Source organism: Diabrotica virgifera, chromosome 1, assembly GCF_917563875.1.
Source record: "Diabrotica virgifera virgifera chromosome 1, PGI_DIABVI_V3a".
Taxonomy (NCBI): Eukaryota; Metazoa; Arthropoda; class Insecta; order Coleoptera; family Chrysomelidae; genus Diabrotica; species Diabrotica virgifera.
In genome coordinates, this window is record NC_065443.1 from 121,743,856 (window position 1) to 121,865,751 (window position 121,896).

Genomic DNA, 121,896 nt, shown 5'->3' on the forward strand with positions numbered 1-121,896 from the left:
CACATTTTGAACGCATAAAACTTCAATCATATAAACAATACATAATATAATAATAATAATAATAATAATAATAATAACCTGTGGGAGTTTTTTGTCAGTTCTTCTATCAGGCGCGGCCCCCTGCGAATGGGGGATGCTTTCTGGGTATTCGTAGCGCCAATACCCAGAGAGTAGCAGGAATACTTGCCGTGGAACAAAAACTGACACCTGGCAGTAGGTATAAAATGCACACCCATGAGAATGGAGATTAATAATTTATGTTTAGGATCGCTGCCTGGGGATCGTCAGGGCACGTCTGGAGCCGGCGCTGGACGTGACAGCATGCGGGACGTCGGTGGCAGGGTGTTGAGGAGGCGGGCCCCTGTCATACAATCAGCTACAGCCCAACCACAACCACAACCACAAGCGAGCCAAACAACAACAAGAGCTCCACCCGCCGAAGGTGCTGCGCTGGATCATCAGCCGGCGCTCACTCAAGCGGGACGACCGAGGCAGCGCATGAAATGGACTGTGTCCATTAATGAAAACATTTTGCGCTTCTACTACAAGGTGACAAACCTCGGTCAAGATACAATCGGCTACCGTCAACAGCTGTATGCCGAATTTTGCAGGACATACCCAGATATTCAAGTATCGGAGCAACGAGTATCGGACCAATACCGGGTAATTATAAGAAACAACCTTATCCCAGAGACTAGACGCAATACCATCAGAAGCGAAGTCGAACGGGAGATTCAGAACGATGTTGTAATTGAAGATCAAATCCCTGTTGAAATTCATGAGCAGATTTGTGAGCTTGCCATACAAGAAACTCAACCTGACAATACTGAGCAGGAAAACAACGAGTTACGTGATAACCTAGTAAGCGAAATGGCACGTGCGGTACAGGAGTTTAATGGAACAAACCCACTTAGCAGACCACCGCTACCACGAATAAACTCTTGTAAGAAACTAGGTGCGCTGTTACAAATTGTGAACACTGAAGTCCTACCCAATTATGTCGCAGAAGCCCACACATTAGAATATTTGCACATGCTAATCTACTGTGCAGCAACAGCAATTGCTAATGTAATGGGCGTTAAGATCAGAACACGACGGGGTACTAATAACGAAAGAACTGGTAACAGAATTGCACCATGGGAAAAAAGACTGCTCGGAAAGATTGAATTGCTGCGTAGGGATATTGGTCAAGTCACAGAATACATACGAGGTGTAAGAAGTACAAGAGTCATCAGGAGAGCTGAAGAAATAATGCTGAGTACCGCAAGACACTCAAGATATGATCCAGAAAACAACACAGCCCATCAGTGTCTGGATACATTAAAACAAAAACTCTCCGTTTATTCAGGGCGACTAAGGAGGTACAAAGTTAGTAACAACCGCAAAAGCGACAATGCTCTTTTTGAGAGTTCTGAGAAGGCGTTCTATCGAAAACTCAATTCCACTGTAGAACGTGTCGATAAGACTTACCCAAGCCAAGAAGAAATTCATGAGTTTTGGGGAAATCAACTTTCCACACCAGCTGCTCTTAACAACAATGCTGGATGGATAGAAGATACGACACAGAACTGCCAACACTACATTACTACCCTTTACGAACCCTTCACTACTGAAGAAGTCTCAAATATCATCAAAGAGCTTCATAACTGGAAATCTCCTGGACCAGATGGAGTTCAAAACTTTTGGCTCAAGAAGTTTTGGAGTGTTCATGAATGCTTATCAACATTAATTAATCATGTTATTTCTAATCCGCAGGATATACCAGCATTCCTAACTCAGGGTACCACTTATTTAATACCGAAGGATCAAAATAACACCCAAGATCCAGCCAAATACCGCCCAATTACTTGTCTTCCAACTTTGTATAAATTGGTCACATCCTGTGTAGCCCGGCGTATCTATCAACACTGTGCTCTGAACAATATCATAGAGCCTCAACAGAAAGGATGCGCTAAGGGTTCCATGGGATGCAAAGAACAACTCATCATCGACTCAGTCATTTCTAACCAGGCATATTCCAAAAAGAGGAATCTTTTTACTGCCTTCATTGATTACAAGAAGGCCTTTGATTCAGTGCCGCATGAATGGCTTATAGATATATTGAGAATATATAGAGTCGATGATAATATAGTGACCTTTTTAGAGCATATAATGACAGAGTGGAAAACTAGAATTCACCTTCAAATACCTGGTGAAGTTAACATCGAAACTGAAAATATCGTAATCAGCCGGGGCCTGTTTCAAGGAGATTCGTTGAGTCCTCTGTGGTTCTGTCTAGCTATGAACCCACTATCTCAGCTATTGAACTCCTCAGATGCAGGTTTTAGCATCAAAAATAACAACAATGTGGCGGCGAAGCTTAATCATTTATTGTACATGGATGATTTGAAATTAATGGCTTCCACTCGAAACCACCTCGACGAGATGCTAAAAACTGTAGAAACTTTCTCTAATGATATTAGTATGCACTTCGGACTAGATAAGTGCCGTATTTTAAATATAGTCCGAGGAAAAGTACAGCCCGGAGGATTCGATATGCAAAATGGCCAGAACATCGAGGCCATGGGTGAAAACGATATGTATAAATATCTTGGAGTAAAGCAAGCGCGGAAAATTGACCATAAACAAATGAAAACAGAGATAACTACTGAGTTTACACGAAGGGTAAAACAGCTGCTTCGCTCACACCTTAACAGTAGAAATTTGTTTAAGGCACTAAACACCTACGCATGTTCCGCGCTTAGCTACTCATTTGGTATTATTAAGTGGACAAAAACAGATATAGAAGCTCTTCAGCGAAAAGTACGAACACACCTCACAAAGGCACAAAAACACCATCCTAAAAGTGCAGTAGAAAGAACAACATTACCACGGAATCTAGGAGGAAGAGGACTTATGGATATAGGTGAGCAATTAGATAAACAAATTGCTAATTTAAGAACTTATTTTCAGATGCAGGCTGAAACATCTACTCTACATCGCGCTATCTGCGCAGTAGATGACACAACACCGATAAAACTGGGGGAAGCAGAACTGCGCATAAACCACCTTACTAAGGACGAAAAAGTGCGCGCCTGGATGGGTAAACCTCTGCACGGGCGACATCCCAATGAGGTCAGCCAAGATTATGTCGACAATATAGCGTCGAACTACTGGTTGACATCAGGAAAGATGTTCCCTGAAACGGAGGGTTCATTACTGGCCATTCAGGATCAGGTTATACCAACCAGAAATTACCTGAAATATATCATCAAAGACCCCCATGTTCAAAACGACAGATGCCGATATGGATGTCAAGCCCAAGAAACCATCCAACATCTTACAGGGGGCTGCCAGGCATTTGCTGCAACTGAGTACAAGGAACGGCATGACGCAGTGGGAAAAATCCTTCATCAGGAGATAGCTATAAAGCTGGGACTTCTCCAAACCGACCATCTCCCATATTATCAATACGTCCCTGAGAGTATGCTTGAGGATGGCAACTACAAGCTATACTGGGACCGCACTGTGCTCACAGACCAAACAGTGGCGCATAATAGACCAGATCTCGTATTAGTCAATAAATTAACGAGACAAACAACCCTCATTGATGTGGCGATTCCTAACAACAATAATCTACGTACTAAATTTACTGAAAAGATCGCCAAGTACAGAGATCTGGAAATTCAAATACGGAGACAATGGAGAATGCAAAGTACCCAGACGATACCGATTATTATGTCTACTACTGGAGTCATTCCGAAGACCCTCCTCGAAAGCATGAAAAAGCTGGGTCTTAATGAACATCTTTATAAGACCATGCAGAAAGCAGTACTACTCGCGACGGCCAGATGTGTACGAAAATTTCTGGGAGATACACCTGCATACCAAGTCACCTAGGACTCGAAAACACGGAAAGAGTCCCACCAGAGCTCAATCCTTTTGATACCGTAGGTATCTGGGATGAGTCAATTTTCCCCTTAGAGGGAGTGTGAGCCGTATGGCTAAATCTGATAATAATAATAATAACGTTTATTCACTTGAAAAATATACACATATAAAAAAATATATAATTATTATGATGCAATATAATATCTATGTGTTTTAGATATGTTGTTATGTATTCAACGCAAACAAACCAAAGAACCCATTAAAACAATTAAGTTGTGCATGGGCCATTTTAGTATAGTTGTGTTAGATATACAACATAACAATTATTTTATTGTGTTGGATATAATAATAATTATTTTAAAGAAGTAAAATTTTTACATGCAAGAACAATACAAATTAATATAAACAAAAAGAACATGGTATGAAGTGAAGTTCATCAATTTTTGAGCGTTTATTTTTTATTTATTTTTTTTGTGTTTAATTATAGGTTTACAGGTTTATATTATTTATTTATTCAAAAAGATGGTCAAACATTTTTCTATTATTTATTTTTAAATACGTCTGAAATATGCACTTTATTAATTTAAAGGAATTTATAGTAATTAAGTAGGTTTTGTATGTTTGAGGAAGCAAATTATATATTTTTATTTGAAGGTATTCAAAGTTTCTTTGTCCAACTACTTTCTTTGTTAAGTTTGTTCTAATAAAGGACTGAGATCTACTTCTGGTATCGTATGTGTGTTCTAGTGGTACAAGTAACTGTTTATTTTTATATAGATTAGTGAACATTGCAAGTACATACAATTGCCTTATATCTAACACTTGAGCTTCAAGGAACAGATCGTCAGTACTGTGCCCTAGTTTTTTATTGTAAATAATTTTTAATATTTTTCTTTGTATAATGTTCATTTGCTTTAGGTGCGTATTTGCAATGCCACCCCAACTAAGAATTCCATACCTTAGACGTGACTCTACTAAGGAGAAATCAATAATTTTTAAATGATGAATATCTAATATACTTTGTAGATATCTAAATTTATATAAAATACATCTTAAAAATTTGCAAGTTTGATTTATGTGCTTATCCCAGCGAAGATATGAATCAATCTGAATTCCTAAATACTTTGTGCTACTTGCACTGTTAATCATCAGATTTCCTATAATTAACGAGTTATAATCGGGTAAGCCACTTTTATAACTGGTAAATGGGACATACAGTGTTTTTTCAATATTTACCGTGAGTAGTTTATGACTGAATATATCTATAATATTTCCTAGGTCCCTTTCCATTTTAAGCTTTAAATTGGTCCAAGTGTCAGCAGAGTATAGGATCGCAGTGTCATCTGCAAAGCTTAAAATGTCGCCTTTAGTTTGGAAAGTCAGTATGTTATTTATATATATATATATATATATATATATATATATATATATATATATATATATAAAATGAATAATTTTGGGGAATATATATATATAAATATATATATATATATATATATATATATATATATATATATATATATATATATATATATATATATCAAACAGATGAAATAGAGAATGTGGAAAAATCCCCTTACGAACAATTCACACATCCACCATTTCAAGGATCTACATCTCATGTTTTTAAATATATATATATATATATATATATATATATATATATGTGTGTTTCAAAGATCTACATCTTATGTTTTTAAACATATATTTTACTTACTTTAAGTAATTAGGGAATTAAAACTTGAGACTGTCATTGTCGGATTTGCCGTAGACTTACGCACCTTCTATGTCTAGGTCTCGAATGTTGTTTTTTGATTAGAATGTGTCTAAAGATATTCAACCTCTTGTCTTTACCGACGAGCCCAGAGAGGTTGAAGAGGGCGAAACACATTTCTAAGAACTGGTGTTTGGATCTTTGATTCTATTCGAAAAATTTTTCCCAGCCCGAAATGGTGGATGTGTGAATTGTTCGTAAGGGGATTTTTCCACATTCTCTATTTCATCTATTTGATTTCGTACGAGTGGTCGTTAAACCAATAACCTTGGATCTTTGGTTCACTGAGTGTGTTTCAAAGATCTACATCTTATGTTTTTAAACATATATTTTACTTACTTTAAGTAATTAGGGAATTAAAACTTGAGACTGTCATTGTCGGATTTGCCGTAGACTTACGCACCTTCTATGTCTAGGTCTCGAATGTTGTTTTTTGATTAGAATGTGTCTAAAGATATTCAACCTCTTGTCTTTACCGACGAGCCCAGAGAGGTTGAAGAGGGCGAAACACATTTCTAAGAACTGGTGTTTGGATCTTTGATTCTATTCGAAAAATTTTTCCCAGCCCGAAATGGTGGATGTGTGAATTGTTCGTAAGGGGATTTTTCCACATTCTCTATTTCATCTATTTGATTTCGTACGAGTGGTCGTTAAACCAATAACCTTGGATCTTTGGTTCACTGAGTGTGTTTCAAAGATCTACATCTTATGTTTTTAAACATATATTTTACTTACTTTAAGTAATTAGGGAATTAAAACTTGAGACTGTCATTGTCGGATTTGCCGTAGACTTACGCACCTTCTATGTCTAGGTCTCGAATGTTGTTTTTTGATTAGAATGTGTCTAAAGATATTCAACCTCTTGTCTTTACCGACGAGCCCAGAGAGGTTGAAGAGGGCGAAACACATTTCTAAGAACTGGTGTTTGGATCTTTGATTCTATTCGAAAAATTTTTCCCAGCCCGAAATGGTGGATGTGTGAATTGTTCGTAAGGGGATTTTTCCACATTCTCTATTTCATCTATTTGATTTCGTACGAGTGGTCGTTAAACCAATAACCTTGGATCTTTGGTTCACTGAGTGTGTTTCAAAGATCTACATCTTATGTTTTTAAACATATATTTTACTTACTTTAAGTAATTAGGGAATTAAAACTTGAGACTGTCATTGTCGGATTTGCCGTAGACTTACGCACCTTCTATGTCTAGGTCTCGAATGTTGTTTTTTGATTAGAATGTGTCTAAAGATATTCAACCTCTTGTCTTTACCGACGAGCCCAGAGAGGTTGAAGAGGGCGAAACACATTTCTAAGAACTGGTGTTTGGATCTTTGATTCTATTCGAAAAATTTTTCCCAGCCCGAAATGGTGGATGTGTGAATTGTTCGTAAGGGGATTTTTCCACATTCTCTATTTCATCTATTTGATTTCGTACGAGTGGTCGTTAAACCAATAACCTTGGATCTTTGGTTCACTGAGTGTGTTTCAAAGATCTACATCTTATGTTTTTAAACATATATTTTACTTACTTTAAGTAATTAGGGAATTAAAACTTGAGACTGTCATTGTCGGATTTGCCGTAGACTTACGCACCTTCTATGTCTAGGTCTCGAATGTTGTTTTTTGATTAGAATGTGTCTAAAGATATTCAACCTCTTGTCTTTACCGACGAGCCCAGAGAGGTTGAAGAGGGCGAAACACATTTCTAAGAACTGGTGTTTGGATCTTTGATTCTATTCGAAAAATTTTTCCCAGCCCGAAATGGTGGATGTGTGAATTGTTCGTAAGGGGATTTTTCCACATTCTCTATTTCATCTATTTGATTTCGTACGAGTGGTCGTTAAACCAATAACCTTGGATCTTTGGTTCACTGAGTGTGTTTCAAAGATCTACATCTTATGTTTTTAAACATATATTTTACTTACTTTAAGTAATTAGGGAATTAAAACTTGAGACTGTCATTGTCGGATTTGCCGTAGACTTACGCACCTTCTATGTCTAGGTCTCGAATGTTGTTTTTTGATTAGAATGTGTCTAAAGATATTCAACCTCTTGTCTTTACCGACGAGCCCAGAGAGGTTGAAGAGGGCGAAACACATTTCTAAGAACTGGTGTTTGGATCTTTGATTCTATTCGAAAAATTTTTCCCAGCCCGAAATGGTAGATGTGTGAATTGTTCGTAAGGGGATTTTTCCACATTCTCTATTTCATCTATTTGATTTCGTACGAGTGGTCGTTAAACCAATAACCTTGGATCTTTGGTTCACTGAGTGTGTTTCAAAGATCTACATCTTATGTTTTTAAACATATATTTTACTTACTTTAAGTAATTAGGGAATTAAAACTTGAGACTGTCATTGTCGGATTTGCCGTAGACTTACGCACCTTCTATGTCTAGGTCTCGAATGTTGTTTTTTGATTAGAATGTGTCTAAAGATATTCAACCTCTTGTCTTTACCGACGAGCCCAGAGAGGTTGAAGAGGGCGAAACACATTTCTAAGAACTGGTGTTTGGATCTTTGATTCTATTCGAAAAATTTTTCCCAGCCCGAAATGGTGGATGTGTGAATTGTTCGTAAGGGGATTTTTCCACATTCTCTATTTCATCTATTTGATTTCGTACGAGTGGTCGTTAAACCAATAACCTTGGATCTTTGGTTCACTGAGTGTGTTTCAAAGATCTACATCTTATGTTTTTAAACATATATTTTACTTACTTTAAGTAATTAGGGAATTAAAACTTGAGACTGTCATTGTCGGATTTGCCGTAGACTTACGCACCTTCTATGTCTAGGTCTCGAATGTTGTTTTTTGATTAGAATGTGTCTAAAGATATTCAACCTCTTGTCTTTACCGACGAGCCCAGAGAGGTTGAAGAGGGCGAAACACATTTCTAAGAACTGGTGTTTGGATCTTTGATTCTATTCGAAAAATTTTTCCCAGCCCGAAATGGTGGATGTGTGAATTGTTCGTAAGGGGATTTTTCCACATTCTCTATTTCATCTATTTGATATATATATATATATATATATATATATATATATATATATATATATATATATATAATAAATAAAATTGGTCCTAATACCGTTCCCTGTGATATACCAAAGTTAATGTTCCTTGTACTACTTTGTGTCCCTTCTATTCTCACTACTTGTTGCCTGTCCTTTAAATAACTGACCATCAAATTATATGCTTTCCCTCTTATACCTGTGTCTATCAGAGTATCTAGTAATTGTGTGTGACTTACTGTATCAAAAGCCTTTGCCAAGTCTAGGAATACACAAGCCGTTGGTATGTTGTTATCAACTAATGGCATTTTCCGTGGAGAACCCTTCTCTGAAACCATACTCATCATCCAGCCTCAAAAGTCCACTGCTAAATATAGGCCTCCTCCCCTCGTTTCCAACCCCATCTATCCTGCGCCGCCCTCATCCAGTTTTTATTTACCTTTCTTAAGTCGTCAGTCCATCTTGTAGGCGGTCGACCGACGCTTCTCTTGTCTTCTCTTGGCCTCCATTCCAATAACCTCTTCGTCCATCGCCCATCTGTCATTCTGGCTACGTGTCCTGCCCATCTCCACTTCAACCTGGCTATCCTCTCGATGACGTCAGTCACCTTTGTTCTTCTCCTGATTTCTTCGTTTCTGATTTTGTCTCGCAGAGTTATTCCTAACATTGACCGCTCCATTCTTCTCTGCGTGACTCTTAGTTTGGTATCCGAGGCTTTAGTTAAGGTAAGTGTTTCTGATCCGTACGTCAAGACTGGGAGGACGCACTGATCGAATACCTTTCTCTTTAGACATGTGGGTAACTCACTTTTAAAAGTTTCTCTCAGTTTTCCAAATGCTGCCCACCCAAGACCGATTCTTCTCTTCAGCTCATGAGTCTGGTTATCCCTGCCAATCGTAATTTCATGTCCCAGGTATTTATATCTATCTACGAGTTCTATTTCCTTCCCACCAATACTGATGTTCTGGTTGGGTACCAAATTTGTCATTATTTTTGTTTTTGAGATGTTTATATTTAAACCTACATTTTCTGTAGCTACAACGAGTTCTTGTACCATCTCTCTTGCCATACCTAGATCCTAAGCTACTATGACTATATCATCAGCGAAACGTAAGTTGTTTAGGTATTCTCCATCTATTTTTATTCCCTTTGTCATCCAATCCAAACTCTTGAAAGCATGTTCTAAGACCGTATTAAAAAGTTAAGGTGACATTGGGTCTCCTTGTCTAACCCCCCGTTCTATTTTTATGCGATTACTGTTAGTATGTAATTTGACAGTGGTTGTTGCCTGTAAGTATATTTTGTGTAATAATTTTGTATACCTATAATCTAGCCTGCATTCTTTAAGCGCCTGTAATATTTTGCTAAGTTCAACTGTGTCAAAGGCTTTATGAAAATCGATAAAAACTAGAACTAGGAGTTTATTGTATTCCACTACTTTCTCTATCAGGGTTTTTATACTTTGTAGATGGTCATTTGTTCCGTAATTTTTTCGGAATCCTGCCTGTTCTCTTGGTTGATAAGTCTCTAACTTTCTTTCCATTCTCTTAACTATTATTCGCGTAAATAACTTTACCATACTGTTTGTTTGATATCATTTTGAATTTTTCTAGGTATTTTACTAGCTGGTTCTTTAAAGCTTTTTCTAAAATCTTACAAAGTGAACTAATTATGGAAATTGGTCTATAGTTTTTTGTTAATTTAGGATCACCTTTCTTGTGTATGGGGACAACTACGGTTTGCTTTAACTGTTCGGGCCATTTTCCTACAGCAAAAATGCTATTTACTAAATGTGTAATGGGGCGAGTTAAAATATGCCCCAGTTCTTTTAGTACTTCTGATTTTATCTTATCCATTCCTGGCGCTTTGTTGGATTTCAGTGAGTTTATTATAATTTTAATGTCATTTTCATTAACATCTGCTAAAAAGAAGGAATTCAATGTAGTACATCTTTTTGGAGGTTGAGATAAAGGTTTTATTATTTTTTGCGCGTATTTTTCTCCGACTGTGGAAAAATAATCATTAAATTCTTCAGCTATCTCATCAATGTTCGTAAGAGATTGGTTATTTTCAGTAACTATTTCTTTGAACTTTTTGGTATTATTTTGTTCGTTATTACAGTTATTAACTATTTTCCACAGATTTTTGGAACATTTATTATTTTTAATAATTTCTTGTCTGAAATAATCTTTCTTTGCAGCTTTAATAACTATATTCAAGTGTTTACGGTATCTGATATAAGTTTCCTTTATCTCTTTGTTACCTGGCATATTTATATGTTGTTTATATAATTTATTTTTTTTTATTGATGGAGTTTACTAATCCTGCTGTAATCCATTTTTTTCTTTTAAAATTATAACGTTTTATTTTAATGGTGTCAGTATGTTTATTTATGTAAGACGTTAATATCTTTATTAATTATTCCGTTAAATCATTAATATCTTTTAAGTTATAATATTCAGTTCAATCAAAATCTTTAATGTCCAATTTTAAGTTGTTGTAATTTAATATTTCTTTCTTTCTGTTGGGTAGATTATTTATAATATTTAGTGGCACAGTGACTACAGTTGCCTTATGATCTGTAATATTTGTATCTAGAACAGCTGCCTTGCAATCGTTTATTGGATCTTTGGATTTAAATTTTACAAATACGTGATCCAGACAGTTATTTAGTCTTGTTGGTTTATTTATTTAAAGTTGTATTCAGAGAGAGTATTTAAGTAGTCATTAGCATTATCATTATTTTCTAATATGTTTATATTAATATCTCCAACCAGAATATGACAGTCCGCATGACATGATTTTGTTTGTTCTAGATATTCCTTTAGGTGTGACACGAAATGTTCTACATTCGTTGAAGGTGGTCGGTAAAGAGCACTGATTAGTATTTTTTTGTTATTATTACATGTTACCAGCATTTGTATTACTTTATGTTCCCCTACTTCTATAATTTTTGTACAGTGGTCAAGATAGTTTTTGAAGTATAGTACTGTTCCATCATTTTTATTAATATTTCCTTGGTTGTAAATTATTTCGTACCCTTCAAGCTTATGACAACCAACGTCGCCAATACGAAATGCTTCCGTTAACACGATACAGTCAAAGTTGCAATCTAATTGTTTTATCAAAATTTCAAATTCATTAAAATTCCTGTAAATGCTCCTTATATTTTGGTGTAAAATTTTAAAATGTTGATCATCATTTTGTAAGTAAATTTTTAAATTTGATAAGTTATTAATTTCTTTTGTTTCAAAAGGTATGTGATTAATGTCCCTAATGTATGTATCCATAATATATACAACAAAATATTCCTTATATGAAATATGTTATAATACGATACAAATATAAAATAATTCAAAAGAGTGAGAAAAAAATATTAGAAAGAAATAATTAATTAATAAACTTCACTTTTTCTCCTGTTTCTCAATGACAGAAATTGCAATTTATAAGTAAATCTAAATTACAGTAATCTAAAATAATAATCTGTAAATCTAAAATAAAATATGGTATATAAATAAATCTACAATATATTAAAATATAGTCTCACTGGATATGTGAATTAAGCAAAATAGTTTACTTTTTAATTATGCTATGAGAAGTGGAAGTGGAGTTATTTCTCTTTTTATTGTCTTGAAAGCGAGTATTGGGCTTGCTGGTATTTTTTTAAGATGATGGTGTTGTATTTAGGTCACTCTTCTCTTCTGGTTTAAATTTCGGCTTTTCGGTATTTCCTGGTAGTGGGTTGTTTTCTACACGGGTGTCTGTCTCTAGTTTTGGTTGATGGAGCACTATTTGAAATAATAGTGCTTACGTCTTCAGCTTCAATTAAGTCTTCAATGGTATAGGGCTGATTATTTACCTAGAGTTTGCCGTTTTTTATGTAGCTGTTTTCTTTATTCTGCTGTTTTGCTAGGAATAAATTTTGTCGCAGTATTTTGGATTCTTGTTGTTGTTTCTTTGTTAACACCGGTGCAATGGAAATACCCTTTTTTTCTTTTAATTTAAAACAGTTCTTTAGGATATCTCTTCTCATCCAATGGTTTACTAGATCTATTTTTAATGGGCTGTTGTATTTATTTCCCAAAGTATAATAATTATTGATATCAGATGGTTTAATTTCAACTTCTATTAGGGAAAATATGCGCAAAAAAATATCTTGAATGGTTAGTTTGTTTACAGATGTGTGTAGTCCAAAGACTACAATACTATTTTCGTTGCTGTTTATTTTTATTTGTTCAATTTCTTTCTTTAATATTTGATTTTCTTGTTCTAACGTATTATTTTTCTTTTTCAAGTCCGCAATCTGTATTAATAATCTACTTTCCAGAGCCTCTATTGCATTTTTTATCTCTGTTCTATTTTTTTCTAATTTCTGATATTACTTCATGAATTGTTATGTTGTTTTCGTTTTCTCCCATTATATTTAATATTTACAGTTTACAGTGTGTGGTCACCTTTATTACAATGAACTTTAATAATTACCTTCGGTATTATAAAAACGTTTGGTAAATAAAAACTTAATTCAGTAAACAAATTCTGTATAATTTTATAGATATTTATATGAGATTTTCTTTATTTCTTCGTTGTTAACTTGTTATTCAATTTTAATTTTATTTCAGGCTCTTGCTTGTAATTGGTATTGGTATATTGTTTATTGCTTTAATTTTAATTTAATGTGTACATACCAGAATTTTATGTTTTGGGAGAGAGAACACTTCTAAACGTCTTGTTAACAACACGTGTGGCCACACACGTAATACTAATTTACTATAAGTAAAGTAACTTGTAGTTTGGGATGCTAATTAGATGGTGATTTTCACGATTTTTTTATCAAAAAAAGGGACCAACATTATTTTGAGATTAACGTACTTATTTTTAATGTTTTAAACATAAAAAAAACAAAAATAAAGCTTCTTTATGGATACTTTTAATTAGATTTAACTCTGCTTTTTACTGCTGGACATGCAGACTTCATATTGTACATTTCTTTCACTTTTTTGTAGAACGATTGTCGCTTAAAATTAAGTGGAGCCGCCTAAAAGATGGAATCGAAGGTTGCATGTTCAGTCGATGCAAACATCGACAGGCCCTCCGTAACTAGAAAGAAACTGTTTACATGGTCATTATTTTTATTTGTGTTTTGCACTTCCGCTGGCTGGTGAATTATTTTGTTGGCAGTCGGGCATTGCTCAAAATTGTGTGTAGAATTTACGCGTACGTAAATTAATTTGTATTCAATTTTTGTGGATTGCGTTTTACGTTTATTAACGAGTATTATTAATTGTGTGTTACGTTTATTAAATATGGATGGAAACACTCTTTCACCTCCACGAAAAAGATAAAAAAAAAAGACATTTAACTGTTGAGGAAAAAGGTGTAATAATGGACACTTATAAAAAACTTTTTACTTTTACAATTATTAATTTTAAATTTTACTAAAGTTTACTAAATTTAAATTTTACAAAGTTCATCGAAATAAAAACATGTTTTTCAATCATTTAAATCATATATTTGTTTTTCAACCGATTCTTACGCATAAAGATATTCTATTCTATTCAAACGAATCGCCTTCCATCAAATTTATAAACCGAATTTATCTCTTATTTTTTTTAAGTTTACTACTGTTAACATATATAAACTTTTCTATTTGTCCACCCTATATATAAAAATTGAAATTGAGATTTTAAATCTATACGCAAAAGCCAATATATGTTTAAATTTAATGTTAATCAATAACCCGTAACAAACCCTATAAAATATATTATTATAGCGAGAGTTTTCGCTTTTGTTGAGCGGTGTGTAAACGTAGGAAAAGTGATAACATCGGGAGAGGAACGTTTTAGAGTGCGTGTCGTTCACGTGATCAGTCCATCTTTTCAGCGGCTAGAGAATAGTTATTTTATCCAATTCCGGACTTTTTTGGACGTATGTTTTTTCACCCCCGCGGGAGAAGGGGTGAAACTCATATTCAAGGCAAAAGCACAATCGGGACAATATCACTTTTTTTTGACATGTTCTTTGACATGACAAGCGGTTCTTTAAAATTCATAGATTTTGTAAACCGTGAGTGAATAGACTATAAAATAAATATTACTTCTAAAGTTTATAATAAACTTCAAAAGTTTATCCAAAATGCCTTAAGGGGCGCCAAAATCCTTTTTTGCACACAGGCGCCAGTAACCCTTAGGGGGGCCCTGCATGCAAGGAAGAGTACATGGAAGAAAAGGCTTAGGAAGAAAGAAGAAATTTTGGCTGAGGAATATCAGAGATTGAACTAACTTCAGTGTTGAACAGATATTTCACGTTGCAAAGGATAGAGAAGCATTTAAAGAAGTGATCCCCAACCTTCCTTAGAAGACGGCACAAGAAGAAGAAGACACACTCGGCCATTTATTAATTAGCTTAGTGAAGAAATGTATCAATACGAAAAAGGGCATAAATATTGAATAAATACTACAATTAGAACGATCGATCGATGGGCAATATAATATGCTATTGTTTGGATTGTAATCTGTGAGTTATAAAAACAAGATGGGGACTATAACACAACATAATAAATGGTTGTTGTTATATTATAACAACGAACGCAAAAAAAAGATTGCGGCTTAAATGGTCATGAAATATAGCATACCTAGTGTGACCAACTCCAATTCAGCCGAATTCGGGACAAGGCTGAAAAAAATACCTGAAATCCGGAACTTTTCAATGTAAATCGGGCAATTTCTATAAAATATACAACTTTAGTATCATCAGTTTATTGCTTATTTAACATTTTTGTTGACAATGATATTTTTAATGGGATTAAGCCACAATTGTTTTTAATAATAATTACATTTTTGTTAGTTGTTCACGTTTCGACTTTCAATCCGGAAATCGTTCTCAAAAAAGGAAACAAATAGAAAATCAACTAAGGTTTGGATTTCCAAGTAAATATAACCTTAGGCTAATATAGAAATGTCATTATGATTACAACCAATTGTGATTGATTACAACCCATCAAAAATATAATTTTTTTGGTCCCACCAATTCAATTTGATGTGAATTTTTAGAATAATAACGTATTCAAAATTTCAAAATAGAATTTTAGCAAAACGTTGAAAATCTGGATGGCCCGGAAGCCTTGTTCGGAACGCCGGGACGCGATTTTACAAAATATACCCGCTCTCAGCACAAGCTCCGCCTTCTACACATACGTCATCCAGAACTGTAAGTGTCCGTACCCGCTAACCCGCTATCCACACATCTTACAAAATATGCCCGATTCCAGCACATATCGTGCTATTTGAATCCACTGTATTTTTATATTTTCACTAAAGTTTTCTATCCATTTATTGCATTGCACACTATAATCTACCTCGGTGTTATTTCGGTTTAGATTTGTTCATACGCACTCTACGCACACGTTAAAATTAGCATTATCAGAACTTGATTCAATATTTAATACATCGTGCAGTTTAAAATATTTTCTTAAATATAATTCAGACATTTTTTATACGTATTTAGATGAAACGATGACCACAAAAAAACTGACGACCACACTCAAGATTACTGCATAATATGATATTATGTAGTTTGTTAAAAGATTCAAATAGCACCATATGTGCTGGAATCGGGTATATTTTGCAAGATGTGTTGATAGTGGGTAAGAATACTTACAGTTCTGGATGGCGTATGTGTAGAAGGCAGAGCTTGTGCTGAGAGCGGGTATATTTTGTAAAATCGCTGCCGGGACACGAGTTCGTAATTCGGACCATGTCCCGAATTATTCGGAATAGTTGGTCACACTCAGCATACCGAATTAAAATAAATTCAAATTGATTATAAAAGGAATGAAAGAAAAATGTATGAAAGATAAGATATGATAATAGATCACTTACCTGATTGATAGGTACATAACATTCCAGTATCCATCACGATTGAATCACTTAAAACATATTTTTTCACTTGGCGTAGATATGTTGATGCAGATGTTATTAAAGTTTGTTTCCGTGCTGTTTTATTAACCGAAAAGAAATTAAAAAAATTAGTATTTATTGGAAGATAATAGTATGGACTCGAGATAATTGTGTATCTCTTTTTTACTTTAACTCTGATATACTCTTCACTTTTCACCAGAATAAAAAGACAAAAAGCCGTAGGAAACACTATAAAAATATTCATTTTTTTATAATAACATCCTTTCTAAAATAAGGTTTGTAATTACACTAAATTTGGTATCTATGGTTAATTTCTTGGCAAATGTTTATGATTCGTCATGGTTTTTTTTATTGGACCACAAAGGTGTACCACAATGAGATATGTGTTTATTTTTAATACTTTTATCAAAATACATCCTCCAATGTTTTTTGTTGTCATGTTTGATACCAAGATAGGTTTTTAATATAACGTACACTTTATTCGCATACCATATGCACTGGATGTAATCATTAGTTGACAGCGATGTCGTCACCAGCAACGAACGAGGTGGCTGTTTTGTTAAGATTTTCAATATTTTTGGATAACAGTTACTTATATAGTCGCGTAAATTATTCATTAATTTAAATAAGATAATTTTTTTACTATCTATGTATTCAGTGATTACAATAATTTACGTACTAAACGATAAAATCTAATAATCGAGAAAAGCGAAAAAGTGATAAACTGAAATTAATAATACACTGTTACTATGGAACATGAATAGATATTTTTGAACACCTTTACAAGTAAAATCTTTGTTTACATGCAGTGCATGTCTTATTTAAACTTATAGTAGGGAAGGAAAGTATACTACATTTGCAGTTACTCGAGAGTTATGGGGACCTATTGTTTTATGAAAATTGGGTCCTAAAACCAAAAAAAAGTTAAGTAAAGTTTTCTATTTAAGTGGGGACTTTGCATTTTTTAATTTAATTTTCCAATTCCAACAATCGTTTTTTCCGATTATAGCACCATCTATCCATAATGCGAAAAAATGTCTCGAATAAAAGTTACTTATTTTTACGTAGGGAATCCAAATCTGCAATAAAAAATGGGGGCTGTTATTTAAGATTTTAAAGTAACCCCCCATCCCACCTCCGTGTGTTTGGTGTCATTCGATAGATTTTTCAAAAATATTAAATACGTGTATTTTGCAGTTTTTCAATCCTATGATTATTTCACGAAATTTCGCGGGATTCCTATTTAAAATTTTAAATTTACCCCCGCGCGTTGAGTGCAGTCCGTCAAATTAGTAAAAAAAGCTATTCTCAGAAAAACTGGAGCGCATTAGATTAATAAGTTAAATACATGAAGAACAGTGTATATTTCAATAATCTGATGATTTGAGAGGGGCGTTAGCAGGAAATGGTCGAGTCACAAAGTTGTAAAAATCATAATTTTGAAATACACCAGCGCGATTGCATTTTTTTTATTTTGAAGAAATTCCTTTAAAGCTTAAGAAAAAAAAGAATGTGCGTGTGTATTTTGTACGCACGTAAGAAGTTATACTTCTATTATATTTTATAATTTCAACGAAATAAATATACTTAACAGTTACAATACCAAAAATTAACAATATTTACCAAAAATTAACCAAAACTAACAATACCAAAAAAAATGAATATGAATATGAATCATCCGGGATTCGAACCCGCGATCTCTCGATCTCTGGTCCAATGCTATACCAACCGAGCTATGAAACCCCGTAGGATTGACGTGTCGGATATAATTACACATCATGGTGACAAATAGATCAAAGTGAAATATAAAAATAGATATTTTATTATCTTACGCCCGAGGAAGACAAATTTAAAGACACAAAAATTATAGTAAATAATACATTTACTAAGAACACTATACTAAGAATATTTACTAAGAATCTATAAAGCAGCAATTAGACCTATATTGACATACACGACGGAGACAAGACCTGACACATCTCAAACGAGACGACTACTAGAAACAACAGATAGGAAAATACTCCGACGAATATCAGGGAAAAGTATGTTGGATAGGGAGAGAAACGAAAACATAAGATCATGCAATGTAGAAGACATAAATGGATGGGTGACAAAACGGAAACAGGAGTGGAACGAACACAGTAGAATGGCAGAGGATAGGATATTACGAATAGCACGAGATAAGTCACCAAATGGACGAAGAAGTATTGGCAGACCAAGAAAAAGATGGTGCGATAACTTAAACAATTTAGGAGGCTAATACATAGGAGGCTAATACATAAAAGAAGGAAGAAGAAGACGAAGATTAATAACAATAATATATTCTTTTAATGACTTATTTGCGCTGATACATACATAATTTGAAAGATTAGCAACGCGTCTGTACCTGTCCCTGTCCCCGACCCTGTGTGTCTGCGCATGCGCCAGGGAATTATAAAATTTCACCCCCGATCGTAAAGAAGTATAACTTTAAAAAATGAAAAAAAAAATAAAAGTTTCCATTGGGGTCCGAACCCGCTTATCAGCGCAAGGAGACCATGTGTCATCATGTGCGAAGATCAACTAACTAAACGGATTAAACTTTTGACGGTTTTGAATTTAACCAAATTATTTTGATTTCGAATTGAAATTATTTAGAATTGAAAGAAATATTAGAATACAACAAAACATATAGTAAGAAAACAATATATTAGGTGAATATTGATAGAAATTTTGATGGTAATCAAATTATGTAAATCAAAGCATTACATACTATTTTAGTAGGTTCTTTTTAAATTTTCCAAATAGGTTTTTATTAGGATACTGAAACATTTACAATTATTACGTACCTGTCGCTTTTAAAAACTATTTGAAAAGTCACTACAATATTATAAACTTGCATTTTTCTCTGCCATCACAACAATAAAAACTAATATACACAACATTACTTTGTTTGTCCAAAATCTCCATATTTAACAATTATTGACAGATGATTTTAACACCCATTCAGATCCCGTATAACGTTTAAACCATACTGTCTGTGTGCGCATGCGCGCAGAATCATGAAATTTTACTCTCAATCGCGCCTAAAGAAGTATAACTTCAAAAAATATAATCTGACAATTTTCATGGGGCAATGTAACTAAAACCATAAAGAAAGTGTGGAATGTGTACAGCTGCTGAGAACTGTATTTCTCATTTCGCGTCTCTATTTTCTTCTCACGTACTTGATTACGAATATCGAGAAGCCTTCGCAATAGTGATCGCGATCGCCAACTTCGGATAATTCTGATATGGCATGTGAAGAAGAACAAACCACAACATATTATATTAACTTATATTACTTTTAAAGCCAAATAGGTACAACTTTATTTTCTATAATATTGATTTTCCGCTGACTCATAGACAGCTTCACAGGATTTGGCAATAGCATAGAGGTTTTTGACACTTTCTGGTTCTTTGAAAAATATCTTTTGGTTAGTTAAGTTCTGTGAACAAGATAAGACTAGTAACTCCATCAAATTCGTTCGGTTAATCCTGGCAAGCAGTATAAAATTTGTTATTATACCAACAACAAAACGGAAAGTTAAAAAAATAATTAAATATAATATAAGATACAATATAATATGAATACAAGATGATATTGTATTTAAAGTATTATTAATTAGTAAATTACTCTCAAAACCATCGCCACATTTAGTAGAGAGTTTCTCTTGACTAAATTGTGAAGTGTTCTCTAAAATTTTGAAATCCTTTGCAAAAGAAAAATTGCTGGTAATGTTTGGTAAACTATCCTCAGATTCAAACACAAACACATTATCCTGGTCAGTTGTCCATAACCAACTATCGCAGATGTTTTTCATGTTAACCAGATTTAAAACTCTTTTAGTATTGTTAACATCTAATATCAAAAATTTCACCAACGGGTTATAACTAACGGTCCATTCTTCAACCATTCCTCTGAATAAAGGAAAGTCCATCATATTTTGAAGGCAAGCCGTGTTTTCTGGAGCGCTCATCATTGTTTTATTGGTCCATTCAAATCTGGAGTAATTATTCAGATCGTCGCATGCACCTAAAAGAAATGAAAGAGAATAAATCACCAAAAAAATGAGAATGATTCGAAAGTCATCCTTCTTATTAGTTATATAAAAAAATCAGCAAGAAAACATAAGTCAACATCAACACTTCTATATAATTTCTATATTGGATGATACCAAAATTGATTCCATTTACCAACATGTTTTCCTTTCTTTCATTTTCCTTCCTTTTATTGTGTTTTCAATTTCTCTTTCTCTGACTATGCTCTCTGCTCCATAGTAAAGCATATATATATATATATATATATATATATATATATATATATATATATATATATATATATATATATATATAAGAACATATATATATATATATATATATATATATATACAGTGCTGTATTTGTGACGGTACGCGCCAGTACGCCGTACCGGTACCTCTTGGGAAAAAAAAACAAAATATTTCGTAACTTTTGGGTGAGCCATTATGCGATTGAAGCGATGTAGAACCAGCAACTGTGTCTACTTGGCAACTATAAAAGTTTTAAAAAATAGACGTTTTGCTTGCGCATGTGATGGAGCAGCGATGATGCTTGGAGGAAAGTCTGGAGTTGGTGCATTGTTGAAAAAAAAGTTTCCATCAGATGTTATTTGGCATTGCTGTAATCATAGGCTTGAGTTGTGTGTGAGTGACGTGGTAAAGAAAATGGCAAATATAAGCCGGTTCAAGGGATTCATAGACAAACTTTATGTACTGTATCACACCTCGCCCAAGAACAGCCGGAAGCTGCACGTGTGTGAACAACTGTTAAAAATCGGTAGAGTGTTGGACACGCGGTGGGTCGCATTAAGTTTTCGCGCAGTTTCGACCGTTTGGGAAAATTATGAGATTTTAGCCAACTATTTTGTAGCAGCCAAAGTAGACCAGACGCGTGATCCTTTGGAAAGATGCAAATACGAAGGCCTGCACAGGAAGCTAACATCAGCGTGTTTTGTTTTGGATTTGGGATTGATGTGCGAGGCACTGCAAAAACTGTCTGACATTAATGAGGAACTTTTAACATCGAGACGTTGACCTATTTCAATCTAACAAGAAACTTCAGATTTTGATGAACACGTTTGTTTCTCGAAAAGACTGTCCTGGAATGCTTTATGCGCAAGCTGAGACAGCTGTCAACAATAAAAGTTTTAGGGGAATCGAACTGTATTTGAAACCTAAAGAAAACTCAATCAATATTGTTGTGTTTTATGACCACCTTGCTCAATTTATCGAAAAGAGGATGCTCAATGGGAAAGATGTAATGTTTGCCAATTCTGCCCGCATAGTTGACAAAAGCACTTGACCCAAAAACATTGAAGACAATACTTTTGGGGAAAAGACATTGAAACGCTCGCAGTTTGTCAACAAGTGAACAAACGACAGGCAATTAAATCCTTCAGAGAATATGTTTTTGACAATATTGTACAAATTTGGGGGGAAATGGTGAGAACCATCCCTACGCAGAAAATTTGCTACCTTTGAAAATAGTCTTAAAGACAATTCCGATATCTTCCAGTGAGTGTGAAAGGGGATTTTCCCAAATAAACCTGATCATCACTGATGGCAGAGGTTCCCAACTCACAAAAACTGTTCTTCATTAATGTTTGTGAAATTAAATGGCCCACCTCTTACTCGCTTTGAACCCTTGAAATACGTGAATTCGTGGCTACTTCGGGGACGGTATTCAGCATTGGACACAAACAGTAAGGAAAGAGGCAGAGAAGATACTTACGACAAAAACTTCTCCAAGCTTTAGACAGTTTTATGAACTGTATGTTTTCAAATTTATTGATTTTTCTTGTAAAATCTGGAAAATTTGCAAAATTATGCATTTATTTGGAAAATTACGCAATAAAACATGTAAACTAGGATTTTGTGTAAAGGATTTTGTCCCCCGGAACATTGCGTACCGGAACCTATATTGTTACAAAAACAGCACTATATATATATATATATATATATATATATATATATATATATATATATATATATATACAATATATCAAGTGAGTGAGAAGAAGTCTCACTGTAATTGAGGTTATCAGTCAAGGAGAAATAAAAAATGAAAAAACTATTTCAATCTTTTAATAGAAGACGTTTCGTGCAGTCTTCCTGCACTTCATCAGTTCTACTGATTGTGAAGTTACATATAAGATGTACACAACAATGTCATCACAATGGGTTGTGTTGTTAAAAACTTAATAGCTAAAAAATACATAAAATTTCTTAAGCTAAAAATACATAAACGCAAAAAATGTCACAAAGGTCCTTAGTGGTTAAAATCCTAAGGTTATTGAACAGTTACATAAAATTTTGTTTTGAAACATGAGGCCAGGAGAAGAAATATTCTGTTAGAGTCAAAAGAATTATTTTAAATCCATTTCTTATTCTAACCAAAAAAAGCGCACAAAAAACCTAAGCAAAAAACCAACTGTTCGGTGTCTGTCATTAAATGAATTTAAAAAACGGGGGATGTGAAAATCTTAACAAAATTAATGTAAATTATTGTAAACCTAGATTTTCATCCAAAAACCTCCCTGTGACACACAAAAGATAAACAGAAATAAAGATATACGATCGCCGTGACAACGGCAGCAATGTATAGTGTCACAAAAAAGCTTTCAAACGAAAACCCGGTTTACAGGTTGACGATGCACCCTGAATTATATCAATTTCTCTTTAATCGAAAAAAAGCCATAGATTTATTGGTTGTTAATGATAAATTTGAAATCCAGGAACCTAGAAATAGGTGTGGATTAGTTAAAGATCAATTATAAAGAGAATTGATCTTTAACTAATCCACACCTATTTCTAGGTTCCTGGATTTCAAATTTATCATTAACAACCAATAAATCTATGGCTTTTTTTCGATTAAAGAGAAATTGATATAATTCAGGGTGCATCGTCAACCTGTAAACCGGGTTTTCGTTTGAAAGCTTTTTTGTGACACTATACATTGCTGCCGTTGTCACGGCGATCGTATATCTTTATTTCTGTTTATCTTTTGTGTGTCACAGGGAGGTTTTTGGATGAAAATCTAGGTTTACAATAATTTACATTAATTTTGTTAAGATTTTCACATCCCCCGTTTTTTAAATTCATTTAATGACAGACACCGAACAGTTGGTTTTTTGCTTAGGTTTTTTGTGCGCTTTTTTTGGTTAGAATAAGAAATGGATTTAAAATAATTCTTTTGACTCTAACAGAATATTTCTTCTCCTGGCCTCATGTTTCAAAACAAAATTTTATGTAACTGTTCAATAACCTTAGGATTTTAACCACTAAGGACCTTTGTGACATTTTTTGCGTTTATGTATTTTTAGCTTAAGAAATTTTATGTATTTTTTAGCTATTAAGTTTTTAACAACACAACCCATTGTGATGACATTGTTGTGTACATCTTATATGTAACTTCACAATCAGTAGAACTGATGAAGTGCAGGAAGACTGCACGAAACGTCTTCTATTAAAAGATTGAAATAGTTTTTTCATTTTTTATTTCTCCTTGACTGATAACCTCAATTACAGTGAGACTTCTTCTCACTCACTTGATATATTGTTAATATTAAACAGTCGTACTCCTTGCTATATATATATATATATATATATATATATATATATATATATATATATATATATATATATATAATTTACCATACGAGATTACATGTTTAACCTTTGTCGAGTCTCTGCCAAAACAGCCGATAAGGCTGCACTCATACGAGATATCTGGACAATGCTGAATAAAACTGTGTAACAAGTCTACAGACCATCCCAATGCATAACCATAGATGAACAATAATTGTTTCTATTTAGAGGCCGCACAAAAGTTACACAATAATAACCTCCAAACCCAATAAACACGGTATTTTGGGTTTGTAATGCATTAAATACCTTATCCCATACAAATTTACCTTTATATTTGAAAAACAGCATATTTATGGTTCCCGGCAAGTTAACGTTGGCGAACGAACAGTTTTGAATCTGGCCACGTCTTATAAAGATTCTGGGTGAAATGTTACCACAGTCCACAGATACAAAATAAGAGATTTCTACTCACCAATATGAAAGTAAGTTAGAAAAGAGCTACATATTTTTTCCACAAATCTTGCATACAATCATGATGCTTTTGTATGATCTAATTTGCTAAAGAAAAACAACAAAGCAGTAGTGTTACTCTCGTCCATGAATATAACAGGACTTCTTCTTCTTCTTCTTTTGCCCTTTAATTCGTCCAATTCTGAACATAAGCTTCCCCCAGTTTTCTCCATTCGCTTCTGTTTAGTGCTTTCTGTTTCCAGTGCGTTCCTCCTATCTTTTTAATGTCGTCTCCCCATCTCATCTGGGGTCGTCCTCTTGCTCTCTTTCCTGTCCATGGTCTCCATTGTTGTATCGTGCTATTCCACCTATTGTCCGTTTGTCTAGCGTTATGACCTGCGAAGCTCCATTTTAGCCTGGTTATATGTTGGCCTGCGTCTTTGACTTTTGTTCTATTTCTGACCCAGTTGTTTTGCTTTTTGTCTGTCAATTTTACTCCTAACATTGCTCTCTCCATGGCTCTTTGTGTCTTTATTATTTTATCCATGTTTGCCTTGGTCAAGGTCCATGTTTGTCATGCGTATGTGAGAATTGGGAGTATGCACTGGTCAAACACTCTTGTTTTTAAGTATTTTTGTATTTTTTTATTCTTTAGGACCCATTTTAATTTTCCGAATCCTGCCCAGGCTAATCTGACCCTTCTTTTTACCTCCGCTGTTTGGTTTTCCTTATTTATTTTTATAATCTGTCCCAAATATATATAATCTTTAACCGCTTCTATTGTGGTGTCGTTTAGTATTACGTTTCTATTGTCTTGTGTGTTTGTCATTGTTTTTGTTTTGGCAAAATTCATTTTTAGACCTATTTGTTCGGATTCATTTGCTAGTTCGGTTAGCATGGTTTGTAGTTCTTCAAAACTTGATGTTATGACTACTACATCGTCTGCATATCTTAGGTGGTTTAGTTTCTTTCCATTTATGTTTATTCCCATGTTTGTCCATTCCATTGTTTTGAAAACATCTTCCAGTGCTAATGTAAATAGTTTAGGAGAAATAACATCTCCCTGTCGCACTCCTCTGTTAATTGGTATGGGTTTTGTGGTTTCTTCCAATTGTACTGTCATTGTTGCTTTCTTATATATATTATGTATTACCATTCTGTATCTGGAATCTATTCGACAGTTGTTTATAGCTTTTTCTATTGCCCACATTTCCACGCTGTCAAATGTTTTTCGTAGTCAACGAACGCTAAGTGCAGATCTATATGGTATTCGTTAGCTTTTTCTATTAGTGTCCTAATTGTTAGAAGATGGTCAGTGGTGCTATATCCCTTTCGGAATCCTGCCTGCTCTACTGGTTGATACGAGTCCAATTTGTGTGTTAGTCTGTTGTTGATAATCCTCATGAATAGTTTATACGTTTGCGACAGCAGTGAGATGGGTCTGTAATTTTTTATGTCATTTCTGTCGCCTTTCTTAAATAGCAGGATTGTAAGACTTTCGTTCCATTCGTCGGGTATTTCTCCTTTATGTAGACACTGATTAAACAGATTTCTTAATGTTTGTAAGATTTCTTCTTTCCCTTCTTTCAACATTTCAGCAAGGATTCCATCTGGTCCTGGTGCTTTGTTGTTCTTTAATTGTGATAGTGCTGCTTCTATTTCATAATTTTCTATTTTTGGTAGTGTTTCTGAGTTTACATTCGTGATTGTTTTCCTGATATATTCCTGAGTGTTGAAGTTTGCGTCTTTCTTTGAGGTGTATAGTTCTTTATAAAACCTTTCTACTTCTTCTGATATCTTATCTTTTCTCCTCTCTTCCCGTCCTGTTTCATCCTTTATTGAAATGAGTAGTGGTTTCCCTAAATTTGGTCGTAAGCATTTTAGGCCCTTATTTCTCTCAATTACTTTCTCGATTTCATTTTCAGTGTGTTTTCTTAGATCCTCTCTGGTTTTTCTTCTAATAAGTTTGTTTAGTTCTACGTATTCTACTGTGTTTCTTTTGTTTTCGCTTATTAGTTTTCGTATACTTTCCATTAATTTAACAGGACAAGTAGCCGGAAATGATTGAGTATTAGAGTAAAATTAAAGGGGGCTTGATACCATGGATAAAATGCTGGGTGAGTATAAAATCACACGTCTAACATTGCTTTGGCTCTTGGCCTTTTTTATAATATGATTGGCGTCACTGGTTTAACATCCTACATTATATCGAGAGCACAATCCATTACAAAAAAAAGGAGCAACGCAAGAAGTTTTTGAAGGATGTTTCTAAAAATCTTTGTCTTGCTGTAGATACTCCTCCTCAAGTATCTCACAGCATTCGAGGATCTACTCCAGTAACCGAAGTTGCCATGTTTGTCAAAACGAAAGGAAAAAACAACCTAATAGTGCAGGCTCGAGACGGATAATCGTTTGCAAAAATTGCCGACCTTGATTTGAGTTTTGATACGTGTTATTGGTACCTTTAGCCGTATGAAAATACTTGTTGACACGAGCGAGCGCGGTGCGTTGCCGTTCCGACCTTGCGCGCTGCGCCCACTTCCCTAGTTTGCCTTTGTGCTCGGGCGCGACCTTGCCAGCTTGTACAGTGCACGCCAGTCGACGCGTAAACATCGCGTAAATTTCGATTTTGAATGACTTTTTAATCCATTTAAATCTAATGGGAAGAACAATGTACTCTACAACATACATACTGGTGCTTTGGCTGATAAAGATACCTCAGAATGCCTTCTTAATATCAAAGAATCGGGAGAACGTCTGATTAAAGATTTTGATAAAGCACGTTTTAAATTAAAACAAAAAAGTGTATTTGATACCATAACAAGAAATAAATTTTTAAACTTTAATTTCCAACCTACCAAAAGCAAGATGACAAGTTCTAATAAACAATATCAAGATACAAAAGATGTTACAGAAGTTCAACAATCACTCATGTTAGCTTCTCAACGTGATTTTGACCTCAAAGAACTTGCATCACACGAAATACTGGATTATCCAAAATATATTTTTCATAAGCATGGTTTTTATACAAAAACGCAGAAGTCAAGTTTAGCTCTGGAGATTAAAAAAATAGCAATTGCACTTCACAAGATATTGTACTAAACCCAAAAAGTTATCTTGTAGATGGCATGGCACTTGTGTATCAAATACAACTAAATAAATTTAGTACATTCGGAGATTTCGCAGCAGCGTTTTTCAAAAAAGTAACGGCATTTTTGTCTCAAACTTCCGTTACGCGAATTGATGTGGTATTTGATCGGTATGATGATATATCGATTAAGTTTATGGAGTCAAAGTTACGAAGCAAAGGACGAAACACAAAACAAGTAATGATTACCAGTCCATTGACAAAAATCCCCGCTGATTGCAAAGATTTTTTTACTAGGAGATTCTTTCGCTGAAGTTACTAATTTAAAATCTAATTACTTAGAGGCTGATTGCAGAATATTCTGTCATATATTTCAAGGCGTGAAACAAAATACTGAAACAGAAATTATCATCCTTAGTCCTGACACAGACATATTTTGTTAGGTATTTATTTCTGGCATAAACTTGAAAAACTAGGGTGCCGGGGTTTGTGGTTTGAGGGATCACGAAAGAAGAACCGTTTCCTTGTGTGTCATTTGGCTGCACAATCTCTTGGTGAAAATGTATGTAATGTTCTTCCTGCATTGCACTCTTTTACCGGCTGCGATACCACAAGTCGCGTAGGTACGAAAAAACAAATGCTAAGTGCCGCGAAGCTTAATTTTGTTCAGAACGCACTCCTTACGTTGGGCGATGGGCTTTTGTCAAGGCAGCAGTTCCAAGATGTGGAGAAAGTTTGCACCTAATTTCCATACATCAAACAACAGCCGATGAACTTCGACATAAATTGATATGTCAAAACATAGGCTTTGTCTTAAATTTGTCAAGGTTTTGTCATTTGTATTTACATTGTTTAAGAGCATCAGCACAAATATATCTTTGGAAATACTCTTCTGAACCAATGTGTGAGCCCATTGATTTCCTTAAATTTGGCTATGAGCTACGAGAAGGAAACTTATATCCAAAGCAAATGACAAAAAATGCTCTGCCTATCTATTTAATTAACCCATGCAAATGTAAATCTAACTGTCGCACAATGTCATGTTCTTGTAGAAAAGAAAATTTAAAATGTATATCTTTGTGTAAATGTGTCAATAATGATTGCAAGAATTTAAAACAAAGTTAAATTAAACATGTGAATATTAAATTATTTTGTGCATTTTTTATTTATATTAAAAGTTTTTAAATCCTTATTGTAGTTTTACTTTCGCCACATATGAATAGGAAAAACATAGCCTCAAGTAGGTACCTATAAAATTTCATGCCTAAAAGCAATAGTCTTTTTAATCGACTTCAATAAAAGAAGCTTTTATCTCATCGCATCTTTATTTTTTTCATCGCAAATACAAGCCTTTATCTGAATGATTTTTTTATGTTTGTTACGCGATTACTCCATCAATTATGAACTGATTTTTATGATTCATTTTTTGTTATGTAGGTCATATTTAAGAGATCGATCCAAATTTAAAATTAACTTTACTGGTGCTACTGTACAGTCTGTAGAATTATTTGAAAAAAAAATATTTTGAAGTATTGGAGAGGGTGGGTGGGGGGAGGGGGAACCACAGTACAGACTGGCAACATCTGTGAAATCAAAGTCCAGGGTTACAACAACACATTTCAGAGGTCAGAATCCGGTCTGCAATTTTTTCAAACGAAACTCCTTTGAGAGTCCGGCCTATAAAACGAGAAAGAGTTGTGTAGTATGTTTTCTTCCTTTGTGTGACGAAAATTCTTTTTCCGACATTATTGTATTGCGAAAATCCACACTACCATTCATTTTTGTGTTTTGATTCAAATAAACTATCACTTAAATACAACATGTATTGATTTTTTAAAACATTCATTTTTAAAAAATACAAGGTACAAATGTACCTATGCCGTCGTTTATAGGGGTAGGAAAAATTTAAGTCCCCTGCTGCCAACTGAATAAAGATTTTTTTGTTATATTTGGCTCACATAATCCACTGGATAAATGTAGAGATGTCACAAAAGTTCAAGTCTCTATCTCGTTAACCAAAAAAAGTTATCACAATTTGAAAACTCAAAAGTTACAATTGTACCTATGCCGCCCGACGAAGGTTAAATTAAAACTTCTTTGATTTTTTGATTTTTTTTATTTATGCTTTTACTATAATGCTACACGTCATATAATGCATAATGCTACGTCCCTAATCTGTTTTTGTTTTTAATTATGCATAATGATTAAATTTTCTAAAGTAAAATTATTTCAAATATTTTACTAAAAATTATTATTTTTTTATTACGCCCCTGTGATGAAAAACACACTTATTACGCCCATTAAAATATTTTTTTAGTTATTTTACATGCATAATCGAATTAATGAAATAAAAAATAGATTATTTTTTACTGTATCCTTAAAATTAATGTGCATTAAGTAGTTATTCACATTTGTTCTATCGCATTTGTTATCTTTCTCTGCCTGAGGTAATAGCTTTTAGAATATGTATTTTCTTTTTATTTGTAGTTCATTTTGACCGGATAAAGAACCGTACCATTGAGAAATGTACCAAATGACATACGCTGCAGTGCAGAAACACAACCTAATACAGAGAGGACAAAAATAATGCTAGAAACAACAGATATGAAAAATCGATGATAATACTCTATGGGATAGAGCTAGAAGTGCAGATAGACGACGGAGATGCAAGATGAACAACGTTAACAGCTGGGTAAAAAACAAAAGAGTCGAAGGGAACGACCACATAAGCCGAATGAAAACAAATAGAGTAGTATGGACGGCGAAATACGGTTCCCCAATAGGACGACTGTCAGTGGGAAAACCACGAAAACGATGGAATGGCAACGTACTGGAGGCCATTGAAACAGACAGAGCCATGTCTCCTCAAAAGAAGAAGAAGAAGAAGAAGAAGAAGAAGAAGAAGAAGAAGAAGAAGAAGAAGGAGGAGGAGGAGGAGGAGGAGGACGAGGAGGAGGAGAAATGTACAAATACGAAAAAGGGCATAAATAGTGAATAAATAGTGAATTAAAATCGATGGGCAATATATTATGCTATTGTTTGGATCGTACTGTGTGAGTTATAGGAACAAGCTGGACAACAACAAACGCGAATTATAAGATTTCGACTGAAACAGCCATGAGACTCGCCGAATTAAAATAAATTCATATTGATTATGAAAGGAACGAAATAACAATAGATTATAAAATAAGATATAAGAAACAACAGAGATGACAATACTTCGACGAATATCAGGGAAAAGTCTGTTGGATAGGGAGAGAAGCGAAAACATAAGAAGATCATGCAATGTAGAAGACATAAATGGATGGGTGACAAAACGGAAACAGGAGTGGAACGAACACATTAGTAGAATGGCAGAGGATAGGATAATACGAATAGCACGAGATAAGTCACCAAATGGACGGAGAAGTATTGGCAGACCAAGAAAAAGATGGTGCGATAATTTAAACAATTTAGGAGGCTAATATTGAAGAAGAAACAGGCTTTAGAGCCTACATACAAGAAGGAAGAAGAAGAAGATATAAGATCTGATAGATCACTTACCTGATTGATATGCACAAATCATTCCAGTTTCCATCACTATTGTATCATTTAAAACATATTTTTGCACAAAAACTGTATTTGAATTCGCTATTACTATTTCTATTGTCGTTCCTCTAATACCGAAGACATTTTTTTTTAATCTAGTATTAATAGAATAAATAGTCTTGCGAGTTATAGGAAGATAATAGTATGGACTCGATACAATTGTGTATCTCTTCTTCACTTTAGCTGTGATATACTCTTCACTTTTCACCAGAAGAAACAGACAAAAAGCCGTAGGAAAGACTGTAAAAATATTCATTTTATTGTAATAGCATCTTTTGCAAAACAAAGTTTGTACCTAATTGGAGTAAGTTTGGTATGGTTAGTATTGTGGCAAATAGGTAGGATGACTCGTCACGGTATTTTTTTATTCGATAAGGTTACCACAGTGAGATATACTCATAAAATTGCGTAAAAAACACTAGATACCTTTGTCGTTTATAATGGGTTGTGTTTATCAAAATACATCTAGTCCAGGGCGCATCTGTTTTGAGATGGACGTTGAGAGGTGACTCAAATTTTTTTGCAGAAATTGTTTGAAAATAACTCAAATAATAATATTTGAGTTATCCTCCCATTCAAAATGGTCCGGAACATTGTTTAAATAATCAACATGTCAAAATATGAAGGAAAAATTCGATTTTTTTATTGGTTTTGTGATTATAACTTTAAAACTATTCATTTCTGAGAAAAGTTGTAATAACATAAAAGTTGTGTAATTAAATTTCCTACAACATAGAATTGGTTAAAAATTTAAAAAATAGTCACCCTTGTTGCAAAATGGCAATAATTGCGAATAAAACCATACAAAAATAAGTATTGGAATTTTACGTTTTTCACCATTTATGCTACACTTAGGACCTTCATATTTTACCCAGAAAAACTTTATGATATAGTTAAGCAACACTGTAAATTTCATTAAGATCGGTTTGGTAGATTTTGTCAAATAAATTTTGCAATCCAGCTTTCGCAGCAAAAAATTCATTTTTTTTAATAGTTGCAGGACTGAAAATAAAGCAGATAGCAAGTTGAAATTTTTTTTGCTTATAGAAGTGTACTGTATCTTTCATTTGCAATTTGCAAAATTAAAATCGATTAATTACCACGGCGTAAGGAAATTTTTTAAATAAACATTAATTTTTGGTGCTACGCGCAGGACAGCGGTGTTCGATTCACACAAGTTGATTTCCACCAAAATTTCTTCCAATCTTTATCTAATATATTATTTTCTTACTCTATATTTTGTTGCATTTTAATATTTTAATTCCACAAAAATCAAACTAATTTTATTATTGTTTGTGAAATATTGTTTAAATAATTGCATATGTTTAAAAATAACAAAATTTTATTCTCTAAGTTAAAATATATGAACAAAGAAAGTTTTTGCTAAAAAAATTGTTATTTCAAAGAATAGAGTATGTGTTTTTATTTTGCAATAAACAAATTTATTTATTTATATGGAAATGTAATAAAAATTAAAATGTATCAATCATTATCAAAGGTCATTGGAATGCCCAATCAGAGCAAACTATCCGCTGTCCTGCGCGTAGCACCAATAATTAATGTTTATTTAAAAAAATTCCTGACGCCGTGGTAGTTAATCGATTTTAGTTTTGCAAATTGAAAATAAAAGGTACAGTACACTTCTATAAGAAAAAAAAATTTCAACTTCCTATCTGCTTGACTTTCAGTCCTGTAACATTATGAAAAAATGATTTTTTTTTTGCGAAAGCTAGATTGCAAAATTTTTTTTGCAAAATCTATTAAACCGATCTTAATAAACTTTACAGTATTGTTTTACTGTATCATAAAGTTTTTCTGGGTAAAATATGAAGGTCCTACGGTTTAGAATAAATGGTTGAAAAACGAAAAATGCGAATACTTGTTCTTGTATGTTTTTTTCGCAATTATTGCTATTTTGCAACAAGGGTGACTATTTTTTAAATTTTTAACCAATTCTATATTGTAGGAAATTTAATTACGCAACTTTTATCTCGGTACAAATTTTTTTGGAAATGAATACTTTTAAAGTTATAATCAAAAAACGAAGAAAAAAATCGAATTTTTCCTTAATTTTTTGACATTTTGATTATTTAAACAATGTTCCGGACCTTTTTGAGAAGGAGGATAACTCAAATATTATTATTTGAGTTATTTTCAAGCAATTTGTGCAAAGAAATTTGAGTCACCTCTCAACGTCCAAATGTACTAATATTTTTTCAGATCCGCCCTGGTCTAATCCTGCTTTGATGAATTTTCGTATCCAATGTTCAATGTTGTCATGTCTAATACCAAGATAGGTTTTTAAGACAATGTAGATATAAATTTAAGTTTTTAAAATGTTTCTAATTAGACTAAGCTCTATTATAAAACATTTTCTTCTAACTGATAAACAACAAAGAACTACTTTATCAGAGGCGTTACAAGGCTTCATGGGTTTTAGCCGACTCGGCAACATGTCTCCATTCTTCTCTGTCTTGAGCAATCTCCATCTAGTTCTCCACGCCCATAGCTTTCAGGTCTGCTGCTCAGGTCACCGCCACCGAAGTAAAGGGCGTACACGTGGTCTTCTTCCAGTTGGGACTTCTTCCCATACCAACCTCACTGTTCTTTGGTCAGAATGTCTTCTGGGGTCTCCTGCCCACTGGAGTCTTTTGGACTTTACTTCTTTTACTATGTTGACGTCAAGGTATAGTTTTTCGAGCTCTTTGTTAATTCTAATCCTTTATTTCCTTGCTGTTTCATCAAGAACGGGCCCAAAGGCCTTCCTTAGGATTTTTCTTTCCCAAGAATGTAGTCTTTCTTCGTGTGCCTTTAACTAGTTTTGATGGGAAATAAGCCACAATTTTACTAAAAAATGATTTTGTTAACGTTTCGACACTCAAATCGGGTGTCGTTGTCAAAATACAAACAATATTAATGAATTAAACAAAAATGTTGTTGCTTAGTAAAAAAATTCTTCTAATAATTTATTTAATCTGACTCATTTATATCGGCAATTCAGACACATATTATACATTTTAAAGTCTTTTACTTTACATTTATCTACATTTTAAAGTAGAAGTCTATAAAATGATATTGCCTATATTTATGAGTTGCGTTCCTGGGACGACTTTACTGAAAGATAGTTCATTCGATTACATGAAATCAACCCCAACTCCAGAATATCCGTCACAAAAAAATCATAACATGTGATCTGTCTTTAAAAATACAACCACATGTACTGGTGACAGTAAAATTCTCGCGCTAGAGATTCCATGGTAAATCACGAGGGAAAACCAGGAAAAAAACCTCGTGATACTATACCGACATCGTTATTAGGTCTTACTTTAGTTTACTCTCAAAACTAATACCAAATTTTGACCTTAATATGTACCTACATAGGTTATCTTAAATTATAAATAATATTAATAATACATAGGTATATAAAAAATAGTAAAATATAAAATATGTACTAACTAAATATATTTTTGACTTACTAATCCTGGTATTTTCTTTCTATTGACTTGCTCTTTTAGTATGAATAACCACATCCTACTGCATTCTACCGAGGAATTTGCGACACAATTGGTTTCATTTAGCATAATTAAAGCCGCTTCTTTGATTTTTCTCTTTTTGCTATCTGTTTTTTTCAGGACTATACTTGAATCTCTCCACTGAACTCTATGTTCATTATCCCATGCTTTTGTTACTCATTATTCCATGCCTTTGTTATCGTCCACGTTTTGCTGTTTCGCTGCTCTGATCAATTGTCTAATTAGACACAACAAAGTTAATCCCAGCTCCGGGGGATTTACTACTTCCCGGAGTAGGGTATTCTCATGTCCGAAGATCAAAGAGGCCATGCCTCGTGGAGATGGTGATTCCCTGGCTCACAAGTTACCTCCGTGCACTCCCCAATCACAGACATAATGTTGGGAAGACTTTACTTGTTTTTAATCTTGGACACCCTGGGAAATTGAGCATCCAAGAGCCTTTATGCGGTGATGCTGTCTTCGTAAAGGGTGCTGCTTTGCGCATTTCTCCCTTATATACCTCTATTTTTGCAATGGTTTGGTAAAGAAAAGGGTCAATGCTCACAATCTTTTATCCTTGTTTATTGATTTAAATATTTGCTACCGGTTTCGGGACCTATGTTTTATGTCCCATCCTCAGTCCAGAATAAGAGAGCTGAGGATGGAGCACAAACTTATTCTGGCCTGAGAATGGAATATAAACTGTAAGTCCCGAAACCGGTAACCAATATTTAACATCAATAAAGGATAGAAGATTGTAAGTATTGACTCTTTTCTTTACCTAACCATTGCATTTATGGACTCACACTTGCAACCGTTTCATCATTTGAACCTTTCTTTTTGTGAAGTCTCTAGAATTACCTCTTCTCCAAATAGGTATGTACCCGTCTAGCGAGCCAGTGACGTTGATTTTTGACCTCTGGGTCTTCTGTGCCTTGCTGGTTTGTTTTCGGTGTAGTTCGTCAAGTTTCCTAAGCCCTGGCAATTGAAGCACTGTATGGGGCCCAGTTCTCTTCTTTTAACATCTTCTATATTTATTGGCTTCTATTAGTATAGTTAGGTAGTTTTTCTCAGATCAGTTTCATCGTTTTCGTACACTGCAATGATGAACAGCAGTAGCTCCTTTTTATCCTCCCTCTTTGAGATCATTTTCTTAACTTTTATTGCGCCTATATCTCTTTCCGCAAAAGCGGTTTGAATTTTCTTTGGGTCTGTGCCTGCTAGCAATTCTTTTAATACTAATTTTTTAGTCTTTTCGTCATCCTATTTTGAGCTTCTCCTCGTTGTAATTTTCTAGTAGTGCGCACATGTCGTTTCTGTTATTTTCTATGCTTTTGGCTTGTATAAAAATAGAATTTCTATTTAGTTTAGTCGTTTTGTTTTCATCAGTTATTATTTTTTGTTTTATGGCTAATTACTTAGAAAATTTCTTGACTTCAACTAACTGTTTTGAGTTCGATTCTTGGTGGTCGTTTTACTGGCTTTTTGACCTCACCCAGAAATTCCCGATAGAACGTGGAGTACGTCAGGGGAACACCATATCGCCGAAACTGTTCACTGCGCTTTTGGAATATATGTAAAACGGCAAAACTGACCGACAAGGGCATAAACATAAACAAAGAAAAGCTTAGCCATCTGAGATTTGCAGATGATATTGTACTAATAGCTGATAGGATAGATGAGGCCAAAGAACATTTAAATCAGCTCTACTTTTCCTCGCTAGAAGGGGGATTGAAAATAAATATATCTAAAAACCAGATAATGACATATCTGTAGTCAGCGACAGGGCCGGATTTAAGGGTGGGAAGAGGGTGCAGCTGCCCTGGGCCCCCACAAATCCCCAAACATAAGAGGTTCATTTAAACAGATATTGGCAGGAGATAAAGGAACTCGACATCTACAATGTATCTCAAGTATAAAATGAAGGAGCGTAGGAGTGATAATATAATAAATTGTTCATGGTTATGTTTTTCACCTTCCACCGGGTGAGTTTATTGCTTCGTTTGTAAATTCTTATGTAGTATTCGTACATATTTTAGCCACAGAGGAATGAGTGGAAACATGCAAATAGTAGGCTTATGGATCACGAAATGTCTAATGGATCACGAAATGTCTAAAGCACACGAAAGAATTGGGCGTATTGTATTGATACTGAAATAGCAAAACAGGCCGAAGCAATAAAGAATTATTGGAAAATACTCAAAGACTAATTTTAGTGTTATAAAGTTTATTTGTGAACGAGATTTAGCATTTCGCAGCGAAAATGAGTTGTCGAGTTCATCACTACAAAATGAAAATTATTTGGGAATACTCCGGTTATTAGCTGAATATGATCAATTTTTGAAGCATCATATTAATAAATATTCAAGTCCTGGAAGCAGGCATGTCAACTATCGTTCATCAACCATATGTGAGGAAATTGCACATCCGATGGGTCAAAACGTATTAAATGAAATATAGTTTCAAGAATTAAGAAGTCAAAATAATATTCAGTTCATACCAATCGATTAACTGTGATATTTCGTTACATAGAAGGTGTCACTCCTGTTGAAAGATTTACCATATTTTTGCCAAATCGCAGTCATAAAGCAGAAGATATATTTAATTCTCTAATGACATTTTTGCAAGAACATGATATCGATTTGAAAAACTGCATGAGACCGTCCTATGTTAATGAGTCAGTTATAAGTGGAAAATACAATGGTGTTAAGGCTGAAATTATAGATCAAAAAGGTATTTATCCATACGTGGGTGCCAGGGCCGGACTGGCTCATAAAAAAGGCGCCTACCCAAATTATAAAAAAGGCGCCAGCCCAAATTCTAAAAAAGGCGCCAACCTAATATCTAAACAATGGCGCCAGACCTCCCTCTTAAGCTTTGACATCAAGCTTTTTTGAAATCCTAACGCGTGTAAAGTAAATCAATATTTCTAATTTTAATTTAAATCCATAAAATAATTTACTATTTTTATTGGGAATAGTAAATTATATTAAGATTCCACAACAATATAGCTTCAGTTTCCCAGTATCCGTCTTTGATACTCTCTGAAGACTTCAAAACAATTTTCGAAAAGTGTGAGTAATTTTCACTTGCTACTACAAAAGAATCTATTGATTCAAAAACATTTAACAAAAATCATGATGATTTGTGTTCAATAGAAGTCACCTTTTGAATTTTTTCAAATTCCATATAGCATAAGAGTAAACCTCGATAAAAAATCCGCAACCACACACGGTGTCAGGCGATCCGTGCCTAAGTGGTGAATGGCCTAACGTCAGACGGTCGCAAACGAAGCCCTCGGAGAACTGGTGAAACTCCTTTGTAATTCAAGCCTAAGCGTTGGCAAGGGCGCACTGCCTCGCCAGACAGTATAATTCGCCCCTACTCGTGGAAACTATATGGATAAGTATTTAATTTAATTAATTTAAGTAATTAATTTAAGAAGGGGATTAGCGTTAAAAGCACTAAAGAAGGGGACCTCATCCTCGAAGTGACAGAGAAAGAACAGACCGAGCGCCTGAAGAAGACTTTCGTGGCCCGCACGGGACGGAGAGAAACGCAGTAGAGGTTGTCCGGGGCTATCAGGTCCAGGTGTACCTATTTGATATAGACGGAGGAGTCCCAAGGTAGAAATCCTGAGACAAGTTCGGAGGTATACCGGTAGCAGGAAGCCTGGCGACGTCAAACTCATTTGTATAAGGGAAAATAGAGAACACAAACGTCACGGTTGGACTGACACGTATCGCAGCCAAGAAGGCACTGGAAAGAGAACATATACCTACTGGCTGGAACTCATGCAAGATACGGGAGAGACTGCGTGTCCAGGTGTGCTTTAGATGCCTGCATTTCAGGCATAGTAAAACGGACTACAAGAGAGAAAACAGGGAGGACTCCTACTACATATGTGATAAGGAGGGGGCACCAGTCACGAGAGTGCAGTAGTGAGACGACTTTTTCCCTCACTTTTAGAGAATCCGGTCACAGTGCCCGGAGTGTAAAAAACTGATCCTGGAAAAGCGGGGCCTCAACAACATCCTGCCACAAGCGATGAGAAAAGGATGGGTGAAAACATCTAGGGCCAGGAATCAGACAGCGTATGGGTAAGTAAGTTAGGAAGATAAGAACCATCTAATACGCAGTTCCTTTAAATAAATGTGGGAAGGGCGAGGGCCGCTCACGACGTTGCAGAGGCATTCGCACGAAGGAAAGGTATGACATTTGGTCTTTCGACAGAGAATCGTTAAAGATAGGGGATGTGACGTGACGGTATACGTAGTGAACGGAGGTATTGGAATCACCAGACACTCTGTTAAGAATGTTAATAGGTATGTTAAGGCATAAGTTGTAGACCGCCTGGCGTACAATTGTTATGTTTCACCAAACGTCCCGCTTCGAGAGGGGAATACCTATCAGAATGGATCCACGCCATGGGGCTTACCGTGCTAAATGACCTACGTTCGTAAGAAGTAATAGTGAATCCTTTCTGGACCTCTCGCAGGATTCGACATTACTTCTAAACAGTGCCATAAGCTGGACTGGTTTGGAAGAACAATCGCTCAGCTTACATAAGTATGTGAGTTTTGAACTAAGGAGCAAAAGGAAGAAACGGAAAGATGAATCGATCTAAAAAAATTTTCAAATCAGGAAGCTTTTGTGGGTACTCTTGGCTTGATTGGTCCGATATGCGAGAATTTGAAGGAGTTGATCGAGAGATCAGGTATCAGATAACCAAATAGCTTAGATGCGACGCGTAGTGCTTTCGCGTATAAATATCCATTATTTGATAAACAGCGGAAATTGATACCCATGAAAGGTGCTCCAGTCGTAAAAATGGTCTTCGAGGGCGCCGCTCGTTGCATCTAAGCTATTGTTTATAATAGAAACAGCGGAAATTGATACCCACGAAAGGCGCCCGAATCATAAAAATAGTCTTTGAAGGCGCTGCGCGTCGCATCTAAGCTATTTGATTATCTGATACCTGATACAAGTTGTATTTTATTGTACCCACTGGCTTTATTATTTAGGAGTTTGGGACACAACAATCCTGCACGTATAATGTGGTTTTGGAGCACTGAAAACCAAACCTGTATATTTTAGTCCAATTGTGGAATGTAACACTCTTTGTATCAGGTATCAGATAATCAAATAGCTTAGATGCGACGCGCAGCGCCCTCGGAGATCATTTTTCGATTTGGGCGCCTTCCATAGGTATAAATATCCGTTATTTGATAAACAGTGGAAACTGATACCCACGAAAGGTGCACCAATCGTAAAAATGGTCTTCGAGGGCTCCACTCGTTGCATCTAAGCTATTTTTATAATAGAAACAGCGGAAATTGATACCCACGAAAGGCGCCCGAATCACAAACATAGTTTTCGAGGGCGCCGCGCGTCGCATCTAAACTATTTATTACAATAGAAACAGAGGATATTGAACCTACGAAAGGCGCCCGAATAGTAAAAATGGTCTTCGAGGGCGCTGCGTATCGTATCTAAGCTATTTGATTATCTGATATCTGGTATTTTGTTGTACCCACTGGCTTTATTATGTAGGTTTCTGGTGCGCCTTCGGTGCCAAACGGCGAAATCAGAAGCAAGTAAAAACATTTTTTAGGCGAATGATAGCTGCATCATTTTTGTGTAAAGGTTCAAAAAAATTTTTTTTCAGCGTTTAATTTTTTTAATGAATAGATACTAACCAAGGCAAAAGGCGCACCGGCCCGTGGGCCGGTGGGCCGGCGGCCCAGTCCGGGCCTGGTGGGTGCTCCGTGCTTGGTGTAGCTGCTCAAAAGGATACGGCATGCGCGCCCCTACATATAACCCGCAAACCGGTTGAATCAAAGAGGGTGAGCGCCGTGGGGCGAGCATCAATGTATCCACTATGTGGAGCTGCTACATCGAGCACGGAGCACCCACGTATGGATACGTACCTTAATATCTTGGAGTTGTGGATTCCTTGTGTCGCCCACTCTCTAAATTTAGTTTCAAAAGCTGCAACTGCAACTTAGAAGAACTAACTATATGTATTTTTCACTTCTTCTACATATATATACAGCTTGTTAACATATTGTTTAAAAGCTGCTTCTTTAACCGACAGGGAAAGATAGATGGCAGAAGAAGCATCGGAAGAAGACGAATTTCATGGTTGAAGAACCTGAGAGAGTGGTTTGGATGCAGCTCGAAACAACTATTTAGAGCTACTGCCTCAAAAATTAAAATAGCTATGATGATTGCCAACCTCCGTAGCGGAGATGGCACCTGAAGAAGAAGAATGCAGACCGTGGTAAAAATATTATTGTTCATAAAAGAGCAAATACTACTAGATGATCATGGAGGTGATGCCGAAAAAGAACTAGTTAAAAGTTATAATTAAATTAAAGGAGCATTATCCAAAATTTCGGAAGACTATGAGCAACAATTTAAAACTCGTAGCATTACAAATGGTTTGTACCTATAATCGAATGTGTTTACTGGAAACAGAGAGGATATTAGGGAGGACAAACAGGATAAGTCGTATTCTTCAAGATCCAAATATTGATCTTAATTTCAGGAGTGGCAGCACTTAGATCACTTAAATAAAATATACAGTCAAGACGTGACAATTTCGAAAGATATGAGAACATCGGAGAAGTTTAAAACTCAAAATTTTATCGCTATAATAGATCACTTCATTACCTCTTTAAGTCAGAGGCTGTCTACTCATTTCAATTTTGGATTTTTACATCATTTTGGAAAATTGGAAAATTTAACTCTCAATGAAATTGAAGCTCACTCACTAAAGCTTGTCAACATTTATAGCAATCATTTAGATGAAAACTTGTGTGTCCATCTGGTACAGTTTGTAAGATTCTTCAATCCATTTAAAGAGGAAATCAGCTCATAGCTCATCAAATATAAGCAAAGAACTTCAAATTAACCAACTGCTAAAAGAAAACAATATGAATGATGCTTTTCCAAATGTTGAGGTGACACTTTGTTTATAATATTTAGTTCTGATGCTAACTAACTGCAGTGGATAGAGATCATTCTCAAAATTTAAGTTAATTAAAAATCGACTTCGGTCTACGATGGGCCAAGAGTGTTTGAATCATCTCTCTATAATAATTAGCGTTGGCCACGATGTCTTAATGCAACTAGATATGTACCACATAATCAAGAAATTTTCAATTAAAATATCTCGAAAAGTTCCCGGACTTTAACCATACATCTTACTATTATTTTTAAAATATTTTACTGTAGCAAGTTACAGCTCTTGTACTTTTTATTATCTAAAAATATATTTATAAAAGTATATCAACATTTTTTTAATGGTAGGAGGTAGGGCCCCCACACCAATTCTGCCCAGGGGTCCCCCACTGCCTTAAATCCGGGTCTGGTCAGCGAAGATATATAAGCAGGAACAAGATCCATAGACCAGATAGGTAATGACTAGAGCTCGGGGAATATGCCCTCAAAAAACCCTAAAATATGCATGCAAATATGCACAAAAATCAGTTAAAAAATGCACTAAAATATGCTTTTTCTTTATACTTATTCTTTGCCACTTTATATTTTTATCATCATCATTCTTTATTATATTATTATTACAATTAAAACTATAAATTATTAAATGTTTTTAATTTTCTATAGAAAAACTGAGCCGTCTATCTGATAATAATTAATTATACACGGAAAAACTTCTTTCTACTTTACATGAAATTAAAGGAGCAAACTTATAAAATAAATATTGTGAAATTGTGGGTTCTATCTATAACATAAAATTATCTTCCCATTTCCCCATCTAAATAGCATTATTTACGATTTGAATTATTTTTTAATATCCCTCATTTTACTTTAACACCGTGCAGAATTTTTGATAGACACTTTGTTGGTTTCCTCAAGGTGTTTAATTTTTTAATTTAATGAATTGACAATTTCAATACTTTGGTCTGATGAAATGTTTCGCTGTTCTAATTTAGTAATTGGTTCAGCAATATTTACAAAATTGTTTTGGATATGTGTCAAATTACTTTTTATTAACGCCTTTTTTTTTAAATATCCACACATTTTCATAGCACCTGAGTTATCTACATCCAAACTACAAATCACGTCTCCAATTCCCTTAAAATTATCGGTTATGAAATTTGCAGGATTTAATCCCCATCTAGTTATCACACGTTCAGGTGGTAAAGGCACATTAGGTAAACGATCTTTATAAACTTGTAGGTACTAGCAGGAAGAATTTAAAAATATTTTTTTATATTTGATACAAGGTATTGTATATTTGATACAGGGTATTGACCATTGAAAATTATATTCTTACAATTTTTGCTACTCTATTTAAAGCATGTGCTAAACAAGTAACAAATTTGAAAAAAAAATTTTCAAAATTTTTAAATGTTGTACACCTTTGATTTTATGGTGCAGCATCACGTAACAATAACAAACATTTTTTACTAACAAAATGTGATTGCATATTGTCGAGTACCCTTTGTCTTCTTTATTCCTCATCTCCTTGCCTTATAAATTGTAAAAGGCAGAGATTAAGGATGTTACCAGAAAGTGGTTCCACGAGAATTTTTTCTGTTGGTATCGTTTGAAATAAAAAAAAGTCTAAAAATATGCAATTTTAATAAATGCATATGCATTTATAAAATTTATCATGCGTTTTGCATATTTCCCCAGCTCTAGTAATGACTAATGAGATATAAATAACTAGGTCATAAGATTCGCATAGGAAGAGATAACCAAACCGTTAAGCTTCTCCGTCGTATAAGACTGACTTGGGCATGCTTCGGCAAACTGAACCATATTTTCAAATCGTCTGATATACCAATGCCTTAAAAGAAAAACCTTTTACGTAGTGTGTTTTGCCAATGTTGACTTACGGTGCGGAAACGTTGACCATGACAAAGAGAACAGTACAAAAGATTCGTGTGTCTCAAAGGGCGATGGAGCATATGTTGGGCGTTTCACTACGAGACAAGATCCCATAACGCCAGCTACGACAAAAAACAGGAGTTGCTGATGCAGTAGAGAGAGCAGCAACACTGAAATGTAACTGGGCAGGTCACGTGACTCGAATGGCAGATAATAGATGGACAAAGCGGATATTGGAATGGAGACCAAGAGATGATTCCTACCGAAGCAGAGGTCGTCCACCAACACGTTCGTGGACACTGATGATCTAAAACGTTGTCATCGAAATTGGATGCAAGAGGCACAAGATCGAAATAGATGGAAAATATGAGGGAGATCTACGTCCAGCAGTGGATAAGCGAAAATTGAATGTTGAAAGACCAATAGACTAAGGTAGGCAGGGTATGTGATACGCAGTAACGAAAATCGTCTTATTTTTAATGGGTTTTTGGAAAGACCAGATGGAAGAAGGTCTGTAGGACGACCTAGATAAATGTGGAAAGATGCACTGATATAAGATCTGTAGAAAAAGGGACAAAGGGAGTGAGACAATGGAAAAAAGTGGGACAGGAAACATGGACAGCAACAGCTAGTAAACAGGACCAAAACTCACGGAGAGTCGAGTCATTGATAATGACATAGGCGCCCATACCCATGGGCAGGGGGGGCGTGGCCCCCCTAGCTTTTCGGGTGCTTTAAACTATACAGGGTGTTTCATTAATAATTGTCCATATAGTAACTGGAGAAACCTTAGCACAAAATACGAAGATTTAACCTAAAACACTTAAATAAAATGTGGTTCCTTACTGAGTTACAGGACGTTTTATCTAAAAATTTAAAAAATATTTTTGCTCAGCATTTTAAATCTATTCGACGTATCCTTTTCATACTTGGCAAAAAGTATAGGTACTACACAAACTACTAAATTATGTTAAACAAACGTTTCTGGCTATTACCAGAGGCGTACGACGGGGGATAGTGAATGGTTGACCCTTTCCAAATTCTACGCCACTGGCGGAATTGCCATTTTAGTTCAATTTTTGGATTCTCCAATACTTTCTTTAAAAATAATATACTCTTCATTCGCAACGATAAAGTCATTAGTTTTCGAGATTTTTGAAGTTAAATATGAAACGACACGGTTATTTTGATTAATGTATTGTGTCGCTTCATTTTTAATTTCAAATTTCTCGAAAACTAATCATTTTATCGTTACGAATGAAGATTATATTATTTACATAAAAAGTATTTAAAAATCAAAAAATTACACTAAAATAGCAATTTCGTCAGTGGCGTAGAATTTGGGAAGGGTCAACCAGCCACTATCCCCCGTCGTACGCCTCTGGTAGTAGCTAGAAACGTTAATTTATCTTAACTTAGTAGGGTGTACAGTACTTACACTTTCTGCCAAGTATAATAAGGATACGCCAAATAGTTTTAAAGTACTGGGTACAAATAATTTTTAAATTTTAATCATAATATGAATCATATCATAAATTAATCAAAATAACTGTGCCGTTTAATATTTAACTTCAAATATCTCGAAAACTAATGACTTTATCGTTACCAATGAAGGGTATATTATTTACGTAGAAGGTATTGGAGAATCTAAAAATGGCACTAAAATAGTAATTTCTCCAGTGGCATAGAATTTGAGAAGGGTCAACCATTCACTATCCCCTGTGGTACGCCTCTGGTAGTAGCTAGAAACGTTTGTTTAGCATAATTTAGTAGGGTGTATAGCAGTCGCACTTTCTGCCACGTATGAAAAGGATACGTCGAACAGTTTTAAAATGCTGAGCAAAAATAGTTTTTAAATTTTTAGATAAAACACCCTGTAACCAGTAAGGAACCACATTTTACTTAAGTGTTTTAGGTTAAATCTTCGTATTTTGTGCTAAGGTTTCTCCAGTTACTATATGGACAATTATTAATGAAACACCCTGTATATTGTTATCCATAGTGTACATACAAAATTATATGTGCAAAATCTTCACGTCTGCCCCTCCCCTGAAAATTTTTTATATGGGCGCCCATGGATGATGATGATATGTGAAGAAACCGAAATGTCCAAAAATCAGTTTAGGTTTATGTAAGGCCGATCAACAATAGATACCATTTTCATTATGAGGCAGTTGATGGAAAAATACAGGAATAAATAATTAAACAATCAAATTATTTTTCCACAAATAATAATAATTATTATTTTAATTATTAAACGAGATTATTTTTGGTTTGCCACCTATCGGGAAATTCATGTAGGTACGCGTCTCAAAGAAATAGTATTCTAATTTCTGTAGGGCACCATCTGTAAGCTCTAAATTAAAAATAGCCACTTTGCAGTAGAGATATCTCTGTAATTGGTTTATAACTTCTATCGAGGAATATAGATGCTTATAATTCGAACTTAATTCCGATTTCATGGGTGATTGCTTGTCAAGTCCTGGAAAAATTAGTTTTGTTGACTTGATTTGATTCGTAAGTTGTGTGAGTGCGTTATTACCAATTAAAGTCGAGTAAATAAACGTTAAATCAGGGAAATCGGCTGTCTGTCAATTGTTCCAGGACATATCTCTACAAATAAGGTAATTGTTGGATATACTTTTTTATTGCTAAAGTAAAATCAATACTTAGAATAGTTGAATTGAATAGGTTAGAACTGTTACCGAATATAATGTTACAATTAATAGTTTCAATGTTAAATTAATTTATTCTTTTGAGAAAAACATTACAATTTTGCACGTAATAAAATAATAAAGCATTTCGACCTTCAGTGTCCAATGCGGATAGTTATTTTTGTAAATAAATTTCTAACAGTTGCCAAAAAATTGAAAATTTGATTTGATGGGTGATTATAATTATAGCTGCAAAATTCAATATTGATTGGTACTACATGGTACTACCTTTCACAGGTAATAAATGAAAAATTTGTAATAATTCTAAAGGAAAAGGAATATGTCAGTGTTTTAAACTGTATCCTTTTAAAAGGCAGTTTTTCCCTAATTTTACATCAAGTTATTGCAGAAAACCTTAATCTTAAGCTTATTTGTATTTGAGTGATGTGGTTAAGATTCCGGCACAGCTAAAAAGTAATAAAATGTTAACCTGTTGTACATTTTATTATTCTACATGCTATTCAGTATGTTTACCTCTTGAAACTTAAGAACACCACTCAAATACTAATACAAATGAATTTGTAATAGGATTAAGATTAAGGTTTACTGCAATAACTTGATGGCAATTGTACATAAGTAGGTCAGCAACTACATTAGCCTATTATTCCTTTTCTATCATCTTCTTCATGTGCCTTGTCTGTCTGTTCTGAACAGTGGCAGTTAACATGGCTATTCTGACTTTCTGGACAGCAGAAGAGCCTCTATATTCTATCATGTCTATCGCTAATCTAAACAGCTCTCAATGTTTTGCTGATCCACTCTCAAATATCCTTATGCCAATAATTTCCTGGTCTTGCCAGTCCTATATCTATATTTACTGTAACACCTTGGTTTTCAACCCGTGAGTCACTTTTTTTATCTAGGAGGCACTTAAAAGTAAAAACCAAACACAACATCAATGTTAGCAACTCAGTAAAATATTTTACCAATACCTACAATCAAACCTACTCATTAAAATACCAGTTATAGGAATATCCTGGTTTATGGAATAGAAAATTGAGTACCCTAAACGTGTTTACTAGCCACCAATGATCGGTTATTAGAATATCCTGGTTAGAGGAATACTTTTGCTTGGCACGAAGGCTATTCCAATAAGCCGTTTCGACTGTATTACTAAAATATCACCTAATAAGGAAACAAAATAAAGAACCCACATTGGACATTGTTTATGGAAAACAACTTCCTTAAAAACTACAAAGAAAGAATGGACATTAAAGTAGATCTAAATAGAAAGAAGGATTAATAAAAACAGAGACAGGTGTAAGTACAGTAAAACCTCGATATAACGAACCTCTATTTAACAGACTTCGGATATAACGGACAAAAAATCATATCAAATGTAAAAAAGTTAAAAACGTCCTGTTAATATTATACATACTTAACCCTGCCCTTACCAAGTACACTGCATAACAACGGGGTCTCCGTGGACCCCAAACGCTGTAATTTACAAAGAATTTCAATAAACTTTTTATTATAGCATATTGAGGACACATTTCTAAATAGTCTGATTTATAAAAGTATTTTTATATCTTAAAAGGGGTAAACCCTGTAGTTGGCTGTATACCTTCGTTAAAACAACGTAGAATGAAGTAAACACTTCTGTTGTATGTAGGTATATTAATTTATTATTAAAATTCTTAAAATTTATCCACAAGGGAGTGGAAGTACAAAACGTTTTCTGTCAAAATGACCATCATCAGTGTAAACATCCAGTGTACAAGTAGTTGAAACTAGCCACTTCAAAAGGTGTAAAAACCTCTAAATAACATTATTGCTACATTATAAGCTATATAATAATAGACCTTAAGTCGATGTCTTAAGATTATATATTATCACATGTGGATGTATGCCATCATTGCTCGGAAATTGCACAAGGTTAATGTGCTCAGGTGAGAGGTTAACAACCAACTATATTTTTATATATCGGACTTTCGGTTTTAACGGACTTCCCGTCCCCCCAATTAGTCCGTTATATCGAGGTTTTACTGTATACCGAAATTAATAAACGGATTCAATAGAAAATAAAAGAAGCATTAAGAAAATGCAGATGGCACTGGTATAACTGAAACAAAACTTAATAAGATGTAAAGAATATAATTAGAAAGTACAATGATAAAGTAGCACATTTAGAAAATGGTGGGGAAATCACAGGAGCAAAAATAATAAAAGATTGAGTAATTATTGCCGTAAAATATACAAAAGCCAGAAATGCTACAAGATCAAATAAAAGATCAATGGAAGTGTTAAAAGAGTGTAGGACTTCCACATTCATTTATATTAGTTGCATAAACGCTATTGCCTATTTGAAATTTCTGGATTTTTGAAGAAAATTCTTTAATAAAGAGATTTTTTCATTTTTGCAAGCAGTGAAATCTATAGCTGGCAGTAATATCAGTAAAGATTCAAATACCTTGAGACTCAGATTTCTGACCCAGTGTCTTAAGTGATCCACATCTGTTGATCTAGATTTTTAATTCCCTTGATCTACCCTATAACAGACTGCAACTCGAGAATCAAGTGTTTAGTTTAGTCTGTTGTAGCCTATGTCACCAGTGTTGGCGGTAGATATTTTACACTCCATAGTGAAAGTACCACATCACTTATCGTAACAGCCACTAGCTACATCAGAATGGTTGGAGGGATAAGTACCTGGTGTGTATCAGCCTCTGACTTTCTTTGAACCGTGTTGATTTACCGACAAATGATGGAACAGCCCGTGCTGACCATAAATCTAAGGTTCTGCCCTAGCCCAAGAATCATAAACCATAAAAGGAAAGATCGCTTTCACGTTGCGTTAATTCCTATCTTTAGTTTTTATCATTTTCTGTTATAATATTTTCTTGATCGTGAGATATTGGCTTTATATATTCGACTGTATCCCCTGTATTTGTAAAAATGTAAGTGTAAAAATGTAGTAAGATGAACAATAAATTAAGATGGCGATATTATTATCATTTAGAGCAGTGATTTCCAAAGTGGTCCAGGTGGACCCCCAGGGGTCCACGAGGGACTCAACGGGGGTCTACGTTGCCGTGAAATAAAAATGGGGGTTCACAAGTTGTAAAAGGGGTCCACGAAAATTTTATAGTGATTTGGTATTTATTTAAACAAATTTCCATTTTTTTCGTAATATATCAATGGAAATCAATGGAAAAAATAATGTTTTAAAAGTAGGGACACAAAAATGTCACTATAACGCATTATAATAAGTCATTTTGATTAAAAATTTTATTTTTGTGGAGAAAACGTTAAAATACCGTTTTTTTTTTATATTTTGCTCCATTCCCAAAAAACGTGTCCTTCGATTTGATTGAAAATTTGCCCACAGGTAGCCAAAACACAGGACTTAAGTGGTTAAATTTTTTTTTATAGTTTTACAATATAAAAAAAACGCATGTAATAATATCAGTCAAAAATATAGGCGTCTACTTTAAGTACAATTAACTCGGAAAATATCGACCGTACGAAAAAAATGGTTAAAAAAAATTGTAATAATTATTGTAAACACGATTTATTTGGAACAATGTCTGTTCCTAAAATTTTTGTCGAAAAGTTGAAAATGGCGGAGATATTGAATAAAAACCACTGCTATCAAACCAATCAGTCTTATGCTCGCGCCTTTACCGCATACGTACTACCTGAAATATTGATTTTAGCAAAAAAATGAAAGAGATTAAAATTGTATAAAATTTAATTCTGTTCATTTTTGTATAGGTACATTTTGTTATAAAACTAATAATAAACGAGATAATTCAATAATTATGCTCTAATTGTCACTATTTCCACCCATAACTCGGAAAATATCGACGGCACAAAAAATTTATAATAAAATAATTTATTTATAGGAAATCATATTTTCAACCATTTCAGTCCTTACACTTTTTGTCGGAAAGTTAAAAATGGCGGAGATATTGAGCAAAAACGGTTCTTCTTTAAAATCAAGATGGCGGCTAACGCAACGGCAGAATTCATTCGCGATTTTAAATTTATATTACTATTGACCCCCTAAAGCTTAGAAAAATAGAATATTGCTTGGGTAGCTCGGCATGAAAGATCAAATGCTAACCCGTGTGGACTATATAATTTTGACTCTGATATTAGTGCATGTAACTTTTCAGTATTGTAAAGCTATACAAATTCTTTTAACAACTTAAAGTCCAGTGTTTTGACTATCTCTGGGCAAATTTCAGCTAAATAGAAGATCATGTATTTTGGGAATGGAGATAAATGTAAAAACAGTATTCTACAGGTTTTCTACCCTAAAATTTGATCAAAAACATGTTTTAAATAAAGAAACTTGTTATAATGCCTAATAATCACATTTTTGAGTCCCTTCTATTAAAACTATTTTTTCCATCGATACTTTACAATAAAAAAAGTTTAAATAAATTCCAAATCACTGTAAAATCGCTTGGAATGATATTTTGAGAAAAAAAAGAAGAAAAGGACGGTTCGACCTTCATTAATGTCTTATTTTTTCCACCCAATTGCCCTTCACCCCCAAGCAATTTTCTAGACCCGCCACTGACGTGTACAGTAAATTTTTTAAAGTGGTCTACGAGAAAAAGTAGTTTGGGAACCTCTGATTTAGAGCATAATAAGCAATCTAATAAATTCCAATTCGAAAGACCACTCACTCACATGGGAATAAAAGAATACTAAAATTAACAAATATGTAATTTAGTGACTAATTTTGATACTATTACTAAATTATGATATGGTAAAAGTGCTTTCGTAGATGTCATATATTTAAACCGCCTAATCACTGGCAAATGCACACTCAGTACCGGCGCTAGGGTATAAGGCGCCCGCCTGCCAAACTAGCATAGGCGCCCTTTGGTTTCTTTTAAATTAGTATTTTGTATAGCACCAGCAGAAAAAAGCTCATTTTGGCGCCCCCCAAACAGGGGCGCCCGCCTGCAGTGCATCCCTTGCAGGCCCGTTATCGCCGGCCCTGTGCACACTAATCCGTGAAACGCAATAGCACTGTTATAGTTTTAAGGTCACTAACTAGGAAATGAACTAAGGATGGTTTCTTTAGTTTTAATAAACTTAATTAATAATAAACGTTTGCGAAAAGTGTAGCTTTTAACTATAAGCGAGAGCGAGACACACAATAACTATATAAGATAAGCGAGAGTAGTATCTCTAATCGAATAAATGCGACGTTCTATCTGGACGAATTCTAACTTGATATTGATAAGACAAATACGCGAGAGTTAATACTCTGAACTAAAAAAAGACGCGTCCAAAGTTGTTGGATTCTAAGTTGATACTTACTAACTAATAAACGCAGTGTCCACCCTGGGTGAATCCTTACTAGTTACATTCAAATTATAATTGCTTTGCCAGGGGTTCGCGGGGGACAGCTTCGAAATTTCTATTAGTTAGGTAAACCCACCTTTTGAATGTTTTTTACTCGGGATTTCCTGGGTAAAGTTTTCGGTGGGTAAAAACATCTTTTGAAGGTAAAAATGATTTTAACCACACTTTGTTACGAAATAAATTTTTTACAGAAATATTCACTCTACAAAACCACCTTTAATTGCTTATGTAATACGTTTTTTCATGCACGATATAAGTATATTATCTAATTACTATGTTAATTAGCAATAATATGAGTTTACCATTTACCGCATTGTGTCATAAAACTGTTAAAATGTTAAATTAAGACCTATGTATAAAAGTTTATTTATAAAAAAAATAACCTCTTGTAAAGTTTATTGTCTAACAGATATTAGCCCTGTCTCTGTGTGTATACCTGCCTATAAGTGTGTTTGTTTAACAGGTGTGTGCGTTTATAAATAGCTGCAATATACATAAATTCTAGAGCAGGCTTTTCAACACGGCGAAGCTATAAAAGCAATAAAGATCTCGTTAAAACGTACTGGAGATCTAATTAATGTGCGTTTTATCTATTAAAATTGATTAACGGTAATTTCATAGCTCTTTAAGTATACTATTAGTCGCCAGAAAAGTGGATAACTTGTAATGAATTATTAATACTAATATGAATTATTACTATGATTTGTTTTTAAACCAGGAGGAGTAAACTAAAAAGACAAATTCACACCCAAGAAAGTCACTAGAAATATCACCAAATACATTTATTTTGGTTGATTATGTCGGCTTTCGACGGTAATCCATAAATATTATACTATACTATCTCTGCATCTGTAGAGTCAGGAGGGCGAGTCAAGTCCCACAGCACTTAGGCCACAGCTGAGCCACTGTGCATCCTTCCAGGGGGTTGTCGACGAAATTCACCCTGTAAGAATAATGGAAAATAGAATTTGACAAGATGTTGATATGTCATATAAGGGGATGTAAACGTGTTACACAATTTGAAGAACAAGTCCACGGTTGATTAGAATCTGAAGAGATATGGGATGGTTCTTAACGGGATCAAAAAAAGATAAAAAAAAGCAACTCCATGCTTTAACTATGATGTTGAAACTAGTAATACAAAAGAAAACTTCTAACTCCTGCTTGCATGTAAGAAAAGATTATTATACCGGCATTGGTATAAAATAGTCGCGTTCTCCTAAAACAGCGAAACGCGGTGTCCTACGGCTTGTTTAGACCTTAATAGAACTCCAACACAAAGACTTCTGCAATAAAATTGCACAATAACTTCACTATATTCAAACTAAACTGGAACTTCCACCTTTCAGATATTGCAACCCTGCAGACCTTCCGAGGCTAGGTCAACTTGACTTCTTGACGGCTCAAACGTAACTCTTCACAGCCCAAACAACTCCTTTCTCCTACAACTCAATCTTCCGAAACCAAACGCCCCTTCCAGAAATCAATCGATCTTCTCATCAATAATTCTCATAACCAATTACAGACTTAAGACACTTAATTAATCAAAATCTTGACGAATAGAAAATTGCAAATTACGCTATGGGTTATACCCTCTGACGCACACCAAAACAGCTCGTCCAATCCTGAAGAGAATAAACAAACAGATCTCGATAGTTCGTACCACCTACTTTTCCCATGAAAAGCCTGATTTAGCTGTCTTCACAACCAATGCCCGTTCTCAGACGAGTCATAAAAAATAACACTTGGACTCTTATCTCTGAACCACTTATCCTGTAACATAAACATTTTCCAGTTTCGCTGTCAGTAAAAACAATCTACTGAAATATTTATGACTTCGATTCTTTTGGAGGTGAGCTTCCAAGCAAACATCACTGATACACTCAAAAACAACTACGTCACATTCTGCGTAAAACAGATTATACATTCGTCGTTCGTGAGAATCACTATCATGCATGAAAAGATTCGACTGTCCCTGAAACACAAACTTGGTTTTAACGAATTCAAAATACAGGGTGTAGCGAAAGTGTCAGTAATTAGAAAATACTAGTGACCTTCGCACCGTTACAGTCGTCCTTGGTTCATTATCCATCCTGCTATTTTTAGGAAGGCGGACGAATCACCAGAGGGCATCTCTCCTATGTCGGCAGGTGTAGGCCAAGGCTCGACGAACACATACTCTCGTATTGACGATAGCGCCGGGCATTCACATAGGACATGCTCGACAGTTTCGTCATCTCGTTCACACTTCCTGCACAGAGGTGTGTCGACTAGCCCCAGTGTGTGGAGGTGTTTTCTTAGTTGACAATGGCCAGTTAAAATACCAACTGTCAAGCGTAGGTTTTTCCAGGTGATTCTCAAGTACTTTTCTGATGCTGACATCCCGAGGTTCCTTAGTGTTACCTTGGCAAGTCTATATCCTGGCCCTTCTTCCCATATTTTCGCGGTTTGCGTGTGAGAGTGTCATTTGGCAATTTCCGCGATTGTTGCAGTTGACCATCCAAAAATATCACCTGGTCCCAAGAGTCTTAGACTTGCTGCCTATCTAGCTAGCTGGTCAGCAATCCGGTTGCTTTTATGTCTGTTGTGTCCTTTAACCCACCTCAGGATGATGTTACCATCCGAAGCTTGGGCTAGTAGCTCATGACATTCCATTACTAGCCCTGATATGACACGTGGTCTGTTCAGGGTTAGTAGCGTTGTCTGTACAGATTACATATTATGGTTTTACCGGCTATACATTTTCGGGTTATCTCTTTTGCGGCTGTGGAGATACCAGCCAGTTTAGTCTGAACTAAGCTGGCATTTTTGCCCATACCCCATTTTATACTAAGGTTTAGTGATCTGGAGTATATCTCGCATCATGAGCCTTCTTCAATTTTGGAGCCTTCGGACTTTTGGTTGATCATGTCCGTAAATATTATATTATACTAATACGTCGCTAAAGAGTTCTAAAAACAACTGTTTTTTTTTATATAAAGCAAACTAAAAATTAAACGAGTAACGCAGAAAACACAAAAAATCGCCGATATAACGTAATTAACCTATGAAATACCAATAGTGTCAAAATTTCATAAATGTCAATAATGTCAAAATTTCATAACAGTGGAGTAAACTTGCCTACGGTTGGACCAATTACAAATTATAAGCATTACGACGCGGTAAATTTGAATTACTCCTGATTTAAAAATGGAGCATAATACCCAAGGAAACGAAGCCGAGAAAGCATTAGAAAATTTAAAAAAATTGAAAATAATGATAAAATAATAGGAGCTATTTTTCAACTGGAATAACTAGGGGAAGTCAATGGTGTATCATCTCGTGAGCATCAAAATTTTTACTGCGTCATGATTTTTTATTAACATTTAAGCAAATCAATCGACTTTTCATTAATTTCAATATTTTGAAAAAACTGCGAATTGTAGATAAAAAAACGTTCAACAACAGACGACTTTCTGAAAAATACTTCTAAAGTATGCTCTAAAAATGAGATTTTCTAAATTAAAAAATGTTTTGTTCTGAAGCGGTTTCTCTGTGACATCTTATATAATTTACTATTTTATTGAAAAATAAGCCACAATTTAATTTAAAAATGAAATTGATTGACATTTCGACTTCCACTTACGACCTCCGAAGTGTGTGTGTGTGTGTGTGGAAAGATAATGGCATGGAATCAAGTCCATTTGCCACAGAAAGTTGTAAAAGGAATTTTCTTATAGTATAACTACAGAGATGTGGGTTATGCCGTTTTAAATTTGTATTTTATTTTCTTTAATAAAATTTACTAAAAGTTCCAAGGTGTTTTTATTGGCAGCTAACAAAATGTGTGTGAGATTTAATGGAAGAAAATATTTCATTTCAATAAGTGTACGAATTAAATCATTGGATTTTTTTAAATGTTTTTTGCAACCGAAAAATATATGATTTAGATCTCCGTAAGAGTTCTGATCACAACTACAGGCCGAGGACTGTATAATGCCCAGCTTAGCAAGGTGCGATGGAAATCGCCCATGATTTGTTTTAAGTCGAAAAACACTTGCCGAAAAGAATTTTGAAGTAGGGTAGTTGAAAATATATAGAGGTGGGGATGGTAGGGTAGGATGTATTTTAAAGTAGGTATTTTGTGAGTTTTCTACAGTATTTTCCCACTGTCGTTCCCATTTTAATCTTATTTTATTTTTTATCAAATGAAAGACGTCTGGTAATGTATAAATATTACAAAGAACTCCGTTAAGTACTGCTTCCTTAGCCAAACTATCAGCTTTTTCATTACCTAGTATACCTGTATGACCTTTGACCCATACAAATGTTATATTTAAATCTGCTATCAAATTTTTTAAATTGCATAATATAGGACATTTCATTCTTTCAAATTTTATGCTTTTTATTGACTCCAATGCAGACTTAGAATCAGTTAGTATTACTCCATCTCGTAAATTATTTGATGTTAACCAAGTAATGCCCTTCCAAATTGCTATAAGTTCAGCAGTATATATGCTACATATTGATGGTAATTTAAACATAAATGATTGTTTTGTATTTTGGATAAAAACTCCACAACCAACTCCGTGTTTTGTTTTTGATCCATCTGTATATATAAATGGCTTATTGACTAATCCACCTAATATGGATTTTAGAAGGGTGTGATTTATATGATGGTATTCTGTATAATTGGGTATTATGACTCTGTGTGGTTTTATTAGTGATCTATAGGGTATGGTATACATAAACAATGTTTTATTTTTACCAAAGGAAATGTGATCAGCATTGGTCTCAACGAAAGCTTCTGCCAGTGGAGGAGAATTCTTTATTTTCCAAAAGCGGTTTGTTAAATCTTCTTTTGCAATATCACTTAATTTGTTGATCATGTTTGACTCTAAGGATTTTAGTTTTAAAAGATATTTTTGTGATAATAGCTGCCGACGCAAATCCAAAGGCAATTCATTACATTCTGCCAGTATTGCTTTCACCGGTGATGATATCATTCCACCTATGCAAGTTCTAAGACATTTATATTGAACTCTGTTTATTTTGTTTAGATTGGTGTTACAAGCAGATCCGTATAAACAACATCCATAGTCAATGATAGACCGCACATAGGCTCTATAAAACAATAAAGCTATACCAGTAGCTGCGCCCCAACTTCGATTTGTTACACACCTAAGCAAATTATAGCCTTTCTCACATTTGTTTATTAAGTGACGTATGTGACTCGACCATAGTAACTTGGTGTCAACAATGATACCTAAATACTTAAACTCTTTAACTACCGACAAGGTACGCCCACACAGAGTTAATCTCTCTGGTGCACGTAGTCTATGCCTGGTAAAAAACATAATAGAGCATTTTTCTGTTGAAAGGGTCATACCAGTTTCTTCTGTCCATGTACTTACCTTATGCATAATATTATCAAGAGCCTCAGTGCATGCTTCATAACTATTTTGGATGGTGTATATACAGATATCATCTGCATATTGTATGCAATTTACGGAATTATGAAATAGTAAATGAATATTGGCAGAATATATATTAAAGAGTATAGGACTAAGTACGGATCCCTGTGGCAACCCATGATAAACAACCCTTGGACCATGTAACACATTTTTATGGTCTCTAATATAGACATGTCTAGAAAAATATAGTTGCAATATATTTAGAGCAGTCGTTTCGCTAAGACCAATCTTAACCATTTTCTGTTTAAGTATATTTATATTTACAGAGTCGTAAGCCCCTTTTATATCTAGGAATAAAACAGCTAGATACTTGTTGCCAGAAAAGGCAATCTGGATGTCATTTACTAAATGAGTTACTGCATCCAAAGTACCATATCCCCTTCTAAAACCGTATTGAGTATTAGGTAAGATATTGTTATACTCCATGTACCACTCCAGTCTTGTTTTTATCATTCTTTCGAACGTTTTAGTTATACATGACATTAAAGATATAGGGCGATAAGAGGAAGGCATATTTCTATCTTTAGTAGGTTTTAAAATTAAACAAATGGTAATTTGTTTGAGATGCTCAACATAGTTTGAATTCACCCACCAATCATTGTATATATTTAGTATAAAATTTTTAGCAACTTGGGGAAGATTTTTAATAATGTCATATGTAACATAATCATTACCCGGAGCAGTACATCTAGAGGTCTTAATTGAAGCTTCAAGTTCTGTTATATCAAAAGGTGCATCCATGTAGTGGCTGCCAATTTTCTCGTTCGGACCTTCAAGCATATTTGGCACAAAACTAGGTGCTACAATATCAAAAATTTGGTTTATTAGTTCTTCAGATAGAGGATGTTTTTTAAAAGTTGAGTTTTTGTTCGATATTTTTTTTATAAAACTCCAAATTTTTGATATTGGGGTATTTTTATTTAATTTGTTAATAACATTTTTCCAGCATAGTTGTTGCTTTTGTTTAAAAAGTAATTTAGCTTTGGCCTGAATATGCTTAAACTTGAGGTAATTTTCATAATTCGTGGTCATTTTATATTCATGGTATGCGTCTTTTCTATCATTAACAATTAAAGTGCATTCATTATCCCACCAAATAGGATTTGGAGGTTTTTTACTGTTACCTGAACGAGATTTCATTGACTTAGAAGCTGCATCATTTATTACTTTCATAAAAAAATCAAAGGAGTTATTATTACTATTATTGTTATAGATTTGTGTTTCAATTAGGTTTTGAAAAAGCGTCCAGTCAGCTGAAGACTCAATCCATTTTCTAGAGGGTGTTTTGTTAGTGGGGATATATTCCCGAGATATAGTAATATGGATAGGGAGATGATCTGAGCCAAGTGTATCATTCAGAGGATTCCATTCAGATAAACTTAAAAGGCTAGGTGAGACAAAGGTAAGATCTATGGCAGAAGGTCTTTCGTTAGGTCTGACTATCTTAGTAGGTCGTCCGTCGTTTAAAATAATTAGGTTAGTTTCTTCTATAGCTTCTACAAGTCGATTTCCTTGTGAGTTATCTATTGTAGAGCCCCAGAGACTGTGATGACAGTTAAAATCACCGCATATAATGACATCACCCTGTAGTTGTGAAAAAAGATTATTCCAGTCAGTCTTAGTTGCTTTTATGTTGGGAGCTTTATAAATGGAGGCTAAGGATATCTTAAGGTCATCGATATATGCTGCACATACTTCTATTTTGGAATTAAAGTTTTTACGAATTGAAATTTCATGATAGCATAGGGAATCTTTAATAAGTATGGCAGTGCCTCCGAATCCATCAGTTCGATCTACATGTAATATATTGTAAGTTGGTAAATGAAATATTTTCTTTTTAGATAACCAAGTTTCGTTAAGCATAATTAAATCAAATTTAACAGCGTGATCGTTTAGAAAATTAATAAGATTAGCTTTGTTTTTAGTAATGGAGTTACAGTTCCATTGCAATATATTTATCATCTACTTAATAACAACTTTCGTCACTATCACTATCATTGTATTGTATCGTATCTAAGATTGTTCTGAGTTCTGTTTGTGTTTCCTGGATAACTAGTGGATCTGGGTTTACCAAATTAAATTTTTTAAGCATATTTTCAAAAATAGAAGTTTCTGCAGTATCTGTGATTCTAATTTTTCTTTGTATGAATGGAAAGCTTCTCTATGTGGATTAGGAATGATAGGATTTGAAGCGGTATTTTTAAGTTTAAATGAAGGGGGTTTATTAACTGAAAGGGGCGAACTTACTTTGCGCTTTTTCGGCTGTTGGTAATGTGGACGTGGTACCCAATTTTTATTACTCGTGGAGGGGGAATTGTTCGTGTCAATATTACCATTCAGCTCAGGGAAATTGTTTAAATTATTTAAAATATCGAAATTATTATGTGTTACTATTTTAGCGTAAGACGGATTTCTTACAATAACTTCAGCTTCTTTAAATGATACATTTTTTTCAGACATGATCTTTTTAATTTTTAATTGTTCCTGGTATTTCGGGCAAATTTTTGATACGGACTGATGGTCATGCTTTTCACAGTATATGCAGTAAGTGTCAGAAGTGCAATCGGTATCATCATTTTCATCGTGGGTTTGACCACATTTTTTACATTTAGTTGTAGTGCTTTTACAGTATTTGGCTGTGTGGCCATATCGAAGGCACCTGAAACACTGATCTACAGGATATATGTAGGGCTCTACAGCAAATCTCACCAAATCAATTTTAACAAATTTTGGCAAACTATTTCCTAAAAACGTCAAGACGATCATTTGTCTAGGGACAAACTGTGTCTCATTATCAGAATCAACTATCCTACGTTTCATTCTTTTTACATCTACAACTTTATGTTCACTTTCGATATTCTCCATTATATACTTTTCGGACAAAAATGTGTCAATTTGTCTGATAATTGCCTTTTTATGGTTGAAAAAAATAGGTATATACGAGATCAAATTGTTATCTTTTATTAATTTATGTCCTATAATGGCATTAGCAATATTATAAGATTTAAAAATAATTTTTACTTTATTTCTCCCGACTAATTTTATGTCAATAACATGTGTGTTAAAAGTAGTATTTTTAAATAAATAGTGCCCAACTTTAACAGCCGATAAATGACTTTTTTGATCAACCGGTTCAACGATAACATAGTACGGTCCGATGTCTGTCGAAATATATTTGTTGTCTAAATTATATATTTTATTATCAATTTCCATTTCGCCTTGTATATCTTTCTCATCTGGTGGGTCTTTTCCAGACGGGGGAGTACCCCCGTCGGAAGAGTTACTCATTATAATATTAAAAAACTTGTACTTACCTTAACTATGGGTTTATGAAATAACAAACCAAAATAAAATATCTACCTGCCTAAATTCGAGCAAAAAGTAATTAAGCGCGTGTAACAAAACCAACCTTACTGTTCGGAAGACACACTAATACTGACCTCCGAAGTGGGCGTTGAAGAAAAAGAAATTTTACACATTTTTTCCGATTTTGCCGAAACTACTAGCAACATTGTAATCAAATTCGATGGGTTTTAGGAGGTTGTTATGGTGCAGTTTTTGGCATACAATTAAGGAGATGGGTACGTAGGTTCTGCTCCAATGCTATTCAAATGGGATTCATTTTTTTTAATCCTGAGAAAACTAATAAGTATTTTTGAAAAATTTAAACGCAGAATGAAAGATTACGTTATTAGCGAGGGCCGAAAGTCCCTGAGAACTTCTATAATGTTTATTTTAATAAGTTACAGGGGTGAAAAACTAAGAGAAAATTTAGTGTGATTTTTAATTTCAAATATCTCATTCAAAATAAACTTTTTATTTATTCTAAGGGACTTTCGGCCCTCGGTAATAATTTAGTCTTTCATTCTGCGTTTAAATTTTTCCAAAAATATTTATTGGTTTTTTCAGGATTCGAAAAAAATGAACACAATGTCGGTGGTAATATTTTCCAAATCTATCTTTGTCATACAACACACTCAGTCAAATAGAATATTGTCAGCATATTGTCAGTCAGACAGTGACAATTTTAAATATTTGACATGGCAACGGGAATATTTTGAGTTGTTGATTAAATAATATTGATAGTGTATTTGATAAATAATTGATTTAAGACATGAACTTAATAAAAAGTTATTGATTGTTTATTATTTATGGAAGATCCAAGCAGAGAATATACCAGGATATTCAGTGATCCAATTATTTTGTTGATAAAGATGTTCAAAATTGTAAGCGTTTCATAGTAACAATATATTATTAAAAAATCACTTTATCACTTTTCCTCTTTTCTCGATTGATAATTAGTTTTTGTTGTACAGTACATAAATTATTTTAATCACTGAATACATAAGTAGTTAGTGAAAAAATTATCATATTAATTAACTGAATTAATAATTAAGGCAATTAATTATACAAGTAACAGTTATCCAAGAACATTCAAAAGCCATCTTTAAAGTTAATGATGACATTGGTAAGTAAAGTTTGCATATCTATACCAGTGAGAATTTTACTACACGTAATTTGCCGTGCAAAGACAGAAAAAGTAGGGATAGCCGTAAAATATTTGCGAATTATGTACCGATGGCCTTAAGAATTGTATATTCATCATTGGCGCGCATACCGGTAATGTTCTGAATTTTTTAAAGAAAAAGAGAATAGTACGCCACTGAGATATTTCCAATTAAAAATCATTTTTGAATTCCTCGTTCCATTTGTGACAAAAAATCTATCTTCTCTTTTTTTAACACTATGCCGATTCACCGTTTTCATGTAAAATTAATAGTTATTTATGATAATAAGTGTTAAAAGTACAATTGTATGGCACGCATGTCAAGGATTGCAGAATGAGTGAAGCGAATTCGGCAATTCACATGAGTGCCTTAAAAATGTACTTTTAACACGTACGTATAATATCATACAATATTTTTTCTACAAACGGTAAAACTGCAGTGCAAGAAATCATTTTTCAAATTGCGCAAATTGTACTATTAATATTAAGAGCACACAGTAGCGATCAACAGGTAGCAACAAACGCGGTACAAGATTGCGAAAGTTCTGCGAACTTTCAAAAGTGAGGCAACAGTGCGTCGGTAATTCGACACTGACAGTGACGTTTATAATACTATCAAAAACAATAATGTTTATACACATAAGCGCCAAATGTTGCCAAGCCTGTGACGTTAGATTTCTTGTTATAAAAAAATCGATTTTTAGTAGTTCCAATGTGACACAAAATCTAGGCACGGGATAAAAAAGTGTATTTGAAGAAAGTGTATTTTTTTGTCTTTCTTAATGGCGGTACAGGCTCCTTTTTTCAATATTTTATTTAGTTATAGAGTAATTTCCACATACTAACATATTTCTGAAATTGGGCTCTGTACCGCCATTCTTTATTATATTACGAATATGTGTGCCAAATATATCGACAAAATATTCAAAATTAGAGCCGCAATCTTGGAACGCGTTTGTTGCTACCTGTTGATCGCTACTGTTTGCTCTTAATGTTAATAAATGAAATATAAATATTTTGACGTTTGTTTTCAAAATTTAATATTTCACTTTTAACGTCAGTGCCTTAAAAATTTTAAAGCACCCAGTGCTGTAAAGTGACATTTTTAAGGCTCCCAGGGAGTGCTAAAACATTGCATTTTTAACACGTTTGTAGAAAAAATATCTTAAGGCTTCCAAAGTAATCGAAATAAATTTTTATACAAATCTATAGAAACTTACTCCCAATACTTTGAAAGGGTTAAGATCTTTTTTATTTGTTACATAAAGACGGCGCATGGTATAATAAACAGGGAAGATATATTTTTTGTCACAAATTGAAAGACGAATTCAACAATAATTTCTAATTTTAAATATCTAATTGGCGTACTATTATTTTCTTCAAAATATTCAGATCATTACCCGTATGCGCGCCAATGATAAATATAAAATTTTTAATTGTATGTCAAAAAATGTACAATAACTACCTCTTAAAACTCACCAAATTTCATTACAATGTTGCCAGTAGTTTCGGCAAAATCGTAAAAAATGTGTAAATTTTTTTTTCGAAGCCCTGTATCTTGAAAACGAATGGCGTTACAAACATCTTTTACTAAGCCTCCTCCTCCTAAGTGCCTTCTCTATTGATGTTGTCGATCAATATGGCAAATTTCTCTCTGTTCTGGGCTTGACGAATTAAGTCATCTCCTGTTGTGTGGGTCCAATCTCTAATGGTTCGTAGCTAAGATTTTTTCTTTCTTCCTATACCTATGTTTACCATACGTCCCGGTTTGAGATGCCTGTTCCAGCATCTCGGCCGGTTTGAATTACCGTCCCGGTTAAACTTGAACAACACCGACACCCAGGCCATTGATCAAGGACCATCTAAAGTGCTCGAAACATAAGGCTAGCACAAGGACCATTGCAAGCTCATCTACCATAACATCGTTTTTCAAAAATGGCTAAGCCGCAGAAAATGAACTTTCCATTGCCTGCTAAAGAAGCTACTTTTGCATTCCATACAGCAATGTGCGATATAAGTTTTAAAACATTTGACTGCTCAAAATTAATATCGAAGCTGTTTAAGCCCAAATTCTTAACGGCTTCTTCCAAAATTTTAACGAAGCCAGTTACTCCGAGAAACGGGTCCAGCTATTCACCCATTACAAGCAGCATTGAGGTGTGGAGCTGTGGATTTGTGGATTTAAAAAAAATGTGGAGTTTGCTATGTGTACTCGGTACTTCAGCGTCAGTAGAAAGAATTTGGTCTGATGATCGGGGAGGATGGAAGAATGCGGTGTGGAAGCATTGCTTAAGTGGAAATTCAACTTGAACATGTCAAGCAGTGAATTTTATGACAAGCACGACATAAATATAAATATTCTGAAGAATGTGCATTCTAGTGAAAAATATTAAACAAGTGTAAGCGAATAATAAAACTGGATAAATTTTTAATGTTGTTTGTATTATTTGTACTTTATCTCTTTTTGGTTCCCGGTTTGACTCTTCGTAATTATGGTAAGCCTACCTCTATACCCCTTTTACCTTCGATCATGTCTTCTAATATTATTAGATATATGACGTCTTTCTAATTTTGATAGTATATATTGGCCAATGGCCAATTTTACTAAGCACCCCAATTATTTTTCAGTTTTTTACCTATCCTAGAAACGGTGTTACCTTTTTCTGAAACACCCTGTATATATTTTTATAGTTTATTTTAACAAAGCTGCCCAATTTGAAACTCAAGATGTTTTGTTTTCTCTATTTATCTGGTACCATTGCCATAGCAAATTGTAATATAAAACAACTTTTGAACAGAACCGCAAATTTTTGTTACTAGGGGGTCTCAACTATCTCCCTTATCGTGGTTTAATAACAACAATTATAACAATGTTGTAAGAATGGAATGTTTTACATACTATTATAGGTTAAGCGATATGACCTCAGCGAAATCGAAAGCAAATTTGCAATTGATATTGATTCGTTATCACTATGTCAATTTTATTCATTTCGTTTATTTTAATGGATTTGTTGACATCCGACTGGTACATTTTTTGTCATCAGCGATATCAATACGACATATTCATTTTATTTGAGTTGATTTATTGTTTTTTAATATAGTACTTGAAAATGCATATATACCCGGTGGTTCTATTGTTGTAGTATTTGTGTGTAATGATTTTATCTTTTATTCTATTCATTGTATCTATTTTATCTGAAGTACCAACAATACTTTACTTTGTTGTTTTTTTTTTTTTCAATTAGAGTAGGTTCTTCGGAATGACTCCAGTAGTAGACATAATAATAGGTATTGTCTGGGTACTTTGCATTCTCCATTGTCCGGAATGGGACGTTTCATCGCCTGTTCATCGTCGCCGTTTCGATGCCGCCGGTTCATGGCCAGTCCATTTCATCGCCGTCCGTTTCATCGCCAGTTAGTCAGTACAGTTGATTTTGTATTATGGGAGATGACACGACACGACGTTAAATTCCGGTATATTGTGATTGCGCGCAGCGGTCAAATACCTCCTGGGGTACTCTACACTTTAATACCCGAAAGTTAGGTTTGGACCGAAGGGTTAGGTCTTCCTCCTTTGAAAATTGCACTGTATAATATATAATATATATAATATATTAATTTTTTAATTAATTAATTTTTTAAAATTAGCAAAATTTCCGTTCAAAACGAATAAATAGTAAATAAAACTTAGACACCCTGTTGAGAACCCTGACCGCTGCGCGCAATTGCAATCTGCCCTTAAATTCAGTTCAAAACTTTTGACAATTAAAAAGATAAAAAATATCATTATATTTACTGCTCTACTTCCCCTAAATTTTTGTACAGAAATTTTGGGTTCTTTTCGAATTTAAGAAACAGTTTCTCTTGGTTGGAAATGTTGAACGTGAAATTTAAAAGATCATCATTATAATATATTTTATATTATAAAAGTTTAAAAGTCTATTAAAAGATTAAGTATGGCAACGGGAATGGTCATTTCCTAGAATCCCTAATTAATACTAAAAATAAATAATAAATGTAACTGTCGAAAATTCGGAAATATATCAGATAGCGATTAACTGACTGGCGATGAATCGGCCGGCGATGAATGGGCCGGCGATGAATCGGCCGGCGATGAATCGACCGGCGATGAACTGGCGGCATCGAAACGGCTTCGATGAAACGTCCTAGACCCTCCATTGTCTTCGTATTTGAATTTCTACATCTCTATACTTGGCGATCTTTTCAGTAAATTTAGTACGTAGATTATTGTTGTTAAGTATAACCACATCAGTTAGTGTTATTTGTCTTTTTAATTTATTAACTATAGTACGAGATCGGGTCTATTATGTGCCACTGTTTGATCTGTGAGTACAGTGCGGTCCCAGTATAGCTTGTAGTTGTCATTCTCAAGCATACTCTTAAGAACGTATTGATAATATGGGAGATGGTCCGTTTGGAGAAGTCCCAGCTTGATAGCTATCTCTTGATGAAGGATCTTTCCTACTGAGTCATGCCGTTTCTTGTATTCAGTTGCAGCAAATGTCTGGCATCCAGATCAACTCCCTGTTGATGTTGGATGGTTTCTTGGGCTTGACATCCATATCGACATTTGTCGTTTTGGACCTGAGGGTCTTCGACCATATATTTCAAGTAGTTTTTGGTTGGTATAACCTGATCCTGAATGGTTAGTAATGAACATTATGTTCCAGGGAACATCTTTCCTGATGCCAACCAATAGTTCGACGCTGTGTTGTCGACATAGTCACAGTATAAAGAGGGACAGTAGAACCACTCTCCGAAAAATTGGAAGTAAAATCTGTATTCGCGCATGGCGACCGCGCAATGTTCTTAGTCGCTTTTGCCCCACTCTCGCATTGCTAGCCGCATAGAAAAGTACGGATTTTAACAGGGAAAACCCGCATCCACCACTGGTGAATTACCAATTGCGTACTGCCGGTATTACTTCTTAAGATCCAAGCGCCGACAGAGGAGTGATTTTACTGTGGAACCTCTATATACTGTGACATAGTCTTGTCTGACCTCATTGGGATGGCACCCGTGCAGGGGTTTGCCCATCCAAGTGCGCATTTTTTTTCGTCCATGTGCATTTCTGGTTCCCTTAGTTTGATCGCTGTTGTGTCATCTACTGCTCGAATAGCGCACTATAATTGAACATAAAAAGTAGCAGAGGAAGCAAAATTTTAACTTTATGCGAATTAAAAGGTCGTGAGATTGGGTATCTTTTCAACGTGTTTTCAATCTTTATTTTTTGTTTGTAAAAGTGATCATAACAACACTGAATATAGCCGCAGTTGACAGTGACGTCACACTCCGGCGATCTTTCAGATTAAAACAAGACATACGTAATTTTTTGCACGGATAGCTTTGATCCCAATAATTGTGGATCGCTCGTTATATACTACGTACATCGGGGTACGTTTCATTTTATGTTTTGACTTAATTTGTTTGAAAATGAATCGTGACGTATGGGAAAAGTTATTGCGGACGAACAATATCATCAGCGAGATCAATATTTATTTTATTTGATGATGTATTGTTTTTAAATGTAGTACTTGAAAACGTATTTATACCCAGTAGTTCTATTGTAGTATTTGTGTGTAATGATTTTATCTTAGTATAAATAGTATACTTAGTATAAAGTACCAACAATAATTTACTTTTTTTTTCAATTGCATTTTTGAATAAAAAATAAAGACACGTTGATTTTGTTTGATTAAGTGGCATTGTTAAGAATATCACGGCCAACTACTGTATAAACTATTCGAAAATTAAACAGATTCATGCAACAACTTTAGATGGACAGAATTATTCTTTCTTTCATTCTCTCAGGCCAAAAATATTCAGCTACCAGGTTGCCATGTTTTGACGTTTATTTGTGTCAGCCGAAATGAATATGTACTCAATAATAACTGATCAATAAACGTCAAAACATGAAAATGTAGCTGAATATTTTTTGCCTGATAGTACATTCTTGCACGGTTTTTGCTGTAAATTTTAAAGTACCGCTTGGATTGACATGAAATTTGGCATACACGTAGCTAACAAGTCAAAGAAAAAAAGTGATATTGTGCTTTTGCCCTGGGGGTGAGAAAAGTCAATACTTTTCGAGTTATTTGCGAGTAAATATGTTCATTTTTCAACAAAATAACCACGTTTTTAGACGGTTTTTCACAAATAGTTCAAAAAGTAAGTACTTTATCGAAAAAAACGTTCTTAGCTAAAATATAACATGTAAAAAAGTAAAACAAATGGTGTATGAGTGAGGTCTCTAGACCTAATAGAACCAGAGTTATAGCTAATGAAAAATAGCTTCGTATTCGTCAAATTTTAAATAGAATATTTCAACATGAAATATCCAAAAAATGGAGCACTTTTTGGTGAAAACTCATTACAACTTTTTTAAAGTGTTTGAAAAAAGCTTTATTTTTGTTATTATAAAAAAAGTTTCTAGAATCAAATGAAAGCAAGTTACACTCAAAATAAAATTGGTCCCTTTTGTTTGGCAAAAAAAAATCGGCAAGATCACTCCCTAATTAGCAACTCAAATGAAATTAATCGTTACCTAGCAGGGGCTATTACAATATTATTAACAGACCGAAATTTAAATACTAATCGTTACCGCTTCACAGGTTACTTTACTTATGTTGTGTTTATATGATCTGTAAGTTTCATCGATTCAAAGTACTTATTTTTTTAAAAAAAATTGGTGTTAAGCAAAATTTTTAAAATTTTTAATTTTGAAAAACATGCTTTTTTCATAATAACTTAAAAATTGTTACAGATAGCAAAAATCTCAAACAATAAAAAAAGTCGGCTTTGTTTTTCTGAATATTTTGTATTTTTTTGTTTTTCTGTAAGATAAAAATTGGTTAAGATTTGGTGTTTCTAAATTTGCATACACTCGCGATTAGTGACTCGTTCAAGCCCTTTTAACTACAGCCTTTTCAAGAATAAGGACTTTGAACCGATGAAACTTACAGATCATATAAACAATACATACCTACAGTCCGTCTAATTTACTTACCGTTGCACGTCATTATCTACGTTAGAGATCTAAGTTGACATTGTTGCCCAATTACAAAAAATTCTTGAATTCATTTTAAATCAAATATATCACACAATTTTTGCGGAAGTGTATTATACAGCAAAACAAATGGTAGGGGAGCCCAAGCGGGGATTTTTGCAGTTACTCGAGTGCGTCAGATTAGCATATAGGAGAGACCTGGTACCCTGCAGATGTACCTTTACCATATATTGGCTCTTAACACAGGGGAGTTCGTTAAGGGGGGCCCGAAAAAAAAAATCTATCCTTAAAAAAACTCGAAATTGTCAGATTAAGATAAGGTAAGTTAAGTACATGCAAAAGAGTGTGTATTTCAAAAATCTGACCATTTGAGCCAGGCGTAAGGAAATTGGTGAGTCTTGAAAGTTTCACAAGAAAAAAGCGAATATTTTGCGAAATGAATGACAGATCGAAGAACTAAAAAATATGTGCTCAATATTTTTTAAAAATCTATCGAATGATACCAAACACGACTTCCCACGGAGAGGGGTGGGGGGTAAATTTAATATTTTAAATACGAATTCCGCAATATTTCGCGAAATGAACATCAGATCGAAAAACTGTAAAATACACTTATTCAATATTTTTGAAAAATCTATAGAATGGCACCAAACACGACCCCCCCACGGAGGTGTGGGGGGGGGGGGTTACTCTAAAATATTAAATATGAGCCCCCATTTTGTATTATAGATTTGGATTCCTTACGTAAAAATAAGTAACTTTTATTCGAAACATTTTTTCGAATTATGGATAGATGGCGTTATAATCGGAAAAAACGATTGTTGGAAATGGAAAATTAAATTAAAAAATGGCAAGCGCCCACTAAAATGGAAAACTTTACTTAACTTTTTTTGGTTTTAGGACCTACTCTTCACAACCCAATCGGTCTCCATAACGCTCGAGTGACTGCACATTTAGCATACTTTGCTCCCCTACTAAAATTAATATTCAATGTAAATAAATAAAAACTTTAGAAATAGAAAACAAAAATTAAATATATAATTAAACTTTAGAAATAGAAAACAAAAATTACGTTAAAGTAGATAATAAAAACAGTAAATATAATGAAACAAATACTTATAGTAAAGAATATAAACAAATATGAAGTGTCATCACCGCAACTGTCAAATGCATGTTACCAATTTATGCCAAAATATCACTTTCGTTCGATTATAATTAAAGTGTATTCCGAACAAATGTGCTTCATAAAAACGCTTTATAACCCATTTATACAAATTAAATGAAACATATTATTGTTTATTTCTTTAAGTTAACATTAATAGAAATCTTTAAATATTATTTCTACCCTTATATAATAAAATATGTCTAGTGGCTGTAATGCCAGTGTACTCGGCAAAGTGATTCTAAAAAAGAACACACCTACCGCCTAAATATTTCGTGTTGGTATCATGTGACGTCACGGGCTATGACGCTGATTACGTGCAAGGGTAAGTAAATTAGATGTAGTATACACAGTAAAGAAACTTGTCAAGTGGTAACGGTTAATTTGAGATGCTACTAAGGGGGCGATTTTCCCGATTTTTTTACCAAAAGAAAAAGGGACCAACTTTATTTTGAGCGTAACTTTTTTTTACTTTTGATGCTAGAATTTTTTTTTTATTAAACAAAAGTAAAGCTTTTTTTAATAACTTTAAAAAAGTTGTAATGAGTTCTCCCCTAAAAGTGCTTAATTTTTTGGTTATTTCATGTTAAAATAATCGATTTGGAATTTGACGAATATGAACCTATTTTTCATTAGTTTTAACTCTGCTTCTACTAGGTATAGAGACCTCACGCATACACCATTTGTTTTACTTTTTTACATGCTATATTTTTGCTAAGAACGGTTTTTCGATAAAATACTTACTTTTTGAACTATTTGTGAAAAACCGTCTAAAAACGTGGTTATTTTGTTGAAAAATTAACATATTTACTCGCACAAATAACTCGAAAAGTATTGGTTTTGGCAAAAAAACTTTATAGAACAAATGTTGCTTAACATTAGTCAGTTTATCCATTTCCGGACTTAATTTGGACATATATTTTTTCAATACCGAGAGGGGGTGAAAATCACCCCCAGGGCAAAAGCACACATCGGCACAATATCACTTTTTTCTTTGACTTGTTAGATATGTCATTGATTATAAATATTCCAGTTATGTAGCTATGTAGTTATTAATCAATGGCTATGTGTATGCCAAATTTCATGTCAATCCAAGCGGTTCTTTAAAATTTAGAGGTTTCGCAATATTTTACCGTTAAAGAACGTACTATGAGAGAATGGAAAAACTTTGAAAAATATTAAATTAGTTGTCGAAGAAAAAATATTTTATAAATTGAAGTAAAATAGATACTATATTCCGTCTCACCTTGACTTTACAGTATGAGGAACATAGGCAGTGATGCCGATTTTATCAAAAATTATTATAAGGCGCTAAAAACTCTCATAAGGACTGCATTGCGTATGTTCCTTATTAGCCCAGTAAATGAACGGGAAATTCGGCGATACCGTGTAATTTTCAGGGGCAACTCCGAATTGCATGAAAATTTTAATTTAGGTTCTACTTACCCTCCACTTCAAAGTTGAAATTGTGCCGTTGGTTGCTTTTACTTGGGGGGTGACAGTCACCCCTTCCCGGGGGTGAAAAAACATACGTTCAAGATAAGACCGGAAATGGATAAATTGACTGATTTTAAGCAACTTTTGTTCTATAGAGTTTTTTACGTAGGTCAATACTTTTTGAGTTATTTGCCACTGAAACTGTTGATTTTTCGACAAAAAAACTACGTTTTCAGACGGTTTTTCGCAAATAACTCAAAAAGTAAATATGTTATGTTATGTAACTCCCGCTTCGTCGTTCGGCAAACTGCAATCGCGTGCGGAAAAGAATGACTTTCTGCACTTGTTAGAAAAATAACTATTTCTTATCACTAATACTTTTTAAGTTATTTTGAAAAAATGAAATTTTTCAAAAATTTTTAGAAAATTATTTTTTACTATAAAACCAAATGTTTTCAAAAATAAGCACTTCAAACCAATTAAACTTACAGATCATATAAACAATACACATACAGTTAAAATAGATGGTAACGCCAAACGATTAATTTCATTTAGGGTGTTAAATAGAGGGAGGTTTTCACGATTTTTTTACCAAAAAAAAGGGCCAACTTTTTTTTCAGTGTAACTCGTTTATTTTTGATGCTGTAAACTTTTGTAAAAAAACAAATAATAAGCTTTTTTTCGATACTTTAAAAATGTTAATAAGGTTTTCCCGAAAAACGCTTCTTTCTTCGGTGATTTCGCATTGAATTATTCGATTTGGAATTAGACGAATAAGAACGTATTTTTCATGAATACTGAACTTTGCTTCTACTCAATTTGTAGACTTTACTGGTACACCATTTTTTTCGTTTTTCGTTTTTTTATAGGCTACACTTTTGCTAAAAATATTTTTTTCGATAAAATATTTACTTTTTGAGTTATTTGGGAAAAACGGTCTGAAAACGTAGTTTTTTTTATCGAAAAATCAACATTTTAAATCGAGAATTAACTCGAAAAGTATTGACTTAAGTAAAAAACTTTATAGAACAAAAGGTGCTTAAAATAAGTCAATTTATCCATTTCCGGCCTTATTTTAAACACGCGTTTTTCACCCCCCGAGAAGGGGTAAATGTCACCCCCCAAGTAAAAGCAACCAACGGCACAAATTCAACTTTGAAGTGGAGGGTAAGTAGAACCTAAATCCAAATTTTCATGCAATTCGGAGTTGCCCCTGGAAATTACACTCCAAAACGGTCATTTATTGGGCTATATACTGTATAGTCAAGGTGAGACGGACTATAGAAGTTAAAACGTCTGGGTCCTTGATGAAAGCAGTGTTGTCAAGAGAGCTCGGTTGCCATACTTACCTTAATGTATATTACCTATGTATGTCCAGCTGGAAGATTTACGTACTGTATCAAAGTTAGTGTATATAACAAATGTTTACATCTACATTTATAGATGTGTCGACACAAGATGCCGATAGTTGACATATTTATTGCTGATATAAATTTTTCACTATTTACATTAGTAAAGATGTCCGATAAAAATTTCATGCGATAAGTGTTAGATCTAAACGTATCTTTAGAAGAAAATCTTTGCTCACCTTGGAAATCATGCATCGGATGAGGTAAGTGACACGTCACAACCAAGTCTACTCCTGCATTAAAATTTACATACATGTCTACTTCAATGTGATAATGATGGCGGTTTGCATCGTCTTGTGATACTGCAACGTCTAAAAAAACCTTTTCCCAAACATAACTACTTCAATACGTAACTTCCAAATTATTACAAAAGTGAACACATGTCATATTGTAATTCTTTTGTAAATAAGAAATTAATTTATTTTTTCATTACTTATCACTTACATTATATTATGTCATAATTTACCACCTCTTGTCAGTTGCTGAAACCTCACATTTTCTTCTTCTTCTTTTTTTGGGGTTTTTGGTGTCGGTGCAAGGCGATTACCAGAAAAATACGTCACATTTTATCCCATGGAATAAAATATATATTTCTATCCCCTAACGGACGTCAAAAATTTTAATTATTATCATGTTTGATCACTCCTATTTTTTATTAATATGGCTTTTCATCGATTGTAATTTGTTTCGAGCTTCTGTCATGTTATATACTAATATGTGTATAATATGTATATTAATATATTATACACAGATTATACAACATATCACAGAAGCTCGAAACAAATGACTGTGAATGAAAAGCCCTATTGAAGAAAAATGACAATTATTGAATGTAGGTACAGTTAAGTAATCTTTTTCTCATAGGGGCATCTTTCAGTACGTCACAGTTTTTCGATTTCTTTCTAACGCATTACATTGTATGTGACAGAAAAAGGCACGTCCGTGATTACAGACATTTATAACATTTATTCTAGTTGTCGATAGATGGCGCTATAATCGAAGAAAAATTATTTACGAATTATAAATATAACATATCTACGAATATAATGTGTACAATTTATAAGACTATACAAATCAAAGAAAATACCATTTTATAAATGCAATAAACACAATTGATTTGTTTTTATGCCAAATTGCAAATAAAATGTGACAACTGTCAGATTTAACTAAAATGTCATGTTAGAATAAATGTTATAAATGTGTATTATCACGGACTTACCTTTTTTCTATCATTTGTGACGCACTGAAAAATGCCTATGAAAAGGACCATAACAAATGTATAACAATCAATTTGTTTCGTGTTTTCCGGGCATGAAAAATATATACTTTTCGAATAATAATATTATACACAAATTATACGACACCTGAGAGAAGCTCGAAACAAATGAGAATCGTTGAAAAGCCCTATTGCAAGGTGCTAAATTTTGACCACACTTTGACCCATTTTTTTTTTTTGTTATTTTAGTAGTTACCTGGGCAACGTCCCTTACTTTCCTTATATCCCCCTTTCCTTCTTGATAATATATTCTTTTTATTTTTTACAACAAAATTATCGAAACTTCTGGTGTTTCTGGGAGTTTAGAAAAAAATATTGTATGCTACACGAGGCAAAATGCAAATTTTAGCGCTTTCATGATTACATTCGGGTTATTTTCCGTTATTTTGCCGGATATTAGCTCACTCATCACTGTATGAGAGGAAAAAATAGCATATTGTAGCGCGATACATGAGAGTTACGTCGCTACGCGTCGGGACGTAACTTTCATGTATCGCGCTACAATATGCTATTTTTGCCTCTCATACGGTGATGAGTGCGCTAATAATCGGCAAAATAACGGAAAATATAATACGTTGTGTTACAGTCAAATTGTTGTAGGAAAATTTTATAAAATTCTCCTGTCCTCCTCCGATACGTCTCAAGGTTGGAAACTATCAATATATTGTAAATTTATAGGTTTCTATCGCTAAATTTCCCACCTCTATTAGTTTCATCTCTTTTCACAACGTAGGTATTATGTTTTCCGTTTTTTTTTTTCGTTATTTTGCCGATTATTAGTGCACTCTTCACAGTATAAAAACTATTATTGGATTGTTGACTTGTATTTGATTCGAAAAAAAACCAAAATATATTTAATGCATACATATTATTTGAATTCTAGCAATATACCTACTATCTTTTGACAAGAAATTTATTTAAATTGTGTTTTATAGCACCACGAATAAATTGGAATGCTCGATGTTTAGATGTTTTGTCTGACATTGCGTGAATTCTCAAACATGCGTTCATTATTATTGATAGAAACTTAAATTTGAAGAAAAGTTACTGCTTACTGATTTACTTTATGGTTAGATATCAAATGAATTTTTGTTGAATATAATTTTTATTTGGCGGTGATAAAATTACTCAATTACTCCGTAGTATCTCTTCTAATATTAGAATAAAGAAATCCCGTATTTATTTTTTATTGACTGTCATAATACGTTCTATAATTATAACGCTGCTTATCTTTAGAAAAAAAAATATACGATATGATAATATATCGAGAGGAAAGATTTGTAAGATTTATCTCAGTCTGTATCAATAGTGTGTGAAAACCTTGTGAAAAAAAAACAGAGCAGATAATATATTTTTTGAGATAATAAGGCGTCTTTAAAAAATAATTATTGGAAAGTGCACGTGAATAAACAACAAAATACTATAGAAAAAAAAAAAGGATTACCATAGATTAAGCACGAAGTAAGTAAAGTTTATTAATGCATTTTAAAACAGTTTGATTTTTAACTTTCTGTAAATTTATGTCCACATTTCAATTTTTCGATCGGATGTTCATTTCGCAAAATATTTGACCGTCCCACTACTTTTGGGACACCCTGTATAATAATATATAAATATAAATAATACGACTGATGATGCGCAGTAAAAGATCGCAGTAGACGGAACTCACTATCTCACTCGTTCGTATACACTCGAGTACATATTGTCTCGAGTTTTTACCCATAGTAGACTACTTTCAATGCGTCCGGCAAGGTGAAAAAACTATTGAAACTGTATGGCTACTGAGATATTATTTTTTGATCCAAGGTCCTTTGAGTCCAAGTAACATACAATTCAGGTTTTATACTTTAAGGAAAGTACCAAATACTTATAATATTTTACACACTTAAGGCCATCGGTACATAATTCGCAAATATTTTACGGCTATCCCTACTTTTTCTGTCTTTACAGGGCAAATTACGTGTAGTAAAAGTCACACTGGTATGGATATGTAAACATTACTAGAATGCCATTCTACTTGAAAATGTCATCATTAACTTAAAGAGATGGCTTTTGAATGTTCTTGGATAACTGTTATTTGTATAATTGCAGATTATTAATTCAGTTAATAAATGTGATAATTTTTTCACTAACTATGTATTCAGTGATTGTAATAATTTATATGTACAACAAAAACTAATACTCAATCGAGAAAAGAGGAAAAGTGTTAAAGTGATTTTTTAATAATATATTGTTACTATGGAACGCTTACAATTTTGAACATCTTTAACAACAAAATACTTGGATCACAGAATGTATTATCCTGATGTATTCTCTGCTTGGATCTTCCACAAATAATACACAATAAATAACTTTTTATTAAGTTCACGTCTTAAATCAATTATTTATCAAATACACTATAATATATCAATATTATTAATCAACAACTCAAAATATTCCCGATGGCATGTCAAATATTTAAAATTGTCACTGATTGTCACTGCCTGACTGACAATATGCTGACAATATTCTATTCGACTGAGTGCGTTGTAAGACAAAGATAGATTTGGAAAATATTACCACGGACATTGTCTTCATTTTTTCGAATCCTGAAAAAACCAATAAATATTTTTGAAAATTTTAAAAGTAGAATGAAAGACTAAATTATTACCGAGGGCCGAAAGTCCCTTAGAATAAATAAAAAGTTTATTTTGAATCAGATAATTGAAATTAAAAATCACACTAAATTTTCTTAGCTTTTCACCCCTGTAACTTATTAAAATAAACATTATAGAAGTTCTCAGGGACTTTCGGCCCGCGCTAATAACGTAATCTTTCATTCCGAGTTAAAAATTTTCAAAAATACTTGTTAGTTTTCTCAGGATTCGAAAAAAATGAATCCCCATTTGAATAGCATTGCAGCCGAAAATACGTACCGATCCCCTTAAATATGGAATACTTTCAGCTTTTTTTAAATATGGAATACCTAGCGGCCACAGGCTCTTGCTCTATTATATGTACGGAGAAATAGCGAAAAATAGGATTATGTGTTATATAATGTTTTTTTTAATTTCATGGAATTTATTTTTAGTATTTTTTTTATTAAATTGTTTCTATTCACTTAATGATAAAACACTTTCCTTTTAGAAAAAAACATTTTGTAGTTCGTGTAATACTTATCAATCAAATATTCTCTCTTTTGAGTTGCCGCTCAAATTTGTCACGAACATTTACATGCCTGTACATTGATGACAATTTACCACAATTTGTTTCTAATTTGCCTATTTTTGTATTTCAGTTCTCCTATGGCTGAAAAGCAAGCGTCGTTCTCGTAAGTATCTATCTCTATTTAGTTACTTATTTCTTGATTATTATTAATTGTTAATTAAAATCATATTTATGTTCTAAACCGTAAAATATATATCGAAAATTATTTTTAATAATTACTTTAATTTTAAATTACTCTGTTTGTAGCAGCATTTCGTAGCTGCGGACTCCTGTCCACCGGCGATTATTACGCAGGCACGACATCTTTTCACGACCTAGACCGCTTGTACCTTATATCTTTTCTTCGAGTACCAGTTTCTGAAGAATGCATCGTTCTCCTCCTAATATGTGCTCTAAATATGCAGTCGTATTACTTTTTACATAATCAAAAAACTCCTACCCTGGAAGCCCGCTATTCTAAATGCTTCCTCGTTTCTGACTCTGTATGTCCAGAATATTCCAAATATTCGGCGCAGGAACCACATTTGAAAGACTTCAAGTTTGTTAATGGAGCTGGCCTTTAACGTCCAGTGATATTTTTAATAAAATCAGAATAGGATATTTGTATACTTGGGCTCAATGATATCCAACAATGGCGATAGCGATAGACTTGCAATGGCCGGAACTAGGGGTCGCCAAGTTCTTGAAAATTTCAAGATCTTGTCTTGATCTTGTTTTGATTTCAAGACAAGAAGTAATTTTAGATTTCAAGACAAGACAAGAAATTTTGTGTCAATACCAAGATTTCGTGTCAAGAAAACAAGAAATCTTGAAATATCTTGTAGTGTAGGAAACAAAGGTTGAACCTTGCAAAATGGACACAAGTCCGGTTTTATTTTTTTTCTGGTATATCAAGGGGTGCTTATTATAAGACTAACTTTTTCTGAAAAAAATTCGCCCCGGAACCTCCCTTTTCACCCCATTAAAGGGGGTAATTTGTGGTTTTTGCGGAACGCAGCCCTTCCTGCACCTTTTACAAAAAATTTATTTTATAGAAATATGAAGAGGACTATATTTTCTACGATTTATTTCCAATAGCATCTCTCTATCATCCACCGTTTAGCGGGGGTGGCGCCCTAAAGTTGACAAGTTTTTAAAAAAGATGTTTTTAAAAAATATATATTTTTCCCTAACTGTAACGGAAATTAAGAAGAAATCCTGCGGCAATTATTCACAAATAATTGACTGATTTTTTGGTATAGGCTTCACTTAAGGGTAATTGCCCTTTTTTTAATTACAGGGTGTTACATTTTAAAAAACCTCTTTTTACACCATCTGAACCGTTTATGCTAGAGTAAAAAGACTTTCAGTGATTACCCATATACTGGTGCTATTTACAAATTTGTATAATGCACCCCCATTTTTTCTCGGAACCACCCCAAAAAAAGAAGAATTAATAAATAAATTGATTTTCTTGGAATCGTTCACACACAATGCCCTTTATTAATATGCTTCATATATCATTTTATGCACGTTATTATTACCCATGCATGGACACCAAAAGCGATTTCCTAGTGCAACCCCTGTAGCAAAAAAAATAAATAAAATGGGGGGTTGAAATTTTTTTTTTGTTTTTTGCTTTTTGATCCATATGAGCATATGCTTCATCAATAGTACTTTTCAAAAATATATATGGTTATTGCAACATCTCTGCGGAAACCACCCCTATCCTTGAAAATATACTGCAGAAACTACACCTATCCCTTGGCGAGCATGTTTTTACGATTTTCTCATTACCTATGTATTATTTTTAAACAAAACTTATACAAGGTTAAAGACCACTATTTACTCTAAAAATTATGTCCTATTCATTTTTTTCGTATAAGCAACCGTTACGGCACAGTGGCGCCGTAAACCTCATATATGCTTTGGCGGGTTCCAGTTTTTGTTTTTTTTTTCGTCATCTGTTCGTTTTTTTGATAAAGTACTTATGTAAAATAAAACAACACAGTGTAACCTACAAATTATTACTTATGCACATTTTACATTCTTTGCTCCCCAAAGCCACAATGGTGGCCCAAAATAAATTTTTGGATATTTTCGCCACCTACACGCATTTTATTGCATTAATGCTACCTTAATAGCACAATATTTACCCTTAGGTGGTCGCTAAGCAGTGGCGGATCCAGGGAGGGGTGATGGGGGTGATCACCTCCCCCCTCTCAAACCAAGTGATATTATATTCAAAGATTATAAAAATATTCATTTATTTTTATAGAAATTTAACCAATTGGCACTCCCTCTTAACGATGCTGGATCCGCCACTGTCGCTAAAGCATAAAAAGTCATTCTTATAAAAATAATATTAATATAATATAAGTATTTCTATAAAAATAAATGAATATTTTTATAATCTTCAAATATAATATCACTTGGTTTGAGAGAGGTGGGGGTGATCGCCCCCATCACCCCTCCCTGGATCCGCCACTGCTTAGCGACCACTTAAGGGTGAATATTGTGCTATTAAGGTAGCATTAACGCAATAAAATGCGTGTAGGTAGCAAAAATATGAAAAAATTTATTTTGGGCCACCACTGTGGCTTTGGGGAGCAAAGAATGTAAAATGTGCATAGGTCATGATTTGTAGGTTACACTGTGTTGTTTTATTTTACATAAGTACTTTATCAATAAAACGGACAGATGACGAAAAAAAAAAACGAAAACTGGAGCCCGCCAAAGCATATATGAGGTTTACGGCGCCACTGTGCCGTAACGGTTGCTTAAACGAAAAAAATGAATAGGACCTAATCTTTAGAGTAAATAGTGGTCTTTAACCTTGTATAAGTTTTGTTTAAAAAAAATGAATAGGTAATGAGAAAATCGTAAAAACATGCTCGCCAAGGTATAGGGGCAGTTTCTGCAGCATATTTTCAAGGATAGGGGTGGTTTCCGCAGGGATGTTGCAATAACCATATATATTTTTGAAAAGCACTATTGATGGAGCATATGCCCATATGGATCAAAAAGCAAAAAACAAAAAAAAATTTTCAACCCCCCATTTTATTTATTTCTTTTGGCTACAGGGGTTGCACTAGGAAATCACTTTTAGTGTCCATGCATGGGTAATAATAACGTGCACAAAATGATATATGAAGCATATTAATGAAGGGCATTGTGTGTGAAGGATTCCAAGAAAATCACTTTATTTATTAATTCTTCTTTTTTTTGGGGTGGTTTCGGGGAAAAAATGGGGGTGCATTATACAAATTTGTAAATAACACCAGTACATGGGTAATCGCTGAAAGTCTTTTTACTCTAGCATAAACGGTTCAGATGGTATAAAAAGGGGTTTTTGAAAATGTAGCACCCTGTAATTAAATAAAGGGCAATTACCCTTAAGTGAAACGTTTACCAAAAAATCAATCATCTATTTGTGAATAATTTCCGCAGAATTTCTTTTTAATTTCCCTTACAGTTAGGGAAAAATATATTTTTTTTTAAAAACATCTTTTTCAAAAACTTGTCAATTTTGGGGCGCCACCCTTGCTAAACGGTGGATGATAGAGAGATGCTGTCAGAAATAAATCCTAGAAAATATAGTCCTCTTCATATTTCTATAAAAGAAATTTTTTGTAAAAGGTACAGGAAGGGCTACGTTCCGCAAAAACCACAAATTACCCCCTTTAAATGGGTTAAAAGGGGGGTTCCGGGGCGAAATTTTTTCAGAAAAAGTTAGTCTTATAATAAGCACCCCTTGATATGCCAGAAAAAAAAATAAAACCGGACTTGTGTCCATTTTGCAAGGTTCAACCTCTGTTTCCTACACTATTGACTAATATCGAAAACTCTAAAATGTGTTTATTTGTGAAAAAGGTAACATATTTTAACATAACACATTTTAATGTAATGGACACTTTTTTGCCAAAACCACTTACAAAAATGTAAAATAAAAATAATAAAAGATTCTACAGCGTCGATGACACGGGGCGAGTTTGCAAGCTGTAAGCTAGTTAACTAGCCCTGTGTCATCATTGCTGCTATTACTGGTTGCAAATAGAGTGTCTGCGTGTTTGTAGCTTTATCAAAAATGTCAACGGAATTTGTTCGCGCGGGCGTAGTTATTTGGCTCATGCAGTCAAGAATGTTTTAGAACGAAAACTAAAGAAAAGCTTAAAGTAAAAAAGAAAATGGGTAAAATCATGGATAACAAAAAGCGATAAATATGGTGCTTCCTAAGGTTTATTGAGAGAATTGAAGGACGAAGATCCTTTTGCTTATAGAAACAATGTTGAGAACCAATAGTTCAACATTTCATGATTTGATTGCAACTCGCTAGTGTTTGGCTACTGAGCGGGTGTAAAGTTTTGTTTGTCATCGACACTCGTTGACTCGCTAATTTGCTAGCTTCTAAACTCACCGACTAGTAGCTTTTAAACTAGCCCCGTATCATCAACGTTTTACCTAATCCTGTTGAAAATAAAATTGAACTGATAAGTCATGAATAAAGACAGAGCAACTGCACATACATTTTGCGTTCGTCAGGAAACAAATGCAGATCGGGAAAGTGGCAATGGAGGCCGTGTTGGCAAGCAACCCAATAAAAAGGTCGCGGGGGAATCCCCAGACCGGGTAATCAAGAAATTTCAAGATCTTGAAATTTCTTGAGTCAAGACAAGATATAGGATGTCAAGAATACGTCAAGACAAAATTTTTTAAATGTTCTTGATTTTATTTCAAGACAAGACAAGAAGTTGTTATCAAGACAAGAATTCTTGTCTTGTCGGCCCCTAGCCGGAACTGCAGCATTTAAATTAATTAAAATATGAAAATACCAAACAATGCCAAGGAATACTAAGGTCAAGTTGATCAATACCTTATTTTTCCCATTGCTACATACGCACCCCAATTCAAAAAGCAGTCAAGGCATTTGAAAAAAGTAAACCGAGCATACCCAAAATAATTCGGCCACATTAGCTAGAAGAACAGGACTACAAAACTGTCGATAGTAGAAAGGTAGAAGGCCCAAAACCGAGAGGAACATCTTCAAGACGATAGGCAGACCAAATGAAGAGTACAGGGGAAAAACAAGGAATGTCACATTTTATACATACTGAGATAAACACCAATAAAGGTTTAATTCTTGTGATATCTAAAAGCTACTTATGAGATTCTAAGCAGAATTCTAGCAATACTTTTTCTATAATTTTAATGTAATAGTATGATAGAATTTATTCAAAAAATGACATAACCCAGACATCCAAAGTGAAAGTTATCCTCCAACACCAAATTGTTCTATATGGTCCATATAATGTTCAGAAAAAAGTCACACCTTTTTGAGCGTCGGGTTTGGGGGGAGAGGGGGGAGAAGTCGGTAAATTCGTAGTTTTTTACGTTTTTCGTCAATATTTCTAAAACTACGAGGGTTAGCATGAACAACCTTCTGTACAAAAATGTTCTACATTAAAGGACATCGCACACATCTTATGGAAAATATAATGTCACTCAAATTCAATAAAATTTATACGAATAGATTCATTTTAAATTAACGGTCAAATCTTATCATTGCGCCAACTCCATATTTTCAATAATAAGAGCAGAAATTGATATAAATAAATCTGAAATCAAATGGATACGTACATAAGTTAGAGAGAGAAAAAATATTTTATAATACCCAAATTGTCGGTACTCCATAAATCAGCGGATTAGTTTCACTAATCCGCTTAGGCCCAGCGGGGTTTAAGCTCTTTTGAATAGCACCCAGAGCAATAGTGATTGTTAACTGACACTTTTACTGACTAAAAAATTTGATTTCGATAAACTTTAATTGCAATTTGCGCCGTAATTAATCATAATTAAGAGTTAGCGCAATGATAAGATTTGACCGTTAATTTAAAACGAATCTATTCGTATAAATTTTATTGAATTTGAGTGACATTATATTTTCCATAAGATGTGTGCGATGTCCTTTGAAATAAAAAAGGACCTATACATAATCCCTCTAAAATGAACGGTTCCAAAGTTACGGAGGTAGCATAGTATAATTGGTCCAAAAAAAGGCCTAACCCAGACATCCAAAGTAAAAGTTTTCCTCCAACACCAAATTGTTCTATATGGTCCACATATTGTTCAGTAAAAAGTTACACCATTTTGTTCTTCCGGTTTGGGGGGTGGGGGAGATGGGGGAGAAGTCGGTAAATTAGTAGTTTCTTTACGTTTTTGGTCAAAATTTCTAAAACTATGTTTAAGCATAAACAATGTTCTATACAAAAACGTTCTACATAAAATTTAAAACAAAAATGGTCCTATCCATAATTGTTATAAAATCGACGGTTCTAGAGTTACGGAGGATGAAATGTGGAGGTTTTCGATACTTTTTATATTTTTTGGGCAATTGATGATGATTTTGGGTGGTGAGGTTAACGTTTCTTCAAGGGCTTATCACTAACATACCATCGGCCACTGAAATAGCAAATCCTGTTAAAGAAAATTTCTTTCAATCAGTAAAAATATTAGAAATTGCCCAAGAGATATAAAAAGTATCGAAAACCTCCACTTTTCACCTTCCGTAACTCTGGAATTGTTGATTTTATAACAATTATGTATAGTACATTTTTTGTTTTAAATTTGATGTAGAACATTTTTGTATAGAACATTGTTTACGCTAAAGCATATTTTTAGAAATATTGACGAAAAACATAAAAAAACTACTAATTTACCGATTTCTCCCCCATCTCCCCCCCCAAAACGGACGCTCAAAATGGTGTAACTTTTTACTGAACAATATCTGGACCATATAGAACAATTTGGTATTGGAGGAAAACTTTTACTTTTAATGTCTGGGTTAGGCCTATTTTGGACCAATTATACTATACTACCTCCGTAACTTTGGAACCGTTGATTTTAGAAGGATTATGGATAGGGCCTTTTTTGTTTCAAATTTAATGTAGAACATTTTTGTATAGAAGGTTGTTCATGCTAAACCGCATAGTTTTAGAAAGATTGACGAAAAACCTAAAAAAAACTACGAATTTACCGATTTCTCCCCCTCTCCCCCCAAACCCGACGCTCAAAATGGTGTGACTTTTTTCTGAACATTATGTGGACCATATAGAACAATTTGGTGTTGGAGGATAACTTTCACTTTGGATGCCTGGGTTTGGACTTAGTTATACCATACTATAATATTAATCTATATTAATTTAGTAATTTAATAATGCACCAAGAAACTGCTGACAGTTCTTGTTTTTGTTAGGAAGCCTGTGGACAATCCTCGGTCTGCGCCTGGAGACAAATTATTAGAAAATTTATATCTTCTTCTTGTAGTGCCTATCCGTTTCGGATGTTGGCGACCATCATGGCAATCTGTACTTTGCACACTGCTGCTCTAAAAAGACTTGTGGTTGTTGTGTTGAACCATGTGCGTAGATTCTTCAGCCAGGAAATCCTTCGCCTTCCTGGTCCTCGTTTTCCCTCCACTTTTCCTTGCAAGATTGGTTGCAGTAGTCCATATCTTTCGCTGTTTCTCATGATGTGACCGAGGCATTCGATTTTGGCTGTTTTTATTCTAGTTAACAGCTCTTTTTCTTTTTGCATTCTCAGCAAAACACCCTCATTAGTAACATGGTCGGTATGAGATACCTTCAGGATTCGACGATAAAGCCACATCTCAAAAGCCTTAATTTTCTTGCAGGTGGCGCCTGTGAGAGTCCACGACTCAACTCCGTACAACAGTATAGGAAAGATATAACATCGCAGTAACCTGACTTTTATGGGCAATGATAAATCATGACATTTGAATAACTTAGCCATTTTTTGAAATGCAGATCTTGCTTTCTCTATCCTACGTTAATTTCTATGGAATGGTCCCAGTTTTCATTGACGTTCGTACCAAGGTAGGTGTATGTTTTTACTCTTTCTATTTGTTGACCGTTCACACTGATTCGTCCAAATTGCTGTTCCTTCTTAGAGATCATCATACATTTTGTTTTCTTAGTGTTTAGTGAAAGTTCTTATCTCTGGCTGACTTCTGTGGTTCTGTTCATTAACTCCTGGAGGCCTTCAGAACTGTCAGCGCATACCACCGTGTCGTCTGCGTATCTTATGTTATTGATACATTCTCCGTTAATTCTAATTCCGGCTTCAACATCATCCACTGCTTCTTGAAAGATTTGCTCAGAGTAGATGTTAAACAGCAGTGGTGATAATATACATCCCTGACGGACCCCACGTTTGATTTTGATATGGGTGATTATCTGAAAAGTGAGTCTCACCATGTCTTTGTATCAGAAATTGAACAAAAATAATTTAATTATAATACTAAAATCATTTTTAGTAATAATTTCATGTAAAGAATGTTCATTTGTAATTCCCGTGTCATGTCCCGAAACTCATATCACAAATATGCTCATCACAGTGTCTTTATCCTTCTACTTTTAACAACCTCTGTTTGTAATTTGATTAAAAGAATAATTTAATATTTAAAATCTTGAAACTCAAAGCCACATAAAGTCAAAATTCAACTACAAAAAAAATTATATATTTTGTTCCGGGCAAAATGAGTAATTCCCGTGTTACAAACAAAAATTGTTTGTAAAAATCATAGATGTCTCTACTTTCAATGACGCTGACAGCCGGAAGCTTGCGAATCACCGCTGTGACTCCTAACCCTAACCTATTAGTTAAGCATTGGAAAGCAACGAGAGTGGATGTATTATTACTGTTTAAAGCACTGCAACCACGTGTGTAATATTCAACAGTGTAATTCCCGGGGTAAGTTTATTTTTGGTAAAAATAACAAATTTTGCAAATTTTTATGCATCATTCAATGTTAGACTTATTTAGAGTCTGTTTTGTAATATAATATTATTCAATTTTTTATTTTAAAGCTTATAATGAATGTAAAACACGTATTTTGTAATTCCCGGGTCAGTAATTCCCATGTCTTTTTAGTGACACGGGAATTACAAGCGAGACACGGGAATTTCAACCACTTGTTATTTTATTATTGATGTTAATTTTTTTTCCAGAATCATGGCTAAACTTTCCAAAGAAGAGCTTTTACGAAGAAAACGAGAAAGGGAGAGAGAAAGACGCAGGAAAATAAGAGAAGATCCAATCAAAAGAGCTGAACAACAACAAAAAGAAAAAGAAAAGTATCTGAGGCAACGAAAAAGTAAAATAAAAAAATCTATCAATGAGATGACTCCAAGACAACAAAGACTGAAGAGGAAACAATGGAGAACTAATTTAGCTGCATTCAGACAAAGACAAAAAGCTCTGAAGGAGACTGGACAACATTTGGAAAACAATACACCCCCAAATTCTTCAGATGAAGAAAATGTACCAGAAAATATTAGAGCCGATATTGGGCGAAGAAGGGCTATTCAAAATAGAGTTAAAAGATATAGAGAAAAGGTAAAAACAAGAGGTAAAATTAAAAAGCTAGAAGCTGCACTAGAAAAATACAAAAAAAGGTATCAGAGACTTAAACCGGAAAAACAGAAAAAAGAGCTAGAGATGAAACAGCCTAGAACTCCTTTAACACCACTAACGAACACTGATTTGATTATCGATGAAACACCGTGTACTCCAAGAAAGACACTTAAAGTTGATGAAATTAAGAAAAAGATTCTTTTTGGTCAGGTTATGGAGGAACTACTAAGACATTCATACAAAGAGTGTAAGCAAAATAGAACAAAGCAAGTTATAAAGAAACTTATGTCTGGAAATATTATAAGAAAATATGGATTGAAAAAATACTGCTTAAGAAAGATTGGGCTTAGGAATTTGAGCCCCAAAAAATATCAAAGTAAGTCTATCTTAGTACAAGAAAAAAAAAAAGTCTGTAGGTATGGATACTGTTCGACGACAGATACATAAGTATTTTAACGAGGATTTAAATTCGAGAATTTGTGCTGGAAAAAAAGAGTACATAACTCGAAATAAAGTAATGAAACAGAAACGATATTTAACAGATACAATGATTAACCTTCACAATTCACTTCACAAGAGATTTTTGAATACTCATCCAGGTATTAAGTTGAGCTACGCTTTTTTTTGCAGATGTCGTCCGTTTTGGAGATTGCAAATGAAAGTTTCCAGTAGAGATACTTGTATGTGCACTACACACGCAAATATGGAGCTTATTACTTCTAGTTTATTTCAATTCGGAGTTTTAAGTTCAAAAAATTTGACTAACATTATTAAAAGTTTATGCTGCGAGAAAAAAACTGAAAATTGTCTATTACGTGTGTGTGAAAAATGTCAAGAGACTGTTATAACATACAATAACCACGATAAAAACAAGCCTGTCAAATATTATAAATGGTCAACAAAAAAAGAAGGATATTACGACCCCAAAAGTAACACAAATAAAACTACGATTAAAACCGTAAAAATTCTTGTTCCAATAACATTGGGATCTTTAAGTAATGAATTTGAATCCAAATTGACTGGATTTTTGGCACACGAAGCATGAATATGTCACCAATTCCAGGCAATTTCGGGCCTTAAGAAGCAACTTTCGCAGAAATCTATCCTAATACACGAAGTAAATCGAAGTTATTTAGTTTGGACGAAGAATACATCTCATATGTAGATTTTAATAATATTTTACGTATTCTTCCAGATCCAACTCTTGACTGCAAAGGCAATCGAATTTACTATTCGTACCCAACAGAACTTGACGTTTTTGAAAAATAAGGTTTTTTAGTTTTTTAAGATTTAGAAACATATTTAGGTTATCTTTTTTATTTATGTTTAAGTTAGAAAGACATTTGATGTGTATACTTTTTACATTATAACACACATTTTATAATCTCTAGTGTTTTATTGTAATTCCCATGCACTTGGCGTAATTCCCGTGTCTGCCCTTTTCAGAAAATTGTAAAAAAATCAAAAACCGGTCTTAATTCAGAACGTTTTTTGATAAAACCTTATTTCTAATAAAAAACCACATCTAATAAAATGAAAATTTGATATCTAATTTGAACTTTTTTGTTTGCCAAAAATCTGTATTATGAGACTCATTTTGCAGAGAATCACCCATATCGTCTGATTCTCCTGCCTCTGTCCGGATAGTTGATGTTTGATTCCAATACATATTGCTGATAATTCTTAAATCACAGGTGTTTATTCCAATATTAGTTAGTATCTCCATCAGCTTGTCGTGCTTTACTGTATCGAACGCTTTATGGTAATCAATGAAGCATGCATAAATATCGCAATTTACGTCTCTACATCGTTGAAATATTAGCACTTGTATACTAAAGAAAGTCTCTCTCGTACCCAATGCATTCCGAAAACCAAACTGTGTACGGCTGATTTTCTCTTCGCACAGTCTATATATCCTTTGATGTATAATTTTTAGAAATACTTTTAAAATATGGCTCATTAAGCTGATGGTTTGGAAATCACTGCAGGATACGGATTTTGTTTTCTTTGGTAAAGCAATAAACGTCGACTTCAGCCATGTACTGGGTATTACTCCGCTCAAATATATGTCATTAAATATTTTTGTTAGGCGTTGAGTACCGTCGGTATTAAATAGTTTTATGAGTTCAGCATATGCATTGTCAGGTCCAGGAGCTTTGCCATCTTTTAGTTGTGATATTGCTTTTTCCACTTCATCTGATGTGATTGGTAAGTGGTCATCATATATGTAGGATGGAGGTTGTTCGGATCTAGTATCATCAAAGAGTTCTTGTATGTATTTTGTCCATATGCAGATTTCTTGGTTTTTGTCTGTGATGATATCCCCCTGTTGGTCTCGCAGTTTGCTAGCTGTGTTGAATTTCTGAAGACCAGCTGCTTGTTTGTTTGAAAATTTAGATATACAGACCTTTCTGGTTATTGTTCTGAATCAATAGGCCAGTCGGTAGTCCTCAGTTTTTGCTACCACATGGCGAGAAAAGCCAATATTCATGAAAAGTGAAATTCTTTGTGTTTCCTCTGTACTCTTCAAATGAAGGCTCTGGTAAAAAACTCGTAGATGAACGTCGATCTGGAACAGGATCGCAGCTAGTACTGAAATCGCACTGACAAAGGCTCAAAGAATAAAGAATATTCGTCTCCACCTCTCTTGTATACACTTGCTGAAAAGCTCATCTATCTCTTCAATTATTATTTTTGTTCTCCATATTTTAAGTGTCATTTGTTATGTCCCATATGTTATAGAGTCCTGGTGTTTATATGTTTTTAATTTGTAGATACATATTTACTGATTTCTTCCTTTGTGGCTTTATGTTGCCAATATTGTCTTTTATATACTTACTACTACTACTGATGTAGTTTCTTGTATCTTTGTATTGCTGGTAGATGCTATTTGTTTTATTGTCCCAGTATCGTAGGTATGCTTTTCTATTTTCGACTTCTAAATCTCCAAACCATTACATTGTTTTAATATTTTTAAGAACTTTCTCTGTCACTCGATTTTGGTTAAATGAATCAACCTCCGTGCGTAACCATGGTGGGGATACACGAAACTATGCCAGCGGTCGTAGCGGTGAAATATGAAAATTTTGGCGAATTTTTGTAATATCAGTGTCATTATGTTCATTCGCGGACCCTGTCGGTGACTTTTAGTCCACGATAACTCATGCGCACTTGAATTCCATATTATATTTATTTAGAATAATGGGCTTATTTCCCATTTAGAATAGTTAATTGCAAAAATGCCACAAAGAAGTAGCTTCAGAACAACTTTATTTAATGTATTATAGTATATTGATGTTCCGGTAGGTGTGTGAGTGTTGACGGAAACAATTATAAAATAATATTAATTAAAACGCAAACAATTGTCAATAATATACTTATTTATTTTTGGTAAAAAAAGGTGTTTTGCTTATACATCTCATAAGAGGGTTTGTTATTGTTTCGGCCCAGCAAGCGGCCGATGTCTGCTGGGGTGTAGTAACCGACTGAGTGGCTGAAAGAAACCACAGACGCTAGTCTGTTTGTGTTTCTACCATCTGACCAGAAAGGCAATAAATTATTTAGATCTGGCGTTTAAAAGTTGAAACATTTCTGCAGTTTTAGGAAACGTTTTCGAATGCATGTCCAAAGTGAGTTATTGACATAAGGTCTGATAAGGTAATTAATTTATGGGGAATTCAGTTTGTTAAACTGAACACACCTAAAACATATGGTTAAGGATACATTTCGTTTCGTAAAACCGTGCCCTTATTAGCATCTGGTTTGTATATTACATGTGAATTTATATGACCCATATTATTTCGTGTTAAGAAAAGTTATTAAAAATTAAGAAAATAAAATTAGCAAAAATAGTAATTAAAGCGTACCGCTATATTGATAAATATACCAGTATGATAAAAATTAATATAATATTAATTAATAGTAAATATACCTTGTATATCTATCTATCAATGTATGTATTATTTATATTATTTTAAAGTGCGCATGCTCCACTTGTGGACTAGTCCCTGACTGTCTTCGCAAACACATTGTTTGTAAACCAATTTTATCAAAAATGCTAAATAAATATTACACATTAACGTCAAATGCTGTTCTGAAGCTATTTCCTTGTGGCATTTTTGCAATTAACTATTCTTAGTGGGAAATAAGCTACAATTTAACTAAAAAAATGATTTAATTAACGTTTCGACGTCCACATCGGATGTCAATGTAGATAATTAACGTCAAATATGTCAAAACTGTATCATGTTTAACGTCAAATTGTGGTCGCCAAAAATGTCAGGCGACTACGCTAGATGTCGCGTCAGTCATGCACGGAGCGTAGAAGCATCTATTAAGGTAAGGTCTTATGTAAGGCTGCAGAGTTCCGAAGAAAAAGGTCGATCTACAATACTTTTTTCTTCAATTTTTTTAAGTAATTATAGGGGAGTGCAATTAGAACGAAAACATGCATTGTTTCGGAATAATTCAAACAAGCTTATATTTTTCTAAAACTTTTTTTGTTAGTTTATATACATGTTAAAGTAAAAAGTTCTACTCGCGGATTTGGCCGCTAATTGTTTATTAATTGTTTAAACAATAACAATTGTTTTGTATTAATAATTTTAAAAATATCGATAAATTCATCATTTTGCTTTGATCAAATATGTTTCTATTTTGTTTTTGATTATACTGAATCCGAATATGGCATTGCAATTTGAAAATTCTTATACAGAAGCTCTTATACAGTATGTCTACTTAGCTAGGAACCACATGGAAAACTTTTTTATTATCAATTTTACGAAAAAAAGTTATTCTTCATAAAATGCTCTGGATAGTCAAAACTCTAAAACTCAACCATCAGATATCAAATTTTATCAATTTTATACGAGTTATGTTAAAAATATGAATTTCGTTAAAGAGTGAAGTACCTTTATATTTCAGAATATCAAAAAATGCTATTATGAAAAGTTGTTTGAAATTAAAAACTATGTTTAAATATACAATTACATTATTCTAATCGAAAAATTTTTTTAAATTTTTTCTCAAATTACGAATACTCATCATCATTTTATTACACTTATGATAACTATTTTCTTATCACTTCTACGAAAAAAAGTTATTCTTCATAAAATGCTCTCCCTGGTCTAAAATCTAAGATACAACCATCAGATATTAAACTTTTTTAATTTTATACGAGGTATGTAAAAAATATGAATTTTTCTTAAGAGTTAAGTGCCTTTATTATTCACAATATTTTAATTAGAAGGATGTAATTGAACACTAAAACAATTTTTTTAATTCCAAAGAACTTTTCTTAATAACAATTTTCGATATTGTGAAATTTAACCATACTTTACTCTTGAGTGAAATTCATATTTTTTGACATACCTCGTATAAAATTCGTTCAATTTGATATTTGATGATTTCATCTTAGATTATATACGATGCAGTATAGAACTTTTTTTCGTAAAACTGATAATAAAAAAGTTATCAATAGGTTCCAAGTTACGCAGACATACTGTATAAGAGCTAAAAAAAATTTTTTGAAGCTTATTATTAAATGTATTTTAGGTAAGTTTTACAGAAAAAAGTTTTGATCACTTTGTATAAACATTTTTTTAGCTGGTAATTTTCGGTTTTTGTATTACATTTTTGTTATTTTTCTTAATTTTCTCAAAAAGAAATAGTTTATTTCATTTCGAAAGTAAAATAATTTAGTGCATTTTAAAGATTACATCCTAAGCTTTAAAAAACACACATAAAACTGTAATAGATCTGTTCAAACTTCAGTAATACCGTCTTAAAGTGGTGGTAATTCTATAAAACTACGAAGATTTCAAAAATTACATTTTTTTAAAACATCATATCATTTGAATTAAATTTTTGAGATTTTTTTTTGAATGAAACATCATTTAGTACGATGCCTGAAAGGTAAGTTGTGCAAAATTGAGGGTTTTATAAGAAAAATTGTATTAGTTACACATTTTTAAATCATTTTTAAACAAAATTCATGTTAGGCTCACTTTCCGCCCCCACCGTACTTATGCCCATACATTTTATTTCTTTTTATTACAACCATAAGATAGCTTAATTATTCTTCTTTTAGGTTCAATTTGTAAAATTTCATTTGATGCATTAGTTAAAGAATTACATTAAAATAACTCAACCGTGCACTTCGCCGTACGCAGTTTACAATGCGCCAATGTTTGTGAGAAGGGTGACTTTAGTGTTATAAATAAAAAATTATAGAAGATACAGATTTAATTTTAGAAAATTCTTTATATAAGTCAAGTCAAGTCAAATTTATTCATCACATGCGACATTATACAAAGTTGTACATGTATGAGACAAGTCAAAGTTACAGACATATAATGTACATCTTAAAAGTATATAAATTAATAAATACGACAAAACATACTTAAAAGTTATTTTTAGAATATGGCTCTAGCTCACAAATGTATTGATGTACACACCTCTGAAAGTTTGGCTGATGTAAATTCATTCGTATATCTATTGGCAATTTGTTAAAGAAACTTATGGCTGCATAATGTGTGCTACCTTCCAACAAAACAGAACGATGTTGTGGAAGCATAAAGTGATTGTCTCTGAATCTTGTTGAATAAACATGGTTAAATTGAAATTTATTGAATTCATAAATTTTGCAATGTTAAGGTTTTTTTTGTAAAATTTTCTGAATTTTTCAATGGTCAAGTCAGTTTTGTTCTAAAATTTATATTTTCGGAGTTATTTAAAAAAACATCAAACTTCGTAGTTCATTTGTTTAATAAAAAATGAAGCACCCACTTCTCGAGTAGAACTTTTTGATATGTTGTTTATTAAACATTTCTTAATGAAATTACAAAAAGTTCTATCTTGTTTGATTTTTTCCGAAGTGAAAATCTATATGCACTCCCCTATTAATATAAATAATTTTTTGTTCTAGATTAGTTCCGAAAATTGTCAATGGCGGTATTGCCGGTATTATTGGTGTCACGTGTGTCTTCCCTTTAGATCTTGTCAAAACTAGACTGCAAAATCAACAAATTGGTCCCAATGGCGAGAAAATGTACAATAGTATGTAAGTAATATCATTTGTTTATCATTATTAAGTAAGTTCTATCTTTTAAATGTAATAAAGGACAATTTTTCTTTGATAAAAATGTATAAAAGAAAATTGTATGAGGCATTGCCTCATTCTTAGTCTTTTTAAGTAATTTAAAACCTTGTTTGAGACTTAATTGGATCATCTTGTACTAAGAAGTTATCATGTCCCTACCAGACTTAAAAGAAAACCTTCTTAAGGCCTCTCTCAACTCCTTCCATCAGGTAGCTATTGATCTTAAAAATTTTTGGATCTATTTCAAAGATAAAATAATCGAGATTACGGAAAAAAGCCGAAGTCTGTTGAATAGTGTTGAAGCTGAATAATAATCGCTTGACAAGACTATTCTGCTAAAAAAAAATGAAACCAACTACTGAAACAAAAACTTGGGTTTAAGCAGGCCAATACTCACTAGGGGTTGTAGAGCCAGTAACGAAGAGACGTCAGAGACTACTCAGTCTCAGGATTTTCAGTATCTTTAAGACCAAAAATGTGTTGAACATATTATATGTTTTATGTTATTCTAAATTTTGTTGATTACAATATATTTTAGGGTTGACGCCTTCAAGAAGACGTATAGGGCCGAAGGGTTTCTGGGCATGTACCGAGGATCTGCCGTTAACATTCTACTGATTACTCCAGAAAAAGCCATCAAGTTAGCAGCTAACGATTTTTTCAGATACAACCTTCAAACTAAAGACAAGTGAGTAAAATCCTTTCAGGTTCAGCTCTGTTTGCTCTCTTTATTTGATCTTCCACTTCTGTTTCGTGCTTTCCATAGTAAATATTTTCATGCCTAAATATTTAAACACCATCACTAAGCATCTTGGTAGATTTTCTGTTATAACTTTATAACCATGCATTTTGTCTTTTTTGGGAAAATTAATATGTTAAATTTTCTTGCGGTTATATTAAATTGGTGCAGTGCATATCATCTTCTCTGTTAAAAGCTAATATTGCGTCATCTGCATAGCAGAATGTTTTAAGCGAAATACATATTAGTACTAAAGGGAACACAGATAGATCTGTGACAACGTTTTTTTTTACATTAAAAAACGAAAGGAAACACAGAACAAGATTATTAAAATGGATTCGAAACTGGTTTCTTAACTAGTAAACAGTGTTTCCGATTAGCTCTTAGTTTTTATCAAAATTAAGGTGGTTTTACTTGTTAGAAAATTATCAAAGTTGGTATAATAGTGTATTATATAGTGCTTAATCCGATTTTGGGATCAAACTGTAAGTTAGATCATCTTTATTACTATTTTTTAATCAACAAACAGTAAACAACGGTTATAAATACCAGTAACGAGGTAATTAAGTAGCTTAATTACTAATGAACCTGTCCAAGCACAAGGGCCGTAATCAGGCAACATAGGCCCAATATGCAGGAAATTTCAGAGGAGAGATCTTCTGAACTTCAAAATTCTCAAGATGTCATTAATCCATCCAATCAATCAAAATTATATTCAACCGCTCTGACTCAACCTAACAAAAAATTCGCAAGCAAAAACCAAGCCATTTTATTCAATTCACTTCCAAATACAAAAATTGAAGATTATTTAAATGCCATAGCAACTAAAGTCGATCCCAATAAAATTCTCGCCATTTCCAGGATTGCAAATGATCGTATTTGCGTATATTTTACTACTGAAGAAACAGTCACCGAATTTTTAAGAACAGATAATGGAACAATAGTAATCAATCAGGAACGTATCCAAGCCAGGAAGTTAGTCACACCAAGCGAAAAACTGATAATTTCTAATGTTCCCCCATCAATACCTCACAGTATTATAGAGACTCAACTACAAAATTTTGCAATTCATCAAATAACTCCATTGGATTTTCTAAGAATAGGTACAACTAACTCTTTATTTAAGCATATCTTGAGTTTCCGACGCTATACTTACATTTCTCCTAAAAATCTGGAAAATATTCCTGAGTCTATATTAATTAACTATGAACAAATCAATTATCGAATTTATTTTTCACTTGAAAAACAGTCTTGTTACATTTGTAAAGAACAAGGTCATCTAGCCTCTCAGTGCAAAAAAAATACAAACACTCAAACATCTATCGAAAATTCATCACCTACTGCTCAACCAAATTATATCCAAAATTGCCACCCTATCATAACAGATGCTCAGCCAACTATCCATCCTTCACAATCTTCGCAACAATCCACCAGTCCACAATCAAAAGAAACAACCAATACTTCTCTATTTGATTCAAATCCCATTCAAACACCTATCCAGCCAGATAATGTTGAAATGAATAATCACAGCCAAAATCAACCTCCTACACCCTCTGACACTCAATCGTCTAAACGAGCGGTGTCAGAAATAACGTCTCCTTCAACATCAGTAGACCAGAACCCATTTAAAGAACCTCTGCGTAAATCTAAGAAAGCAAAAACTATTCCTGAAGATAATAAGACTTTAGCAGAAGATCTTATTAAATGCACTAGTTCTTTTTTCCAAGATAATTCTGACAACGGATATTTAACCCAGGAAGAACTAATTGATTTCTTTGAAAATGCATACGGCTCTGCAGATCCTCTCAGCATTGCAAAAACGTATACAGAAGATATCGAAGGACTACTCAATTTTTTAACTAAAATCCATCCAGCATTAACTCCCAAGTATCTGAAAAGTCGCTGTACAAGATTAAAAACTAAGATTAATAAACAGCTATTATTATCCGCTTTCTCTACTGATCACAGTGAATACAGCAGCGACGCCTCTGCTGAAATTTAATATAACATTCAACTGTATACTGCAATGGAACCTAAATGGGTATTACACCCATTTAGAAGAACTTAAATTAATTATAGCTAAGTTTAAACCATCTGTAATATGCCTACAAGAAACCCACTTCAAAGAAGATAACTGTCATAATTTAAGAAACTATACTCCGTATTATAAGAACAGAATAACTGCTAGCCATGCTAGTGGGGGAGTAGTAATATATGTCCATAACTCATTTAATACCGAAGTAATACGTTTAAGAACTGAGTTGGAGGCAACAGCAGTATCTATAAAAGGCCCCCACAAAGTCAATATATGTAATATTTATTTTCCTCCGAACTTAGACCCGTCCATAAAAGAAATAACTGAACTCTTCAATCAAATTCGAGAACCGCGTATTATATTAGGCGATTTTAATGCCCACAATATACTTTGGGGAGGTAAAAAAACAGATTCCTTGGGACGTAAAATCGAACAAATTGTTACAGATTCTAATATGAATATCCTTAACGATGGAAGAATCACAAGGTTCAATATTTCCACCGGCAATGGATCCCCAATAGATTTATCCCTCTGTGACCCTGTCTTACAACCAACTCTGTCGTGGGATGTGACATCCCATTTGCATGGAAGCGATCATTTTCCTATCCTAATTACGAACAATAACCATATCTCCTCATCAATTCCATCCAATAAATGGTGTCTGAAAAATGCAGATTGGTCTCTATATTCCTCTTTAATTTCACAAAAAATTTCTCAGTTGGTTCAGCCCTTTGATACAGACATTGATATTAACTCCAAAGTACTCCATCTCGTACAGTTTTTAACGTCAATAGCTCACGAGTCCATAGGTTATTCAAAATTTCCAAAAAAACGTGCTCCAGTCCCGTGGTGGAATTCCCACTGCGAAGCAGCAATTACAGAGTCAAAAAAGGCGTTTTATAAATTAAGAAGGCACCCAACTTTAAATAACCAGCTAGAATTCAAAAGATTAAGGGCGTATTGTAGATACACCTTAAAGAAGAGTAAGAGAGAAGCCTGGAAAAATTATGTATCATCTTTAAATTCATCTACCCCGACTTCTGAGGTTTGGCAAATGATAAGCAGAATGTACGGGAAAAAATCATTTAACACCATTCATTACCTAGAACATCATAACCATATTTATTCAACTAAGCAAGAAATAGCCTCCGTACTAGCAAACGTATACCAACAACATAGCAGTGACGAAAATCTATCTACAAGTTTCCTAGCCCATAAAAATAAATTTAATAATGCATGTATAAATCTTGATGACCACAATAATTTACCTCTAAATGCCATATTTACGATGGATGAACTGTTAGAAACTTTAAACAAAGTTAAAGACACTAGCCCAGGGCCTGACAACATCCCTACGATATTTTTAAAAGCTATGCCAACGGAAGGAAAACAATATCTTTTGGATCTTTATAATTTCATTTGGACAAATAATGTTTTCCCCATTGATTGGTACGATTCCATTATTGTACCAGTTCTTAAACAGGGCAAGAATAAATCGGACCCAGAGTCTTACCGACCAATCTCCCTAACATCTAATATGTGCAAAGTACTTGAAAAAATGGCAAGCAACCGACTAATGTGGTACCTAGAAGATCGACAGCTACTTAGCCCTATACAAAGTGGATTTAGAAAGTCCAGATCTACATTAGACAACATAGTGGATATTGAATCTGTAATTCATGAGTCATTTGGATGTGGTCAAGAATGTCTGGCTGTATTTTTTGATATAACGCGTGCATATGATACAATCTGGAGATCAGATATCATAAGAATCCTGTCAAGTTGGTCGATTAAAGGAAATATTATCAAGTTTATTAATAATTTTTTATATAGGCGAAACTTCAAAGTTCGAATAGACAACTTTCTTTCAGACTCTAAAATCCAATTAAACGGTATTCCTCAAGGGTCTACTCTTAGTGTTGCACTTTTCCTTATTGCCATCAATGACATCGCTAAGTCACTTAGCCCATTAGTCAAAGCCCGTCTATTTGCTGATGATCTTGTTATATTCTGTCGTGGTAAAAATATATCAACAATGACGACCCATATACAGCAAGCCATTTACAAACTAGAGAATTGGTCGAATACTACTGGCCTAGAATTTTCACCCACTAAAACGAAAGCAATGATCTTCAGTAAAACTCCAAAGAAACAAGTAAATCCACCGAAACTCTTCCTAAAAAATTTACCAATAAAGTATTCAGAATCGATCAACTTCTTGGGAGTAAAACTGGATAGCCGACTATCTTGGCAAGACCACATCCACTCTCTCCGTCTGTCAGTTCAAAACGGCCTTAACTTAATGAAAAGTATCTCTCATAAACAATGGGGTGCCGATTTCCAAACTCTTATGACTGTATACAAAACCCTAATTCGTTCAAAACTAGATTATGCTGCTGTTGCCTACAACTCAGCCAAAGGTTCACTATTGAAAGTGCTAGACACAGTTCACAATTCAGCAATTAGAATTGCACTGGGAGCACACTACACAAGCTCAGTTGAGTGTATGTATGTTGAATCAGGCGAACCATCCCTTCAGCTCAGAAGAGAATACCTTAGCCTCATGTATGCCTTAAGAGTATCAACTAACCCACATGTACCTGTTTATAAAAACACATTTACAGATAGATTTCCATCGACATTTAATTGTGGGAAAAGATTGGATCCTCCGTTTTATCATCGAGTGAGAGCAACGTTACAGAGCTTAGACACAATAATTCCACACACTTACAATACTTTTAAAGTCAGCCAACACATATTACCATGGACAATTGCTCTCCCTGCTTGTAATACAAACCTATCTGCATTCAAGAAAGGTGACACACCAGCAAAAATCTTCAATCAGAGATTATTAGAGATATTAAATGGTTTTAATGATCACATCCATATTTATACCGATGCATCCAGATCTGCAAATGGAGTAGGAGCGGCTTTCACAACAGATAACTATAACAGTTCCTACCAGCTCCCTCCCCAAACCTCCATATTCTCAGCTGAACTCTTTGCTATCCTCCAGTCATTAAAGTTTGTTAACACACATGACATCAAATTCTCAATAATCATTAGCGATTCCCTAAGTGCATTAACGGCCTTGAGGCGGGTATACCCCAAACATCCTATCCTCCTCTTAATTAAGGCGGAACTCTTGATATGCCAACAAAATCAAAGATTAGTTCAGTTCCTCTGGGTACCATCACATTGCGAGATAAGTGGAAATGATAAAGCTGACACATTAGCAAAAAATGCGAGTGAGAATCCCTTAACAGACATCATAACTACTTGCGTTCATACTGATCTAAAGCAATATTTTAAAAACAAGATCATGACAAAATGGCAAACAAATTGGAACGAATCAAACTCTACATTAAGAACAATTAAACAAAGTATATCACCGTCGAAACATCCTACAAAGAGAAGAGAACAAGTGCTCATGTCCAGATTGCGACTTGGTCATACGAAGATCACCCACGACTTTTTATTAAAGAAGGAAGCCCCTCCGATGTGTTATGTGTGTGATAGTGAACTAACAGTGCAACATATAATAATAGACTGTCCCCTCTACGTTATAGAACGGCAACATCAACAGTTACCAACTACAATTAAAGATTGTTTAAGTGAAAGTAATTCATGTAAGACTCTTAATTTTTTACGTACTATAGGACTCATTAACCAAATTTAATATACCTAAATTTTGTAATTTGATGTAAATACAGTTCATTGCTAATAACCCTTGTGGTTGAAGCAAATTGTAAATAAAAAAAAAAAAAAAAAGATTATTAAAATAAGTTAGGTTATTAAAATAAGGTTCTTTAATACATTAAATGTTGTTTTTTAGGACCCTTCCAATGTTTAGACAAATGCTAGCAGGTGGTTCGGCAGGATTATGTCAAATAGTAATTACAACTCCCATGGAGTTATTAAAAATTCAAATGCAAGATGCTGGAAGGGTTGCCGCACAAGCTCTCTTAGGTAAATTATTATTTATTTATTACAATAATTATATAATTTTTTTGTCGAAAGAGGATTCCTACTTGCCTTTTAGAATCAGGTAATTTTAACCAAAAATTACCCGAAATATATCGTCAATAATGGTTCTCAGCTATAAAATGGCAAATTCCGATATGCTTGCAATGTCCAAAAAACCATCCTATTGAATATCAGGAGCGTTGTGATGCTGTAGCAGGTTTCCTTAAACTTTAAAGATATCAGCACGTATCCACTATGTCGGTGCTCCGCGCTCCTGCAACTGCTCCACATAGTGAATACGTTGGCGCTCCCACTCAGTGCAACAGTGCGCGCTCCGTCTCGGTGCTCCAATCGGTGGCGGTTTATATGTAGAGGGAACATGCATAAACTACGTCGTAAAAATTTTGGAGTTTTTAATACCCTCCCCCCCCTTCCGTCGTAAAGCGTCTTACAGTTGACCCCCCCTCATACCGACGTCGCAATTGCAACTCATGACCCCCCTTTTTAGAGATTTTTTTAAAATTCAATGTTTTTTCTGGATTTTTTAAAGTTAGGTCTCCAAGTTTATTTACGAATGTATCCAAATCAGTATTACTATGTAGCTCATTAATATCCATGTACAGTGGAACCCCGTTAACTCGGATTAATTGGGACCGCGGCCGATCCGGGTTATCGAAAATCCGGGTTAGCCGGAGAAAATGGTAAAAATTAATAAAATATGGTATGCTTACAGATAAACTCCGTTATAATTGTCACACAGACACTGGTAAACCACGTTCGCATTCCACACAAAACCACACATACAAAGCGTCGTCAAAAGTCTCATTCTTAGCTTTATTAGCTGTGCACCGATTAAACTGTCTTTTGTTATCATTTTGAAAAAAAAATCTTCGATTTTAGTTCTATTTTTCTTCCAATCCGATACTGTAGATGTACCGACACCATAATATAATGCTGCAAGATTCACCTTTATCAATTCTACTTAATGCTTCTAGTTTCTTTTTCATTGTCACTACAACATTTTTACGTTTTGTTGCCCTTATAGACAAAAGACACGCAAACACAAAATCTGAATAAATTTACGAACGATTACAAAACTGAAGCCAACAATAATACGACTTTACTACACACAATACCGTCTCTGATGTTATGTTATTTAATAAAAGTGATGACTACGACCATTGTTAAAAAAAGAATTTTAATAGTCTTTTCTAAACAATGCTAACACAGACAGTTTCAAAAAAATAAAGGATAATACAGGTGCATGTTGTTTTTGACAATGAATGCGGTGTACCATGAGTCATTTTTACTATGTTATATGTAGTTCAATCCGGTTCCATTATCTCTCAAATATTATATTACATAGAGTTGGTACAAAACCTCGTGAACCTTGAAAATGCGTATGTATAACCGAAATAAAATGAAGCCAAAAATATACGACTATTTTATTTGCTGCGAATTGCGCGACAGGGTCCCATCTGCACCCTGATATTTTCATGAATGTCGGATTCATCAATCGTTTCGTTCGTATATTGACGTCACCAAATGAATGAATTAGGTCACGAGATTTTGTAACAGCAATACATTTTTATTGTTGAAATGTTTGTCTGATAAAAATCGGTCCGGGTTAGCCGGAGTTCCGGGTTATCGGGGGCCGACTTATCGGGGTTCCACTGTACTTTTTTCTTTCAATTCACTGTGCAACTAAGTGAAAGGCCACACGGGCGATAATTTACGGCGCCGTAAGAGCAGTAAACCCATTGGTTGACTAACTCCTCTACCAATTGTAGATGAAATAGGAGTTAGTCAACCAATGCCTCGTCAGGTTTGCTGCTCTTACGGCGCCGTAAATTATCGCCCGTGTGGCCTTAGCCTAATAATTAGCTTTATTGGGACAAAAGACAACACTTTTATCGGAGTTTCTATGCTTTCTTAACTGCATCATATAAATCTTAATATTTATTTTGTTTTGATTCCAATGCCATTTCTTTTATTAAGTATAAATAGATACAATGTACTAACTAAATAGAATAGAATATTTTATTTATATTCATTCTTGTAGAATTGTTTCACACAGAATATTCAGTAAATAAGTGAACAGTTTAATATTTATTGCTTCCAGGCGTTGTTCTGAAAAGAAGCGTTTGTTTAAAGACATAGAACAATGTTTTATTGTTTGTTAGTCTGTATAAAACTGCTAGCAACATTATTAAGGCTGTGAGTGATAATATACTAGTTTTTTTTTAATTCTAAAATAGGGTATATTTTTTATATTCGTGAACTTCAAACGACGTCGGATGTGCACTCATGGCCCCCTCCCCCTTATCAACGACGTAGTTTATGGATGTTCCCTAGAGGAGCGCATGCCATATCGATTGGAACAGTTTGGGGGAGCACGGAGCACCAACACAGTGGATACGTGCCTTCAGAATACCCAGTAAATACCTTTTAATGTATGAAACTCGATATCAAACTATTGCAAATCTGACGTTGTAATTCATATAAGAACAAAGACTCTTATCAGAGATATTAAAATTGGCTGGCTACGTGGACTGTGCCTTTAACAAAATGTTGAAAGTTAAATAACGTAATTTCAGTATTAATTTATTATTTTGTTATAGATTTAAAAAAAATTGAAAAAGTTTACATGCTGTATGTATAACGGACTCCCCTCGTCGCGTAGGAGGACTCTTGTAACTGTTTCGTGACGCTAGTTTTGTGACGATCACTTCAGCATTTTACTGTAGAGAGAAATTAATACAACGCCAGTATAGAAGCTTCGCTTCAATATTTTCTCGATAGTATGCTTGTGAATATTAATTACAAGCTATACTGGGACCATATCATGCTGATAGACTAACTAATAGTTGTTCACAACAAATCGGATTCTATACTAGATAATAACCTATCTAGATAAACAACGGTTATTTAAGTGGCAGTACCTAATAAAAATCATATGTTACGATCACATCTGTTCGGAATGGGACGTTTCATCGCCGCCGGTTCATCGCCGCCGTTTCGATGCCGCCGGTTCATCGCCAGTCCACTTCATCGCCGGCCGTTTCATCGCCAGTTAGTCAGTTGATCTTGTATTATGGGAGATGACACGACACGACGTTAAATTCAGTTCAAAACTTATGACAAATAAATAGATAAAAAATATTATTATATTAATTTACTGTTCTATTTCTACATCCCCTAAATTTGATACTAAACAGTATTAAATTTGTAGTGTTAAATTATATTTTATATTATAAAAGTTTAAAAGTCTATTAAAAGATTAAGTATGGCAACGGGAATGGTCTTATCTCGCATTTCCTAGAATTCCTAATTAATACTAAAAATAAATAATAAATGTAACTGTCGAAAATTGGTCGAAAATTCGGAAATATATCAGTTAGCGATTAACTGACTGGCGATGAACCGGCGGCATCGAAACGGCCGGCGATGAACTGGCGGCATCGAAACGGCGGCGATGAACTAGCGGCGATGAAACGTCCTAGACCCACATCTGTTACATCAACAATGTTAAATACGATGAGACAATCGTCGAATTTAGAGCTGTAGGACAGGGTAATAACGCTAAAATATACCCTGTTCGTGACACTTCAACAACCAGTATGTAGGTACTACAAGCGTTTTTTCTATAGGTAATATCTATAATCTATAAGAACAAATTGCAACTATTTCCTGCGTAGGATTTGGCGGCCATTTTTATTTATAAACAATTTAGTGTCAAAAACGGCCTTTTTTTCCTTCTTTTTCAAATCAATGAAAATCAGTGAAACTTATGGTTTTTTTAGTACAAACATCTTCGAGATCATGGAAAAAGCTTTAAAATGGCGTATTACAAAGCTCGATATACTCATTTGTTGCTAATATAATTGCGAAGAAAGGTCGAAATTGCAAAAAAATTAATTTCGCAATAACTATTGTAAAAATTGGTGTACAGCTTTGAAATTTTTGTCAAATAAGGGGTTCTTTTGTGCTTAATATGTGACAAAAATTTCAAAGCGATGCATTCAATTGTTTAAATTTTATTCAAATTGATTATCCCAAAGAGCTTTTTCCCAATATCATAAGTCAGAAAAAAATAATGTTAGAACCATTCTACATGTGTCAAATGAAAGAGCTAAATTTTCATACTGATTTAAAAAAAGTAAATAAAAAATGCATTTATTAAAAAGGAAATAAAAAACTTTTTGAATAACTTTTTCAAAAAAAATCTATTTGTTTACCGTGTGTAGGTGCACAACTATCAAGTAATGTTATGTATATAATAATTGATAAAAAATTGTAATAAATATATATAATTTATTTTATAAAAAAAAATTTAATAAAAAATTGACGATACTTTTGCATAATTATTTATTACTAATAAATGCATTTTTTATTCACTTCTTTTGAAACCATTTTGAAAATATAGCTCATGCTCTTTCATTTGGCACCTGTAGAATGGTTGTGACATCATTTTTTTCTGACTTATGTTATTGCAAAAAAAGCTCTCTGGGGTAAACAATTTGAATACAATTTAAACAATTGAATGAATCGCTTTGAAATTTTGTCACGACATATTAAGCACCAAAGAACCCTCATTTGTCAAAAATTTCAAAGCTGTACACTAATTTTTTACAATAATTGCGACATTAATTTTTTTGCAATTTCGACATATTTTTGCAATTATATTAGCAATAAATGAGTATATCGAGCTTTGTAATACGCCATTTTAAAGCTTTTTCCATGCTTTCGAAGATGTTTGTTCTAAAAAAACCTAAAAAAGTTTCACTGTTTTCCATTGATTTGAAAAAAAAAGAAAAAATGCCGTTTTTTGACGGTAAATTGTTTATAAATAAAAATGGCCGCTAGATCCTACGCAGGAAATAGTTACAGTTTGTTCTTATAGGTACTAACTGTGGAAAAAACGCTTCAGTACCCTGGCTGTTGAAGTGTCATGGAAAAACCTTATTACCCTGGACTAATAAAAAAATAAGAAGAAAACTCAGAATCGAAAATGACCGGATTATACCTATTTCTGTTTACTATTGTGTCATTTTGAAGAGCCTTCTACCGAATATCAAATCTCGTGTGCCACAAATAATGTGTGACACATCAAATGTCTACCACAGTTGCAGACTTAAATTCTGATATTACGTCATTGCTAATGATGTCCAATAAAATATACATACTCGGATTCAGTTATGTTAGTGAGCTGCTAACAAAAGTTAATGAATCCCAGATTTTGCTACTAAATTCGAAATATGGCAACAAGTCAACCATGACGTGTGTAGACATTTGTTTTGCGTTTATTATATATTTGTAGTCTTCTCTTCTACATTTGTACTCACTATTACATATATCTTTTTTTTATTCTAGTTGGTAAGACTGTCCAGAAGACGTCCGCAACCGAACTGGCCATTGGTTTGTTCAAAAAACATGGTATTCTTGGATTGTACAAGGGTACTGGAGCGACTATGTTAAGAGACGTCTCATTTTCTGTGATATATTTTCCTTTATTTGCTACTCTTAATGATTTGGGTCCTCGAAGAAGTAAAGATTCCAGTAAGTAAATATTCTATAGATATCATTTTATGGAAAATGTAAATTGTGTCGAAATTACAATCATTTCATCTCAGTGCGCCAACTGAATTTTTTTAAAGTGAATTTTGATTAATAACACCGTAAATTGTAATAAAGTTCGTGGAAATCATATTTTTGAAGTCCACAAAACTGTCATATTCATAAATACTATTATTGAAAACAGTTTAAGGCCAGCCAAAGTCCGAAAATTGAATTTTTTAAGTTTTTTGGGTTATGATTGAAAATTATTCTCTGAAATCTTCTCTTTCCAACGATATATAACACATTATAGTATAAAATATCCATGGTTACAAAACTATTTGTTTTCTGAACGTCTGCACTCAATTTACCTTGTACCGGTAGCTTTATAGCCTATTAGAGTGTTTTATGTTTTTGCGATTTCCCGAATACTACGTTTTTAGCTTTTGATGTCAGATATCTCTGGTTCCTTAGATGATAGAAGGTCCAAATTTTTACAGTAATTGTAGATAGATAATATCTAGTCCCGCGTAAATTTTTATTGAAAAATGTACAAAAACAAGTAAAATAAAAAATAAAATCTAAACTTTTTTTGGGTTTTTTTTGTAAGAGTATTTTAAAAAAATTTAAAATAAATGTTTCTTTCGCTCTAACTTTACAAAAATCTACGCGGGACTAAACAATACATGTAGTTTCAAAATAAAATAAAAATTAGGTCTCTTAGTGCTTTGTTTACAAAGCTATACGACATAATGTTAACATTGTCGTTAAATGGGACTTTGGGTGCCCTTAAGCCAGCGTGAGCTAATCCGATTAGAGGAACTATGTACTATGTATTTTACGGTGCGTTACTGGAACTGCGTTGTCATTTATTATCTATAAAATAAGAGACCTTAATACCTGCAGAAAGATTTATGAACTGCCGATTCACAAAATTTTTTGTCACTCGTAGTAACTCACATTTTAGATTTATGTATGTCATTTTACGCCGTTATCAATAAAAACTCAGAGTTGGCCCAATGATATGAACTAATTGTAATGTCGAGACGAATCTATATCGATTTTTTCATGTAAGTTTCTTTTTGTAGACGAAGCAGTATTTTGGTGTTCATTCTTGTCTGGCTGTGTAGCCGGATCTTTTGCAGCTTTGGCAGTTAATCCATTCGATGTTGTCAAGACGAGATTGCAAGCTCTTACGAAAGCTGAAGGCGAACGATCCTATACAGGAATAGGAAACGCATTTGTGTAAGTATATAAATTGTCGATAGAAAATGGGTATTTTGTGATGAGTGAAATAAAACCTCTTATGAAATAAAATCAGGAATGAGTGAGAAATTCGATATCGGCCTTCCGAAAGTACTGCGAGAAAAGGCGAGAACAAATATATACTTTCGGTTTTTTATACTACTCCGGGTTAAAAGTTGTAACCATACTATTGGGGCCATATTATGGTCGCAGAAATAGTACATGTGATGTATCAATCAACGCGTTGTCGAACTGAAATATTTAGTTTCCAGTTAATAGATATGACCGGTTCTACTTCCTCACACGTTGGGTGAAGTAGAGGAAGAAATACAAAAAAAATAATAAAATGCAATATACATAAAAGTATACAAAAAATTAAATTAATGTAACTTAAGATAAACAAAATATGTTTTAATAAATGGTTGATATCATGTTTTTAATTTTGATGATAAGTTGCACTACTTTCAAAATTTCTTTTACGTTATATTTGTAGTCTTTTTAACATTTATTTAAATTTTTTGGAAGGTGGTGATGTAATATTTTAACGGTATATCCTGGGTCTTATAGGCCTTACTATTTTTAAACAAGCATGTTAGGTTAGTACTACATATATGTAAATAACAACAAAGTACCTGTTAGCGCATTAATTATTGAAAAAAATACACGAAAATAAAGAAGTGCCTCAAAAATCCATTATTATTGATATCTGTACGAAAAGGAATAACGAATCGGTATCATAGAGTATGTAAGAGTGATACACGCCATAAATCGTTTAAAGGTAGTACATATTATTTTATATATTTTTATCGTTTTTTTTTTATTCGAGGCTTGTTCATGTGAAACACATTTTCGGTCGAGACTTTATTCGCAAATATGTCTACAAATAATTATCACCAAAAGTAAGGCACATATCCCACTGTTTTACCAACCGATGTCCCTGCTTAAAGAAATCTTGTGGCTGTTGCTTGAGTAATTCTTTTATACATTTTGTATTTCTTTGTACGACTTGAAACGATTACCATTTAACGCCTATTTCAGTGGCCCAAAGATGTGAAAATCGGAGATAAATCAGGATTAAAAGGTGGATGCTTTAATGAACTCCATTTCTTTCGTTTTTGATTTTATTTCACGGCTTTGGCAACATGAGGCCGAGCATTGTCGTGCAGATGAATGACACCACGTAAAAGACATTTTCGTTTATTTTAAAAGGTCTGATTTTAAACCTTTTTTGAAGGCGGATAATTTGTATGTTTCCATTGCATCGATGACAGCTTACTGGATAGTTAAAAATAATGACTCCAAGATTTGTCGTAGGCAATTATTTACGAAAATAAGTTGTTACCGTTTTATAATATTCAATGCACGTGGTCGCGGCTTATTATTCGTCCTCTCTCTTCCACTCTTAAATTTTCCACACCATTGGATATGCAAAATATGCGTTTCCATGCACTACTTGCATTCGCCTATGAATTTGCAATGGTTGAAAACCTTCAGCACACAAAAATTGAAGGACCGCACACTGATTATATTTGGATGGATTTTTAACATTACCAGTTTTGTAGTCAAATACAAATTCTAGGTGAACACAGCTGTCACTGTAATATCACTGAATCCGTCTCATAGGACCATGAATACGCTATCTGTGCACAGCTGTACAGCTTGCTCCGAATTGTAAATAAAATAAACGATTTTGTGGACTGTGTATATATATTTGTTATATTTTTGGTAATAAATCGAGCTACCGTTAAGAAACCGTGTTTGAACGCAAGCATAACGATCTTAGGGCGTTACAAATGAGTTGCAGCGAACAATAGGAACTGATTGCATTTGCGTGAAAAATTTGCAATGCAAGCACACAATAATTGAATGGCCGCACGCCAGTTGAGTTACGATTTGGAGATGGAGTTGTATATGGCTTTATTGAAAGAAACAATAATTTGAATTCCAAGTGCGTTTTATCTCAAACATACTTTTTTGTCAAACTTTTCATAATATAAAACATAAAAAGAGAAGATGAAAAGTCCCAGATGCAAAATTCATTATTAAAATAATAAATAATAATTTAAATATCAAACTTTTCGTGGTCGTGGAACCACTTTCTGGTAACATCCTTAATCTCTGACGTTAACAATTTATAAGACAAGAGACGACGAATAAAGAACGCGGAAAGGACTCTACAATATGCAGTCACATTCTGCCTTACTCGTCTAAGAAAAGGTCCGAAAGATAGTTCTGAGTAATCAAAATCTGAATAAAGATAAAATTGAAAAGTAGTTTATGTTTCCTTTCGATTCAGAGGTGGTCCACCATCTCCAGACAACTGTTTCTGTCTTTAGACGTCTTCAGTGGGGCTACATGAACACCTTTGAATCGAAACGATACCGAACTGCGTATTTAAGCTGAATTATAAAAATAACTAAGTTCTACGAAGAATGAAGAAGGAACCGGAGATTGTGTTTACCAACAAACGCATACATTTGCAGTATCTGGGACACGTTATGAGAAATCAGCACCGGTACTCCCTGCTGCAGTCCATATTGCAAGGTAAAGTCAAAGGTAAGCGAGGACCCGGTAGAAGGAGAATATCATGGCTGCGAAATTTGATAACATGGTTTAAGGAAACCTCAGAGGAACTGTTTCGAGCCGCAACGAGCAAAGTTATGATTGCCAATATGATTTCCAGCATCCGAAACGGATAGGAACCAGAAGAAGAAGAAGAAGATAAACATAACATTATAATCCACTTTTAGGACGCTGTAGCGACATCCCTTAAAGCAAAGATGAAAAGTCTCAGATTTTCTTCTTCCTCTGAATCGAGAGGAAACATAAACTGTCTTTCACATTTTCATAATATATTTTATGTTTCAGCAATATTCTGAAGTACGAAGGTCCAAAAGCATTCTTCAAGGGTGGCGCGTGCCGTATGATTGTCATTGCACCTCTCTTTGGCATAGCGCAGACCGTCTACTACCTTGGCGTGGCTGAATACCTAATGGGCTACCATCGAGGCTAAACTTTTAATAGAAATCAATAATTTTTAAAGCAATTTTAAGTAATAACGCAGTCTATTTATTTTATTTAAAAACAATTATTTTTATAGTAAACTTCGGTATTATTACTGTTTTTGTTAGAATGTTTATATTTATTATTGGAAAAAAACGTTGAAAAATATTTCTCATGTGACGTTATACAGTATATTTTATATAAAAGAATCTCATAGAAACCTGAACATATTTATTTAATTCCAGAAAACATCCAGATATTTTTGGTATAAGTCAATAAAGTTTTTTAATCACTTATCCTTGTCATTGCTTCTACTATGTTATAATAGTCTTCTATTTTATTTTTTTAATCTCTCCATTAAATGTATTTAAGCTGTTTTCTGGTGGTCCGTTCAAGCCTAAATATTATATTTATTTGAGATTAAACCATAATTATTGGTTGTAATAAAAAAAAATTCATTTTACCTTTGTCTTTCACGTTTTGATTTCCACTCCAAAAATCTATTCAAAAAAGAATTGGTTACGGAAGTTTCTACTATAAGCATTTGTCTACATATAAGATCTATAAGATCGAGGCTGAACAAGTCATGTCAACTTTTGGCTGAACAAAAAGCTAGAATAGGCCATTCCAATATGCTGTCAAAATTAAATCAATCTGACAGCGGGGTGGCAAACATAAATGTTCTATCAGTTCTTAATGTGTTTTATATCATTTTCTTTTTATTATGTTAAAATTTTGTTTTATACACGGATTAATTTAACATTCTCGCTAGAAGAATTAATCTAAAAGATAATATGCCTCCTTTCTGTTGTGTTTTGAAGTGTGGAATGCGAAGTAATCATGATATTGTTCAGTTTTATCGGTCACCATCAGTGCTAATTTTTAAGCATAAAACAACTAAATAAGTTATTATCTGAGATACAAAAACAATGGTTAAATGCTATAAGACGTCCTATAAAAATGCTTGATAACTAACTATATCCATGTTACTTACGCTTGGAAAACTGTCTAAACCGTAGTTTAACTCAAGCCACTTGAGGGAAAGTGGGCCTATATTATTTATATTGGCAATCTTTTGCTTGTACCTACTATGTAGCAGCATTTGTATTGTTTGCCAACAACTTTATATGCACTCATGTTTATTTATTCACTGCTTAAAACTAAATAATGTCGTTCAAGTACTTCTGCAACTAAAAACTACACAAAATCTACAACAAAATGTTCGAAAAATACAACTAAAAAACTGTTAACTAATGTTTCCAAACAGTTTAATTGTGAAGTCTACTCAGGAAACTACAGAAACCTGACTTGAATAGAGCATTGCACATTATGATGATTTTCTCATGAATGGCTCAAAGGAATGTAATTTTAGGAAATAGAAGTGTTGTTTTGCGTTTGCGAACAAGGATTTTGGGTATTTGAAAAAGGAAGTTCAGAAATTATAATATTTGTCCGGTTTAACTTTCAAAACTTGGAAGTTTTTGCAGAGATATTTAATTTAAACACACAGTTTACATGAACAAACGTTATTTATTATACAAGATAATTATATAAGGTTCCTTGTTCCCGATAAAGAAGATGAGCATGCGTACTTCACACAGGCATCTTTAAATAAATTAATTCTGTCACCTCCATAGATGGTTACCGTGACCGACGGGGATGACGTTACTGTCATCGAAATGACACCGAAACATAGAACATAATGTCATGATAGAATAAGATGTTTCTATTATAAATGGACGGAGAGTTGCCTACCAAAAACAACGAGAGAGGGCGCCAACTAATTTTTAAGGAAAACCAGTAAAAACAATCAAAGAAATTAATGAATTATTAAAGAAAATAAAATAATTACATATTTGAAAATAAAATAAGAAAGATATTATAAAATAAAAATGTATACCATTTTTATTCAGTTGCAATGCGAAGGTAAAACAATCTTACTTTTCAATTAGAATACGGAGTGCAGTCCAGTCCCTTGAATCGCGATTTTCGGCTCTTATTTGGAGCCTTCATCGGAAGGAACGTAGGCACTGTTCTCCACCGTCGTCGTCTCTCGTCAAAGATATTATATTTTGTGAAAATTGTTTTCGTTTTTAACTTTTGTTTTAGCGTGTAGTTAAAAAGAAAAGAAAGTTCTACTTACACTTAAGAAATATTTTTCGCTGTTTTACAATCTTGTGATTCTGTTATACCTTTTAAGTTTGTGTATAGAAAATAAAGACGTACAATACTCGAAAAATACAAAATTGTTCAGAAATAAATGTAGATAAAATTCTGTACAGCTTGAACTTGGAGATAGTTGATTTTGTAAAGATTTAACGATTGATTCGCATAGAGTTGATCAGTATTAAATGTTAAACATTTGTTACTGTGCTGTTATTATTTTTTATTATTTTTAAGCAATAAAGTAGATTTTTTGACAGGTTTTATTTGTTATGTGGCCGTGTCTATACACGTGGAAGCTTGTCCTCTATCTGGCATTCTCTATCCTCTTCTGGCGGACACAGCATGTCAAACTGTCATCACTTTGGACCTTATTGACAATTTTTAGAAACTTCAGTTTTATTTAACACTGAAATATGAGTTTGAATTAAAGAGGATCTTTATGTGTTTATTTAATATTGTAGGTAAGCAAAATAAGTAAGAATGAAATAAAAGAGAGACGGTTTCGCTGTCTACAATTTGCACAGCATCGTCAGGTCACGGTTACAAGTATACTAAATAATGCCCATACAAGAAATGACTTCAAAAGTCTGCACTATCATACTTTCTTGCTCTTACTCAAATGAACTCCATAGGTCCACACTGGTTTGAGAACGGCATTGGTTCATTTTCCCTCATTGTGTTCACAATGAATCTATATTATATAATATCTATAAAAACTACACAAAATCAACAACAGAATGTTCGGAAATACAACTAAAAAACTATTAAAAGGTTGTGGTACAAATATAAACAAATACAATGTTTGACAGTTATTTCCCAGAGATGTGCTAAACGACAAAGTCTGGGAATACCGTATACGCTCTGAGCTTCGCTGGTGTCGCTAACTAGCGTATTACTAATGCAGCTTTCGCAGGAAATATTGTAATTTATTATTTAATTTTTATCGAGTAATATTTACAACGCAAAAATTAAATTGTAATCGATTTTTTTTTTAAATTTTGCTAATCATTTTGACGTTCCATTGATGAAATATTAATTTCTTACTTCGGATACTTTCACAATTATCGTGTAGATGGCGCTAAGATTAATATATTAATTTATAATTACATATTACGAAATATTAAAAAAACTTAATTCAGTATTTAAAACGTAAATATATTTAAGGTAAAAATATATACCACAGTTTTGACCAACTAATATTTTTTCCAATTAATGTTTTTAATTTCAATGTTTTAAATTAATCACTTTGACATTTATGTCAAATTTCCAGAAAAAGTTCCCTGACTTGTCACTATTGGCGCTCACGAACTTTTAAACATCCCCTCTGCCCTCTACGTAACAAGAATCTACAGGTCGAGCAAGTCTCGTAAATTTCACGATTGCGAGCCACGCTTCACGCAACCGTGTTTGCGTACTTGTGTTTCGAGTTGCGTGGTCGTGCGGAGTTATATTTACCAATTCGCGCAATCGTACTTGAGACGCTGTGTCAGGTGAGGTGTTTGAAAATTTTGTAACTTGATTGCTTGATTCTGTGGTGTGAAGGTGGTTAAACTTTTGTTTTATTTTTTTTTGTTTTTGTTGTTGCGAATATATCGCAGAAAGTTTTTAGATGAAGTAATTTTATGATGAAGATAACACAGAAAATACAAGAGGGCAGCATACTTTGTAAAACAGCTGTTACAATTTGAAATCAGCATTTTGTTAAGTTGTTGTCTTGCAGGTAAAAAAAGTGACTTTTTAAAAAAATTATATCTTGGAAACTAAAAATTATTTTTATTTATAATTGAAACATGTAAAAGTATAGTACTCTCAAAAAAATTTCAGCCAAAAAATATTCATTTTTGTAGAGTTGACTGCAATTTTTCGACAACAGCCCTTTTTTGCAGTGAGCAGCATAACAAGTCCAGTTTCATCTGAAATCAAAGTTTCTTGTAGTTTATACCTCTGGCTAGTGAATGAACAAAGGATTTTTTATTAGATGAGGTCATTTTTGTTTTATAAAAAAAACTACTTTAAAAATGAGAAAAATTGGGGTCAAAAATGTGTTTAAACTTATGTAAAATCTTCAAATTTCATTTTTTTTTAATTCCTTCGTTCATATTCTAGCCAGAGGTATAAACTACAAGAAACTTTTTGATTTCAGATGAGACTGGACTTAGTATTCTGCCAACGCAAAAAAACTTAAACTCTACAAAAATGAATATTTTTGGCTGAAACTTTTTTTGAGACTACCTTAAGTACTATACTTTTACATGTTCCAATTATAAATAAAAATAAATTTTAGTTTTCGAGATATAATTTTTTTAAAAAGTCACTTTTTTTACCCACAAGACCTATATGTAACCCCTTAAAAAAATGTTTGGAAGAATATGTTTGATGGCCAAGATGCATACATATATTTAGAAGCAAAGTTCCTGATTTCTGTAGTATAATACATAATACCGAAGAGGAAGTAGCCCTAAGCGCCGGACTCCACTTGCGATTTGTAGTTGTGAAGATTGAACACATTCTTTCAAATAGAAGTCAATCCATGATTATTTAGTCACAAATGGATTGACTTGTATTTGAAACAATGTGTTCAATCTTCCTGATTACAAATCGCAAGTGGAGTGCGGCGGTAATAACACCAAAATATTCCATATAGGTCCATAGAAGGTACACAGACATTGAAAAATTCCTGGAATATCCCCGAAAACATGTTCCCTGAACATCCCAGGAAAATCCTGTGTCAGCATTTTAAACATTACCTGAATGTCTTATTGGAACATTCCATGAATGTCCACAAATGTTCTCTGGACATTCAAAATATATTTTGTAGACATTCCCTGGATATACCAGAAATACAGTGATGAGCGCTCTAATAACCGGCAAAATAGCACAAAAGATGTATTAAGTAGTGAGATAAAAAGACATGAAACTAGTCGAGCTGGGAAATTTAGCGATATTAACTTATACATTTAGATTGTATTGATTGTGTACCACCTTCAGACGTATCAGACGAGTTTGGAAACTACCACTGTCACAGTGACAGTTTTAGTTGACATACTCCTCCGATATGTGTAAAGGTGGGATCAATATAACGTAAATTTAAAGGTTAATTTCGCTAAATTTCCCAGCTCGACTAGTTTCATTTCTTTTTATCTCACAACTAAATATGTTGCCCATATTTTGCCGGTTATTAGGGCACTCATCACTGTACATCCTTGCTGATGTGACAATACCTCCTATCTGTTTTTTCATGAGAGATGGAAAAACATGTTTTAAGGTCACCTCCTGTGTTCATATGTAAGTTTTGACTTGTTTTGTAGTTCATACATAGTTTAATTTACTACAAAACAAGTCAAAAAATATCATATGAAAACAGGAGGTGACCCTAAGACAAGTTTTTAGTCTCTCTTACAAAACTCATGAAAAAACAGATAGGATGTATTATTACATCACTGACGATATGTGGCCATACCAAATAATACATCCTTGATAAATATAAACATTTTTATTGAACAAAATCTTTTCATACATTTTTTCAATGCAATTTACTGATATTCCTAAATATTTCAAAAAGATGTGTCACATTTGCTTTGTAAACCTTTCTTTTGCCTTTCGTAGCCACATATTCCGTTTCCTTCCTGGTTTTTTGTAGACCACTTCTCTCAGCTGATTCTAAAAAAAATAAAATAAATGGTAATTTTTCTATCCTTTACAATTAACAATCAGAAGAAATATTATTTACAGATAATGATATGCATAATAATAATAGGTTTGTTCTAGCATCAGTTTGAAACCATCAGCGAATAGTGGACCAGCGCGAGTAGAGGGGATCGCACTGGTGACTGTATTATGTTCTTTTACTGACCAACTGTTTGCTGATAGTTTTTGACTAGTTTGACTGTTTGCTAGAACAAACCTAATAATAATGAATATTTTGTATTTTGACAATGACATCTGATGTGGAAGTCAAAACATTAATAAAATTATTTTTTTCATTTTAATTGTGGCTTATTTCCCATATAAATAATTAATTATTTTTTCAAGTTAACTTTCACATGCGCGTCTTAAAATTGTACTTTTAATACTTATATCATAAATAACTATTAAAACTATCTTAAGAGGAAACAGTATCGATCAACAGGTAGCGAAAATGTGTTCCAAGATTGCGGCTGTAATTTTGAATATTTTTTCAAGATATTTGGCACACATATTCGTAATATAATAAAGAATGGCAGTACAGAGCCCAATTTGAAAAATATATTAATATGTGGAAATTACTCTGTAATTAAATACAATATAAAAAAACGAGCTTGTACCGCCATTAAGAAGAACAAAAAAATACACTTTTTTCAAATACAACTTTTTTATCCGATTTTGTGTTATTTTGGAACTACTAAAATTTTTTATTTCATTAGTAGTTCCAAAATTACACAAAATCTAGGCATTGGATAAAAAAGTTTATTTGAAGAAAGTGTATTTTTTTGTTCTTCTTAATGGCGGTACAGGCTCGTTTTTTAAATATTGTATAATTACAGAGTAATTTCCACATATTAATATATTTTTCAAATTGGGCTCTGTACCGCCATTCTTTATTATTTTACGAATACGTGTGCCAAATCCCCCAAAAAAATATTCAAAATTACAGTGACAATCTTGGAACACGTTTTGGCTACCTGTTTATCGCTACTGTATTACCTTAAAACATAGTAATTTGCTAAACCAGTATATTTTACTCTACTACTACTCTACTAGCTACCTCATTTTCCACTGTTTCTAAAGACTTGTTTACATGGGTAGAGTTTTGAGGAGAGTAGAGTAGTGGTAGTACTCTACCAAAAATGGCTTGATACCATTCACATGAGGAGAGTACAAGTATAGTACTGATGCTAGTATAGTGAAACCGATTTTTGTATTTTTAAACACTCTTGATTATAAGTGCACCTTAAATTCTTAATTTTTTGCTGAAGCTCGTTTACTCCAAAGCCCCCTTTGCCATTCTTTCGACGATTTCATCCTCCGCAGCTTGCTGCAAACTTTTATTTCTGTAGCATACACTACCTAAATTCCATAAACACTGGTATTTGCCGTATTATAGCTCTACAAGTTTTAAAGTTTCATCTTCGGTGAACTTCATTTTCACTATTTACACAAAACACAATTCCAGCCAGAATGACAGCACCCCCATGTACCGGGTGTCCCAATAAGAATGGCTCTCGGCCATATCTCAGGAACCGTTTATAGTAGAGCTTTGAAATAAAAAATTTTATAACAAAAGTTGCCTCAGGAAAAGCCTGGAAATTATTTTCATAATTATGGGACCACCGCTAGAGGGCGTAATTGAATATCAAAAATTAAAAAATCTAAATTTTACAAAATTTTCCTAATGAAGGGGCACTGGAAATCCGATCGTCGTATTCTTCATAAAATTCTACGCATATTTGATTTGACAAGTTTAGGTCTACCTTTGGAAATAAGAGGTGGGGGTGAGTGGGAACCTTGTTATGAAAAACTGGCTGTGAGTCCGGTTCTGCTTAATCAAATTTTGCAAACTTGGTCTTGTTGAAGACAGATCTTTTTCTTCAATGTAAAAGTTATGCTTTCGAACCAACTTACTGAGTAATATGCCAGCTAGAAGGCGTTATTTAATTTCTTTCAGAAATCTAGTGTTCCTTGGAAAATATTAAATACAAACATGCATTTTTAATACCATATTACAAAATTAGACAAAATTAGCAACAGAATAGCGAAAACCGCATGTTAATACCTTTTTTCTATCTCAAGATATCTTACAAAACGTGTAAATTTAAAAACATAACTATTACTGTCACCTGTAAACGAAATTCGTTAAAAGTAGTGTGCTATGGAAACAACAAAGAAACATTTTCCAGCTGTCAACGTATATTAGGTCTTTTCACCGCTTCTCATTTGTTTCGAGCCTCGTTCATATCTCGTATATTAATATTATACACGGATTATACGGCATATGACAGAGGCTCGAAACAAATGAGAAGCGTTGAAAAGCCCTATTACAAAGAAATAAAAACAACTATTTAATGATGACATAAACGTTCAAATTTTTGCCCATCATTTTCGTTGCAAACATTTACTCTTTCAAGGGTAGATTGAACAGCAGTCTCAATTTCTGCTCTCGATATGCTTTGAATGGCGTTTAGTATTCTCTGGATAATGTATTCTAGAGTAGTGTATGATGGGCAACAATTTGAATATTTAGGTCGTCACTAAGTAGTTCTTTTTGTTCTGTGTTATATTTAATTTTAATAGTATTGTTTCTCTTTATATTGTTGTTTTAATTAATTATATTTTTATACGTTGACATCTGGAAAATGTTATTTTGTTTTTTTCCACAGCATACTACTTTTCATTAACTTAGTTTACCGGTGATAGTAACAGTTATGTATAAAATTTACACGTTTCTCGAGATATCTTGAGATAGAAAAAAGGTATCGACATGCGGTTTCCGCTATTGTATTGCTAATTTAATCTAATTTTATAAAGTATGATTAAAAATGCATACTTGTATTTAATATTTTCCAAAGAAAACTAGATTTCTGAAAAAAATTAAATAACGCCTTCCAGCTGGCTTATTACTTACTAGGATGGTTCAAAATTATCACTCTTACATTGAAGAAAAATATCTGTCTTCAACAAGACCCAGTTTTCAAAATTTGATTTAGCAGAACCGGACTTACAGCCATTTTTTCATAACAAGGTTCCCACTCACCCCCACCTCTTATTTGCAAAGGTAGAGTTAAACTTGTTAAATCAAATATGCGCAGAATTTGATGAAGAATACAATAATCGGATTTCCAGTGCCCCTTCATTAGGAAAATTTTGTAAAATTTAGATTTTTTTATTTTTGATATTCAATTACGCCCTCTAGCGGTGGACCCACAATGATGAAAATAATTTCCAGGCTTTTCCTGAGGCAACTTTTGTTATAAATTTTTTTATTTCAAAGCTCTACTATAAACGGTTCCTGAGATATGCCCGAGAGCCATTCTTATTGGGACACCCGGTACTCTCCTACCTACTCTATTCTGCCATAATTGAGCGTGTTCCATGGGTAGAGTGTGCAGCCGAGTAGACATTTTGGCAGTAGTGGTGGTCATAGAGTAGTTACTTTGCCATAGGTTGCTAGTCACTCTACTTTAACTCCAACTATACACTCTACCAGCTATTCTACTGTGCTTATCATTTTTACAGGTAGAGTTACTCTACTCTATCAAGTACTTGCATCATTACTCTACCCGTGTAAACAAGTCTTAAATCTACTGAATGAAAATCTACTTAATCTTAATCTACTCTTAATGAAAAATGTCTAAAATCATTTACCCACCTAGTATTATTGTAGAATTTAAGACAGTCCAGTGCCTTATAAATAATTTCAATATGAATATTTTTCCCTTTAATTCTCCTTTGATACCACTCCATTTTAGATTTTGGGGAACTTATTTCATTGTGTTTATAGACCATATTTATTGAAGGAACCCAATCTGGAGATTGCTATTATCGATTAAGTCGGCTGGTTTTCCTATAAGATTAAAATGTTAACATCTTCAAAAATCGTTACTGTTGTAATTGTAACTTACCAGATATAAAATGATTACAGCAGACAGGACAGGAAAATTTTCATTTCGCTAGTAAAACCTGTACATTGTATTGCATTTAACCATTGTTGTCTCTCAGATACCTTATTTAGTTCAGTTTAAAAGTGAACTTTATCTTGACTTTATCACAATTACTTTGCATTTCACACCTCAAAACACAACACCAATGAAGCATATTATCTTTCTAAATTAATACTTCCAGAGAAAATGTTAAATTAATCTTTGTACAACACAAAATTACAAAGAAATACAACTAAAATTATCTAAAACTCATTAAGAACAGATAGAATAAGATTTATCTTTTACACCCAGTAGCCATATTGATTTAATTTTGAAACCACATAACTTCGCACCTTCGCACGACCACGCAACTCGAAACACAAGTACGCAAACACGGTTGCGTGAAGCGTGGCTCGCAATCGTGAAATTTACGAGACTTGCTCGACCTGTAGATTCTTGTCTCTACGTACGAGCTCACACCGTATTGGCTGTGAGCCGATGAGTAGAGGGGATTTAACAATTTTCGCCAGCGATGTTAGTGGCAGTTTTGTGCATTGAATTTGAACAATTTTATCAGAAAAGTACAAGTTTCAAACCGCGAGAGAGCGGTACCGACGAAACTCACAGCCAATAAAAACATAGGTAACCTCTAAATTTCACATAAACTTCTTCTTTTTCTCAATGGCCTCTTGCGTAAGCAGTCATCCAGTCGCACGAATTTATATATTAAATATTAAAATTATAATGAATAAAATAAAAAACATAATTACTTTTACTATTAATTCTGTGTATACCATCAGTAATCAGGTTACAATATTTCAGTTCATAATTTGTGTTTTTCTAGATAAATATCTATTTTTCCCGTTTTGTATATTTCACATAGTTCATATATTTCACCAATTTTATCAGAAAAGTTTCAAACCGCGAGAGAGCGCTACCGTCTAAACTCACAGCCAATAGGGCTATTCATTGCCGCCATTTTTCTTGTACATTTGACATATGACGTATACGTCAAATGTACGAGAAAAATGGCGGTGAATGAGACACTAGGTTAATTAAGAGATAGATTGGATCTATGAACCTTGAATGAGACAGGTATATCACAATGGCGTGGAACGTGACATTTTGATGATGCGTACCTTAAAAAGAGGAAAAAATTACCAGAGTAAACCTGAGCTTTTTTGACGCGTTTAGAATTTACCTCGTGTGTAGACATGTGTTTACTAAACATCTGACAGCTATCCAAGAGGACTAAAATTGCGACAATAAGTACTATATTAGGTGGTACGTAATAAAAAATAAAAGCGTTCTTTAAAATGTGTATGTTGTATGATAAGTTCAATGCCAGCATTTACCAATAATTTGTGAAAATTTGTTCAGAAAGAAAAAATTTACTTGTTAGTGGTAAGGTCAAATAGTATCAACTGTTCAATAAATTTATTAACGGAGCGGATCACACCCAAAAAGATGACTAAAAATTTGGTACCAAAATGTTCGTAATAAAAAGCAGTTGTTCATAAAAATTACATACAGTCGAACCCGCTTATTAGAATCCCTGTTATAGGAATATCCCGGTTTATGGAATATAAATTAGAGTTCCCGAAACGTTTCCATTTACTCCTTAATAAATTTATCCTTTTATTGGAATAGGTTCTAATTAGATAATACCGCTTATTAGCATATTTTGCAGGTCAACGACTATTTTTTTTTACAATTTTACTAAAAATTTAAATTATGTTTGGTTATTATGGTCAGTCGTCAAGGATTATGGATTAGATATTATTAGGGTAATAAATATTTATTACTTTGTTACGAGTACCAATTCGATTTT

General features: G+C 33.6%; 2 protein-coding genes and 1 long non-coding RNA gene across 6 annotated transcripts; 1 reads left to right on the forward strand and 2 right to left on the reverse strand.

The window, feature by feature from the left end:
• Nucleotides 1–19,871: 19,871 nt before the first annotated feature.
• Nucleotides 19,872–73,168, reverse strand: LOC114324359 (uncharacterized). Of its 2 annotated transcripts, none has more exons than XM_028272169.2 (2): nucleotides 72,926–73,168; nucleotides 19,872–20,623 (listed from the first exon to the last, which is right to left on the reverse strand). In XM_028272169.2, the coding sequence occupies exons 1-2, from the start codon at nucleotides 72,999–73,001 to the stop codon at nucleotides 19,917–19,919; spliced, it is 783 nt and encodes a 260-aa protein (XP_028127970.1). In that variant the 5' UTR covers nucleotides 73,002–73,168; the 3' UTR covers nucleotides 19,872–19,916. The 2 variants fall into 2 exon arrangements, with proteins under 2 accessions (XP_028127970.1, XP_028127969.1); XM_028272168.2 differs by lacking the exon at nucleotides 72,926–73,168 and adding an exon at nucleotides 31,297–31,716.
• On the forward strand, nucleotides 46,168–112,708 carry LOC126880172 (mitochondrial glutamate carrier 1-like). Of its 3 annotated transcripts, XM_050643932.1 has the most exons (9): nucleotides 46,169–46,336; nucleotides 77,300–77,332; nucleotides 84,899–85,100; nucleotides 93,566–93,700; nucleotides 94,278–94,427; nucleotides 100,349–100,482; nucleotides 105,853–106,038; nucleotides 107,124–107,280; nucleotides 110,149–112,708. In XM_050643932.1, the coding sequence occupies exons 3-9, from the start codon at nucleotides 85,063–85,065 to the stop codon at nucleotides 110,291–110,293; spliced, it is 945 nt and encodes a 314-aa protein (XP_050499889.1). In that variant the 5' UTR covers nucleotides 46,169–46,336; nucleotides 77,300–77,332; nucleotides 84,899–85,062; the 3' UTR covers nucleotides 110,294–112,708. The 3 variants fall into 3 exon arrangements, with proteins under 3 accessions (XP_050499891.1, XP_050499889.1, XP_050499896.1); XM_050643934.1 differs by lacking the exon at nucleotides 84,899–85,100 and having other exon boundaries at nucleotides 46,168–46,336; XM_050643939.1 differs by lacking the exons at nucleotides 46,169–46,336; nucleotides 84,899–85,100 and adding an exon at nucleotides 75,313–75,483.
• A 3,219-nt stretch (nucleotides 112,709–115,927) lies between these two features.
• LOC126880178 (uncharacterized) lies at nucleotides 115,928–120,209 on the reverse strand. The gene is made up of 2 exons (XR_007696467.1): nucleotides 119,795–120,209; nucleotides 115,928–116,109 (listed from the first exon to the last, which is right to left on the reverse strand). It is a non-coding gene; the product is annotated as an uncharacterized LOC126880178 (long non-coding RNA).
• Between the last annotated feature and the right edge of the window lie 1,687 nt (nucleotides 120,210–121,896).

Excerpts from the sequence above, each read along its gene's own strand:
- LOC114324359 (XM_028272168.2), bottom strand. The coding sequence starts at position 31,597 with ATGAATATTTTTACAGTCTTTCCTACGGCTTTTTGTCTGTTTCTTCTG. Across the intron at positions 20,624-31,296 it reads GATTTGTGCATATCAATCAG|GTGCATGCGACGATCTGAAT; the intron begins GTAAGTGATCTA and ends CATTTCTTTTAG.
- LOC126880172 (XM_050643932.1), top strand. The coding sequence starts at position 85,063 with ATGGAATGGTCCCAGTTTTCATTGACGTTCGTACCAAG. Across the intron at positions 93,701-94,277 it reads GAGAAAATGTACAATAGTAT|GGTTGACGCCTTCAAGAAGA; the intron begins GTAAGTAATATC and ends AATATATTTTAG. Across the intron at positions 107,281-110,148 it reads GGAATAGGAAACGCATTTGT|CAATATTCTGAAGTACGAAG; the intron begins GTAAGTATATAA and ends TTTATGTTTCAG.